The 138226-nt window shown below is 35.3% G+C and overlaps 8 protein-coding genes and 2 long non-coding RNA genes across 41 annotated transcripts in view; 4 read left to right on the forward strand and 6 right to left on the reverse strand.

Moving 5' to 3' along the window:
* LOC126703644 (ankyrin repeat protein SKIP35-like) overlaps positions 1–5523 on the forward strand; it is a 6924-nt gene extending 1401 nt beyond the window's left edge. For all 3 annotated transcript variants that reach the window (XM_050402673.1, XM_050402671.1, XM_050402672.1), the window contains 3 exons: positions 1–336; positions 2715–3147; positions 4537–5523. The exon at positions 1–336 is cut by the window's left edge. In XM_050402673.1, coding sequence (XP_050258630.1) covers positions 1–336; positions 2715–3147; positions 4537–5343 — 1576 coding nt within the window. In that variant the 3' untranslated portion in view covers positions 5344–5523. The remainder of the gene's footprint in view (positions 337–2714; positions 3148–4536) is intronic.
* A 2810-nt stretch (positions 5524–8333) lies between these two features.
* LOC126702118 (uncharacterized) lies at positions 8334–10497 on the reverse strand. 2 transcript variants are annotated; one of them, XR_007647655.1, is made up of 3 exons: positions 10231–10497; positions 9886–10087; positions 8334–9375 (listed from the first exon to the last, which is right to left on the reverse strand). It is a non-coding gene; the product is annotated as an uncharacterized LOC126702118 (long non-coding RNA). The 2 variants fall into 2 exon arrangements; XR_007647654.1 differs by lacking the exon at positions 10231–10497 and having other exon boundaries at positions 9886–10224.
* A 9283-nt stretch (positions 10498–19780) lies between these two features.
* Positions 19781–81730, reverse strand: LOC126701562 (uncharacterized). 3 transcript variants are annotated; one of them, XR_007647398.1, is made up of 4 exons: positions 81561–81730; positions 79492–80555; positions 78260–78458; positions 19781–19929 (listed from the first exon to the last, which is right to left on the reverse strand). XR_007647398.1 is itself a non-coding variant. In XM_050399758.1 (3 exons), exons 2-3 carry the CDS (start codon positions 80551–80553, stop codon positions 20123–20125), a joined length of 1068 nt encoding a protein of 355 aa, XP_050255715.1. In that variant the 5' UTR covers positions 80554–80555; positions 81561–81730; the 3' UTR covers positions 19902–20122. The 3 variants fall into 3 exon arrangements, 2 of the variants coding, with proteins under 2 accessions (XP_050255715.1, XP_050255714.1); XM_050399758.1 differs by lacking the exon at positions 78260–78458 and having other exon boundaries at positions 19902–20128; XM_050399757.1 differs by lacking the exon at positions 19781–19929 and having other exon boundaries at positions 78140–78458.
* Positions 49725–75988, forward strand: LOC126701560 (putative disease resistance protein RGA3). 26 transcript variants are annotated; one of them, XM_050399753.1, is made up of 18 exons: positions 52749–53032; positions 57537–57826; positions 57931–61040; positions 61934–62655; positions 63562–63609; positions 64228–64283; positions 64431–64524; positions 65669–66009; positions 66463–67461; positions 68215–68279; positions 68644–68790; positions 69707–69985; positions 72814–72878; positions 72975–73281; positions 73372–73579; positions 74425–74560; positions 74760–74992; positions 75136–75988. In XM_050399753.1, the coding sequence occupies exons 2-4, from the start codon at positions 57548–57550 to the stop codon at positions 62004–62006; spliced, it is 3462 nt and encodes a 1153-aa protein (XP_050255710.1). In that variant the 5' UTR covers positions 52749–53032; positions 57537–57547; the 3' UTR covers positions 62007–62655; positions 63562–63609; positions 64228–64283; positions 64431–64524; positions 65669–66009; positions 66463–67461; positions 68215–68279; positions 68644–68790; positions 69707–69985; positions 72814–72878; positions 72975–73281; positions 73372–73579; positions 74425–74560; positions 74760–74992; positions 75136–75988. The 26 variants fall into 26 exon arrangements, 25 of the variants coding, with proteins under 25 accessions (XP_050255694.1, XP_050255695.1, XP_050255710.1 ...); XM_050399754.1 differs by lacking the exons at positions 74425–74560; positions 74760–74992; positions 75136–75988 and adding exons at positions 70636–71023; positions 71429–71487; positions 72224–72327 and having other exon boundaries at positions 73372–73580; XM_050399755.1 differs by lacking the exons at positions 74425–74560; positions 74760–74992; positions 75136–75988 and adding exons at positions 70636–71023; positions 71429–71487; positions 72224–72327 and having other exon boundaries at positions 72975–73263; positions 73372–73580.
* On the reverse strand, positions 49747–53213 carry LOC126701563 (uncharacterized). Its single transcript, XR_007647399.1, has 2 exons — positions 52986–53213; positions 49747–49808 (listed from the first exon to the last, which is right to left on the reverse strand). It is a non-coding gene; the product is annotated as an uncharacterized LOC126701563 (long non-coding RNA).
* A 17134-nt stretch (positions 81731–98864) lies between the features above and the next one.
* Positions 98865–105443, reverse strand: LOC126701726 (RAP domain-containing protein, chloroplastic). The gene is given in 4 exon segments (XM_050400063.1): positions 98865–99350; positions 99353–99425; positions 103103–103185; positions 103295–105443. Coding segments are annotated over 4 exon segments (1989 nt in total). The 5' UTR covers positions 105096–105443; the 3' UTR covers positions 98865–99318.
* Positions 105444–107447: 2004 nt separating this feature from the next.
* On the reverse strand, positions 107448–111111 carry LOC126703390 (inactive glucose-1-phosphate adenylyltransferase small subunit 2, chloroplastic). The gene is given in 9 exon segments (XM_050402348.1): positions 107448–107919; positions 108357–108479; positions 108660–108758; positions 108946–109057; positions 109177–109280; positions 109442–109705; positions 109707–109982; positions 110089–110379; positions 110594–111111. Coding segments are annotated over 9 exon segments (1572 nt in total). The 5' UTR covers positions 110780–111111; the 3' UTR covers positions 107448–107802.
* Positions 111112–112614: 1503 nt separating this feature from the next.
* LOC126703218 (6,7-dimethyl-8-ribityllumazine synthase, chloroplastic) lies at positions 112615–117151 on the reverse strand. The gene is made up of 8 exons (XM_050402173.1): positions 116883–117151; positions 116659–116789; positions 116453–116548; positions 115045–115140; positions 114774–114852; positions 113406–113452; positions 113245–113304; positions 112615–112997 (listed from the first exon to the last, which is right to left on the reverse strand). Exons 1-8 carry the CDS (start codon positions 117055–117057, stop codon positions 112959–112961), a joined length of 723 nt encoding a protein of 240 aa, XP_050258130.1. The 5' UTR covers positions 117058–117151; the 3' UTR covers positions 112615–112958.
* A 5836-nt stretch (positions 117152–122987) lies between these two features.
* On the forward strand, positions 122988–132727 carry LOC126701368 (methionine--tRNA ligase, cytoplasmic). 2 transcript variants are annotated; one of them, XM_050399420.1, is made up of 18 exons: positions 122988–123194; positions 123766–123880; positions 123994–124138; positions 125186–125339; positions 125591–125746; positions 126314–126544; positions 126649–126792; positions 127881–127971; positions 128136–128242; positions 128342–128456; positions 128927–129057; positions 129168–129233; positions 129381–129509; positions 129630–129767; positions 129867–129987; positions 131442–131677; positions 131787–131888; positions 132358–132727. In XM_050399420.1, the coding sequence occupies exons 2-18, from the start codon at positions 123781–123783 to the stop codon at positions 132586–132588; spliced, it is 2397 nt and encodes a 798-aa protein (XP_050255377.1). In that variant the 5' UTR covers positions 122988–123194; positions 123766–123780; the 3' UTR covers positions 132589–132727. The 2 variants fall into 2 exon arrangements, with proteins under 2 accessions (XP_050255377.1, XP_050255378.1); XM_050399421.1 differs by having other exon boundaries at positions 122989–123194; positions 123769–123880.
* A 2330-nt stretch (positions 132728–135057) lies between these two features.
* LOC126702755 (uncharacterized) lies at positions 135058–137137 on the forward strand. The gene is made up of 3 exons (XM_050401576.1): positions 135058–136033; positions 136253–136317; positions 136394–137137. The coding sequence occupies exons 1-3, from the start codon at positions 135058–135060 to the stop codon at positions 137135–137137; spliced, it is 1785 nt and encodes a 594-aa protein (XP_050257533.1).
* The last annotated feature ends 1089 nt before the right edge of the window (positions 137138–138226 follow it).

Genomic DNA, 138226 nt, shown 5'->3' on the forward strand with positions numbered 1-138226 from the left:
TGAGAAGAAGCTCAGTAGACAAGATAGGATCGAGCTGGGTCGGTTGTTTCAGACTGCAGTAAGTTCTCATGATTGGGAGCTTGCAGATAAGTTGATCGAGTTGGCAGATCCTCAAACTCTTAATGATGCCTTGTGCATGACATTGGACTCGATCTGGTTCCTCAGCACACATCAAGAGCTTCAAGGGATAACAGGATTGATTAAAAATATCATTACAAATGGTGCTTATGACTTCACAAGAGCTGCACTTAGGACTTCATTTCTTGCTTCGTGCGTCTCTGCATGCCAAAGTCGAACAATGAGTCTTGCAGATACAGTCACTGTTATGGCCCAAAGGTAAGTGTCTAAGCGTAATATTCTTATACTGTTGATGAGACAAAAGTTGTGTAATTTACCAACCATTTGAAATGATTTAGAAGTGTTTTACCAAAAAAATCACCCTGTTGTTACTTCTACATTGAATGACTACTAGTCTGTTAGTGTTGAAGACCATTGTGCTTTAATTTGGTTTCATATTCTATTTTATCTGATGTAATCTGATTTTAACTTATTATAAAAAAAGGATGTTCTGAGTATTACCTTTTAACTCATTTTGTATTTGATACTTGTTGTCCCTTCTCAGTAGTCTTATTTGTACAAATGGAAGGATTCTTTAGTTTTTTGTAAAACCAGAGCAAGCAATACCTCAGTCATTTGATATATTTCAATCTCTTGAATATTTTGAGGAAATTTTTTTAGTGAATTTTTTGTCTCGTTTGTTTTGAATGCATTTAAAAGTTAGGAAATTAGAGTATATTAGTAGATTCAACAGTTTTTTCTTTTCAAGTCAATAACTAGATTTCATTAAACTTAAGAAGGGAGTACATCCATCTGTAAATAATGGCCTACAAAGGGTGGGGTCTTCTCTACCCAACCTAACTCAGAATCCACATTGTGAGAAAATTTCGTAAGGGTGTGCGCAACGTGGTTTCCTTCTTGCCTGACATGGTCGACCATGCTTGTGCGAAAATACCCATCTTCTCCACTTTGTAGAGCACGTTACCTGTCTTGGAAATAATGGGCTCTTTTTGTTTCAGTGCCGCTAAGAGTGAGCTGGCATCACCTTCAAGCATAACATCTCTAATACCAATTTCCAGCGCAAACTCCACCGCTCTGTGAACTGCCAAAGCTTCAGCCTCCTCCCCATCCAACACTGGTGGTCCCTTCGGCCTTCGCACTCAAAGGCCCACAACTTACCCTGCTCATCTCTTGTAGCCTTCCCACGCCTGACCGTTTCTGACACGCGAAGACAGCGCCATCAAAGGAAACTTTATAGTGGCCCCACCTCTGGTGGTGATCAACAAGAAGGTTGAGTCACTTGCTCCCCATGCTTCTTCCTACAGCAGTCCTGGTATTCCATAATATAAGCCACTGCCTTATTTGCTAGCTTAGTGGGGTCTTGAATTTGCCCTTCTTGGATAAAGCCACTTCTATTATGCCAAACCAACCATACATGCATGAAGACATTTTCCAATATTGAGTGGTCCAAGCAATCCAACGGGTCCCAAACCAGCTCTTTGAAGGAAGCATACCCCCTAGCCATTTTCTGCATTTTTGCTTTGCTTGCCATCCATATGGCCCTTTCAGCTGGACACCGCCACAGTGTATAGACAGCCATCTCCATCTCCTGTTTGCACAGGTCACAAGTTGTGTCTTGGATCATCTTCCGTTTTGCCAGGTTATCCTTGGATGAGAGAATGTTGCTTCATGCCCTTTACCCAAAAATTTTAACCTTGTTTGGGACATTTAAACTCCACAGATTCTTCCATATAATCAGATCCCCACTACCAGATGAGTTCTTAGCGTCATTCTTCTCTCCTAGCATTTGTCGTACTACATGGTTTGCACTTTTGACTGAGTAACCCTGTCCTTGTGTGCATTCAAAAGAGTTTACCGTCTTAATGGAATTGTGAGGATAGTATCAGCATATTCAGATCTAAATAATTGCTTCACCAATGCTACATTCCACCACCATGTCTCTGGGAGTCGAAGGTTACATACTCTCCTCACTATGCCACTAGTAGGTGGGAATAAAGCCTTAATAGTTGATGACCTAGGCAGCTTCTTATCTCTCACAATATTAATGTTAGGTCCATCACCCACTTGCCATATGCTTCCTTCTTGTAGAACAGGTCTAGCTGCAAGAATACTCTGCCACGCGTAAGACATGTTGCCACTCTCATGTGCTTCCATAAAAGAACAGTGTGTGTAGTATCTTTGGCTTCGAACATCTGCTTAACAGTAGTTTTCCATATAATTTGTGAATTGACCTTTTTTGTTAACCAAAAGGAAAATCAATATTGAGAATCCTTGAATTACAACTTTGAGTAAAATTCCACCTCAGATTGGTGTAAGTTGGCATTTATTATACCAAAGCTATTATCTATTTCCAACTTTTGAGAAGGGGTTAATATACTTTATGCAAACATATGTGCTGACAACCTTGCCATGATCTTTACTGATTAGCAGCACCTCTGTTACTCTTTGTTAAAAGATTTGGTCAGCGAGAGGACCTGGACTTTAGTAAGTTTTTTGCTATGCAACAGAATAGTCCCACTCCTTTCGTTCTATAGTTCAAGAGACAGATAATGGTCACTGGTTGTGCTGATTTTCTTGCAGATATGTATAGCATGCCATTGACATGTCATAATGTTTCATATTTTGTTTTCAATCAGGTTGCATGAGCGTCTTCAGGAGTGTAATGGAGATGAGGTCTTGAAGGCAGAAGCTGGTGCCAAGGTTCAAAAGTTCACTGAATGGGCTCTGAAATGTATAGGCTTCCATTCTCGTTGCCAGGGTAATAAGGATAGAGTGAGCCACAGCTCAGCCGTTGAGATCCAACTCCAGTTATCTGCATTCAAGATTTTCTTAGATCTTGCTGGCAATCATCTTACAGGGAAGGATTTCACTGAGGCTTTTGATGCAGCTTGCTTTCCTCTTACTCTTTTCTCTAGCTCATTTGACCCTGGTTGGGCATCTGGGATATCAGCAACTGCAATCCAAGGATTGCTGGGTATGTTGGTTGAGGGGGGTGCAGACAATGTCAATCAGTGTTTCCTTGAAGCCTCTCGTTTTGGTAGTACAGAACTAGTGCGCATTTTATTGCAGGTATTGCTAATGTCATGTTTATTTTTCATGATGATATGTAGTTTTCTTTCAGTCTTTAGCTGGTTTTTTTTTTTTTTTTTTGGTGTTTTTTGTTTTTGGGGGGGGGGTGGGGGGGGGGGGGGGGAGTATTTTGTTAGGTTCAACTCATCAGTTTCTGTGTGAATATGACTTCACTTTGTTCTTTATATGCATGAGTGTGTAGTTATAAACATCTTTAGATACTTCCTTTCTTGAGAATTAAGTGTTCAAATTCAAGATTTCCTGATTTGGCTTCAGTCTCTACAAGTTGAAAATCCTCTATTAGTGATGATCTTTCTGCATGGAGGGTAAGGTCAAATCTAAAGTCAGAGTTAAAAAAAACTATTAATAAGGTTGGGTTAAGGAAAGCCATGGGAGGAAAATATTGGAAGTCATTCTGCAATAACACAAATTATAAGAAACTATCAGCAAGGATGGGTTAAGGAAAGATATGGGAGGAACATGTTGGAAGTCATTATGCAATAACACCCAACCTGTCAACTGCAATACCTATTTGGTAGCATTTCAACCCTCGTTATACAGTGTCAAGATGGACATGATTACCTCAAATGGAGAGCTGTAGATGGACTTGACTTTTTATAGTGAAACCATAGATAACCATGAGAAAGATAAGATATCTCACATTTTGTGCAGATGAAGCCTTTTGTTGATTACCAGGAATGTAAAAGCAGTGACAAATCAAAAAGTACAGTGGCCTCTTGAGCTTCTTATGGATTTACATTATCCTGCCCTGCTTTTTATAAAAGATATGGCTCTGCTTTCCAGTTGTGAAGGGTTTATTGGATTGTGTAGGCTATCCAAGATGTGTTTTTATAGCTATTGTATTAGATCTTGTCATCCCTATTACTAAACGAAACTATTAAGTGCAGACTGAGTTCATTAACATTACAATATGTAGTGCTGAGTTTAAGACTGTTACTGTGGCAGCACTTGGCTTGTGTTCTCTATTTTCTAATCTTTACTTTGATTATTGAATTAAGAATCATGTTATCTCCTCCATCTAGCTTGTGATTCACAATCTTAAAAATGCCCTTTTAATTAAAAATGTTTTTGTACAAGACCCTTATTATTTATTTCTTGGAAGCAATACCTGTCTCAGGTATTGAATGGTGTCCTTGACCTTTTTTTATTTACTTGAACAGGATATTTTTTATATACCTGTGTCCATGACCACACATACACATACTGAGAAAAGCTTTGATCATGGAATTTACCCTTCAATACTTCAAATCCACTAAATTATGTATCATTTATGTATGTTTTCTCTATATGTTCTGTTTGTGATATAATAGTTCGCTTGTCTGACATAGTTCTCATTTTTGTTTGTCAATCTGGGATATTTATCTGTAGATTGCTCAAAGAAACAGCTTGGATGTTGATGTTGACCTCGCTTTGGGATTTGCTTCCCACTACTGCAAGATTGGCACAATGGAATGCCTGGTGGAAGAGGGTAATGCCATTGCTTTTTTGGGCCCTTTGATGAGAGCTGCCGAGAGAGGTTGTATGCAGGTTGTTGAGTGGTTTGTGAAAAGGGGTTGCCGGGACATGGAGCTATGTCTTGCCCTCACAGCTGCCACATCAAGCAGCCAAGTAGATATTGCTGCCTACCTTCTCCCACATGTTCCTCAACACGTCCTTGCAGCACTCAGCATTGAGATTCTCAAGGCTGCTGGCGAAAGAAGCGGAGGGTCCCTTGATGGTGTAGCATTTCTCCTCCGTTCTGACTTCTTAGGTGATCCAGCAGCTACTTATTCTGTCGCGGACAGTATTGCTAGGTCTGATGATGAGGCTGTAGCCCCCGAGTTAAGATCTTTTCTTCGAGAGCATTGGTCGGAGTCGGCTTTCTTTGATGGACTTAGGCAAGGACAAGAACATTACATGAACATTGTAAGGATTTTGAAGTGGGGTGGATCTCCTATTTGCTTAAGAGATCTTCCAGGGCCTCTGAGATTGGCAATTGCTTACCTGCCATTGTATAGAGAATGTATTAAGGCAGGTGGGTGTTTGTTATCCCAAAGGCTAAGAGGTCAACTTGTTGAAGCAGTGAGTAGGCTTGGAGGTGGGGTCTTAGAAGAGGTGAACCAAGGCAGAGAACTCCTGGCTGTTTTGGAGCATCATCTTCCTCCATTTTTGGTTCATACCTCCAGCATTGCCTAGCAAGCTTTTGCCCTCTTTATCTTTTGGATTTTTGCTTCCTCCTCTTTTTTTTTTTTTTTTTTTTGGGTCACCAACCTATATGTGCCATAGATAATAATAATATAACATTTTAGCTGGGGATCAGGCGATGAAGCTATCGAAGTTTGTCAAATTTTCCTTCCATCATTTGTGGTTGGCTCATATTATAGGTCTCCCTGCACATTTTCTATATAGCACCTACCATCTTTATATCGATAGTGCAAGTTGTTCTATCGTGTAAGACAAAGTGTGCAACTACTATCAAATGGGTTGAAATATGATGGGTGTGTGTGTATATTGGCTAGTATAGACTTCCTGTGCCCTCCCTCACCCCTCTTGTTTTCAATTCCTCCAATCTTTCATTTTGTTTGTCATCTCTACTGTCCGATTTCTGCAACTTAAAAATTTTGAAATCATCCGAGGGAGTGGAAAAAGAAAAATTATCTTATGAGATGGGATAATAATATTGGCATTCAACTACAACATGTACACTCCACATGCCAAATGTGAGAGGGACATTGTATGAGCATGTTTCACAAGATACTCTCTCTCAAGGAGAAACTTTGGGATAATAATATTGGCATTCAACTACAACATGTACACTCCACATGCCAAATGTGAGAGGGACATTATATGAGCATGTTTCACAAGATACCCTCTCTCAAGGAGAAACTTTTGTCTCATGAGATACTTTTTCTCAAGGTGAAACTTATATTTTACAAAATAAAGATTTATCACATGGCCGGAGGGTACCTTTGTTTAGAGGCAGATGTTGAAATTTTTATGAGGTGTCTTACAAATGAATCCAACACCTAAAAACGTAGAGACTATACAAAAGAAAAGAAGAAAATGATTTTTCACATGGGTATTTGACCGTAGCAGATGGGAGATCTATGAAATTGTAGTTAACTGGACCCATTCGTTTGGTAGTTGCTACGAAACTTGCACTATATATTATTAGCTTTTTCAGAAATATATATATTTTTATGATTGGGAAAGACAGATTACCTCCCAGCTATTAAATGAGTTTATCCTAATGAAAAAAAGAAAGGCTTTTGGCGTGCCTTACCTTTCCTGAAAAGGAGACCAGTCCTCCACCATTATGATATGAGGTTAGAATTACCCTTTAACTTTCAGTCAACACAACAATGCATGCAATGCAACTGACCCAAATTACATTTTGGGTATATAGGAATATCTGTGTCATGTGGAATATGATTCTTATGCGTCATACTATGATGTCACTTTTAGCATATTCATGACCGACCCATGTGGCCCTAACCATTTGGTACCTCTCCCCTGTAAAAGCAAAAATAGGTGTTAGGGAGATTAATTAGAGTAGAGGTTACCAATTCCCTAATCAACTAAAGCATTTGTTCTCATGAAAAATGTTATCCCTGTTGAACTTAATTAAAGTTATTCTTATGCTTCTTTGAGATAACTTATAATTGAGGACTAAAATAGTTGTATGATTGTATCTTTAAAAGTTTTATCAAAAAAAGAAAAAAAGAAAAAAAGATTGTATCTTTAAAAATAATAAATTAAAAAAAATAAGTCCTCCAAAACTATTGACATTCCTATGGAAGTGTCTATCATAGAATCTCTTTCTCATCTCAACCTATCATTTTTCAACATATTCCTCAGAATAACCAATCATGCCTTTATTGTGGAATTGTAGATGGATTGTTAGAAATTTTTATTATGTATTGTAAATCTCCACTGTAATAGTAATGGAAGATACAAATTAGACATATTTGGCAATTGTAGGACTGTAAACAAGCTGAACTTTGTCGAGTATTAAATGTTTAAGCTCGACTCAACAATAAATATAAAATTTTCAAGCTTGCCTTAAACTTGAACCAAGCTTACAAACTATTTGTGAGCTTGAGCTTGTCAAATAATTTAAAAGCTTGAGCTTGACTTGGCTCGGTTTGAGCTTTTGAGTTTGTGATACAATACAAGTACATTATCAATCCTATTTAATTTAGACATGTGAACCCAACACCCAATTAATTAAAGGATTAGTAAGATATTAGTTTATTTTTCAAGCTCATATCAATCTTACTGTCAAGCTCAAAAGCCAACCCAAGCTTGGTTTTTTTTTTTTTTTTTTTTTTTTTTTTTTTTTTTTTTTAAAGCCATATTGTTCATGAGCATATTCATAATTTTTTTTTTTTTTTGCTTGGGTTCAACTCTTTTATTAAATGAGACTAAAATTAAAGATTCAAGTTTGGTTCGTTTATAAACAAAATATGAACAAACTTTTTATCAAGCAAATACAAGCTGTTTATGAATAACTCGGTTCATTTCCAGCTCGTGAATCGTGACGAGAAGCCAACTTTTGTGTAAGGCATTCCATCAATAAAAAAATGGTTTACTTGATCTGTACTTTTTAAGTGTGTGTGGAGAATTTCTCTTTTAAGTTTGTTTGTTTGTTTTTTTTTTTTTTTTTTTTTTTGCTGGGTAATTGTTTATTCGGGGGATCGAACCTCCAAGCTTGAGGTTACTTGAGGAACCGGGTACCACTTGGGCGACTAGGCCCGGTGGTAATTTCTCTTTTAAGTTAATAGTATAATTCTCCTCTTTATGCATAAACAGTAAGTTGAGACAAAAGACTTTTAGGTAGGAACGACTCATAGGAGCCAAATAGTCTACCGAACTGCGGATACAACTTGTTTAGCCACATAATAATTAGGCCAAATGGTACTTATCAACCAAAAAAAAAAAAAAACAAAAAATTAGGCCAAGTTGTTCCTCGCAAGTGAATGAACATGAACAAAAATCAATACAACCGTGTGTATCATAAGTCCACAATCTCTTTGGGGTAAATTCTCACAAAAACAACCGTTTCAATAAAGCATCCATGATGGAAAGATACCTTGAAATTGAAGCAATATCAACCAGAAAAAAAAAAAAAAAAAACGTAATGATATTCAGAGAAGGGGATGTTGTGTTGGAAAGAAAACAATGAATAAGAAATGAAAGAACCGTTTATCTTTTTCTTTTGAACATTAAGAGAATTACAAAATTTGTAAGAAGAAAGAGGTGCGATGTGCATGTTTATAACAGCATTTACACATAAGTATAAGTTATATCCCTCACATTAGAAGGCATGAAAGCTAAAACCATCAGCACTGCTAGAATCCCAATAGGAAGCAGCAGCAACATGAAAGGTGGTGGAGGCAATGGTGGAAGTATCAAAGGAAGGATCAGCAAAGACACTGTTAGGCAAACTAGTAAAAGCAATGACTCCAAGCTGAAATAATTTGCCGGCAACAATCTTCTGCTGCTTCCTTTACCGTGTGAAAGAGTGCGTTGGAATTCAATATTCTTTCCTTGATGATGATTTTGATGATATTCTACTTTCTTTCCTTCAACCAGAGGAGTAGCAGAAACCTTTCTTGTTCTCACATCCATAATGCTGCAACTTGTAGAATGATCTTGCAAATAAATCAAACCTTTCGACAATCTTCGATTCACCACAGGAAGTTCAAAATTCATTTAAAAGTCACCAAACCGCCCCAATTCCCAGCACCCCAGATCAGATTGAACCAATGCAGATTGCAATTTGTTGAGATTTGCTACGGTTTCAATTTAGTGACACCTCTCTCGGGCAATGTCCAAACTTCAAGAACCTCAAAACTCAAAAACACGCAAAACTAGTTATTGTGCTGGTGCACACGTGCAATAGGAAATATTTTTAGCTTCAATATATATGCAAATCTAATCTAAGAACTCACAGAATCTGCTGAGATTGTAATCCTTCCACTTCAACAACACAATGTAGTTTGTTTTCCTTTTATAGATACTAATGCTGCTTTGATTCCAAGTTCAAGACTTACAAGCTTCACTAACTAAAAATGCAAATTGGACCTCAACTTCAAACTGTCTTAAGAAAAAGCTGTTGCAATCATCTTCAAATTCTAATTAATACCACAAGTATCTGTCTGTACCACAAGAATTACAACTTCACTTCAATGCACAAACCATGAGACGTCGTCCCCAATTAGCCAGCTGGGTTAAGGAAAAATCATGGAAAAAAGAAAAAAATTCAATCAGTCACAAGAAATTTCAATTAATTCCACCAAAGAAAGAGTCAAATAAAGCTACGAACGCATACAGGTTTAGACTTTAGAGCACAATATTGAAAAACAAAGAAATTATATAGATTCAAAGTTATTGATCTCAAATTATAAACACAATATGCATAGACAATCAAATCAAGAAGCCACAAACGCCATATACATACTACAAAGATTCAAACTTCTGAACTCATATTAGAACCAAAAGAGGAAGCTTTGATTAAAGAAAATTCGATTTTATAGAAACTAAAAGAAGGGTTTCTCCAAGATTTGGATTTGACCGACTCCCATGTAAGCCTTAGGACAATTAAGGCAAAAAGGAATAAGAAGAAAACCCAGAAATGAAATTTAGCTTTTGGTGAGGGGATGACAAACAAACTAGCAAGAGATCAAGCAAGGTCAGAATTCATAGGAAGCCCAAAAGAGAAGCATAGGTTGACACCTGTGATGTTGAAAGAGCTGGTGAAACCTTTGATGTTGTTTTTGTTGCTGGTGGTGGTGGTAGTGGTGGTGATGGTAAGAAAATTTCCAAATTAGACAACAAGATAGAGAAGCCCCCCTGTCCACTTTTTGCATCTCAGCCCCTAAATTTCAACCCCCCTCCCAAACTCTTCCTCTCAGAGATCTCTTATATATTCAAAAGCCTAGAGCAAAAAGACTGTAAATTTATCATTATCTAGCATAACATATAAATAAATTTTAAAAAAGGAGAATTGGGTTTGATGCTATCTTTGAAATGGAGATGCAAGTTATAAGGAACAATGAGGATGGTGAGAGAGAATTGTACCTCCTTTTGAAAAAAGATGAATTTTGATGAGTCTTGGGTTGTTACACTGTATTTGAATAATTATCATTACTATTGTTATTATTAAGCAGAGAGAGAGAGAGAGTAGAGGTTGGGTTGGGTTCAGTGAATTCCAAATTCAAGTGGGGTTGCTGACATGCAAGTTGCTGGTTTTGGAAACTGAGGGCAGTGTGTCTCCCAAGGTTCTTCACCCCTAGACTTCTTTTCTCTCTCTTAAAATTATCTCTCTCTAGAAATTGTGTGTACCTCTAGAAAAGCCTAACACCAGCATCAACTTTATTATGCTTGTCATTCACATTAAAGGGGCCCAAACCAAAGTTTTTATTCAAATATGAAATCATTCCATTCAATGTCACCACATCATTTTTGCAATGGGTCCATATTGTTTCCCACCTTGTTTTCGAATAACTTCATGTCCCCTGTCAACCTTGACTTCATGCATCAATTTTATTACTTTTTTTTAAACCATTTATTTTTGCCCAAAACACTCTCTAGAGTTTGAGGTTCAAAGTCTCTATCTCATCCATTTAAGGTCTCAATGCGTATTTACTACTCCATTTAGGTTTGTTTAGATACTATTTATTTTGCTGAAAACTAAAAATTTATTGTTGAAAGTATTGTAACAAAATAATTTATAAGTTAGCTGATTTTTTGGACTGAAAGTCCTATAATTTCAACTAAATAGTAACGTGAATAGTACAAAATAATTCTTCTGCATTTTCCATTTTTTTGTGGGATTCGTACACAGTAAAATGGGACCTAAGTAATTTTTAGCCAAACACGCAAAACGTGGACACAAAACGCTATCCAAACACTCACTTAGACTTCAAATTTCTTTTGGAGAATTTGGCTTCATCTATTAACATAATAATAATTCTATTTACTATGCATTGAAATGAAATTTCTAGGCATTACTTGGTTGTACTAAATTTTGAATCCTTGAAGAATGTAATTATTATAATTAAAAGGCTTACCATATTTGAAAATGTTCTATATAATGTTTTTAATAATTTTAGAAGGAAATCAGTGGATGTTCAATGTCTTTAATAATTTAACATGGTCCAGCTACTTGAGTTGAACCATAGTAGTGGTCCAAGCAGTTTGTATTGTCCTTTGGTTTGGTATTCAAAACTTGTATCTATTGATTGATGGTTGTGCAACGTTTGTTCTATAGTTGTTAGTTAGGCAAATAGACATTGTCTTCTGGTTTTGGTGTTTGGACTTTGGACCTATAATTTGCTGCTTTTATTGGGTTGCCTTATTTGTCGAAAATGTGTAAAAATTAGCTAGTTCTTGTATTCATTAGGTGATTTATTTTCTAAAACTTGAATGAAAATTAGGTTTGAAAATAGCAAAACTTGGCTTTAAAAAGCAAGTAACTTTTGGATCTACACAAATTAGGTGCAAAAGGTTAAAAACTCACAAAACGTGTGCAACCAAACTAAAGTCAAATATGTTGTTGTAGAACTAATTTACATCACAATGCACTTTATTAATTGCTTATTTATTAAAAAATACTTCGTTACTAATTTATATGTTTAATTTTTTTTGCCAAACAAGCTAGAGGTTATTCATGTACTATTTAATTAACTTTTTTTTATCATTATATAGTAAAATTATTTACTCCCTTCATAAATTTATAAATTTTTTAATTTTTAATTTTTAATTTTTTTTTTATGAATGGATATTTTGTATTATCAATAAATTATAAATAATAATTTAATATCATATAAGCTTATTTACAAACTTACAAAATCAAATCTCAAGTCTATATAAGTATTTTTTTTAAACCAATTATACAAATAAAAATATAATATTATATATATATGGTTTAATCAAGCCTTATTCATAATTTTTTTTAAAAAAAGTTTAATCAAGCCTTATATTCACAAGTTTTTTCACAAAAATAGTATTATGTTTAAACTTAGCTTGATTAATAGTAGAGCTTAAGTTTAAGCTCAAACTTGACTTGTTTGCTAAACAAACAAACATAAACACGATTTTTTCCCAAAGTTAGCTTTTAGTTGTTCACAAACAATTTAGTTCATTTATAGACTCAGCTCTTTTTGAACTTGTGACTTATGAGCACTAATAAATATTTGTTTTGTTTTCTTTTGTGAGTAAAGCTTAATTATTCTATTAAAAAAAAAAAAGTGGAATTTCACGTGAAAACCAGATAAACCCAAAGTTTAACGTTAAAAAGTGTCAGTTTTCTACAATTGCGTTTAAAGAATTCCATGCGATAGACTTCCAAAAAAAAAAAAAAAAAACTCTTGAAGATCTTGATCTTTCAGGTTACAGAGAAAATGCAATAATTAAAAAAAAAAAAAAAAGCAATTAAGGAAAGGGTGGTCAAGGGGCTATTGTCTCCGTTAATTCCAAGGACATCTATTTTTAGAAGCAAAGCATCTTTTTGTTTTAAAAAGTCGGCATAAACTGATAAAAAAAAAAAAAAAGTCGGCATTAAAAGATAAGCATATTGTATTTGCATTTGTCTATTAATTTTTTTTTTCTTTTCAAACAAAATCATAGGCTGACTGAATTATTATTTTTTTTCGCTGGAAAAATGAGAAGTAAAACAACGTTAATGCAAGACATCTTAGATTGATGGGATGAAATATATAATTCAAATTCTACTTTTTTGAGAGGGAAATAAATAAAGAAATAACGCCTAGTGGTAGTGGTGGTTCTTTAAAAAAAAACACCTACCGTGCACAAATAAATTTATATATACAGCACAAAAACAATAAGTTTTAGGGGCTCAACAATTTTACTGAAATTGATGCATAATAGAAATAATATAAATTGTGGATCCAATAAAAATAATATTATTTTAATTATAACAAATCATATCAATAATTATGAAATATATTGTATCCGACGTTACTTTAAAAAGGAAAAAAAAAAAAAAAATAGAATAGATTATGTGACAGGGCACAAGCAGATCCGTACCATAGGCCATAGGCATGTGTGAAGTGGACCTCTGAGTGCAGTACATTGCATCTTCTTGTGGTATGCAAATGCAACTTTGTAATTCCATCCTCCTCCTCGTACATACACAATTCCTATTATAATCCTTGAAATTCAAACTATGTACACTGCACTTTCAATGCTCCATATTCCATCCACACGACTGGTCTTCACCTTAATATGAAATTCATGAGACTGTACCAGACAGTAGTCGGTAGTCAGGGAAATAAAATTCAGCATTTTGACAGGTTCGTGAATCAAAAAATGTGGATAGATCAGGTTCATTCTTCTGCCAACAATTGTTCCAACATGTTGACAAGAAGATTTCAAGACACAACACAAGTTGATGTTGTGGGCTGAGATTTTGAGGATTTCTTAATTATACTAAGTTTTGAAGAAAGAAAGAAATGCCAAAAATAAGAAGGACCCTTCGAAGATACATTTGTCTCATTACTCATTTAAATGGAATGATTATTGGAGCTAAATAATTACTATAACATTAACCTAACCCCCCATCGCCTAGAATAGCTAGTAATACCTTGTATTATAGTATTTCTAAAGACAGCTTGATCTTTGGCTTTTGGCATATAAATAAAATAGAATTACTTTTGTCCTATAATATCACACATGATATCAAATTTGGCATAGGTTTTGGAACCACTCCTCTTCCAGTTCCAATTACACGACACCTCTCCCACTAGCCACTATATTCCACAACCCTCAATATATTTTGTCAGAAAAAAATGGATATCCATTGACTGCTTCCAAAAGGTGCAGTCTCAAATTAAGGAGTGTTTAGAAAAGTGCAGCTTGGCTGCTAGGTATGGGTCAACTATACACCAATTGAAAAAAAACTAGTATTTCCTAATAATGCCAATGTTCACCACCCTTGTTGCGATATAAATCACCCAACACTCGGTGTGTGTTTTAATTAGCTTACTTTTATTAATTTATTCTAATCATTTTATTTATTGTATAAAACTACAGTTATTTTTTTTTTTTAATGAAAAAAAGGGTTGATGGTGCGATTTTGGTCCATTTTTATCATTGTAGAGTACTATGCAGTTTGACCATAACCATAACTAATCGCGCCTCAATTTTGCAATCACATGTGTAGTATATCAATTTTGAGCTAGGAAATTTTTCAAAATTTTGGGCTGAATTGACTCAACCCAATGCTGGCTTTTCCTTTGTTTTGGGCCAAATTTTAAAATGTTGGAATGATTTTATATATTTATTTTGGACTGATTAATAACGCAACAAGTTTTTAGGTATGAAATGACTCATCTTTTATGATAGTATATATATGTGTGTGCGCGCACGTGCATGCTTGTAATGTGGTGCAGTTTTATATCGTTTTCTTAACATAGAATCGCACACCGCATTGCACTATGCAGTGCAATTACTTTATTTTAAGGGCAGTTTTTGTTAGCTTAAGTGTGGTTGTACAATTTGAGCAGTTTGGTAAACAACCCAATATAACTAATCTATGTTTTATGAGTTATCAACTCTTGGCACCAAAAGAAGTAATCAATTCCGCCTGCATTACTAATTTTTGTATTGATTAGAATAACTTGGTGTATTCTAAGTCATGAAAGGCTTCTAACCTTTAACTTCAACGAGTCCCGAGTTACAAGTTAGAACAAGCAACTCATTCACATTGGATACCCAACAAGAAGCATGGAAATTTCAATTTACCACATATTTTGTTCCTGTTTTCTAGATTCGGCTCCTCGGTATTAATAATAATCAATCTTGACCATACGAGAAATATTCAGTGGTTGAAAAATCTTACTATATTAGATTATGTCAAAAAAAAAAAAAATTTTGTTGCAATATTTGATTTAATTTTCTTTTAATGAATCCAAATTACCCTACCCCAAAAACAACCTTCTTTAATAATACAGAATTATATACTAGGTGAGTAAAGACAATCGTATGTGATAGATGCAAAAGATACGTTAAGAAAATTGAAATCCTTATTATTATTTTTATTTTTTGGTAAAAGAAATCCTTATTCAATGTAAGTTGGTTTCGCATTATCTTTTTATTATATATATATGATTTTGCCTGGGCTTGCCTGCAGGTGAAACCATACCAGGACCCAGGCTGATGGGCCATGTTGCTGTATGGGGAAGATGGCTTGTCCCAAGCATGCCCTTTTGAAGCACGTGAGGTGCACATGGTTCCCTTGTACCCTCATGACAGTGACATGAATCCATATTTTTATCAAATTCATGCCAACCAGTTTATTTTCTAATCATATTTTGTGATCAGGAATCAGGGGAGAGATTAGTGATCATAAGATTTGATGCCCCCCCTCTAACCACCTTATTATTCATATCATAATTAAACTTACTGGATCACAATGAGATCATAATGACAAATGTTAGTCTAGGTAAAATTGTAAATTGTTTGCAGAGTTGATGATTTAAATATGGAGAAGGCAAGGTTTCAGGTAATATGATTCATTTGTTTGTAATTTCTTAGTACTTCAGTCGATGGTTCTAGGAAATTGATTCATAAAAAAAATACAGCTTCTGGCTGTCAGTAATGGTCATGTCCCATTTATCTATAGTTGCCTCCAACATAGCACAATATCATAAATAATTTTAGGCTCAATGACACCATTGATCCATTTGACTGTCTTTATTCTAGTCTCTTAGATTTGAGATTTTGCCTTTTAATTTATCAAGTTTGATTCCGTTTTTAAAATTGTGTATTAAATACCAACAAAATGATTTTTTTTTCTTTTTTCTTAGCGATTAGATTAGTTACAGAGATGAATAGAATGACCATTTGAAAACAAAGTCAAACTTATTAGTGGAAAAAAATGAAAATTTTAAACTTAAGAGACTAAAATAAAAATAATCTCAAACTATGAGCATCAATTTATACTCTTAATAAATTTTAATTATATTAAAAATCTATTGTATATATATATATTTATTTATTATATTCATTACAATTTATACTCTTACATTAAAACACGCTTTTAATTAAATATAAAACTTATTAGGTAGGTAGAGTTAATAAAAATTAACTTACGTGTAACTAAAAAAAAAATAGAGTTATTTTATATAACAGTTTGATTGTATATAAAGCCCCACGTTTGATCACTTGCAAACCAAATGAAATAAATAAATAAAGAAATAAAAGGAAAAAAGTTTTCTCTTTTTCTCTCTTTTTTTTAATGGAAAAACAAGTTTTCTCTTTCATTTTATCTTTTTCATTCTTTTTTTTTTTCTTTTTTTCTTTTTCTTTTTGTGAGTGGTGTTTAACGGTGAGTGGAACCACCAATATTTTCATGTTTATACTTTATAATAAAATATTCAAACACTCAAAAGATTTCAAATCAAAGAAAGTTGGTTATCAAAAAAAAAAAAAAATCAATGAAAGTTATTTTCCGAGAGAACTTTGGGCTCAACTACTTTTATAAAGTTAGTCCAAGTCATATAAACAAATGGTTGGACTGTTGTTACATATTAGAGAAGACAAGTCTAAAGAAAAGTTTTGTTGAATCTCTTTGGAGAGAATGAGATTTCCATACTTCAGCCTAATCTCAATCGACCAAATTCTAAATCTGATTGTAATCACAATACTTTATTGCAACTTCATCAATAGTCTGACGATTATAAGTAACGAAAATCAAAATCAAAATCAAGTAAATTCTACATTAGACCTAATTTATATATTCAAATATCATTCATGTGAACACCAAAACATAATATTTGCAAGAAATAACTAGTAAAATCTCAGCACCTTCATTAAAAACATGTTTATCTATTACGGTTAGAACGTAAATAAGTTGATACGTAAGATTTTTTTGTCTGAATACTATGATATATAAAGAGTTTTTTTTTTTTTTTTTTTTTTTTTTTTTTTTTTTTTTTTTGTGCTTAAATAAGATTCTAAACTCTAAAGGCAAGTCCACAAATTCTTCTTATTATTTTTTTGATACATTAATAGTTGAGTTGAGAGAGATTTGAATTCTTGATATCTCTGTTAGGTGCTAATTGAGTTACAAGACTCTTGAGTAGATTTTTATTATTTTTAATTAAAAGGAACTTACTCAAGATGCCAAGTTAAATTTTGGAATTTACTTTACAACTAAGAAAATTATACAAAACTGTAGAATTTATTATATATTAATCCCTAAATTTTATCGAATACAATATAGAAGAGAAAGAAGCTGTTTTTGTTCAACCAATTTAACTAGCCACAACCAATAAGCTACAATTTATCATCTATAAAAAAGGCTTAAATGCAAAAATACTACTTGGGTTTTAGGTAGTTGCAACACCCTTAAGGGTTTTAATTATTCCTCATAACTATAAGGTTTTCATATTTGCCAAATTGATTTATGTGGCTAATTTTCATTAGCTTTTATGGGAGGAAAAATCACATGACTAGTGATGTGAATAAGTTGGTAAGTCTTATAAATGTGATCACGTGATGCTCATGTGATTTTTCTATTCTTAAGAGCTAACGAAAATTAGTCACAAAGGTCAATTTGGCATATGTGAAAACCCCAAGAGGTTTGAAGGAAGAATTGAAACCCAAAGGGATGTTTTTGTAATTGCCCAAACCCCAAGGGTTTTTTTTTTAAAATATATTTTGGCTCAAAAAATAAAAAGTGAGACTAATGATATTACACATTTTACTACATGAATTACACAAATTAACACGTCACCGATCACTAAAAAGGTTAAAAATAATTTAAACATTCATTTACTATGTTATTTAAAATACCATATTTACCCTCACCCCAAAGAGGTGATGAGGCAAGGACATGTTTTGCTCACTTATCCTATCTTACACTGCCTCACCCTAAATGTATATATACATAATTTTTCTAATATTTATTTATTCAATTTATACATATAATACTTTTTTTATACACATCTCAGTTATAATATATAATATATATTTTAAACATATCCTAGTTATAATATATATATATATATATATATATATATATATATATCATTCAATTACTATCTTTCAAACACTTGTCTCTACTTATCTCTTAATACTCTCATAGTAATTCTTTCTCTTTATCTTTTATCTTTATCTCATTAATGTTGGAACTATTTTATTAAGATTAGAAAAACATCTCCTCCAACTCGCTCCAAACTAGATCCATAGCATGAGTTTTTCCTGCCCCAAAGTTGAGGTTGAGACAGAACACCCATGATCTAATCCCAACCCTCCCATTACTCCCATTGCCATCCATAAGTAAAATCTGAAATAGCTCTATCACTCTAAAATAAAATAAAACAAACAAACAAGGTACTTGATGACTCAATACTCTACAATCTACAGTAGCCTGTAGGCTGTAGCCCAGTTTTCAACAAAGAGAAGCACCCTTTTCTCTTTCTGTATTTTTTGTTTTTGTGTGGCTGTGCAAAGAGACTTTTTTAATTAGTATCTCCCACAGGCCACCCTTTCCCGGCTCCTTAGAAATTAGGGGCAATAAAAACATCATTATCTATAGAACATAATTCACAACTTTCAACTTTTAAGTTCCATCATATCTAGAATAAGGGCTTATTCTATGCCTCCATGCCTTAACCAGTACTGAAAGAAGCAGGAACACACAGCAGATTGTTTCAAGTACTGGAATGGAGCACAGCTACAGCAAAAAACGAACAAGGGAGCCAGTGTGTTGCTTGGCAAAACTAGCTTTTATTGTAGACTACATTTTGGTGTTTTAGTTGTTAAAATGGCTTTGGCATTATAGCAATTATATCTCTCTTGTTGTGAATGCTCTTAGTATTGAGTATTGACAATGGCATTGGGTAATCCCACCAGTTCTAAAGAGATATTTTGTAACTGCTTAATTACTCATATATATATATATATATATATATCAATCAATTTCTACCAGTGTTTACCTCGAAAAGAATAAGAAACCAGTAATCCACATGAGAATCAATAATCAAAAGAGAGAAAGTAACGATATTTCACTAGAAAGAATTATACAATGGAGGTCGAGTATAGTGAATCCATTTGAGGAATACCCATGGCCCAAAGTTTCTTTCATTGATGATTCTTAGCTCAAGCCTGAACTAATAACCCGGATAAAGAATACTACTTCTCTAAAACAAATATGAACAAGTTTGCCGAGCCACTTTGACTACTAGCACTAAAACACTCCCATCATGACACACTTTCAAACTAAGAATTATAGGTCTTTCTTCAACCGTCAGTTTTCTCTAATAACAATGGGGTAACAAGCAATAAAGGTACTGGATGATCAGTAACACGAAAATTGATGGTTGAAGAATAATCAATCACTCAGAGAAGTTCTCCTGTCACACACACACACACACACACATATATATATATATATATAGAGGATAGTTCCATAGTTGAGAATGAGGGGATTTAAAACTTAGATGTCTCTATTAGAAATGGAAGTGTTAGTTGAGATATAAGGCTCTTGGCCTATCACATAAATTTAATACACCATGGCCTCATCCCTCTCATACACAGGACTGTGACCCACAATTGCATCAATATTTCTGCATATAAAGATTAAGAAAAAAAAAAGCGAATATGTTTGAAAAGAAATGAAGCACTCTAGTATTATCTTATGGTAAGTCGATTCATTAATATCAACAACATCACAAGTGAAAGACAACAATTTCATCCCCTGCTCAAACATCTCAACAATAGAGTGGGCATGCAAGCTAAAAAGCGCCAGACCTCATATCCATCAGAATAATACATTCATAAACACACATAAGTAAAACTACTGAACTTCACCTTGCAAGAGATGTACATCACTGCTCTATGTAAAAACCACAAGTTCAAGTGCCTATTTATCTATTATTCTAACAGACCACTACTGATAAACAGACCACAGCTACTAATATGACCACTCCTGCCAATGTCGCCTCTATTCCTGCACACAAGAAGTAAAAAACTTACAAGCGTCGCAGCTTTGCAGGCACAAGAAAATGCAACATATAAGTATTTTCATAATATATCTAAGTCACAGGTTGGTCTGTTATGAACATTAAGTAACAATAATCTAAGGGAAAGTATTTTGTTTTCTTTTTCACTTTCCTTTCCTTACCTCTCACTAGGTGCAACCAAATAAGTGTAAACTCTAATCTAATGGGGTGCATGCACCAAATGTTAATCTTGAAGGTTATGAAAATTAGGCAGGGATGTTATGAATCCAATTCATATGGGTGAATTGGAGACAGATGCGCCAGGTGAATGGCATTCTGAGGTAGAGTTGCTATTGTCATCATAACTACATCCTTGATGCGCATCTTTTTGAAGCTATTAAACTATTACATGACAATATAGATTTATGGGTTTGTCGTGTTTTTGTCACTAGGAAATTGTCAATGCACACAATTGTATACATATGCATCCATCTCAGGATTTGAGAATTTATGAAAATATAAGTCTTGAGATTTATTATTTATATGATAATAGTTAATAGAATAAAAAATACCACATCAGTCCAGTTCAATGTATTTTACATACTTAAGACACACTAATATATCAATTAGAAGTCTTCTCCACAATGATCAAAATCATCATAATTGATACATTGACTATAAATCATCATATAGTCTTTACAAATGAAATGCCCAATTTTATCACCAAATATGAACCAAAGTTATTGAGTTTATAAGGTAATTGTAATTTAGATCTTCTGTTTACAAATCTTATCCTCATAACTAAATCATATACAGTACATCTCATATAATGCCCTGTAAGGACTCAATTTGTAACGACCCCACGGTAATGTTGGGTTCGTACGTAAAGGGCCCAAACAATATAATTTGTAGAGCGTGGGTTTGAATTATCCTCCTTTTTCTAGGACTCCATGGTTTGGGAGACGGGTCGTCCCCCCCCCCCCCTCTCCTGTATTGCCTCTCTTTACTTTTTATACTGGCATTTACCTTCTCTCCAGCGTCCACGTGTAAGCTCAATTTTCTAGGGTTTAAGACTTGTCCTGTTAGCCCATACCTAGAGTGGTTGAGGGTGGTTGCAAAAACTGAAAAACATGGTCCTGTCAGGTGCAAAATGCTTTATTGCAGTGCTGGCAGCCTTTTACTTGGGCTACTCCTGCACTGTGCTCGCCCTTCCTTTTAGGGGCATTATGGGATGCCGAGCACAAGGTCGTCCTCGGCCATATCCTTAGGCCATTCTGGACTTCCATGGTGCGTCCTCGGCAATATTTCTTCTCGGCTCAGCCCTTGGGCCTTAATATAAAATGGGCCGGGGTCATAAATTCTCTAACCCCACAATAGCCCCTCAAAATCCTGCTGTCCGACCTCTTGGTCAGAGAGGAGGGTTTTGGTGATGCCAACCTTTATTACAGTCTGCCTAGCTCTGCCCTTCATTAATGTCGGTGTCTCTTCATCTGCCTAGGAAATGCGCCGGGTTACGAGACATTCTTCTAGATTTACTCACGATGCGCTCCTGCCGTTTCAGTGTACGAGACGCGTCTTTAATAAATTCCCTTTACGAGGCCACTCAAATTCGATGGTTATAGACGGCGTTGGGGAGTTGAGTGGATACTATCTCGTTTTGCAGCTCTTCTTGGAAATCTGCATGGATTAAATGCCGCCAAACTTGCCTTTCATATAAGAAGCAAGGCAAGAGGTTACTTCCTTTACATAGAGACCCTTTAATCTTTCTAAAGTCTTAAACCTCCAGCTTCGCTCAAAGTTTTCCTTATCAGCACAATCAAACCTTAGAGTGTGATATGTCTGAGGTAAAAGCGGGGATGAAGAGACTACATCCTTTCCAGAAGCACCGTGTCCCTCCGAAGTTTAAGATGGCTCGGTTAGGGCAGGGTAGGCAGAGACTCAAGATATTTTTCATCTTCCTTCAGCCAAAATCCGAAGCAGGTGTTAATTGTATCAAGTTTTTGGTGCAACTGAGTTGGGGTTGCTCATCATCAGTACCATCCGCTCTCCTTCGAACATAGCTAATATGGCACCAGCGTGTTAAGAGTCAGGGCTGACGGGATTTAGTATCTCTGCTTCTTCCTCTCTTCCTTCACTGGTGCCTCCTTTTGCCTCCCCTTCTTCTTCTTTCCCATCACTGGGTCCATCCTGGTGCTTTTACTTCTTCCTCTTCTTCTCCTCTTCCATCAAAGGGGGTCACCCTCTCATACATGATCGCTACTGGAGCAAAGTTTAGAAAGACTTGTCGTTTCCTTTTTTTTTTTTTTTTTTGCTTTTGTAATTAGCTTCCTATATAGGCTTGTTTAAGCCTCTCATTGTACGCTGTACTACTTCTTTATATTAATAAAAGTTGACATTATTTTATTCTATGTATTCTTTCTTTTCTGCAATGGTTATGCCGTGAATAGATGTGCTATCATATGACTTTTTTCTTTTATTCTGAACGATACTTAGGGCCGAAACCCCTGTTAAGAAAAAGACATTATTCCTTTTACTTGGGCTGCTCCTGCACTGTGCTCGCCCTTCCTTTTAGGGGCACTATGGGATGCCGAGCATAAGGTCATCCTCGGCCATATCCTTAGGCCGTTCTGGACTTCCATGGTGCGTCCTCGGCAATATCTCTCCTCGGCCCAGGCTTTGGGCCTTAATATAAAATGGGCCAGGGTCATAAATTCTTTGACCCCACATGCCCAAATATTATTCATGCTAAAGTAATCTCGTGAAATAAAACAACTTTTATTGTTTAATAGAGAATGTCATACAATTGGGTTTTACATATCTATATGTAGCTCGTAACATGCATTTTTAGTCCACAAACAAATATAGGTGAAAATTTATCAAGACACATTTCTATGTAACAAGAACTTAATCTCCATCCAACTCGACAGTAGGTGCCAATTTCATCACTTGTTGCTCCATCACATTTATAGTTAGCATGTGAGATCCATTGATTCATTAGGAATGAAAGGCCCTTGCCGAACCAACTCAACACCGTGTCGAAACCAGTCACGAAAATTGAGGGATACCTGAGAAGCGTAGTTTGAAACCGATAGAAGAATTTCTTGACAGCATTGGAGAATCTGATGGTACGAGCCATAAAGTAACCACATAAGCATGAATACACATACAATGAGGATGAACCACCCAAACGGAGGGACAAGGATCAACAACAGCAAATCACAGGCAAAACCTCCAGATACGAGACACACAGCCTCGAAGAAATGGCGGTAGCTTTGGTTGGAAGTTGGTAGTGTTGTCACTACCAATGCTAAAATGCAGATACATACGTTTATTATTAAGAGAAACATTGTTGCACCATGTGTGTGGAATATAGAGACACTTTGATACTTCCATCCAAGAAGGGTAAGCAAAAATCCAAAGAGAAGGCTGAAAGCAGCAATAAACTCAGTGAAGAAATGGAGTTCTCGGTCATTCCTTAAAATAAAAAGAAAAAAAGAAAAAAACATAATTTTGCATCAGTTACATGAAATATACAATTTAAGACAGAATTAAAAGAATATCAGTCACATAACATTAAATTGTGTAACATGCCATGTTAGTGTGAAGACAACCTATTAAATAATTCTATAAAAAAATACCTAAATAATTGGGGGTATAAACAATACATTACATGACATTAACTTTATTTTAATTTTATACTCCTAAATAATTGGGGTAATTTTTCCTTGTATCATGAATTGAATATATTTGATGCTTCTCACGGGAAGAAAACACTATAAGAAAAAGAATTTTATCTTTAAAATTACAAGCTCTCACAAAGTTATAGAAATGTGTACAAAATTTTGTGTATTGATGGGTCAGGTAATCAGGTTAGGTCTTCTTTTTCCCCCCCAAAAAAAAGGTTAGGTCCTCTTTGTTTTTTTTTTTTTTTTGCCCTTTAGGAGATTTGGGTTGGGTGTTGGATTTGTGATTTGGGTAGGTTTGCAGATGTGTTGGGCTGGGTTTATGCTAATTTGTGTTGTGGATTTGGGCCGATTTGAGTTGCGGTTGAGTTTGTGTTGATTTGGGGTGTAAAGTTGCTGGGTTCATTCTCAGTTCAATGGGTTTGTACTTGGGCCGAAGTGTTTGCTAGTTTCGTTCTTGGTTTGCTGCGTTTGATGAGTTCGTTCTAGGTTGATGGGTTTGTGTTGAGTTGTGAGTGTGACCGTTTGATAAAAAATAAAGAAACACTGAAAAAATATATATTTTAGGAAAAAATATAAAATTTATCCTCTAATTTTAACTTTTTTTCATTTCAGTGTTCTAATTTTTAGTTTTATCAATTCAGTCCTTTAAGTTTCAATTTTTGTCAATGCAAGGTTCCATTACAATTTAGTCCTAATTCTAATTTTTTATTTCCCATATCTCAATCTCAAGTCTAATTATGTAAATTGCAATCATTTATCAAAAAAATGAATTTAAATAGTTGAATAAAATCCAATTTTTTTAATCTTGACAGGAAAAAAAAAAACCCTCAATGTAATGACCTATCTTGCAAATTGGGTTGAATTGGTAGAGGTGCCATAAGTTGGACTGGGATTTGATCACGACATCACGTAGAAGTATATTTATATATCATGTTGAAACTTCTTTGGGCATTTTGATCTCTCTCTTTAATTTTTTTTTAAAATTAATAAAAAAATACAATCATGTTTCAATTTATGTGTTCACTCTATAATTATTGCACTTTCTCATCAGGACAAAACATAAATTTGTTTTTGGTTGTGTAGTATTCAATTCTCAGTCTCTTACTTAACAATAAAAAATTTTATTATTTGAGTTAAATAGAATCCAACAATTTGATCTCTTTAATCCTTACTACTAAAAGGAAATTCCTGATATTTGATGTTGAAATTTATGGTCTCCTAAATCTCTCATAGTGACAGACCTAAACAAGAACTTTATTTTAAATGATGTAAATTCACTATGTCTATGTTGTGCATTTCAATATAATCTAATAATATGTACGTACCTAAATTAGTTGATCTCAATTCTTCTTCTTCTTCTTCTTTTTTTTTTTTTTTTTTTTTTTTTTTTTTTTTTTGAAGTATGTTGGAACTTATACACCTATAAAGCTTTTCATTTTATATTGTAAATAAATTACTATCAACAAATTCTTTATTGTAAATAAATTAAAACAAAAAACTGTTTAGCAAAAAAAAAAGAAAAGAAAAGGGAAGCTAAACGTAAAAATTAAGTTAGTATTGGAATTACACAAACACGCGTTCCAGTTTAGCATCCACATTTTGCTAGAAACTTACTTATTATTTATTGTTTGGAGGTCCTACATGGGTCCCAAAAACATTTAAAGCTTATTTCATTTTGTGTTTACATCTTGTACATTTAGTAATTATTTATTTTAGGTAGTTTATTTGAATAATATAAAATAAAAAGTTAAAAATTAGCTTCTTTTTTTAAGTTAAAACTCACAAAAAGTAATGTAAAATTTGCAATCAGTGGATAATTTAAGTAAAAAAATTAGTTTATAATTGATTATCAAACGCAATCTCAGTGTGCGTTTAGATCTTAATTATAAGTTAGTTTATTATTTATTTTTTCTATTATTTGAGGTTTCTATTATTTGTTATTAGGTAAATGGAGCAAGAATATCCAAAAAGAAAAAAGAAAAAAAAGAATATATCACTTTTACATAAACATCCCAAAAGCGTGTAGAGAAAATGTGCATATTTACATTGTGTTATGGTCAATGGTCAAATAACCACTCCTTCCTCCTCCCATGAAATAAAAAATTGATGTTTTAAAGAAAAAGAAAAAAAAAAGAAAAAAAAAATAGAGAGTTACGAACAAGCTTGTAAAAGCTAAATTAATATATGTATTTATCTGATGTATAAATATTTTTATTAATTTTAATATTCTTTTAAAAGTTTCAAAACTTTCAAGTAGAAAAAAGAACCCTTAAAAAAAAATCAATCTAAAAAATGGTCTGGGATAAAATCTAACACTTTGTGGATGGACAATATAAAAAATTATGAGAATTGAATACATCTAAACAGAAAAATGGAAAAAAAAAAAAAAAATCAACTACCACTCAAGCCTTCAATTCCTAAGAATCTCCATAATCTAATAATAAGTAGTAGTCAATAAATATTAATAGAAGAGGCCTTGTTTGATAAAAAAAATGGGGGCTTTTTCAGAGGTGCAAATATCAAAAGATGACCCAGATCTAAGGTCAAAATAAATAAATAAATAAAAGAATAAATTTCAAATAAAAAAGTATAAAAGAAAAAAGGTTTACCAAAAATTTAGAATATTAAGAGATTAATCTTCAATCTGACAATCATAAACTAAACACTCAAATTTCAGAAAAATAATAATAATTACAAAAATCTGAATAAAAATGAATGCTTGAGACCGTGAGAGAGAGACAAAGTGAAACAAATAATAAAACTGAAATTGCGATGTGGTAGTTTATGTTTATCTCGTGTTGCCATGTGGCAGCTTATTTTACATATATATATATATATATATATATATTACCCAAAAAAATATTATTTATTTACAATTATGTTATTGTGTCTAGGTCGGGTTGTACGGGCAATCCGAATGTTAAACCGGATAACTGAATAACCCGAGTCGAATTGGTTCCCGGGTTACCTGGATTTGAATCAGTTCCCTACTTACTGGAATTCAAGTGAAAACCCATAAACAAAAATTTCTAAATATATACAGAAAATCAATACTCAATCAACCAGTGTTTTCAATTTCTTGAAGTCCAACACACTCGCGCTCATAAACTGTCACCTATATATAACAAGCAGTTCAATGGGGACAGACGGACAGTAATTGAAGTCACATAATCAGTGCTTTATTTAGTACTACAACACTAAAAAGAGCAGGTTATCATTTATGACTAAGATACTGCCAGTTTAGTTGAGGAGGCAAAACGAACTTTGTCCCCAAAAGGAAAAACTAGTACATAAATGATACATCATGATGAACTTGAACTAGAACTAGCTAGCTAGTAGAAGTGTAAAACTCTTGGCCATAAAGAAAATGTAAAAACAAAAACTACAAATCAAAGAAATTTGTAATAGGTACTGACCCTTCTTGAAGAGTAGAATGATTGTTGTTGTTGTTGTTGTTGTTGCTGCTGCTGCTGCTGCTGTCCATTTCCTCTGCTGCTGCCTTGTTTCTCTGAGACTCTTTCTGAGGAATTGAGGTATAGAAATGGTTTTTAGAGCTTTTTTTCTGGTTTGTAATGGCTGTATGTATCTGATGCTGTAATCTAATGGGGCTTTGTTTATATAGGAGAGTGGGACAGTTGGCCTACACTTTCTAAGAAGTTATGAAAGTACCCAAGTCAAAAGTTCCAAAATAAAGTTTTAAGGTGAAAGAAAACAATAATCTAAAGGAATGTGATTAAAACGGCGAATTATACGGCCGTATTTTAATTCATTCGGAAATGGAAAGAGAGAACGTATTGTATTGATATAGACTGTCAGAGCTAAAAGAAGGGACACATGGGGATATTCATATTAGTCAGCAAGGATTTTCTTTCTCCTTACGGCATTCTATGATGATGCTTAAAAATGTCACTGTCCCATGTTTTGAAATTTGATATTTGCTACTATTAAATCTATTCAAAGAACAGCACTTATTTTTAATGAGTTTGTTACCCCTTCTCTTTTAATAATCTTTTAATTTTTGGGCTAAAGTGACAGATTCACTATATATTAGGTATGTATTTGTGAGTAGCACTCTTAAATGAAAGAACTATAGAACTAAAGTATATTGGAAAATAAATGACACTTATTCCTAACTACTCCTACATTATCTGAAAAGTACAATAAATTCCTTGATCATATTTTCTCAAAAAAAAAAAATCCTTGATCATATTGATTTTTGGTTTTTTTCTTTAGAGAGAAAAAATAAAAAAATAAAAAATAAGAGTCTGTTTGGAAATGGTTTATTTAGGTAGGGTTTGGCATTGACTTAAAAAGTCAGCTTATTTTACTATTTAGCTTATTTTTACTATTATTTATGGGTCTCACTGCACTTTTTAGTATTATTCATGAATCTCATTGTACTATTTCAATTAACTTTTATATTTATTTTCAGTACTTTCAGTAAAAAGTTTTTAGTTTTAACTAAATAAGCTGTTTCCAACGGATACTTAGTTGAAACTAAATTTTTTTACTGAAAATACTATAGATAAAGCTAAAAAGTAATTGAAATAGTATAATAGAAATCATGAATAATACCAAAAAGTGCAATGAGTCCCATAAATAATAACAAAAATAAACTGAATAGTAAAAAAAAACTAGCCCTAATCCCAAATGCAATCAATATACTAATTTCCTAGAACCATGAAAACAGACTAGGCTATGTCAGGAATCCACCATTCACATTTCAAGAATACCATTCATTCACAAAAGCAAATTACTAATAAGTTATCCATTCGAAGCAAGTCAATTTGTTTCCTCTGCTCTGCAGTCTAACCTCAGCCTCAAAGCGACCATCTCTAAAAAAAAACAGGTGCCGTATTATAAGATTCCCGAATATTTTCTTTTTTGGTCGGGAACGACTTTTATTTTATTATCATTCGTGCTCGTAACTCTTTCTTAATCATGTCAAAATAAAAGAAATACCCAGTTGACAGTAGTACCTGTTGAGGTGCAATAGCAGATCCCAACAATTGATTCAGCTAAAACTGAGTCCTGTGTGGGATGCTTTTATAAGCCCCTTTTTTGTTTTTATTTTTCCTATTATTTGCGAGTCTCACATAAGTTACTTATTTTATTTAATTTTTACTTTTTATTTACAGTATTTTCAACCAAAAAACCTTCAATAAAAAAGTAGATAAAACGGACACTAAATATTATAGTGGGAAAACTGTCCACTTCTTCTAAAATTACCTTCATTTTTTAATCTAAAGATAAAATACGTTTTAATTTCAATATATGTCACTCTCACATCTGAGTTTTGACACACAACTCGCTCCTCTATATTGTCAAAGGGAAAAAACTTAGGTGCTCCGGGAGCAATGCTCCCTCCTCTCACATGAGGGGTGGGCCCCCCTCGTGTGAGAGGAGGGAGCATTGCACCCAAAGTATGTAAGAATTACCCCTGTCAAAGGTGATAGAGCACACCGGGTGACACTAAAATATAAAACTAAGACAAAATATAAAATAAAAATAAAAATAATATATATATATATATATATATTTATTAATAAGAAGTTGAAACTAGAAGTATAAATAAATTTCCTTATATATATATATATATATTTTTTTTTCTTTTTTGGTAATTTACGTATCAAACTGGTACTTTATAAGTACTAGCCAAACACTTGCATTTTGATAAATTTTACCAAACACTCTACTTTTTTAAAAAGTTGAATTTCATACAGCACTTTTTAAACCACCATTTTTTCAAAAAACACCGTTTCAAAAAGCTGAACCAAAATTACTACAAATTTTGACCTTTTGAAGAAATAATCTATTAGTGTTGTAAGAAGAGAAAAATTTAGAAAAGAAAGGAAAAATAAAATTAAAAGCCAAAAAAATCCCTTTTGAAAAGAAATTGGTCTACTTAAAATGACCCATCATTTCAATGTGTCGAGTATAGGTTGATCAATTTTTTTCACACGTCCAAAAATCCCGATTCATACTATATTTTCCTTCAGGTTATCGAGTTAGAGTCCAATTTGCCAAGTATGGTCAAGGAACTACTCTATTCTAAACTCAAGAAAATTGTAGATTTCAGTTAAATTAATTGGTAAAGTTCCTTATTGTTGAATAAGAAATATGATATTCTGTCATATGAAAAAATACAAACAAACTCAAGGAAACATTTTTGTTATGTTTTCTTTAGAGCAGGCACACCAATTTTTTCAAAATTATTTTTCCAATTTATTCAAATAATAAGTTTAGATTGGAGTAACGTCACTTCTACGTACTTTACTACAAACACCATTTTTATCATGTATTTATCACAATACCCCATGCTGATGAATTTGAAAAAACTTCTATGGGTTTACTATTAACACATTTTCCATGTAAAGAACTTTTGTCTGCAGTGCGCATTTATTTCAAACTCAATAGGCATAGCCCTAGCTACATGACGAGAGCACCCACACATACTCACACGAATATATATATATATATATATATATATATTATTTTTGAATCACAAATGAAAAATATACTAAAATTCAAAACTAAGTAATACTTACAAATCTAAACCAGCAATAATTAAAAAATAAAAGATATAAATAATAAGAAAATTCATAAAAATAATTGTTTCATACTGTATATTAACTCAATTATCTATCAAAATGGAATTGGACCTTTTCTGAATCTTATTTATAATATATTTTTTACTAGATTGCACATCATTTTCCATATTAATGTATAAAATTAAGGGGTACTATAAAATTGTTTGCCATTTTGTTGCGAAGCATAGTTGGATAGTTTTCATGATTGAAAAAAAATCAAATATGGTAGAATGGTAGTTGGTTTTTCCATAATATACAAATCAATTAAATCTTAAACGTATTATCTCACTGTGTGTCTAATATACTTCTAACCAAAAAACTAATTAACCACACACAAACAACGTATTTTAAAAATATTTTTGTTATATCTGATAGAATAACATATGCTAAATAATATTAAAGATAAAGGTAACATCTCTACTATCCCTGTGTGTCTGTATAATAGGTTTTTTTTTGGATTTATTTTTTTCTTTACATTTGGTCCCCTGAAAAAATGAGGTAAAGTAAAATAAATACTAGGTGCACCGCCACCGCTGCTAATAACTCAGCCCAGGACTACCCACTCTGCATTCTTCCCATTTTACCCAAGTAAACAGGTGACATTGCTTGATGGGTGATTCCAGTTCATATCTTGCAAGAATAATTATTTTTATATGGGTAAAGATATCAAGCACAAATTAACAAAGTGAAGCGACAAGTTGTGAGCACAACAAGGACAATGCTGACCGTGGTGATGGTAGCGGTTCGTGGATGGATATCTTGCATTAGTTTTAACTTTAAACCATAAAAGAAAAAAAATGATAGAAGTGGAAATCTTATTTCACAGGTTAATTCTAGGGGTGTCAAATGGATGAATTTGGGACGGGCATAATTGGGTTGAGTATGTAAAACTCATTTAACTAATTACTTCTAACCCTAACCCAATTATTATGGGTAAACCCCAACCTACCCAATTAACCAACAATCAAAGTTACCAAAATGCCCCTAAAACTTAAAAATGACTAAAGTACTCTTAAAATTCTTAAAATTACCAAAATACCCTCTAAACCTAAAAAATTACTAAAATACCATCAAAACCTAAAAAATGACCGAAAGACCCCGAAACCATAAAATGACCAAAATACCCCCAAAACCTAAAAATTACCAAAATATCACCGAAACCCATAAAATGACCGAAATACTCCCCATAACCTAAAAATTACCAAAATACCATCTAAACCTAAAAAATGACCGAAAGACCTCCTTAACCTAAAAACTGACCAAAATACCCCCCAAAACCTAAAAATAACCAAAATACCCCCGAAAAAAAATGACCAAAATACCTCTTGAGGATGCTTGAAAATTAGTAAACCGAATGCTTCAGGCTTCAATGGCGGTTGGATGACCTAAAAAAAGAAAAAAAAGAAAAAGAAAAAAGAAAGAGACTATTAAAGGTGACTAGGGTGAACCTGCTAAGGATCCTCCGACGGTTAAGTCAATTTTCTCTCTGGGACTCAAGTATATTAAGTGGATGAATAGTAGAACATACCTTGGTTTGGTAAGGCTTGATCCCTTTTATAGAGAGTTTGGAGTGAGTCTACTTGTTAGGTGTCACTAACATTATGGGAGATGTGTGAACTTAGTGGGGAGAGTGGAGCGAATTTTGGGGAATTCAGCCCACATCTCAGAATAGTGGATCGTGGTCTAATCGTTTATAATCAGTGGAGAACACTTAAAATTTTACTAAGTGACTGTTTGGATACCGCTTATTTTGCTGAAAACTAAAAATACTGTAACAAAATAATTGTAAAACGTGGGTCCTTGTACAGACATGACATGACAAGACAAATTGCACTGAAAATAATTTTGAAGTATTTCTTCAACATGACATGCAAAACGCACAGCCACTATGCGTTTGTCTTCATTTACGTGCACAGTGCCGTGGGTCCTACTGTTCAAATGCCAAATGCAAAACGTGCAATCCAAACGCATTCTAAGTGTTTGTTGATTGTCCACACCTTCTTGTGGTGTAGACGACCTATATCTCTATGGACGACTGATGTTTATTTGGACGGCTGGTAGAGATGCGAGATATCTATTTGGACTTGGTTTGTAGAGAACACCTTAGAGTTTACTAAGTGTTCATTGATCGTCTACAGTCTCTCGTTGCGTAAACGATTTATCTTTCTTAGACGACCTTTCTCCTTGGTGTTAGCATTTTTCCCTCTTCCTTCCAGACCATTATCTTGGATGAACCTTCTTCTTGTAGATAACTCACATGGACGATAAACACTTTTTGATTACCCATCAGTTGCCCCTAGGTCTGTGGGTCATCCATGTATGTCAAAGATGCCTTGTGCCATTTCGCATTAGGTTTGTGTTGAAGTGCATTTCTTCTCCCCTTTTTTATTATTATTATTATTATTTATTTATTTATTTTAACACAGGGCACATTGTGATTTGATGTTGGGATGACATGTGGCGTGTCATGATTCATTGATAGACCATACACGTGGCCTTTTGGGATCCGTTGGAGTTGTCTAGCATAGGTGTTGCCACGTGGCTTGGTCAGCATGGTCTAGAGGTCATGTCACTTCGTTGCTTGGACCGGTTGACATGTTACCAAAATACACCTGGAACCCAGAAAATGACCGAAATACTCCCAAAACCTAATAAATAATATATAAGCCACCAAGGTTAAAAAAAAACCAATAAGATAGAGATAGCAGTAAATTACACAAAATATTTGTTGGTTTGGGGTTCTAATGTGTGCTTAGATCAAACAAAAATTCAGTTTATGTTTATTGTTAATTAATGAGTAAAGTATTTTTAATGTAAGAATTCTCATTAAGCTTGACAATAGAAAACACAATAAGCTTTTGCAGACCTAAAATTCACAACTACACAAATAAACCAACCAACAAAATAACAACAACAAAAATATTTAACAATCCTCAAGACTCCAAGACAGAAAAAAGAATCTACTACACACAACAAAGTGACCTATATTACAAATAGAATTACAAACATTCTTACACTAATAATAGTTGGAACCTGACAAACATATTTGCATGAACTATATATATCATTTTCACTTCTCACTTTGTCATTGTCGACCCAAGCATTACAAACACACCAAATATGAAGGGAAAACTATTTACTTCTCTACCTCCCGAGTCCTAAAAGCCTAGCTAAATTCAAAGTGCCAATCTTCAACAATATATTAAAGAATAATATTCTAATAAGAACGTTAATATTTCACACTCTCTGAGAAAGGACAAATAAAATAAAAGTAATTACTAGAAAAGAAATAAATGAAGAAAATTATCATAGGATTTGTGATAAACATCCATGCATTAATTAGTTGCAAGTAATGGTAAAATTTGGCAATCTCATGTCATCATGGTATGCATTGATTAAGAAAACTTGACTTAATAAAATTAAAAGCACTCATTTTAACAGTAAGGAATAGGAAGAATGATATATGTAGCTTATCTCTCAAGTACAGATTGCTCTATATACCAAGTTGATGTGTAGCAAAATTAAGGTATTCTAAGCCCCTATTTAGATATCTTAAAACTATAAATGGAAGGCAAGATTGAAATTGACAAAATCAGCCACAGTAGTCACAATAACACAGCCATATATCTTGCACATCCTTAAGTGATTGATTGCAAAAGAACTCTTAGATAGCTTCCTTTCTTCCTATGGGTGAAGCTACAAGAGGCACAAGACAACTTTATTAGTATAGACTAATCTAAAGCCAAGTACGTATTATTAGCTCAATTACACAGGAATGAACATCATTGAATCCAAAATTTAAATATCTAAAAAGCAAATCCAGAATTGAAACGACTGCATATTTAAAAATTTGTGTATATCAATCATGGACAACATGCTTTTGATGGAGAAACTCAAAAAAAAAAAAAAAAAAAAAAAAGAAAAAAGAATGCTTTTAGGCCATGGTTGAATTTAATTGACAACTTTATTCACCTAATCCTCATCAACATATGATCAAGATTGAGATAGGCACAAGTTGCCAAAATCTTCCACAAGGCTTTCTTCCTCAGAATCATGTATAGCTGAAAAAGGAAAGCAAAACATTTATTAGTACATCAAAAACATATAAGTGAATACTGTGAGCACATAAGTGATAAAAAATATGATATACCTAGTACTCCATATAGCCAACCACGGGCACATAACAAAGCTTCTGCAATTTGTGGCAAAAGAGAACTGCAAAACTTATTAAGAATACGACCACCAATACTGAATGTAGACTCCAAAGCAATAGTAGTAATGAGAATACTCAGAATATCACGTGCCATCAAAGGAAGTTCGGGAAAACGATTACTGTGAGACTTCCAATACCCTAAAACATCCAAATCCTTGTGAATCCTATGGTTAAGTCGAGTCTCTTCCAAGTATAAATCCAACTGTGATTTGCTTGAATTTGAACCAATTAGTTGACTTGCATATGTCTCAAAACTAGAGAAATCATCATGCCTATCATAATGACCATGCTCTCCACTACTACTGGATGCTACTTCAACCATATCCCTGATATCACTAGTAGAATTCATATATTCCTCAAAGATTCCATAAAATTTATCACGAAGATTCACTGCCATTAATATTGCTGCTTGCTTATACAACTTTCCATAACAAAGTTCTACATATTGCAACTTATATTTAGAATCCAAAATGACACTAAATGATAGCATGAGACTGTAATATTCCTAGTGTTTATCAAACTTTTCTTTCATTTCTTCTACTATTGCTCTAATTATCACATTATCATCTTCCAACTATTCCACAATACGCAACTGAATTTTCCCAATAAAATGGGAATACAAGTTGGTTGTGGGGTAGTTTGTCCTAGAGAAGAGCTTGGTGATATCATAAAATAGTTCCAAAACCCTTGCTATCTTCTCCACCTTTTCCCATTCCTCTTTTGAAGGACAATTGAGAAAGTATTTATCAATCCTATTCAGGTCAGAAAATGCATCTTGATACTTAAAGCAAGTCTCAATCATCAAGTATGTTGAGTTCCATCTTATTGGCACATCTTGGTGTACTTTTTTACTTGTCAAAAAAGGAAGCCTTGAAAGACATTCAACAAACCTTAACTTCCTATGATCTAAACCTCTCACATATTTAACACTTTCACGTAAATTATATACAGCCTCATTTATGACTTTTAATCCATCTTGTACATTAAGGTTTAATATGTGTGCACCACAACGCACGTGAAAGAACTCACCACCACAAGGTAAACAAGGTCCAAAAGAAGGGTGTCTCTTTAAATGACTCACCAAAGTATTATTATATGAAGCATTATCTAAAGTAATGGTAAATACTCTCTTCTCAATGCCCCACTCTTTCAGCAAACCTAACAACCTCCCTAACAATTTAACACCACCACGTGGAGGTGGCACATGAGGAAAACTCAAAACTTTCTTCTACAACACCCAATGTTCATCAACATAATATGTTGTAAGAACCATGTACTCATCAGTGTTAGATGAAGACCATAAATCTGATTATAAGCAAAACCCACCAGTAATTGACTTTAAATCATATTTTAGATTTTTCTTTTCTCTCTTGTATATTTTTATTACATCCAATTTTGCAGTGTTCTTAGATATAGTCTTAACATTAAGATTCAGATAACAATGAAGCAACCTATTGTTCTTATGTTTTGCAAATAAGAGTGGATAGTTGTGCCTAATGATTGCCAATGCAACCATTTCCCTATACGTAGCTTGATCTAAAGGCTAATGAGACACAATTTGATTGTTAATCTCATGGAATTTCGCTCTATGATGCAACAAAATAGTATTGCAACTAGCACCGGTAGAAAAGAATTTTGACATTTTTTACACTTGTCTCTCTCTTTCCCATAAGGACCTTTAGGTAATATTTCAAAATCCAAACATATAGAAGAAGTCCTAGATCTCATTCTTTTTGGAGCACTGGAAACAATATCACCATACTCATCATTTTCTTCATTCACTGAATCCACATCTAAAATGTAAAGGAAAACAAAACCCAAAAAAAAAAAAAAAAAACAAAATCTACATGTTGAACCATTCAAATTATTGACTTGAGCTAAGGTGAAATCTAGCATATCAAAGATCATACACACACACACATGCATATATAGGACCATTATCATAGTCTCACAAATTATTTTCAAAAATATCATTGCATATCCCAAATAAAATTAGTACACAAATTACAAAATGTGAACTGTAGGAATGATAGGCCCAGTTGTGTATATATATATATATATTGGGCCGGGGGCCCGGTCTAAGGACTCCTAGTAGTCCAAGGACGGGTAAACCTGCCATGAAAGTCTGCATTAGTGAATGAAGAAAGGGGTCTGGTCATGATGGTTCAGAAAGGTGATTCAAGGAGGAATGCCTCCTCGGCTGAGCAAAGTAGAGGTCAAAAGGTGTGGTCTACCATCCAGAGCAACGTTCCGGGAGATTTTATTGATAAGGATATACATCATGAAAGCACGGGACAAAGGGAAGCTATGAAATATCTAAAAGAAAGCTGCTACCATCGCATTAAATGCTTTGCAGCTAACTCTTTAGCCGTATTAATGTGAAAGTGATACATGAACAATATTTTTCAGCCTTACAGCTACTCCCACTTCAGAAAGGTGCTGATAGGACAAGAATCAACGCCAGCAATTTGGTCTACACATGGAGGGTGGAGATGGAGGAAGGAAGATAGTATAAAAGAGAAAGAATACCCTGAGGAAGAGGGATTGGAGGAGGAATAGAAAAACACTATAGCCACAAAAATTGGACTTGTAATCAAATAAAAAAGAGATATATACAAGAACACATCTCCTTGGATTAGGCCGATGACGATTTTCTTTGGGTAAAACCAGTTTATCTTTACTTTCTGGTCATCTGGACTCACTATAATTGTTATCCAACTCATTAGAGCCTAGTTTTCTAACTCATTAGAGCCTAGTTTTCTAACTCATTCTCTACAAATTCATTGTATTGGGCTCTTTGATTCTAGATCCTACAACCTTTTGGGCTTGAGAACCAAATTGTGCCCTTACATGAACAATTCTACCAAGAGTACTTGTAAAATCAAGTGCACTCTAAATCACAATTCACAACCCACAAAGGTGGGCATAAACATATCATATGGACCTACATACTAAATTTTAAGTCCTTAAAGTGACAACATACTACACAAGAAAACTTAACAACATAAAAGATGAATACAAATATTACTATCACAATTAATCCATTAATAGATTCTCCACATACCCCTTCCCTCCCAAAAAAATAAAATAAATAATAGTGGAAATTTACAATTTTGATTCAGATAACATTTTCAAAATGAATCAAAAGTAAAAGATAAAGCTTTCGGAAAAAAAAAAAAAAAAAACCGTTAAAGAGAGTAGTTGAACTTGGGAGTTCCTATTTTACAATCTTTTCTTCACAACTTTCACACACATCTTTTTCATGCCTAAGCAATTAAATACATACCCACCATTTCAATACACTAGAATAACTTTTACTTCACTTTTCCAAATAAAAACACCCTGAAATTAACCCCCCACGAACTTTACACGATCCAAATATTTCAATTAAATTTAATTATGAACAAAATTTTTCCAAAATAGAAAAATAATTTCTTTCCTTTTTCCTTCATATATCCAATTAATCTTGGGCAGAAATTTATCAGTGAAGTTTGCAACTTTATCATGACCCTTCAACTAGCTATAGCTTAAAAAGAAAAAAGAAAACCTATTTATACCACAAAAAAAATTCCCACCTACCATAATCCCTTTCTCTGATTAATACAAGTGACTAATTGAACACAAAAACCAATCATAAAATTAATACTTTCACTTTTCATGGCTTCGCCAAGCCCATTAATTTATTTTGCAGATAAAATTAGGGTCACTTTAATTAGCTTCAAATTCAAATATGCAGTGCAAGTAAGAAATGAGAGAGAGAGAGAGAGAGAGAGAGAGAGAGAGAGAGAGAGAGAGAGAGAGAGAGAGAGAGAGAGAGAGAGAGAGAGAGAGATTGTGCTCACCTCAGCAAAATACAGCAGCTGAGAGATGGGAGACCAAGAGAGCAAAGGGCTTCAAATGGAGGTTTCCAATGAAGATACTAGGTTTAAGATGAAATTCAAAAAAAAAAAAAAAATTATCAAAACCAAACTAAAAAATGCGAAATCCGATTCAGTACAAACAAGATGAGTAATCAATTTGAAAAACCACAGCAAACTTACCGATTAAGACATAACTGGCAGTTGAGAAAATGAAGGAAAATTGCAAAATTTGAAAACCTTAATCCCCAACTTGAAATGAGTAGTAGTGTCTGAGGGAGAGAGAGTCAAGAGGCTAAGAGAGGGTCTAGGATGGGTTGAATTTGGCTATTAAAAAAAACCATAGCAAATTTACCGATTAAAACATGTTGGGCAACTGAGAAAATGAAGGAAAATTGTAAAATTTGAAAACCCTAATTCTAGTGTGAAATGATTAGCAGTGTTTAAGGAGAGAGAGAGTCGAGAGGCTAAGAGAGGGGAGGATTGGGTTGAATTTGGGTTTATTATTTTTGGGTTAAATGGGTCTAAATGGGTTTTTAGTTAAAACCCAATTATTACTGGGTCTAATTGGGTTAATGCACATTTAACCCAAACAATAATTGGTGGGTTTGGGTTCAATTATAGTGGGTGGGTTTGGGTGGACAAATGGGTTTGAGCTTATTTTGCCACCCCTAGTTTAATTCCAATAAACAAGGGTTATGTTTAAGTTGAAGTTCCCTTGTAGGTGAGTAAAATTTCATAGAGGAGACAAAACGGCAACACATACATACTTTGATAGTTGCTTAACAAATATGAATCACTGCAACTTGATAGGTACCTTGCGAATAAAGAGAAACCTCAAATAGGCCCTGACCAACTCGGGGTTAGGGATTGGCCTAATGTATAGGTCAATAAACCAATGAATGAAGAAGAGAAGAGAATAATGACAAAGTATCAATGCTAGAGGTTAAAAACCTTAATTAGCAAGATGGAGGGGGCTAGTTTTGGTGGGAAAACCCTTCCCCAAGACTTGCCAATTGGTACTTCGCTTAATTTGGCTAAGGGGACGTGTGTTACTATGTTAGGACAATAAATCTCAGTCTGTAGGCGGATGAGATGTTGCTTAGTGAAATGTGATGGTTTGTTGTAGGGCACAATATATGTTGGTGCAATAAGGGTCAAAGGACACTTCTTTTAAGGTTTAATGTATCAACCAATTAACATATGTGGCCAGCCTTAGCAAATGTCAATCAAACTACATCTTCGACAGAAGAAGAAACTAGTTGCACTATGTTGTCTACCCAAGAAGATGTTGGCCAAGCTTCGTGGATGACTTAGTAAACCTTTGGTCCTATCAAGATTGACCCCCCCACACCTATTCTTTGATTTTTGGAGAGACGAGCACTTAGCTCGTCGTTCATCTTTTGCAAATTGTCAATACGAATATCTTTCTCCAGTGCATCAGTCCTAGCTCCTCGATTAGCTTTCTATGCTCAGTGACTTCCTCCTTAGCTTTTGCAGCAACCCTAGCCCATTTTTTGCAATCAGCATTCACTTCTTGAATCCTTGTCTCCAACAGGATCCTCATCTTATCCAGTTTTGTTGCTTGTCTGGACGCTGTCATAAACTTTGACATGGCCTATAAATAGGTAAAAAACAGAGGATGATTAAACGAAGAAAAATTGTTAAATGAACAAGGACGAGAAAGGAATATGAACATACCTTAAAAAGGTCATGGATGCCAGAGTGTTCAAACTCCTTTAAGCCCATGTTATAACACATGTTTATGTCTTCGTCCAAGACAGCCATCTGAAAACACTCCCAAGCTAGATCTTCATTTTCAATGATGTTTGTAGAGGGCTGGGACGAGCCAGGCACAGTTGACTTGGACAAAGGAATCTTCGATGGAGGAGTTTTAGACGGGGTGGACTCAATCGGAGTGGACGAGTTCACATCAACTATCTGGATGGAAGGTTGAGACTGGGGTGGTTTAGACTTAACCACCTTGGACGAGCTGTGCTTCACTCTTTTGTCTCGACGACTGGGGAGCCCTTCTAAATCAATGTTTTTTGGTAAGAACTTTCTCTTTTCCCCAGCCGTAGGATGAACCTGTGTTTGGACATTAGGACAATCCTGAGGCTGAGCCTCAGGACGTTTTCCCTCACCCACAACTTCTTTCCCTTTGTTTTCTTTCATTGTTGACATTCCTAAAATGAGATAATAAACAGATCAGGAATGTATAACATAGAATTTTCAAAAAAAAAAAACCCTTAGCTTAAAACTTACTTTTGCGCACAGTAACCTCGTGTGCAATAGCCTTGTCTGATGGCTCAGGACGTAAACCCCACTTGGCAAGATGTCTAAGAGTGACTAGAGAACGAAAACTCCTGTCTGTATGAAAACGAGCCCTGTGGATGCGGTCATGATGAAATTTGCTTAAAGACGGACGCTTGGCGGCTACAACACAATGAGTAAACAAAGGTTAGAAATTGCAAACAGATCAAATAGAAAGAGAAAGATAAACAAGGGGAAGGGACGTACCTTCAAGACGAAGGTTCCCTAAGTCCCCAGTATAAGGAGGAAAGGGATCCCTACCAACAACCACAGGGTTCCTTGCCCAGAAACCAGAGACAAAGATGTATTCCATCTTCCATTTTCTATCAGACGAAGCTAGGGACTTGATTAACCTACAATCATTCCCCCTAGCAGTGAACTGGTAAAAATCCTCAGACTGACTTATTTCGGAAGGTTTATAACAGTAAAGGAACTCGTCCATAGTGAGAGGATGTTCCCCACCAAAAACTTCCGTCCACAAAATTTGCATGGAGATAACTAATCTCCACGCATTAGGATTAAATTGACAGACACCTAAGCCTAACTTGACTAACAACTCTCTAGCAAATGCATTTAATGGAAACCTAAGGCCACCCAGGAAATAAGCTTCATAGACACCTATTCTAAAACGGGGATTACAACACCACTCTCCATGGATAGGTAGCCTAGGGTTATACTCGTCCGGAATTTGATACCAAGATTTAAGATTATCTAGTCTTTGTTCATCCGTCTTGGAATGAACGCCTACTGCATAACTAAAGACGGTCTCCTCCTCGTCTGTCAGATTAGACGAAGGGACGCTGGATGGGGAGCCAGCTTGAGAGCTAGAAGCTCTCTTAAGTTGCTCTTGGACGACTTCAATAGGAAACCCAGGGGCCCCAGAAGAATAATTCTCATCTGTACTTCCTCCACTAACGTCACTAGTACTGCTAGAACTAGACCTATCACTACTATCCTCATAATACTCGTCTATAGCCTTATCAATGCTATTAGTAAACGAAGAAGTGACTGACATTTTTGACAAAAGAAACTCAAAACCTAAAGACGGAGAGAAGAAGAATACCTGGCTCTAGACGGAAGAGGACTCTAGACGCAGAGAAACTCCTAAACGAGGCTCTAGACGATGGATGTCAAGGAAGAAAATTTCTGAAATGTGAAGGGTTAAGGGAGGTATTCCACTATTTATAGGATGCTGATCTGGGCATTTGAAACGACACCACCAATACGAAAATGACACGCGGCACCTACCTCGGAAAACTAAATTAACGAGATCAGTCGCCAATAAAAAAATAACACGTGGTGCATTGATTTATTGACCAGTTATGTACGTCCAAGGCCGTGTCGGCAGGTCACCCAACTCGTTGGACGACCCACATGGACAAGGGGGCAACTGATGGTGTCACAAAAAACACCAACTCCTGAACTCGTCCATATGGCTCGTCCAATGAAAGACCAGCTAGGGCAAACTAGGAAAACGAGGTGATCGTCCCAAGCATCCTTATTGACCTCGTCCATCTTTGGACGGACGAGATCCCATGGGAAGCTTGTCCATCCTTAGAATCATTTGGACAAGGACGAGCCGTCCTTGATAGTCTCGTCCATCCTTAATGAAAGATGGAAGAGTTCATTGGATTGAACTACTAAGTGTCAGATTCTCCATTAACCACTATGGAACGCAAGTCCAACTGAGGTAACTTCCATGGTGGTTATGGAAGTTACCTCCAAATTCTTCAGACTCCTCGACATTAGGAACGGTTATTAAACAGATAACTGTTCCACACATGCTATATAAGTATTCTTTGATAAGAAGGTAAGGCTATTCAGATATTTTATTTTCAGAAGTCACTTCCTTCTTACAGAGAATTCCAAATTCGCTAACTTCACCATCGAAGGACTTTTGGCCGGTCCCCACCGGTCTCCTTTGATTTAGTGTTTGTTTTCAGGATCCAGCCCTAAAATCATCAGCACCCGAGACATATCAACCTACTGATCTCCAAGGAACTATCAGATAATATGCATGAATGACTTACCTATGTTGCATGGACAATGGTATATTTGAGAAACACTTAAAATCATTCAACCAAACTTTTAATATCTTTCTATGCAAAGATTAGTTTTAGTTAAATTCTTCAACTTTTTTGCTATCTTTTAGCTAAATTTGACACACAATATATTTTTTTTAAATCATGTAAACCACAAAATCAAATAAATGACTATCAGTTTTTTTTTTTTTTTTTTTTTTTAAATGCAACTTGTCTCATATATATCTAACTAAAATTTAGGGTGAATTGTAGGGTTTTAAATAGAAAAGGAACTTGAACCAAACTTTTATTAACTTTGTATGTAAAGATTCTCTCTAATTTATATTCTTCAATTCTTTTTTATTTTAACTAAATTTAAGACATGATATTTTGAAAACTCTAATTAAAACCACACAAAACCAAATGAATGACTACTGAATTTGTTTAAATGCCCCGTGTCTCACATGAGTCACATTGGACTAAAAATTAGATAGAACTATAGGATTTTAAATGGAAAGGGCACTTAAACCACTTATCCCCTTTAATTAAAAAAAAAAAAAAGCCCTTTTTTTAAATGTACATTTGAGACATGATATTTTGAAAACTCTATTTAAAACCACACAAAACCAAATGAATGACTATTGAATTTATTTAAATGCCCCGTGTCTCACATGAGTTACATTGGGCTAAAAATTAGATAGAACTATAGGATTTTAAATGGAAAGGGCACTTAAACCACTCATCCCCTTTAATAAAAAAAAAAAAAGCCCCTTTTTTTATATGTACATTTGTATATAATATTTAAATTGGATATAGGTTTAAAGTCTCCCGGCCTGATATAAGGATTAGGCATCTTATGAACTAAATTCACCATGAAGCTTTGCTTGTTTGGAAGAAAGAATTACAATTTCGATTCTAGAAATGAAACATGCCATGCTTGCTTGAAAAAAAAATGTGGATTGAAAGTTTTGCAGCTATTTATTTATGATCGTATGTGTAAATTAATTGGCGTTAGGGATATAATTTTAGAAGACTGATGCGATTGAATTATATTTGGCCTGTGAAGGAAGGGGATGAAGTGACCATATATACTCATCAATTATGGTTGTCGGTTGAGTTAAACAGCCTGGGTTAACTTGGTTATGTTAATTCAGCATCGTTTAGCAACTTGGGTTTTGATTTGAGATGTTATTTTAGGCTTCTTTTTGTACCAATTTTGCAACTTGAAATCCGTAACACTCGGTTTTGAAGATATTTGGATTGTGATAGGGATACATTTCATTTGAATTATTTGGATCACATCTAAAGAAAAGTTTTGTTGAATCTCTTTGGAGAGTGAAAGCACAATTAGTGTGAAAGCACAATTAGTGTGAAGACACTAATACTTGTTTAGATCCCCAATTTTAAATTATGGCTTAATTACTTTAACTTATCTAAGTGCGGAATAAGAGTAAATGAAGCGCCTTTAACTTATCTAAGTGCGGAATAAGAGTAAATGAAGCGCAATAAACCGGAACACTACTCTAAGCCTTAAGCAAATACAATAAGTGATAAATGTAAAGCTTAAAGAGTAGGGAAGAGAGATGCAAACACAAGATAACACCGAGATGTGTTATTAAAGAGGAAATTGAAGTACTCGGCTAAAAACCTCTATGCGACCCTCCAAGCCGAAATCGATCCATTAGTGAATAAATTGGAGTACACGAATATCAAAAAAACCCTCTAAATCTAATCTACCCAATGTACTTGAGCCCTCCAAACTCTAGCTACCAACAGACTTCTCAGAGTTTTATCTTCACTAGTTATCTGGATCCCGCAATTCTACCCGATTGCATTCACCACTCACTTACTTCTTTCAATACTTCCCATAGGCACCAGAACTTCTCTTAACACTCAGATTGGGTGAGATAAGTGTTTGGGCTAAGAACCTCTCAATGATATGTAGATGGAGAGGTAGGAGTAAATGGTAACTCTAGAGAAATGATGTAGAGAATTGTGGGTAAACAACCTCTAACTCTCAAGTGTTTGGCTAGGGTTTTCTCTCTCAAAAGTTTCTTGTGAATAATTCTTGTTCTTCTTACATTTCATGAGTAATGAGGGTTTATACAGTGTTAGTAAGGAATGAGAAAAGGCACACTAAAAAATAATCAAGCAGAGAGTTTCATGGGTCAATCATGACTTGACTTGAGTCGTGAAGTGACTCATGAAATAAAACTTGTCATAGACTTTTCAAATTCCAACATGTGCTTCTAATGTGGCTTGTTTCATGGGTCAACAGTCGCGAGGTACTCGCGAAATCCTCGTCTTCACAAATTCTTCACCAAACTCTCACACACAACTCTTACATTAAATCCCACAAAAATACAGGGAAATAATTGAACAAAATAACAATCAAATTTGATATGGAATTAAAACCAACATAAAACTTAGTTGTAAATCACAACTTTACAGAGAGAATGAGATTTCCATACTTCAACCTAATCTCAATTGACCAAATTCAAAATCTGATTGTAATCACAATACTTTATTGCAATTTCATCAATAGTCTAACATTTATAAGTAACGATAATCAAAATCAAAATCAAGTAAATTCTACATTAGATCTAATTTATATATTAAAATATCATTCATGTGAACACCGAAACAAAATATTTGCAAGAAACAACTAGTAAAATCTCAGCATCTTCATTAATATATATATTTATCTATTACGGTTAGAACGTAAATAAGTTGTTATGTAAGATTTTTTATCAGGATACTATGATACATAAAGGGTTTTTTTTTTTTGGGTGCTTAAATAAGATTCTAAACTCAAAATGCATGAGCACAGATTATTATTATTATTATTATTATTTTGATACATTAATAGTTGAGAGGAATTTGAATTCTTGATATCTCTATTAGGTGCTAGTTGAATTACAAAACTCTTGACTAGATTTCTATTATTTTTAATTAAAAGGAACTTACACAAACTGCATATTGCAAAGGACTTGTTTTGTCATATTTTTTGAAAATAGTTTCTAAGGGAATGCTGGGTAACTGTTTTTTTTCCTTATTTTCTGTTTCGAAAAATAATTTTCTATTTTTGAGACTAAAAAACTTGTTTGGCAACTAAAAATGGACAGAAAACAAAAACTGTTCTCAAAACTCAATTTGTGAAGGATACTGAAAACATGCAAAAGGCAGTTTTCAGTTTCTAATTTTCAAAAGTCAATGAAAACACATATTTAATTTAATGAATCTGTCTCTTTTAATGAGTTAGCATTAGAGTTCAAATTCTAGTAACAACATATTTTAGTATTTTATATATTTTTTCTTCAAGAAACCATCTTTTTAATTTCAGCTAACCAAACATGTTTTTGATTTCAAAAATACAAGAAAAAAGTTTTTTCTTTATATTCCCAAAAACAAGTTTTTAAAAATAGAAAACAAAAACTGTTACAAAATATAACCTTAAATTCCTGCTTTCTAAGTATTGGTCCTGCTTGTTCAAGCCTGGATAAAGATGCGACACATCTTCTTTCGGCCAGTGGTGGTGGGTAGAATTTTTAGCACAGTTCGCATGCGCTTTAGCGAAAAATATTTGACCTTTCAAAAGACTTGGATAGGAAAGCCCTTGAAACTTCCCTTTTCACACGAAGATTTGACCTCTGCAAAGAAATATGTTAAGAAGAGATGGTTTTTTTTTTATATAAGTAGTTTCATTACACACTCACTAATACACACAAAAAATTGAGTCTATTAATACACTGGACACAAGTTGTGTCTCATTTTTTGTTGTGCAATAGTGTGTATTAGTGCATGTGTAACAAAATTTTCCCCTTTGATATTATAGCCATTTGAGAAAGGATGGGAAATGAGTCAAATGACTATTAGACACAAACTTATACACGTGCATTTTAAACTCAAATTATGACTTCAAATTATGATTTTAGTTTTCCTAAAAAAAGAAAGTTTCGCTTTTAGTTTAAAACCTAAGTGTGTGTTAGTATATATACACACCTTTATGAAAGTATAACCGTTTAAATTAATAATGATAAAATTTTTAAAGAATTTAAAAACTCCTTCTAGCATTCGCATTTGTGTTGCTAAGAATAACCATCGTAGATCCTTAAAAAAAAAAAAAAAAAAAAAAAAAAAAAAAAAACCATTTTAGATAAAAGGATCATATAGAACAAATCCAAACTATAAAGTACCTAGAAAAGCAGTCAATGCAAAATTAATAAAGAATCTAAATTTTGAGGAACCAAATTAATGGTTTTTTTAATAAAAAAAAAATCCAAATATGTGCTAACAAGAAATAAAATTCTAAAAATAAAGAAAAATAATTACAAGTTGGGAAACAAAGAATAAAATCAAGGACCTTTTTTTTTTTTTTTTTTTATGTTTACCAAAAAAGAAATATGTACTCTGTTTGTTTCACTAAAAACCTTCTGTAAAGATAGTTTTTCATATTTTCTAGTGTTTGATAGTACCAAAACAAAATAGTCAATAGAAAACTATCTTTAGTCAACGGATAACACTAATAAAAATAAGGCTTATTTTCTATAGGTTGTTTTCCAAAATATTTTTTTGGAAGACAATCTCTCCCTCATGCGTTGCATTTCCTGTAAATATTTTCTTTATTTGTAGCTGCAAAAAACATAATTTTTTGGCGCCTTCTCTCTCTCACGGTAAGCTATCTCACTTTTTCTCTCTTCCTTTACTTTTTCTCTTCTCAGTCCTCACACCCTCACTGTCACTAACTCTGGTCTCTCTCTCTCTCTCTCTCTCCATGTTTCTCTTCCTCTCTATAACACAGTTCTTTGATTAGATTTTCCCCCCTTCACTGATTGATCAATAGTTTCGACTTGCAAAGGAGAACAGATTTGCAATGGTAATTTTGATTGTATCTATATATTGTCAAAATTTTAGTATGAAAACCAAATTCAATCTAGATTTTTATTTATTTATATTGATTACATTAGTTGGTTTACATAATACGCATGTTTTAAATTATACAAGAAATATAAATAAAAAAATTGCATACCAAACACGAGAAAACATTCTCAAATTCATTTTCAAGATTGTTACCACTACAACGGAAAATGAGATAATTTTATAGAAAATGCTCTTTAAAAAATAAACAATTTTCTAGAAAACGTTAATGTTGAAACAAACAAAGGAATAAAAAGAAAATGAGTTTAGCTTACCTCTAGTACTTTTTTAACTAAAGGTATACTTTTGTTTTAAATACACAATGTTAAGTGGTGGTGAGTTTTAGTATCCACATTTTATTTAGTTAGTAGGTGATGTGGTAGTTTTCCATTAAAATAAAATGAGATTTTAGTTAAAAAAGTATTGAAGGTAAGCCAAACCCAAAGAAAATTAACAAAATGAGATGCTTTAATGATTTTATTTTATTTTTCTTAAACTAGAACCAAAAAAAAAAAAAAAAAAAAAAGTTCTAATTGAGCACCACTCTCTCTAAGGGTGTGTTTGTTTGGAGGTGAAACAGGATGGATAGAAAACCTTGGAGAGAAAATGAGAAGGAAATTTTTTTTTTTGAGTATGTTTAGTTGGGTAAGAAGGAAGGAAAATATATGGAGGAATCCAAGTGTTTTCTCTCCAGGCACACCAAAATGTTTTCTCCCAAAAATGGAGACAAAACTGAGTGGGGATGAATTTTTTCTTGATTAACAAAAATGCTCATGTGCAGGTGCATATGGGCTTCTTCAAGTTGCCTTTATTATTATTTTTTCTTCTCCCTGGCAATAATGTTGCCTTGTTGCCTTTTTTTTTGTTTTGCTCTTTTCTTTTTTCTTTTTCTTCCTCTTATGGGCAATGTCGTTGCCCTTCTTTTGATTTTCTAGGGTCTAGGCGTGATTTTTTTTTTTTTTTTTTTTTTAACTAGATGGGATTTTTCTTGGACATGATTTTTATTTATTTTTTAATAAATTTGGGTGATTGCTCTTTTTTGTGGTTATTTGTCACTTTTTTGTTTTAATTGAACATCATTCTTTAATAAAGGTATATGAGTAAATTTATTAAAACTCATTTTTTTCATCCCTTCACTTTTCCATTCCCAACCAAACAAAAAGGAGAGAAAATAAAATCTTTTCTATCCTCCCAATTTTCTATTCTCCCATCATTTTCTATCCTCCCACTTTTCTACTCTTCCAACCAAACGAACCATAAGTTTGAGATTGATTAAGGCTTTAAGCATTTACGATGTTGTTTAACATTTAATAGTGACAGTGCTAAGAACCATTGATAAAAGGACAAAATTGAACAATTCTTAAACAATAAGATTGAAAATGTTTAAAATAAACTATAAAGATCAAATTGATAACAAATTTAAATTCAAAGGAAACAATTGTGGATCAATAAGAAATAAAAACTACAAGTTAATGAGAATCATAGCACACTAAGGAATTTTTTTTTTTTTTTTTGGAAGTACCGGACACAGACACGGACACAAATACGGATATGATACAGCAACTAAAGCAATTTTGAAAAAATTATAATATAAAATGGTCAGTACAATACTTGTATGACAAAAATATTACAACACAGATGCAGCAATGAAGTGTACAAGCCTCCTTGCCATGTTTCTAGAAAACAGTTTCTAAAATACTTGGGCCCTGTTTGGTACACCCACTCAAACATATGTTTTCAGTTTTTACACAACATTACATGTATTTTCATACACTTTTTCTCCTATATGTATTTCTACACATGTTTTCGGTTTTTAAGTGCATATACCAAACACCTCCTTGTATTTATGAGTGCCGGTCCTGCTTGTTCAAGGTTGGAGGCTAGACCCCATCTTGAAAGTCACAGCCCATCTTCTTTCTGCGTAATGATGGTTCCATTCCTCTTCTTGATCGTCTCGCCTCTTCCTCTTATTGTTCACACGCTATTACATTTTTTTCTCTCTCTCTTGCTCTTCACAATCTATTATTACCTTCTTTATCTATCTTTCTTTCTCTCTCCCTCCCTCTTCCTCTTCCTCTTCCTCTTCCTGACCTCCATTATTAACTGCATCTACCTATTTGTTGGCTACTATTGCTACAGTAAGTGCACTCTAACATGCCTTTTTCTTCTTATTATTATTTTTTTTTTTGCCTTTTCCTTTTCCTTTTATTTCTTATCGGAAGTAATAGTTTAATTAACACAATGAAAGACAATAAGCTCTTCCATCTTGGGATGGCAATGGGGTGCATAGGGCTGAAGGATGGGGTCTTCGTCCCCGCCTTGTATGATTTTGTCTTGCCTCATCCCTGCCCCATTCCACATGATGGGGAAAACTTTCTCACCCCATCCCCGCAAAGCCCCGCTCTACCCCGTAACTTTTTGTTAATTTTCCCTACAACTAGTACAATTTTGTTAATGAAACCTATTTTCATTAATAAAATTATACTTGAAATTACAACTAAATTTATCCCATCAAATCAAATAAATTTTTAGAAAAAATTAAATAATATATCCAAGCATTTAACAAGACAATCACAAAAATATATATATATATATATATATATATATCTCATAGTACAATACATAACAAAATAAAGGTAGATAATCATACTGGGTAGAATAAAATAAGCTAAAATTGAAATGTTTGTTTAAATAGTAGGGTTTTAGGGTATGAAAAATTTATAGTTATAACCCTTAGCAATACGGGGGGGGGGGGGGGGGGGATGGGGAGGGACAGGGTGGCGCGGGTCTGAAAAGTCTATATCCATCCCCGCCCCGCCCCGTGGTGCAGGGCTAAAATCTTGCCCCATCCCTGCCCCACCACCTTTACAAGGCGGGGCAAACCCCCGCGGGGTGAAGCAGGGATGGGCAGGTTAAGCAGGGCAGGGCAAAATTGTCATCCCTACTTCCATCTTTAGTCTCCTCAACTAACAAAGAGTCCAAGACTGAGGGAGGGCTCTACTAAAGAAAATCTTTTTGTTTTCTTTGCTCTCATACATATTAGTTTTCTTCTCACTATGCTCACATTTTCTATTTCTTCACCACTACACTTGCTGCGAGTTCTCTTTCTTTTTCTTTAGGCTATACACTCTTGGCTACTCTCTCATTTTCTTTTTTATGATTTTTTCCTCTCTCTATAGAGGACTCTTAGTCTTATTAGGCCAAAGCCATTAAATTTTTTGCAACACCATCTTTAATACTCAATTTCCTATTCCTTTGTGGATAATGAATACATTACTTCTTTAATAAAGAATAAACTTTCCTTTTACTTCAAAAAATAACATTTTCTTCCACACACACAAAAACAAAAACAATAAGTAATTAAATTAATTTCTTCTTCTTCAACAAGGAAACTCAATTAGCTTTCTTAGTCACAATAGGAAATTTGAGGCAAATTCTCAAACATCCCAAACCACGCAAAAGCAGTGAAGCCAATCTCGTACCATATCGGCTGGTACCCGGTACATACCGTACCGGCCAGTGCACCAGTACAGGTACATCTCCTATTTTGTACTGGCTGTACCGGCGAAATCCGGCTGTTTCGACAGGTAAAGAGATACTGGGCCGAAACACATCTGGCTTTATTTTTTGTAATTTTGACAAGTTTTGAAGGGTAATATGGTAATTGTGCAAATCCTAATTCTAAGCCTAAGAGTATTTGCAGCAGTGGAGCTAAAAAGCTATAATGCTATTTTAGCTCCACCAATATACCAAAAAATGCTTGCAGCAGTGGAGGCAAGCTAAAATTTTTAGCTGATTTGCTACAGTGCACATCTATCTATAGATGTGCACTGTAGCACACATCTAAAAAAAAAAAAAAAAAAATTTTAATCCAACTCCTATTAAAATAATAAAACTCACTCTATTTCTCTTCATTCTTTTATTCTATCTCCGTGTCATCATCTCAGTTCTCTCAAGAGAATGAAACAGACCAATATTCGACCATTGAGCCCAACTCATCTCAGTTCTCTCAAGCTCTCATCTCTCTCACTCATCAAGCTCTCCACGCCATCGCCGTCCCGTCGCCGTCCTAGCCCAGCCCACGCCGTCGCCGTCCCACGCTGTCTGTCAAGCTCTCATCTCTCTCATCTTCACGATGAGGCCTATTCGATATGACGCTCGGTGTTTAGGTACCATTCATTGCCGCCGTCGATGATGGAGTCGCCTGGCTCCATGAAAGAGGAGAGGGCGGCGATGGTTTGATCGACCGGGGAGCCAGCCTTGACGAGGATGATGATGGATCTGGGGCGCTGGATTGAGAGGACGAAGTCGCGAGGAGTGTAGTGTGGGCAGCATCGACGCGTGGGCTTCTCCGATTTGTGCTGGGTTTGTCTCCGGTTGGTGATTTTGTTTGGTCTGGATTGAGGATTTGGGTTTTTTTCTTTTCTTTTTTTTCTTTGTTGTGGACGGCTGGTGGTGGTGGTGGTGGAGGATGATTGTGCTGTGTGGTGGTGGTGGAGGATGTTTGTGCTGTGTGGTGGTGGTGGTGGTGATATATTATTTTATTGTAATAAAAATATTATTATTTTATTGTAGTAGAAATATTATCTTATTGTGATGGATATATTATTTTATTATGTTGAAAGCTAAAATAGATCCACTGCTGTAGCATGTGTGTAGGTAAAATAGATAAAGTAACTTTTGGTAGAGCTAAATTGCTAAAAATTTAGCTCCACTGCTGTGAATGCTCTCTTTCTTTCTTTCTCTCACGCTCTCTCTCAGTTGCTCTATGTCTCTCATCTCTCGGCTTCTCGTGTCTCGGCTGCTGTCTCTCACTTAGGTAAAATTTTTGTTCCTTTTTTTTTTTTTTTTTGGTTATCTGGGTTCGTTTGAAGTGTGGTTTTGCCTAAGTTTTGGTTCGTTTGAAGTTTTCGTTATCTGGGTTCTTTTGAAGTTTTGGTTTTCAGTGTGCAATGTTTTATTTAAATCAGGCAGGGGTGTTGTTGTAGATCATGTGTTATTAAACTTTTTTTTTTTTTGGATAATCACTAGAAGAACAAACATTTCCTTGCCGGTCCTGCTTGTTCAAGGCTGGACCCCATCTTGAAAGTCACAGCCCATCTTCTTTCCGCGTAATGACGGTTCCACTTCTCTTCTCTATTGTCTCGTCTCTTCCTCTTATTGTTCACACGCTATTACAATTTTTTCCTTCTCTTGCTCTTCACAGTCTATTATTACCTTTCTTTATCTATTTCTCTTTCTCTCTCCCTCCCTCTTCCTCTTCCTGACCTCCATTATTGATTGCATCTACCTATTTGCTGGCTACTACTGCTACAGTAAGTGCACTCTAACATGCCTTTTTTTTTTTTTTTTTTTTTTTTGCCTTTTGCTTTTCCTTTTATTTCTTGTCTGAAATAATAGTTTAATTAACACAACGAAAGACAATAAGCTCTTCCATCTTTAGAAAAAAAAATTTTAGTAGGAATATATGCATCAAGTTAGATACTCACATACAACTTCGCCGACCACCCCCCCCCCCCCTTCCAAAATCTAGGCCCCTTCATCAAAATTTCATCAAATCAGCCCAAAGAGATCACAATAGTCAACAACCCGTAACAAGAAAAACCTTCAAATAGAACAAAATTTCGGTCTAAACAAAAAAACATACATAATATAATCATACTACAAATCTAAAATAACAAAACAGATATCACAAATTCCGAATTTTACCCATTTGAATTTCTCTCTCTCAATTTCACTCTTTCAACTCTTATTTTTCCTCCAACAACCGTCGTTTTTTACCTGAATCCTTATGCTTCTTCAGTTCTTCTTGCCTGGACTATCCTATTGTTATGGTTGATGTTGTCTGCTGTTTGAACAACAAAAATCCTCCTCTATGTTTTTCTTCTTCTTTGCTGAAATCCTCCTCTATTATTTTCTTTCTTCTACTTCAATTTCTCCACCAGCCCACTGTCTCTTTGATTTCTCAAGAGGATTTTTACTTTCCCTATGGGTCCGTTTGGATTGAACTTATTGTTGCTGAAACTGAAAACTAAAAACTAAAAACTAAAAACTAAAAACACTGTAGTAAAATAATTTTTAAATGTGTAAATAGTACCGTGGGACCCATTTTTAATATTTTTTAATACATGAACAGTGTATGCACAGTGCGTAAACAGTGCATATACTGTTCATTACAGTAAAATTTGTCTCCCATAGTCAACAAATGTGGGCCAAAAAAAAAAAGAGAAGAAAACACGCTTTGAGAAAACGCAGACGTGAGACGCAGAGCCCAAACGCCCTCTATATCTACTTTTAAGCTTTTGGTCAAAAATGTCAGACACTCATGTGGTTTTTACTATTTTATTTTGTCTAAGAGGCCATCTACTCTACACATGGGATTCACTTCTTCGCATCTTTCTTTTTCCTACTTTTATCTATTTTGTTTTTCATATTAATGAGTTATGATAGAAATCAAAATGTCTTGTGCAATATATTATTAAGTTAGATATATGAATTTATGGCTTAAAAATAGATTATATGAATTTACATTTTTTAAAAGCTCTTAATTAAAAAAAAAGTGGGTTCTAATTTATAAACAAATTAAATATATATATATATATATATATAAAAAGAGTCAATAGGCTCAATAAACAGTATTTTAAACAGTATTTTGATTTATTGAGTTACCTTTATCTTTTCTTTTTCTTTTTTTCAAGTTTTGAACAGTTGCTAATTTGGTTTGTTGAATTAACACTGTATTTACAGTGCTTTGGTTTCCCCAACCTCTGCACTGTTGCTGCTTTCTTTTCCTTTTTCTTTTTCTTTTTCACTACTTTCTTTTCTTTTTCTTTTACCTCTACTTTTTTTGGGGGGGGGGGGGGGGGAATATCGTCCTGTCCACTCTTTTATTTTATTTTTATTTTTATATATAAAGCAGTAAGTTAACACAATAAATTGTCACAATATTTTTACAATGGTTGATATGTTAATTCTTTATAGGTTAAAATAAAATAGAATCATCCACAACTAAAACTAAAGGTATTATAAAAAAAGAAGTGCTACATTCACAACATTTTTCGCAACACTTTCACAACATTGTTCATTAGGCTTTTTTTTTTTCTTTTTTTTCCACAAACAACAGTACGCCGGTTTTGTTTTTGTCTTTTCTTTTAAATATTTATGTGTATGTACAGTTACACTGACTTAACAAATTCTTACAATATTTTCACAATTATTGACAATTTGCACTGTTCACTGGCCTTTTTTTTTTTTTTTTTTTTTCACAATACGCTGGTTTTGCTTGTGCTTTTAAATATTACATGTGCATACACAATTACACTGACGCAACAAATTTTTACAATATTTTTATAATTATTGAGGTGTCGATTTTTTAAAGGTCAAAATAAAATAAGAGAGTGAGACCAATCACAACTAAAAATAAATGTATTAGGAAAATGTTATAACATCTTCTTGTTGTCATAATATTTTCACAATCGCGAGATCTCAGTTTCTTATAAATCAAAATAAAATAAAATAAAAAGAAATGCTATGTCCATAACAATTTTACAATAATTTTGTAGCAAATTTTATGTGGCAAGGTATTTTTGAAGGATAAAAAAGTGATATCAATAGTGGGTTCAATTTAAAACCTATAACAATTTGACATTTATAATTTGTTCTAAAAATATTTTGGATGTAGCATTTCTCTCAAATAAAATAAAAATATATCTATTCGGATCCTAAAAATAAAAGTATTGTGAAAATGTTTTAATATTTTGTTGTATTCTTAAACTTCTTTTTTAGTATATATAGTCAAATTGGGTGAGCCAAAATTCACTGTACATTTCACGCACAATTTTCTTTTATTGTCTTTTTGTTTGCATTTTTTTTTAATGCATAATTTTAAAACCAGTAATAATTTTTTACCTAAGATTTGTTGTGAAAATGCTGTGAACGTAAAAATTAAATAATAAACATCAAACTGGGACCTACCACAGCTAGAATAAAAAATATTACGAAAATGTTGTGACGTTTTGTTATATACCTATACTTCTTTTTTGTGCGACATTTTGTTGTGTTCCTAGGTTTTTTTTTTTTTTTTTAGTCCAATTTAGTAAGCCAAAATTCATTGTTTTAGGCACAATTTTCTTCAGTTGGCTTTTTATTTTATTTTTAAATGCACGGTTAAAAGTGGTTAGGCCAATTAAAACCAATAGCAATTTATCACCTAAGATTTATTATGAAAATATTGTAGACATAACATTACTCTAAAATAAAATAATAAAATATCAAACTAGGACCCACCATAACTAGAAATAAAGGTATTGTAAAAATATCGCGACTTTTTGTTGTGTTTCTAGACTTCTTTTTTGGTTTATTCAATTTGTTGAACTAAAATTCATTGTTTACTGCATAATTTTTTTAGGTTGATTTTTTTTTTTTTAACACATTATTTCAATTTTTTTTTAAATAAAAGATAAAAAAAAAAAAACACACACACACACACATATTGTTTTACACTCACATAACACACACACAAATTGACTCACATAACACACACACAAATTGATGAAGTAACACTTTCCTCCTTTATGTTCGGGGTAGTTGCATTCTCCCCTAAACTAAAGTTGAATAATTTCATCATTTATATTTTGTAAATAAGCATATGCCCTATTGTTTCTCTCTTAGTTAAACCCTAACAAAATCTTATAATTCCTAAAATATTCCATTGTGCAATGTCTAATATACTCCTACAAAATTTTAATGTCCCAAAAATTTCTTTGTATATTTTGAATTTTATGTGGTAAACTGATAGTCATGCTTGGAAAGTTAAAATGATGATATATGATGTTCTATTTGTTACCTAGAGAACAATAATTTATTGAGTTTGAATCTTCTAGACTTATAATTTTATCTAATAGGACATATGACTTTTGTTATTTTGTTCTTTTTTTAATTTATTTTCCTGCTTAAAAGGGTATTCGTTAAAAATAAGTAAGCTAAACATCGTAGTTAAATTCATAAAATAAGATAATAAAGAATGAAATATGAATAACAAAATCTTCATTATAGATGATTGCAAGTATTTAATTTAATGAAGATCTTCAAAAAAAAAATTGTAGCACATATTATCATTCACTGCGAAAATTTAATATTGTAGAAAGATGATGACATTCATTATCATTCTTTGTAGCATTTTTTGGTGAGTAGATATTACATTTAGTAAATAAATTCTAAGAAATTGTCATAGTACATACATATTCAAATAGCTATTTTAAATTTAAGTACATGACTTCATACTTCTTCAAAAAAAAAAAAATCTATATTAATTTTCTCACTAAAGGCCCAGCACGTGCCTTGCACGTGCAACCCACACTAAAATATATATAAAGTGATAACTCTAAAAGGTACGTTAGGATTGATTGATATCTAAATATATCATTTTTTTTTTCTTCTTAACTAAACTTAAATGACCCTAGTATGAAATTGACCCTTTTACTTGGGCCCCCCTTAAGTTCAAACCTGGGTCCGTCCCTGATTAACAGGAAGATAGACCAATTCGGAGAGGTAGCTGAATAGAAGATTATTTGCTCTTCTAGGATTAATATATTAGGTCCAATTTCGTAGCCTGTGATACAACCGAAAGAGCCACCTTCGTTTATCTATTATACATGCTCAGTAGTCGTTACAACATGAAGGGATAGATAATAACAATTGTTGAGAACTGATACTGATACAGACAGTTTGCAAATATGATTATTATATTTTATTATTAATTTTATCTGAACTAAATCATATCTGATTTTGATAGTGTATTATTTATTTATTTATTGCAAGGAAAAAGAAATATGGGTAGAGAGAGAGACCAATTTTGGGCATATGCTGTGAAAGTAAATGGTCGTTTCAAATGTAATTTTTGTGAACAAGATTTTCCTGGAGGTGCATCAAGGATTAAAGCACACTTGGCCGGAGTTCCAGGTAATGACATTAAGGCATGTAATGCTGTGACTCTGGATGTTCAAAACAAAGCTAAAGCAACTCAAAAAAAAAGAGAAGCTCAAGCAACTCAAGAGACCAACAAAAAGCTCAAAAGTGCATCAACCTCGGCTTCAAAATTAAAAAATAAGGTGATTATCTAGTCCCAACTCTATACATAGTTATTTATTTCTAATAAAACCAATGCTCTTTAATTAACCTTTGCAAACCTTTTCATATTATTTTCTCTTTCCAGGGTAAGGAAGAATATATGGCTGAAGTTGTCCTCAACGATGTTGTGGACAGACTAATAGCCAATGCATTTTCACTACATGCCAGTGAGTATATCGGTTTTGAGTCGAGTTTCAAGGCAGAGTTGAAAAATCTTCTTGAAACATTATTCAAGATTAAATTCTTGTTAGATGATGCTCAAAAGAGGCAATCAAGTGATAAGTCTGTGAGGAACTGGCTAATGGACCTTAGAGATGTAGCTTATGATGCTGATAATGTGCTAGACGAGTTTAGCTATTTTTGGCAAGAGGTACAGACTCAAAATCTAATGGTGGATCAGGTGCGTAGCTTTTCATTTTGCAATCCTGATAAAGTTAAGACCATCAAACAGTTATTGGATAAAATTGTGCATGATGTAGCTGGCTTTGGTCTTAGAATGGAATTGTTGAATTCAATCCCCAATATTAGCTTGGACATGAATATAGACCCCCTCCTCGATGATTCAGAAGTTGTAGGAAGAGAATACGATGTCACGAAAATGGTAAACGTAGTTATTAGTTCAAGCAATCAACAAGTTATCTCTGTTCTCCCTATAGTGGGTATGGCAGGTCTTGGAAAGACAACTTTAGCAAAACTTGTGTATAACAATGAACTAATAAAGAAACATTTTGATGTACTAGCATGGGTAAATGTTGGTATACATTTTGATGTTGAGGGGATTTTAAGAGAGATTCTTATATCTCTTGAAGAAGACTTGAGTGATTTAAATTATGATAAAATACTTCAAATATGTGCAGAAAAGTTGAGGGCAATAAAATATCTTCTTATACTTGATGATGTGCAGGATGAAGATCTTGAGAAATGGGATACTTTAAAGGGTTACTTGTCAAAATTTAATTCAAGTACAGGAAATAATATTGTTGTTACAACCCGTAGTAACAATGTGGCTAAAATTATGGAGACACATCCCAAACATCAATTGGAAAAATTATCAAAAGATGATTGTTGGTCCATATTCAAGAAAAGAACATTCACAAATGGAAGAATTCCATTAACTTTAGATTTGGAGGTTATTGGCAGGGAAATTGCTAAAAGATGTGGAGGGGTTCCATGGGCTGCAAGAGTTTTAGGGGGAACAATGGGCTTTAAATGTGATAAAGACAAATGGCTAGAGATTCAAAATAATAAAATTTGGGATTTGTTGGATGAAGATAATAGTGACATCTTTCCTGTGCTTAAGTTATGCTTTGATCATCTTCCAACACCATCTTTAAAACGATGTTTTGCATATTGTGCAATATTCCCTAAATATTATGACATGAAAAAGGATGAGGTAATTCAGTATTGGATGGCTGAAGGGTTTCTTGAGCCTGCTAAAGAAGCTAATATGGTGATGGAAGATATTGGTAACATGTATTTCAATATTTTGTTGGCCACTTCATTTTTCCAAAATGCTAGAAAGGATGCCTATGGTAATATTATTAGCTGCAAAATGCATGATTTGGTGCATGACTTTGCACTCTCAATTTCAATATTTGAAACTCTAATCTGGGAGCGAGATTCAGTGGATAATGGTAGTAGTATACAACCTTTATTTGCCCGACTTGATGGCAAAGCAACACTAAGAAGTTCATTTAGTGAAGTTGATTATACAAAATTGCGCACGTTAATTTCAGAAAATTTCAACTTTGACATCATGTCATCAAATTTTAAATGCTTACGTGTTTTAAAATTATCTAGGGATGGTAGAATGGAGTTGCCAGATTCAATTGAGCAATTAATACATTTGAGGCTTCTTCACATCTCAAACTCCTTTACTATATTATTACCAAAATCCATCACCAAACTCTACAATTTGCAAACTTTAAGAATTGAAGGCGATGTAGAAGAGCTTCCGGAAGACCTAAGCAATTTGATTAACTTAAGACATATTCATATTAATAGGGGTTGTTATTATATAAAAACACCTAAAAATATGAGTATGTTGACTTGCCTTCAAACATTGCGATTTTTTGGTGTGGGTTCAGAGGATGGTTATCGGATTACAGAATTGGGAGCTTTAAAGAATCTCAAAGGAGAAATAGTAATATATAATCTAGAGTACGTGAAAGATGAGGAAGAAGCCAAAAGTGCAAAATTAAAAGAAAAGGAAATATTCAACTTGGGATTATACTGGGATCCTAGACAATGGCACACGTATGATGAAACAGATGAAAAGGTGTTGGAAGGCCTCCAGCCTCACCCAAATTTGAAAAGCTTAACAATCGAATGGTATCTTGGAAAGAAATTCCCATCATGGGTTGTTGGTTTGTCTTCGCTATATCACAATTTGATTGAGATCAATTTGAGAAATTGTTGGGAATGTGAAGAAGTTCCCACTCTGGGGCAATTACCCTGTCTTAGGGTTCTTGAAATAATAGGAATGGGGAAGGTAAGATGTATAGGAAGTGAGTTTTATTTTTACAGTGATGGGAGTTACAGAAATAGTACTACATTATTTCCGGCATTGAGAATACTCAAATTGGTTCATATGGAAACCCTAGAAGAGTGGAAGGATGCAAAGGAGTTGACAACCGCAGATGAGGTGTTGTTTGTGTTTCCTTGCCTTCAGGAGTTGACCTTATCTTACTGTACTCAACTGAGAGATTTGCCAGACTCACTGCACACCTGCGTTTCCCTTCAGAAGTTGGTAGTACTTGATTGTCCTAAGCTGAGGTCATTGCCAGGTGTCCGGTCCATAATTGAAGAGCCACCCAGTGGGTTACAATATTTGGAGAATGGGGATTGTCGTCGTCTGCCTTCTTCTTCTACTTCCTCCATTCACCCCTCCCTCCAAAAGCTCAAATTGTATAAGTCACCCTCTCTCCTGGACCAAATTCAATACTTCATTGCCCTTAAAACTCTGTGGATAGAGGGATTTAAGGAGATGGTAGCTTTGCCAGAGTGGTTGGGCAATCTTTCCTCTCTTCAACGGCTGTATATTGTGCATTGCTCGAACTTGGTGCATCTGCCCACCAAGGAAGCCATGCGACGACTCACCCAATTGAAAACGCTGATCATTTATTGGTGCCTCAAATATGAAGACAATGAGCGGATCAAGATTAGCCACGTTCCATGGGTTGAAATCAATGCTGAGTAAGTCTACTCATACTATCCTACTATTTCCTCTTCTTTTATTCTCTTATATTCGTAATGGGTGAGAGTATACCGGTATAAATACTTAATTGGACCCGATTAAGAAAATATATATAAATACTACAATTTCGGTTAATGGTTCTTCAAATAAATAGTTCAAATTAATCTCACTAACCCTTCTGCTTACACTTAACAAATCCAATTCTGTTTTTTTTTTTTTTTTTTTTTTTCAATTAATGAAATTATTTGCAATCATTTGAGAAAAGCTTTTAAAACAAGTGTTTAATTAGAAATTTTTTGATGGCTACTATTCAAATTTGCTTGCCGCTATTCAAATTTTTGTTGCTACAAATTACCAAAATAATTAGAAGCATAGTCTATTTAACAAATTTTTTATTGTTACCTATTGTCTTGCTACTATCGAATTTCTGTTTGCTAGCCTATTTTCTTTCTACAAATTTTTCAATACTGAATTTTTCTGGACATTGGGAAATTTGGAATATTGAATCAATCACTGTTAGAGCTGTCCACATACTCATTATTTCGATCAGCATTTTGATACTGTAAGAGTTCATGGATCAATTCTTTTACTTACAGCTATCTAAAACTTGACAGTAGATTTTATTGATTTGCACTGGGTCATAATTGCTCTGTTTATGAGGGTGGATTTATTGTGGAAAATGGAGCTTAGTTGCATAAGAATGAGAAATTGGGTTGGTGAAGGGCTTGCTGAATTTTCATTTCTTGTTTGGGTGGGGGGTCAGTTTTACAGGGGACCATGAAATTATGTGATCCCCAGTCCTACTAGTGCAAGTAAATTTAAATTAAAATTTCAGGCAGCACAAGGTGTTGATGGTTCTAATATATCTATATATGGTTTTCACCTTTTGAAGGTACCCGCCACGTTGCAAAGATTTTGAAGACCAACTCAGAAAGATAGCAAGAAGTTTGCATTTGGAAAAATAATTAACTTGATGACAACTGATGCCCAGGCACTTCAGGTTTTCTCTCTTACCATTTGCATTATGTGTACATAATTTACTTCATAATTGGTCATTTACAAAACCTAATTCAGTTCAATGCTGAGTAAGTCTATTCATACTACCCTATATCCTCTTCTATTCTCTTATACTCAAAAACTTGAATGCTTTCTCGATTCTGCGTTATCCTTCCTTTCAATACTCGTACGCGTCCCTCAAAAAGCTATTATTGCATGGTAGTCCTGCACTCAACTCTCTCCCGAATGAAATTCAACCCTTCTCTGCCCTTGAAGAGCTGAAGATACAGAACTTTAACGGAATGGAAGCTTTGCCTAATTGGTTGGGCAATCTTTCTTGTCTTCAAAAGCTGTCTCTTTACTACTGCAAAAAGCTGATGTATCTTCCCATTCTACACCTCACCGATTTAAAACATCTGCACATTGCTCGATGTCCCAATTTAGAGAAAAGATGCCCCATATTCGAAACATCAAAATCAATGAAAAATACATCAAAGGGAAGGATTTTGAGGACTCTGAAGACTTTGACGACTATGACGACTCTGAGTATGAAGAAGTTGAATATGACGACTCTGAGTATGAAGAATCTGATGACTCTGAAGAAGATAGAGACAATTAGTAAGTGTACTTATTCCTGGACTACAAGTATATTCCATTTCCTACTCTTAAATGTCACATCTTAATATTTTAGGTTAATTATAAAAAATATATATTTTAGATTAATGTTTCTTGAATTAATTAATAGAAATTTATCTCACCAACCACTCTGATTACTGGAATGTTGCAAAAAATCTTCAACTTTGCACTTCAAAAGTGCATGTAGTCCTGGCAATTATCAGATCCTGCTTTTTGTCCATTTAAGATAACATACATACTCGTACTTTTTCTCAGCATTTCTTGTAACCTTCACTTCTTGGTGTCAAATTGATTATGTCCATTGATGAAAACATACTCATTCTTTTCAATTTCATGAGCTGGAATTCTAATATAATACATGGACCAGTTCTTGTTTCTAGGGCTTTGTATATGGAAAATAGATTTTGTTAATCTGGGCTGGGTCATAATTCCTATGTTTATCTGAGTGAATTTATTGTGGGAAAGTGGAGTTGGGTTGCATAAGAATGAGATTAGACATTGGGTGGGAGAAGGTCTTGCAGATGTAAGTTTCCATGTTTGGGTTGGAAGGTCAGTTTTACTGGTCCATGAAGTAATGTGAACTTATATCTGGACTAGAAGTATATTCCATTTCCTATGGCCCCCAATTTATTTATGTAATTTTTTTTTAAACGGGCTATTCTAAATTTCACATCTTAACATTTTAAGTTAATTATAAAAATAAATAAATATTTTAGATTAATGCATATTGAATTAATTAATAGAAATTTATCTCACCAACCACTCTGATTACTGGAATTTTGCAAAAAATCTGAAACTTTGCACTTCACAATGCATGTTCTCCTGGCAACTATCAAAGCCTGCTTATTGTCCATTCATGATAACATACATACTCATTCTTTTTCTCAGCGTTTTTGAAGATGAAGTTGACGGCTCTGAAGATGACTCTTACTACAAGTATATTCCATTTCCTACTGGCCCCCGATTTATTTATGTAATTTTTATTTTTAGAAGGGCTATTCTTAAATTTCACATCTTAATATTTTAGATTAATTATAAAAAAATATATATATTTTTTAGATTAATGCTTCTTGAATTAATTAATAGAAATTTAACTCACCAACCACTCTGATTACTGGAATGTTGCAAAAAATATGATCTCAGCCAATGCTCATAAAATTTGTTAGATTAATCCATTCATGATAACATACATATTCTGTTTCTCAGCATTTCTTGTAACCTTCACTTATTGGTGCCAAATTGATTATGTCCATTGATGAAAGCATACTCCTTTTCAATTTCATCTGGAATTCTAATAATACATGTAGCAGTTCTTGTTTTTAGGTCTTTGTAAAAGTTGGAAATAGATTTTGTTAATTCAGGCTGCAGGGTCATATTTCCTATGTTTATTTGGGTGAATTTATTGTGAGAAAGTGGAGTTGGGTTGCATAAGAATGAGATTCTTATGAAGTTCTAGACAGCACTGAAGGTGTTGATGGTTCTAATATATTTATATATCGGTTTAGCTTTTGAAGGTTTCTAACACATTTTAATTTTTTTGGCTAAATCATGAAGCTTGCAGGAAGATTCCGTCTTGGAAAATAACCAACTCGATGACAACTAGTGCCAAGGTACTTCAGGTTTGGAAAATAACCAACTTTATTTGTACAGTGGCTGGGTTCTGTACCCATTTTGCCTATCTGCATAAACAAAATTGTTAAAAAAACTAATTGCTAGGAGCATGGGTTGTTAAAAAACTAACAACATGTGGACACTAGGGACAGCATATCTATTGTGTTCAGTCAGAGGAAAAATTAATTTACTTATGGAGTTTTAATCTAGCAGCAAGCTAATGGAAGCTTATAAGATTTGGTAAGTTTTCTCAAATCATCTCTTATGTTTGAATAATTAGAGTACTAATTCAATCTGATAAGTATATCATTCATGCCAAAAAAGTTTAACAATTTTCAGATCTTAATGGTCAAAAGTTTAAAATAATCTCTACTGTTTTGTGTGGTGGGTGAAGATGACACACCATTAGCACCAGCTGCAGTGGTTGAAGTTGCCTGCTGCCTTTTCTATGATTTTCATGGCCTTTTACTGGTTGATTTACACCCGGGTATCACCTGTGAGGTTTCTCTGTTAATTATTTAGAATCTATAAGCAAATAATTAAAGATAACAACAAATTATAAAAAATAAAATAAAAAATTGAGAGAAGAGAGAATGAGAGAGTGAATACAATATTTGCAACACTTTGAAACCTTGAGTAAAAGACCATGAAGCCTTTTCTTAAGTCCATTAACTCTCATAAAATTAGATTCAATTAAGGTTTTCCATCTATTTTGGTGTTTTCTTCCTGTAAGCTTTACATTAATTTCATACCCAACAGGTGACCATTCTGATTGATCTAGATCATGCAGTTGTTTGGAGGATAGATCCCACTCACTTGCATATATGGTGATGGACCAGTATCTATAAACTGACCACGTTGTTGAAACATTCTGGCAACTTCCATAGCACTTTAGAAAAGGCAAGATGCAATAAATGTTAATATCTCACTGAAGTGCCTGGTTATGCATAACTTTTCTAGTTTCTTAATTATTTTATATTTATTTTATTTTAACAAATGGGTAAGTTGTGATTCTTGTGAATGAGTTGGATGTTATTGGTTATTGAGGATGCTAACCAAAAACAGATCACATAGATTCAGGTTCTACTTGGTTTAATATTTATTTTTTGAAACTATAGACAATTAATGACCACTTAAGTCCTGTGATGAAACCTTTGGTGCCATTCATCACAGATGAAACCTTTTGTCAGTCGTAGTTAGTCCCCACAAGAGATAAAAGGAGCTTTAGATATCGAGGACTCTATTTGGATCTTCCATGATTGTTTTGAGCATACTTTTGAAATAGGCAATCATACTTCTAGTTGACTCCTATTTCTTCATTCCTCTATTCTGTTTTCCCAAGACTCTTTAATTCATGATATAATTGTATTGATGTCATGTGTAGGCAAATGCAATTGAGACAGTATGCCTATTGTTTCCAGCTGGCAGAACAATTGATTATAATTGCTAGCTGATGAACAGAGGAGGAATGTATATACTTAATATTGAGAGAGCAATCTTCAAGGACAAGGAGGAAGCTGGGGTTGGGCTGATAATCAGAGTTGCACAGGGACTACTTATAGCTGTGATGAGTAAGAGAAGTTTGTTTATGAATCCAACGAAATCAAGGTTATTGTTGCTGACTGCTGATAGAGTGCTGAGTTTTGCAAACTATCAAATATATGAAGGTACATATGATCTGTTTGCGTCTGGGAAAATAATCAACTCGATTCAACTGATGCCAAGGTACATATGATCTGTTTTTTCTTTACCATTTGGGATTTGTATATATAATTTACTTCAAACTGTGTTTATATAGTCAGTGTGTTCTGTTGCCAACGTGCATATCTGCATAAACATAACTTTTAGTCCATGTAAAGTTATGCATGTGAACTCCAGATATGTGTTCATATGTCACCAAAACAATGTAAAGATTGAGTACAGTTGGATTGATGAATTGTAGTTTTACAATTTTTGATATGAAAGTCATTCTGTGTGTCTAGTATTGTTATTGCTTAGCTTGAGCAGTGTGAAATGTCCTTTGCTTTGACGCTTTTAGTTGCTGACATGGATATGACAAACTAATTGCTAGGACCCTAGGATGTTAAAAAGCTAACAAAACTAACAACACATGGATTCTCATTGTTGAAAGAATTAAAAGATTATTCAATCAGTTAAATATGTTGCCTTGATATGCAGGCACTGGGTACAGCATATCTATTGTGTTTAGCTGAAGGTAAGAAGCATAGGAAGTGAGTTATAATTTTACAGTGATGGAAGTTACAGAAATACTACATTATTTCCGGCATTGAGAATACTCAAATTGGACTGGATGCCTAGATTAGAAGAGTGGAAGGATGCAAAGGAGTTGACAAGCGCAGGTGAGGTGTTGGTGGTGTTTCCTTGCCTTGAGAAATTGTTCTTATTGTACTGTAGGGAACTGAGGTATTAGCCAGGTGTCCCGTCAGTTATTCAACACTTGGAGATAATAGGGTGTGATATTGATGAACTACCCAGTGGGCTACAATTCTGTACATCTCTTCAATATTTGAAGATTGACTGTCCAAATCTGAAATCAATTCCAGATTTAAGAGAAGTATTTCATTCTCTTATTAATATAAAACTTAGCAACTTTCCTGATCTAAGACTGAAGCTTTCGCAGCGAGAGGGCCGCTTAAAGACTTCGGTAATCGGTGGGTTTATTGAAGAGTTGGATGCTTTCCCGATTCTGCATTATCCTTTCATTCGATACTCGCACGCATTTCTCAAAAAGCTAAGATTGCATGGGAGTCCTACACTTAACTCTCTCCCAAACGAAATTCATCTCTTCACTGCCCTTGAAGAGCTGCGGATACAGAACTTTAACGGAATGGAAGCTTTGCCTGATTGGTTGAGCTATCTTTCTTCTCTTCAAAAGCTGTGTCCTTACTACTGCAAAAAGCTGATGTATCTTCCCATTCTACACCTCACCAATTTAAAACATCTGCATATTGATGATTGCTGCAATTTAGAGAAAAGATGTGCAGAAGGGAGCAGCGCTAAGTGGTTCAAGATTGCTCATATTCCAAACATCAAAATCAATGGAAAATACATCAAAGGGAAGGATTTTGAGGACTCTGGAGACTTTGATGACTATGACGACTCTGAGTATGAAGAATCTGACAACTTTGACGACTCTGAAGATGATAGAGATGATTAGTAAGTGTACTTATACTTGGACTACAAGTATATTCCATTTCCTACTCTTAAATGTCACATCTTAATACTTTAGGTTAAATTTAAAATATATATATAATTTAGATTAATGTTTCTTGAATTAATTAATAGAAATTTATCTCACCAACCACTCTGATTACTAGAATGTTGCAAAAAATCTTCAACTTTGCACTTCAAAAATGCATGTCGTCCTGGCAATTATCAGAGCCTGCTTTTTGTCCATTTAAGATAACATACATGCTCATACTTTTTCTCAGCATTTCTTGTAACCTTCACTTCTTGGTGTCAAATTGATTATGTCCATTGATGAAAACATACTCGTTCTTTTCAATTTCATGAGCTGGAATTCTAATATAATACATGGACCAGTTCTTGTTTCTAGGGCTTTGTAAAAGATGGAAAATAGATTTTGTTAATTTGGGCTTGGCCATAATTCCTATGTTTATTTGAGTGAATTTATTGTGGGAAAGTGGAGTTGGGTTGCCTAAGAATGAGATTAGACATTGGGTGGGAGAAGGTCTTGCAGATTTAAGTTTTCATGTTTGGGTTGGAAGCTCAGTTTTACTGGTCCATGAAGTTATGTGATCCCCAGTTCTACTAGTGGAAGCAAAGCTTAAATTTCTTATAAAGTTTTAGACAGCACTGAAGGTGTTGATGGTTCTAATATATTTATATATCAGTTTTAGCTTTTGAAGGTTTCTAACACATTTAAATTTTTTTGGCTAACTCGTGAAGCTTGCAAGAAGATTCCATCTGGGGAAATGATCAAGTTGATGATAACTGATGCTGCGGTACTTGAGGTCTGCTTTCTCTTTACCATTTCAAATGCATGTATATAACTGACTTCTTAATTGGTGCTTTGCGAGATCCAATTCAGTTTATATATATTTGTACAGTGACTGGGTTCTATACCCATTGTGCACATATATATATATATATATATAAAAAGTACAATGAGTTTACAATAGTGAACTCACTGCAAAAAACCAGATACAAACAAATCAATGGGAAAAGCTAACAGAATTAAGAAAATTAGACAAAGCAGTACAATGCGTAAAACTCCAAATACAAGACCACTCAAACAAAGTCTTAGTTAGCAAAGACTTCAACAGGTCCACAGTTCTTTCAATGTCCTCAAATGTTCGAGCATTGTGTTCCTTTCAGGTTAACCACATAAGACACGCTGGAACCATATTTTAAACATTTGAAGATTGAATCCCCAACCAATTCCACCATGCAGAAAGGAGAGAGACTACTGTCTTCGGCATCACCCACTGAATCCCAAACAAGGAGAAGACTTCACTTGACAAGGTATGGACAAACTTGCAATGGAGCAATAAATGATCCACGGTTTCCTCATCACACTGACATAGGCAACACCAATTAACTTTAGGCAAGTTCTTCTTAACAAGGTTATCTATTGTAAGAATTCCACCCATTGTGCATATCTACGTAAACAAAATTGTTTGTCTATGTAAAGGTGTGTAGGTCAACTCCAAGTGTTCATATGTCACCAAATCAATATATAGAGTTAGATTGAGTAGTCAGATCACTGAGTTATGGTTTGACACTCTTTGACTTGAAAGTCATTCTGTGCATCTGGTATTGTTCTGGCTTAACCTGAACAAATGTCCTTTGCTTTCTCTCTTTTAATTGCTGACATGTATATATATTAAACTAATTGCTAGGAGCATGGGATGTTAAAAAACTAACAAAACTAACATGTGGACACTAGGGACAGCATATCTATTGTGTAAATAGAGTACTAATTAAATCTGATAAGTATATCATTCATGCCAATTACCCCCTCTTCACTCTCACTTTTCCTACAACATTTTATAACTTGTTACTTAGCATCTATTCATCTTGATATTTTGATATATATGTAGTTTTCACGTGTTGATGTCATTGTATCAGTGTTGTAAGCCACATGTAGCACTTAACAATTCTTCCAATGTAAAAGCCACCAAAAAATTTCTCATTTATCAGAGGATATTTTTCCCAATGTCAAGGATACTTCACATAGCACCCACTTCAGAGCCTAATTTTCCTTTTGTTACCTAAGCTGTTCCGCCAGCTTTGACATGTATATGTCCTTAGTTGGAGACATTAAATTTGATGATGTTGGAGCCTAATATTCTTTTTGTAACCTGAGCTGTTCGGCCAGTTTGACACCTATTTCTCCTTAGTTGGAGGCATTAAATTTTGATGATGTTGGCATTTGCAGAGGAGCTGTGGTAACTTTTCATCGTCTCAAGAACTGAAATTCTAGAACAAGAACTGCTACTACTTATCTGCAATGATGGAGGAGCTCCCCTTCTGTGGAAAGCTAGATGGAAGTATCCTAGAATGGTTGTTGAAGCCGGATGTTTTGTTTCTTACTGGTCGCTTTGCAAGGGATATGGAATCAACAAGAGTGGTCATTGGTAGAAGATTGTTCATAGTCCAAGAATCACAATGGAGGGAATTTAAAATTGATTCCAATGAAATTGTTTCATAGAAATTTGTGAGTTCTCTCATTCTCGTCTTTATTTCTTTTAATTTCTCTCTTCCAAGAAAACCTATTATGAATCCTTTTCTTTTGGTTCTAACATTTAAGTTCACATACTCTTTACTAAATTTGTTGTTCTTATACTATTTACATATTTTGGTTATTCTTCAGTTAGCAGTCATGTACTTCAACACAAAATGGTCCAAAATTTTCCCTGTTCCAAATATCCAGATTAACTTTTGATTCCTATTCTATGCTAAAAATAATCTAAAATTGGTATTTTTCTCAAATGTCCTTTTCTCCAACATTTCAATTTGGAATAAAGTAGTTTTTTTTTTTTTTTCCCACTTACCATATTTCTTATTCACTTATTTTATAGCGAGAACCCTTCAATTTTAGTTTCAAATTTGTATTTCCATTTAGAGCAACATGTTTTACTGCAAAGCATATGTAGGCTTTCAAATTTTTGACTTGTCAATTTTCTAATAATTAGGGCTTGTTATTTGTACAATGTTTAAAAAGATAATATCGCCTTCACGGTTAGGTGTATCTGAATCTTAAGAGAAAAAATGTTGAATTTATGACTATGATTTCTATAAGCCATAGTTAGCAGCACTTGACAATTCTTTTGATGTAATTGCCATTAGTCATTTCTTTTTTATCAGCGAATACTTTTCCAATGTCAAGGATGCTTTATGATTATTTGGGGCTAGGGTAACTTTTTATCTCTTCAAGAACAGAAGTTCAGGAGCAGGAGTGCTACTACTTACCAGTAAAGCAGGTGGCACACTAACTTTCCATGGAAAGCTAAATGAAGAACTGAAGCTTGAATCGGTTCCAAATTTCCAATCTAATTGTGTCATTGAAATTTATGAGTTGGCACATTCTCTCACTACAAACAGCTTGATTTTTTTCAACATATTTTTATCCACAGTTACTAAAAATTGTTGATAGAAGCTTTAATTTTCTACAGTTATGCACAACCGTGGAGGTGTGGAGTAAATTTGAAGAAATTAGCATACATATTTCAACAGTTATGCACAACTGTTTGAGGTAAGTGTTAAAAATAAAGGGGCTCCCTTTCCTAGTGTTTTCTTTCCCTCTAAAATTTCACTTTCATCACCGCAAAAAGAGTCTAAAAAAATACTTAAATTGGGAAAAATTTTATCAACGGGTTGATGAATGTAGAAAAAATAATTAAATATTTTATCAACAGTTTTGTAAACGTAGAAAATCAGTAACACCAGGAAGCTACAAGCCAAAGGTTTCTCATCTCTCTCTCTCTATAATTCTTTCTCTAATTCTCACTCACACCCATACAAATGCAAAGGTTTTTCTTTTTTTCTTTTTTCACAGTGGCATTTGTTTCTCTCTCTCTCTCTCTCTCTCTCTCTCTCTAATGCTTTCCTCTCTCTCTTTCTGTCAGAAAAACCTAATTCCATATTTCCCGTTTGGCAGATCGATTTCCTTCAATTTCGGCTGTTCGGATGGAAAATTTCTCGAATTTTGAGGCTTCAGTAAGTGATTATATCTATTTGTGTTTTGTAGTTCTATTTCTTTTTTTCAATGTTTGAGAATCTTTGTATTTGATTGAGAACCTAAAGCACTTGGAGAATTTTGAATTTTTGGATTTTTGTTTGAATTTTTTCTTGAATAGAGCATTGAATTTGAAATGCTATGCCAAACTTGATTGTGAGAGGAATAGATTGGTGAAAATTAGGACTTAAGTTGGATGTTATGGTGATGAGGTAATCAAACTTGTTGAAACTAAGATCAAACTTGGTAAAATCACCATTTTAATAGTTTTTCTTTATTTATTTTTAATACTGAGATTGAGGTGCATGATTCTGAATTTAACAATTTTTATTTATTTATTTTGAATGATTGTTTTAATTTTAGCCTATCATGATGCTCTTACTCAACTCATTCTAATGATTTTTGGAAATGTACTTTGTTACAAATCAACTTGTTCTTTAAGTTTCAAATCTTTGTTGTTGGATTTCTCATTGGTCACATAATATAAGATTTAAGATATTGGCATCATGTCCAAGAAAAAAGACAAGAAGTCTCTTTAAATCCAATATTTAAGAAGAGGTGCAATTTGAACTGTATAAAAATAAAAAAGATGAGGTGCAATTTGTCCAGTATGTCATCCTTAGAAACTACTAGTTGTATATATCTGTCAAAATTCAAATGCTTGAATAAGTATAAATATAAAATGGCTTGAATGAGTATAAAATTGCTGGTATGTAGATCTGGAACTTTGGTGAATGTACAAAATTCAAGTTGAAGGCTTTAGAAGTTGATCTTGAAGCTTAAGGATGATGGGTGCTTGAGTTCATCCTTAGTAAATTGAGGTTCTTATAAGACCCTTTTTCTGTATATCACTGTCTACAATTTGCTTATTTAGTAGTGAAGGCTCTAATTGTTGCATGGTAACATTATAGTCATATCAGAAAAGAAAGCTTTTTTTTTTTTTTTGGATTAGCGAAGAAAGAAAATATTTTGATTTTAATTTTAGCTTGATCACCATTACATGGATGGGTCAAGGCCTTAGTGTTGGAATTGTTCATTTGGCTAATCAATGCCTCTGTAATGTTGATATAAAACCATGGTTGTTCTCTAAAAAAAAAAAATGTCTCATAATTTAGAAGTGGATTCTAGTAAAATTGAGATTTACTGGGACTTAAATAATGCCAAATTTGGTTATGGGCCAGAGCCAGTGGAGGGATTTTATTAACTCGGTCTTACTCTCAGCAATTTAGAGATTCCCAATCACAAGGTCTTGCTTTCTCACTTATTTTGTATACTCAGTTTAAACTCAATTCATTAAAATTTTGTAGAAGCCATGAAGTTTGCAAATGATTGGAAATCAAGATTGAAAAAGAAGAGAGACGATCCTTCAGAGGTCCTGGCATTTTTGCAATTTTTATTTTTTTTAAAAGGTCTTAACTTTCCTGAGATTCTCCTGTGGGATTTTTTTTTTATTGTTTTCCTTTTCCAGTCTGCCCTTACAGGAGAGTCACTCCCAGTAACCAAAAATCTTGGTGATGGAGTATACTCTGTTTCAACATGTAAACAAGGTGCAATTGAAGGAGTTGTTATTGCAACTAGAGTACATACCTTATTTGGAAAGGCAGTTCATCTTGTGGAAACTACTACAATCATTGGACATTTTCAGCAGATAATTTCAGTATATTATTTTGGATGAAATCTTCACTTAGAATCTCAAAGGCTGGAAAAATGTTTAGAGCTGTAATATTTCTAAACAGTTTCATCTTTTCTACTTGGAGGTAATGGGGCAATGATAGGTAACAATGTGAAAGAGTTTTGCACTTGTTTTGTGAGAATCTGTCAATGTTTGGGTATTTAATGAGTTACCATTTGCCTTGATCATTCAGGTCGTAACTAGAATAGGAAACTTCTGTATTTGCTCGATTGCCAATGGGCTGGTAATAGAAATCATTGTCATATATGGGATTCATCACGGGTAATCATGTTGGGATAGATAAGCTTCTTGTTTTACTCATCTGTGGCATCCCCATTTCTATGCCAACAATTCTTTCTGTTACAAGCTAACTGTGGACAAGTCACAAGAATATGATAGAGGTGGTATTTCCAATCCTTTTATTATTATTATTTCCTTGGCTGACATGACCTTAAATTATGTAAGTAGGTTGCTTATGGTAAATTGCTTAGGTCATCAATGTTGATAACTTTCATGTTGCACTCTTAAGGCTATGCTCCATATCCGCAGTTCCCTTGTTTAAAGATTTCATAGAAATGTACAATATCCTATGAGAAAGATGTTTATGAGCTAAACGGTTCCGAGTGGGCCCTTAATGTATAAACAATATCTCATCTAAAATCCTTCTCAATTGTTGGCTATGTTACTAGATAAAACATTTTGTAGTTTGTGTCATAATGGTTATTAAAGCGATTTCCTGTCAATTTTTTGTGTCAAACTTGTATCTCTATGTACTGCAACATATTCTATTCCATAGCATATGTAAACCTTCAAATTTTTGTTTCAAATAGTTCCCTCAAATTTTTTGGATTTATTTTACCTAGGAATTCTGGTCTACTTGTTATTATTGCATTGTCTTCACTATAATGTTTTGACTTGTCAGTTTTCTAATAATAATGGCTCTTATTGAATAATAAGAAATAGCATTTTGTATATGCTTTGGTCATAGTCTGATTTCATTTTTAAAAATGAAAAGCTAGAACCATATGCTTTCTCAGTCTCTCTATAAATCCACCATCTAGCTATCATATCTGTTGCATATGTTTATCTGAGGACTCAATATGCTTGCTAATTGCAGCCAGGAAACAGCTATAAAGTTCATATATATGCTCATGTGCACAAATGCATGTATTCCAGAACCATGCAAGAATCCCATAAACCAATTCTTGAGCATCATTCATCTCTCTTACATGTCTCTCTGTTATAGGAGATAAAAGGAGCAACAAAACCAACATATATTTGAAGGCATAAATACACTATGAAAATGGCTCTACTTGACTGCATTCAAAGAAGTGGTGACAACACTAAAAGTCCTACCAGCCCCTCTTCGAAGCTTCTCCAAGGTAATTCCGCCCATGCCATCAGGGCCGTGTAAGCATCCTACATAAAGTTGTGTCTTGGTCCTGGTGGTAGAGAGGTTTCTGGTACATACTCAGACCATTACTTTTAAACCATATATAGCATTTTCAGCTTGGTATATTTGTTAAAGTCTTCATTTAATCTTGAATGAAAATTCCATGACTTGAACACACTTTTTATAAGGTTCAAAGTGGTTGCCTACCTCCTCGTCTCCTACATTTGCAGAGGATCTTGACCCAGAAGGAACAAGTTTATCATTACAAGAAATCAGTTCCCACCAAATTGAAGAAGGCCAAGAATTTGACATGCTCTCAGCTTGAAGAAACATAATCAGGATTTTAGCACCACACCTTCTTGGGTTGTTAGGTTGGATGATGATGAAGATGAAGAAGATGCTGAATTCTTTGGAGCCCCAGGTTATATTTTTTACACCCTTATTTTGCTCAACACATTTGTTCCCCTTTGTCTTTCTTTATTCATTTACTGCTTTTGTGAGGTAAAATGGAAACACTCCAACATGGTTCCTAATTCTTAATGCCCCTTATCATTTGATTTTCAGCATCTGAATCAAAGCTGGCTCCTGAGGGGTACAAGGAAACCACTAGACATAATCCAAGAGCAATGCATAAGAATTTTGGGAAGCATGTTTGGAAAGCACTGTCAATCTTACTATTAAAAAGAAAAATAGATGCCTACAAATCTTAAAAGGACATTAACTAAAAATTTGGCATCAGCTTTTGCTGCGATATCAGAAATTCAGAGTGCTTTCCACAAACCTATTTTGTCTCTGTTGCTACTGAAAGAGGAAAGCAAGATAATAAGGGTGAGCAAATATGGGTAAGGTTGTTTCAGTGAAGGAGTATTTAATGCATAAGCTTGAGCCCAGGCAAGATGTGCTTTCTCCAGTGATATCCAAGGCAATGAATCCAAAGAGAACTCCTGGTGATATGGATGTGGTATGAGAGACGCTGCGACTTTGCTCCAACATGAGGAATTGTCCAAATACACAGCTATGGGTTCAGTTAGAAATACAACATCGCCCATGCCAATTTCCACCCATGTGCATTCAGCTAAAGACTCACCATCACACACTCGGATCTCAGCCAATGCTCATAAAAAAAAAAAAATTTGTGTCAATTTTGATCCTAAATGTATATGGAGACGTGTTAATGAGCTTCAATTAGTGTTTGACTTCATGTATTGATACTAAAAACCATCACCATCTGACATGCATGATCTGATATTAATTATTCTATTGAAGTTCCTTTGTACAGTCTATGGCAACCATGGGTCAATTTTATGTCGATATTTAGTTATCTGAACAAGGCCCTGCCCATGTTATGGATTCCGTGTGCTATGGTGTAATTTCTCTTTTTGGAATTATAATTCATATCTCATGGATATTTCTTGTCTGCTTTTGCAGCCTATAAGTTGAAAAAAGTCCAAACTAATGCATCGAATGTGAATATCTCCCTTTATAATATAGGTCAAAGACTTGATTTAATGCATTGATAGTACTAAAATACTAAGTTAGTTAACTGCCATTGTGGATTTGTTATTTTGTAAATGTTACTGTTATCAATCTCATTATAGCCAATCTTAGTTGGTTTAGCTTGTAACTCGGGCGATGGCCTAAGAGTGGTAAGATGATGATGGTTGTATTATGTAAACAGGTTTGTGAGGCAAGGCAAGTGATCAAACCCTACCAATAGCTGGGCCTAGCACTATGCCTGTAATGAATTATTTGGATCTCAAACCAATCTTACTGGGTACCATTCATTTCATGATGAAATGATTATGTAGAATTGGCTATGTTTGCCTTCAGCATATTTGTTGCTTATGTCATCTTTATTTAATTTTATTTATTCCTTTTTCCTATGTCCTGTTGTTTTTATCTTTAATTATTATTATTTTTAATTTTTTGGCTAAACATGCTCACCTGGTTCTGGTTTCTCAAAAAAGTATTGAATTTCATTCATGTAGTGACATGTTAAAAACTGATTTCTCTTTTGAATGGTACTTATGATTGTAGGCATTAGAATATGAATGAAGCTGCCTTTGGCATTTGTTGAATTTTAAATAAAATATCTAAGAACAAGATAATATGAGAATGAATGAACTAAATTAAATATTAGTTATTTTGTGTCCTACCATCAAATTTGATACAACACATTTGTTTTTACCCTAATGTGAAAAAAAAAAAAAAATGAAGAAGAAGAAGAAGAAGTAGAAGACAAGAAAATTGATATATAAACACATATTTCATGAATACAAAAATGTATAAACACATATTAGTTATTTTTATTTCCTACCATAATCTAGGTTCAAGAGATGACAGACGTATAAACACATATTTCATGAATACATGCCTTCTTTCCTTTCTTTTTATTTTTTTGTTTTTTGGGCAAAAGGGGTGGGAAGATTCTTTACTTTTATGTTATATTGTTATAGGATCCACTACACATTTCCTTCATTTTTCAAACAATTTAAATTGTGTAAAAGAGATTATTTTGAAAAAAAAAAAAAAAACTAGAGAGAAAAGTGGGGAGGGAGTGGGTTTGATGTGAAATTACCCATCTACCCTTCCTTTATGTATTAATATTGCTTCTTCTTTTTTTTCTTTTTTCTTTTTCTGGAAATGTTACCACTAATACTGCCTCTTTCTTCTTTCTTCTTCAGGTATAGTCACACATTGATTGGCTTTTTTTTTTTTTTTTTTTTTTTTTTTTTTTTTTTTTCATATGAAACTCAACATTTTTTTTATTATTAGCTGTTTTTTTGGCTAGATGTTTTATTAGTTGTGTTATTTTGTAGTAATTAAAAAAATTATTTTTTATGTACTAGGGGCATAAAAGTAAATTTATATAAACTACATTTTCTTTTCTCTCACTTTTCTACTCAACCAAGCAAAAGTGTTTTCAATCTCTATATTTTTCCACTCCCTCAACCAAACAAACAGAGAATGATAAAAGAGGAGTGGAAAATAGAAAAGAAAATAAGTGAGAAGGGTGTTTGGTTGGGAAGGGAAGGAGAGAGAGAAAAATGATGGGTAGCTGAACTAATAGCCTGGATAAAGAATACTACTTTTCTAAAACAAGTATGAACAAGTTTGCCAAGCCACTTTGACTACTAGCACCAAAACACTCCCAACGTGACACTCTCAAACTAAAAATTATAGGCCTTTCTTCAACCATTAGTTTTCTCTAATAACAATGAGGTAACAAGCAGTAAAGGTACTGGATGATCAGTAACCCGAAAATTAATGGTTGAAGAATACTCAATCACTCTAAGAAGTTCACCTGCCACACACACACACGCATATATATATATATTGGTTAATTCGATAGTTGAGAATGAGGGGATTTGAAATTTAGATGTCTTTGTTAACAACAGAGGTGTTAGCCGAGATATAAGGCTTTTGGCCTATCACATAAACTTAATACACCATGGCCTCATCCCTCTCATACGCAGGACTGCGACCCACAATTGCATCAATATTTCTGCATATAAAGATTAAGAAAAGAAAAGCAAATATGTTTGAAAAGAAATGAAGCACTCTAGTATTATCTTATGGTAAGTCGATTCATTAATATCAACAACATCACAACTGAAAGACAACAATTTCATCTCCTGCTCAAACATCTCAACAATAGAGTGGGCATACAAGCTAAAAAGCGCCAGACCTCATATCCATCAGAATAATACATTCATAAACACACATATATAAAACTACTAAACTTCACCTTGCAAGAGATGTACATCACTGCTATATGTAAAAACCACAAGTTCAAGTGCCTATTTATCTATTATTCTAATAGACCACTACTGATAAACAGACCACAGCTACTAATATGACCACTCCTGCCAATGTCGCCTCTATTCCTGCACACAAGAAGTAAAAAACTTATGGGCGTCGCAGCTTTGCAGGCACAAGAAAATGCAACATATAAGTATTTTCATAATATATCTAAGTCACAGGTTGGTCTGTTATGAACATTAAGTAACAATAATCTAAGGGAAAATATTTTGTTTTCTTTTTCACTATCCTTTCCTTACCTCTCCCTAGGTGCAACCAAATAAGTGTAAACTCTAATCTAATGGGGTGAATGCACCAAATGTTAATCTTGAAGGTTATGAAAATTAGGCAGGGATGTTATGAATCCAATTCATATGGGTGAATTTGAGACAGATGCGCCAGGTGAATGGCATTCTGAGGTAGAGTTGCTATTGTCATCATAACTACATCCCTGATGCACATCTTTTTGAAGCTATTAAACTATTACATGACAATATAAATTTATGGGTTTGTCATGTATTTGTCACTAGGAAATTGTCAATGCACACAATTGTATACATATGCATCCAAATATTCCTTCATTTGTTCCATTAAAATGATGGTAACAAGGCAACGCTTATTTTTCTTCTGACATGCACAAAAGACACAATGTTTATAGGACAGCATTGTGAATACCTTCACATCTAATGCTTAATTTTCTTCTGGTGTCTCACCACCTCATCTCAAAATTAATGGCAGTCCCACAAGGCCACAGCTTAATTCTTGTGCAAGCATAAGAACATTAAAATGACTTATCAATCTAGTTGGCATAAGAACATTAAAATGGCTTATCAATCTAGTTGGCATGCTACTGTTGGATGGTATTAACTTAGGTCATTGCACACTTGTAACCATGGACACCAAGTAAATCAACCATTTTCTTAACTACTACATGGAAAGAAGAGGCCTATATTGTCAGAAGAAGGCATCGAAAGAGAAGAGGGAACTGTCTAGATGATGCATGTAAAAACATGTATACCCTTTCATAATAATAAAAATGAAAATAAAAATAAAAATTGCATAAGACATCAGTAGATGTATCTATATGCCTCTTAGTGGAGAGCTACAGGCCTAACTTACCTCATCGTCGTCATCATCATCACCACCATCTTCTTTGTTCTTCTTGATACGGGTAGTACCACCCTCCTTGGTGATGGGCAGCTTCATTGCTCCAAAGGGTGTATCCACATTAATATTTCCTTTCATGCTGTAACCAGTGCCTTTTCCTCTAATCATGTCCCAAAGTGCAGAGCCAAAGTCCTTAGGCCTGAAGGTGATGGGAATATCAATATAAGTGATTCCATTTTTCACAAGATTTGCAGATTTTTGGAGGTCTACAGATCCAATGCTTTCATCACACAGCCAAACCTCATAGTCTAGGTCATTAAGCCCCAAGTCAAAATCATTCTTATTTTCCAGTTTCAAGTGAAGTACTGCAACAGTTTCTTCAAAGGAGAATCTGTCAAACTTTATTTTCTCAATATCAATATCAGGCTTGTAAGGTATAGGGATCTCTCCAGTTTTCTCAAGTGGTAGAGTTATTCTTCCAAAAACAGGCACATCCACAATGAGATCAACCTTGATCCTATATGGAATGATGCTTCCGGGCTTAATTTCAGAATATGTGTTTTTTATGTCATCATAAATCAGAGTAACTGGTATTTTGACAGTCTCCTCACCATGTGCTTTGATCGTTCCAGCATCTGGGATCAACCCTGAAATAAGTTTCCTTCCATCACTCTCAATCAAGTAGTTTATGTCAATCAGAGGGATAGGAACCGGATTTGGGTTCTTTATGAGAATTTCAATGACAAACTCCGCTTTTTCAAGAGTCATAGAATTGACGTGAAGCCCTGTCACATCTGCAGTTGGCTTCCCAAATCCAATAGCTCCTTCAATCTTCTCGCCAATGTCATGAATGAAATCCTTCACCTTTTCAAGAAAACCACCTTTCCCTTCCTCTTTATCATCCTCCTTGTGCTCCTTGTCCTTAACATCCCTTTCAGCAACTTCGGGTTTGTCATCCTCCTTGTGCTCCTTGTCCTTAACATCCCTTTCAACAACTATGGGTTTGTCATCCTCCTCATGCTCCTTGTCCTTAATATCCCTTTCAACAACTTCAGGCTTATCGTAGGATGCCATGCCTTCATAGTAATACAATTCCAAGGTTAAAAGAATTAGTTATTAAGATTAACCAGGATACAAGAAGTAACAAGTAAAGTAGAGAAAACGGGCAAGAACTAACAAATGAAATAAAGGCCACTGCACTTGAACTAGCAACCATAGAATTAAATTCTGTAATCAACTTGCTAATCACATGCAATGCATATCGAAAGTTTTTAGATGATTAGAGTATGTATAAGAACACAGATGATTTTATCTATGGTTAATGCATGATATATGGGCTCAACGTTCATTGTCACTTAGAGGAAGGACCATCTGAACTGATACCATGATAAATTAGTGATAGTCCCAAAAGTTTAATTGGTTAGAAAATCGTGACAATTTAACCATAATTCTAACAGAATCATTACTCAGTTTATAATTTTTTTTAAAACCATATTAACTGCTAAAAATATAATCAATCTGGACCATCCAAGTTGTTATACAAATAATTGTCAAACCCATTTAATACCAGATCTTGACTTATTGTTATAAAAGCAAATGCAGATCAAAACAATGAAACAGATAACAAAGGTTTGATCTAATTTGTCAAATAGTTCACATGTTGGTAGCAATCAATTCAACTTTCAGAGCAACACTCAAAATTAAAAGGTATTTATTAAGCAGAACGAAGTATTATAATATCTATCATATAAATATTGGAAATTTAATCATACATTCATATTAGATAGAATAAGTAGATCTAAAAGTAGGATCTAGATTAGATCTGCATCAAATTCCATATGATCAGAGATTGAAATGAAGCAATAAATTGAAAAAAGTTACAGATCACATAATTTATTAGAGAAAAAATGAAAAAAAAATCGACAATAAACGAAAATGAAAGAGTGATCAAAGTGGTAGGAATGTAAAAAAATTAAAAAGAAAAAAGAAAAAAAAAAAGATCTATGATAAAACGAAACCGATCACAGCAATATAGAATTGATTGTAAATAAAGTAAAATAGAGAGAGAGGAAAATATATACCTGGGAATTGAAATCCAAAGGAATATTTTGGAAATGGAAGAAATTAAAAGGCAAAAACAAAAGGGTTTTTTGAGGTTTGGAAGAAAAGCAGAGGAATCAGAAAACAGAGAGACAAGTTACATATGCATGTGGATGTAAGTGTCTGTCTGAGAGTCACTGACACCCTATTTATGGGACTGACTGACTGGCTAAGCCTTAAGCCTTAAGCCTTAAGCCTATTCAAATTTTGGGACACGTGGCAATCCAACTTAGCTTTGCCGGAGACCTGTCTGGTCTGGTATTCATTTTATGGGCCCCATCTTTTATTTTAAAACATTATGATTATGATTACGCGGCCTGTCCGTGTTTTTTTTTTTTTTTTTGGTGGCCTGTCCGTGTTTACAACTGTGATCGATGCTAACTCAATGATATATTTTGTTTTTCTATCAATATATATTTTGTGTTATGTTTAAATGTAAACGCATTATTTTGTAAAGCTTAGCTTATATAATAATATTCACTCTATAATATTACTAGAATCACTCTTTATATTTTTATCAATTCAATGATAATTTGGACTTTCAATACGTGCTTGTTATCTTATAGGAGTATCTTTTTTTTATCATTTTAAATTTTTATTTTTGTAATTAGTTTTTTTTTTTTTCTAAGAAGGATTTTTGTTATTAGTTTGGGTAAATAGATAATGTTGGATAAAATGTTAGATTAGTCTTTAAATAAATCTTATTTACTTGTAGTAGAAAGATTAAGTTTCTTTCAAATTTAAATGTTAGGTTTTAACTTCTAAAATCATCTATTTATATTGCTTGTTGTTAAATAAATATTATAGTTGGTTGAGAAATCTTATTATTGGGAGAATAGTGAACCACATGTTCAAGAGAATTTCTTATAACATTTTTCTACTTGGGGGCTTGGGATGATTTGAGAAACTTTGGAACAAGTTTAAATTCTATAGTTTTATCTAGGTTTAACCGATTTATCTAATTAGCTAATTTGAGCATTCGAAAGTTACTTGTGCCTAAATATTATTCTGGATGCTCAATAAATCTACACAAGGAAGGTCGGAAACATGATTTTAACCACCAAGCTAATAAGCACCTTATTTCCAAATGATTGATTTACTACATAACCACCTTGAGCTGTGACTCTTGGTATGATATAGGTCATAAATTTGAATCTTCAAGAGTGACAATGTGATGCATATTGTTTCGACTTATGGACTATTGTCTTCATCACCTAAAAATCACTGGTATTTTGGATTGAACTAAAGTCAAGATTTGGCTCAATTAACTTGAGCGAGCACTTATATATTGTCCCCATTCTCATCTAGGCTCCTAACACGTTGATTTCTCAATAAATAGAGGAGTTACTATAATCATGCTCAAATAAGAAGGCAGCAATTCTTTTCTTTTTTTTCTTTTTTTCACTATTTTTCATCCAACCAAAAAAAAAAACAAAAAAGAAAAAAGATTTAGAACATTAGCCTCATTACACAAACATGATAGCGATAGGTAGACTTTGTCATAGATTGGCACGTTGGTCGTTTGCTGTCATATGAAAATGAAAAACAATATATCATAAACGACATGTTTGTAGACGTTTTTAATTGAAAGATGGGAAAGTCAAACTCTCCTGGAATCATATCTGGCCTAGGGGATGTATACAATTTGGCAAAACTCAAAAGTCAAAACTCTTGCCTCTTGCTGACTACCTCAAAAAAAAAAAAGGCTAGATAAAATTTTCTACTTTTCTATCATTTTCCTTCGGTTTCGCAGGCCCCAAACAGATGGAAAATATTTGGTGTAAATAGCTGCTTATTTTAGTGAGAATCCAAATAGCAACCTTAATTCCTGGGAGTTTTTTAATGGCTGCATGTTGTGGAGCTACTAATCCATATATATATATATATATATATAAATATTAAATACTACTAACCAAATGCTTTGTTTTCAATCAACCTCTTTGATGTTTTATTTATTTTGGCTGAAAATGAATCGTTCTTTTATGAAAAACAGAATCAAAGTGATTGTTCTTCTCTATAGTTTCTTTGAACCCTAGGGGGAGGCTCTCCAAAACCCTAGCCACTTAGTAGAAAGTTGTGCTTCCTCACTCCCCTAGTGAGTGTCAAGTTTACTTCTCTTTCAATTATGAAAATGCTCTGTTTTCAATCAAGTGTACATAAATAATTACCCATTAATACGTTTTTAATTTGTTAATGAGGTAGTATTTTTTTGCTAACAAGTCTCACACATTTTGATATCATTGACATGATATCATTTGATACCAAATACCTCTCTTTGCCTTCATTAATGCAATTACACTTCGTTTGTTTCAACATAAAATATTTGTAGAAGCAAATGCATCTTTTTATAAAGCATATATAATAATATTTACTCTATAATATTACTAGAATAGTAGGATTGCTCTTCATATTTTTATCAATTCAATGATAATTCTGACTTTTATTTGCTTGTTAACCTATTTTTTTTTTTATCATTTTGAATTTTTATTTTTGTTAGTAATTTGGGTAAATAGATAAGGGTGGATAAATTGTTAGGAAAAAAAAAAAAAACTTATTTACTTTTAGTAGATCAAGAGTAAGTTTGTATTGAATTTATATGTTATGTTTATCTTCTAAACTATTCATCTATTCATATGACTTCTTGTTAAATAAATATAATAGTAGGTCTCAAATCTTATTATTGAGAATGTTCAAGAGAATTTCTTATATTTAGTGACTTATGTTTCAACTTGGGGGCTTGGGATGCTTTAAAAAACTGAGCACAAGTTTAAAATTCTACAATTTATGGTCTATTTGGGATCCACTAATTTTACTGAAACTGAAAACTTTTTGTTGAAAATATTGTAGATAAAGGTAAAAGTTAGCTGAAATAATACAGTGAATAGTAGCAAAAATAAGCTAAATAGTAAAATAAGTTAACAAAAATAATTTTTGCCAAACATACACTTAATCTAAGCAACTTCAGCACAAGTTTAAATTCTACAATTTTATCTAAGCTTAATTAGTCATGTTACTTGTTCCTAAAACTTATTCTGGATGCGCAATAAATCTACACAAGGAAGGCCGAAAACATGATTGTGGTAAAGGATGAAGTTAATTTAACCATCAAACTAATAAGCACATTATTTTCCAAATGATTGATTTACTACATAACCAACTAGAGATCTTCAATAGTGACAATGCGATGCATATTGGTTTTGGTTTGACTTATGTACTATTGTCTCCACTGCCTAAAAATCACTGGTATTTTGGATTGAACTAAATTCAAGCTTTGGCTCAACTTACTTAAACAAGCATGCACTTATTGTCCTCATTCTCGTCTAGGCTCTTAACACATTGATTCCTCAATGGATAGAGGAGTTACTATGATCATGCTCAAATAAGAAGGTGGTAAAATTTATTTTTTCACTATTTTTCATCCCACCCAAAAAAAGAAAAAGAAAAAAGATTTAGAACATTAGCCTCATTACACAAACATGATAGGTAGACTTCTTCATGTCATAGATTGGCACGTTGGTTGTTGCTGCCAAATGAAAATGAAGAACAATGGCTGGGTTTGGATAGCCCGTCTGCGTTTTCTTCATGCGTTTCCTTCATTGAAAATGGGTCCCACAGCACTATTCACACATTTAAAAATTATTTTGCTACAGTGTTTTCAGTTTCAGTTTTCAGTTTCAGCAAAAATAAGCTCAATCCAAACGGACCCAATATATCAAACGACATGTTTGTAGACGTTTTAAATTAAAAGATGGGAAAGTCTCCTAAAATCATCTTTGACCCAGGGGATGTATACTCTGTGGACGAGATGGAGCGCATGCATTTGCCCCACTGGCCTACGGAGATGGAGTGGCCCCAAAACTCAAACTCTTGCCTCTTGCTGAAGACCTCAAGGTCAAGGTCCTTCAAAAAAAAGCTAGATGAAGTAGAACCCCACACCTGGTCACCCAGCACCAATGGTGGTGTAAACCTTAGTACCATGTCTCTGTCTTTATGTAAACACAGTAAACAAGATGCCTGAGGTGGCATTGGTAGCTCCATTGGCAAGAATGTATTCCAGCATTATGCATTCTGAAGAAGCCAATATTAATAATAATAGTAGTAGAAGCAACAATTATAATATCTTGGAAAAAAATTAGAAAAATTTTTGCTGACAGGAAGAGAATGACCATTGTTGGATTCGCATCTCACAAAAGAAATTATGTATTCTGTACAGGTGGACTATTGCCACAAATATGGGTTGTAGGAAACTCCTGCTACCCTCAACGCATCAATGTTCTCCTCTATCATAAAGCATCAAAAAGAGTTCTAAACTCGTAAGTAAGGGAATTGAAGAGCAACAAAATGTATATAACAATTCAAAGTATTGTCCAAATGATTGTTTCAATAAATAAGGGTAGGGAAGATGGTGAAGAAGAAACTCTAACTAGTAGTCATCAGGGAGAGAATTTACACTGCAATACAGATGTGGAAAATACCAGAATGGATGATTACCAAGGGAAGCATCTGGCATATGTTTTCTTCGCATAAACGAGAAAGAATTGGGATATATTCCATCCAAATAATGTAAGGTGTAGTTGCCATTTGCACAGCCAACATCGTATATGCAATTAGAAGGTTGTTGGCTACCTTTCCATCTAGTTATGTTGCGAAAATCAGAGCCCTTTTCATCATCCAAAAACAATGCTTGATCTCTAAAGCTCCGTCTCTTCACCCATTTCATCAATTAAACATTTAGCTCATAAGAGCAATTGCATGCCAAATTTTTCTATCTATTTTACACTAAGAACTTATTTTTTTTATTTTACACAACCACTTTTCTAAAACACAAACATTAGTTCATGACGGGAATGACGATTCTACGTTCTACTGACGAAGATAACAATAGTGACGAAGGAATCATCCATGACGAGGTCATTGGAAATAACGAAGAAAACCATCATCACTGACGAAGACAGGAGGTCATTCAATACAGCCAATCAATGACCTGAGCAGTTACTAAACCAACCAAGCAGACCGTTGGGAGCCTCTTAAAAGTCTCATTACTGGACCATGGGCGTTACTTCTGAAAGCATTAACAGCCTCAACGGCTAGCCCCTAAGGTCCCAAGTATAAAACTCCCATACAATCAACGGAAGGAGGTATGTGCAAAATTACTCTGAAATTATCTTTTACTTCTTTATTGTGTTTAATTGTGATCCTAACTTTGGCATCGGAGACTTTGTGGCAGGCGCCACACCGGTGTCCCTCGTCGAGCCAACCTTCACATTCCACAAGTGATTCCATCTGCTCACTGACTGACGAACTTGCGTTCCATCAGTTTGGCGCCGTCTGTGGGGACGAGTTTTCAAATTCATATTTAAAGACGTAGTTTCCACCAATTCACCATATCCAGATGGAATCCAACCTAGATTCAACGACCTTGGCCCAGCAAGTTCAAGCCTTGGCAGCCACCATTGAGGAACTCACCAGGCAGAACCAGGAAATGAAGCTGCGGCTCCAGCAGGTTCAACAAGCTCAACAGGAAGAAAACCGGTCCAAGGGTAACACGGAGGGAGAAGGGGATAGCCAACAGAGGGAAACCCCCCGGAGACCAACTACTCCGGACGAACAGAACTCAGATCTTCTTCGGGAAATGAGGAAAGAGATGGACGAACTAAGGAGCGCTATCAAGGAAAAGACAGACCGGAGTGTAGACAAGATGGTAAGGGCTACAGATTCGCCCTTCACTGCAGCGGTACTTGATTGCCCCGTGCCGTCAAAGTTTCGCCTGCCTCAATTAGAACCATTCGACGGACTCAAAGACCCTCAGGATCATCTTAATACCTTTAAGACGACTCTGGGCCTTCAGCAACCACCTGACGAGATATTGTGTCATTCCTTCCCTACGACTCTCAAAGGAGTTGCAAGAGAGTGGTTTACTAAGTTGCCAAATTCGTCCATAGACAACTTCGATCAGCTAAGTAGTGCTTTCCTGCGTCATTTCATAGGGGGACAACGCCCAAGGAGACCAGTAGATTACTTACTCACCATAAGACAGGGAGAGAAGGAGACTCTGAGGTCATATGTCAAGCGATTCACCCGGGAAACTCTGGAGGTGGACGAAGCTGATGACAAGGTGCAACTGACGACCTTCAAGGCAGGGTTGAAATCCAGAGACCTTGTAGCCTCTCTTGCCAAAAACCCCCCGAAGACAATGGCTGAGATGCTCCTGAAGGCCCAAAAATACATGAACGCGGAAGACGCTCTAGCTGCCATAAAAGATACCGAGAGGCTAGGAGACAAGTCCAAAAGGGAAGACGACCGCAGAGGACAAAAGAGAGACAGACCAGAACGTCGGAACAGTGACGGGAATAGAAGGAGAGATGACAAAAATCCTCGTCAGGTAAAATTAACTCCTTTGGTTATGCCTGTTGACAAGATTTTTACGCAGATCAAGGACGAGCATTATCTCAAATGGCCCAGGCCATTACACTCGTCCCCCAACGTACGTGACAAGAACAAGTATTGCCGGTTCCACAGAGACCACGGCCACAACACAGAAGATTGCAGAGACCTGAAGGAACAAATAGAGGAGCTAATACGGAAAGGAAAGTTGCAGAAATACGTAAAGAAAGGAGAATATAGCAAGTTCAGAGACGACAACAGGACCCAAAATGAATCCTTCACTCGGGATGACGACCATACGTCCCAACCTCCACGCAAAGTGATCGGGGAGATAAACACGATCACGGGAGGACCATTTTCAGGAGGGTCATTCAGATCACTTAGAAAAGCACACTACAAACAGGTAAACAGCGTTCACGCCATTCCTCCGTCCAAGTACCGACGAACATATCAAGATATGTCCTTTAATGAAGGAGACGCCAGGGGAGTGAAGCAGCCTCACAACGATCCCCTGGTCATAGTGCTGAATATAGAAGGGTTCACTACCAGAAGGATCCTTGTTGATAACGGGAGCTCAGCGGATATCATCTACCTTCCAGCCTTCCAGCAGTTGAAGTTAGATCCAAAAAGGCTCCGTCCATTCGACTCTCCGCTTGTCAGTTTCAGTGGAGACCGGGTCTACCCCAGGGGTATAGTAACTCTGACGGTGACAGCAGGGACCTATCCGTTGCAGCTGACCAAACAAGTAGATTTCCTGGTTGTAGATTGCCCCTCGTCCTACAATGTCATCATTGGGAGGCCTACCCTAAACAAGTGGAAGGCGGCAACGTCAACTTACTGTTTGAAGGTGAAATTCCCAACAAACGATGGTGTGGGTGAAGTGAAGGGTGATCAGGTCCTGGCAAGGGAGTGCTACCAGGCCGTACTGGCAAGAAAGGAGAACCACACGTGGACGATAGAAGAAAAAGAGGAAGACGGAGTGGAGATCCTGGAGGCAGTGGAGTTGGTAGAAGGAAATGCGGACAGGACAACCAGGATAGGGACGACGCTAAGCCCTGAGATGAGAGCAAGACTCATAAAGTTCCTCAAAGGGAATCTTGATGTCTTTGCATGGAGTCACGAGGACATGCCAGGCATATCTCCAGAGATCATCCAGCATAGACTGAATGTGGACCCCAACAGGAAGCCCGTTCAGCAATGACGAAGAACTTTTGCTCCAGAGCGAGATCAGGCAGTAGCAGAGGAAGTAACCAAACTCTTGACGGCTGGGTTCATCCGGGAGGTATACTACCCAGAATGGCTCACCAACGTCGTCCTGGTCAAGAAACCAAATGGAAATTGGAGAATGTGTGTAGACTTCACCGACCTGAATAAAGCATGCCCAAAGGACAGCTTCCCTCTACCAAGGATAGACCAGCTCGTGGACTCTACCGCTGGACACAAGTTGTTGACGTTCATGGACGCCTTCTCAGGGTACAACCAGATAAAGATGGCTGAAGAAGACCAGGAGAAGACCGCCTTCATCACCAGCCAAGGACTCTATTGTTACAAGGTGATGCCTTTTGGGTTGAAAAATGCTGGAGCTACGTATCAGAGGTTGGTAAACAAAATGTTCAACCAACAAATTGGCAGAAACATGGAGGTATATGTAGACGATATGCTCGTCAAGAGTAAGGAAGAGCTCACTCATCTGGACGACCTGGAGGAGACTTTTGCAACCCTGAGAAAACACCAGATGAAGCTGAATCCTGGCAAATGTGTTTTTGGGGTAGCCTCGGGAAAATTCCTGGGATTCATGGTGTCCCAGAGAGGAATAGAAGCCAATCCAGAAAAAGTACAAGCTATCATTGACATGGCTCCACCCAAGACCGTCAAGGATGTACAAAAACTTACGGGAAGGATAGCAGCTCTAAACAGGTTCGTCTCTAGGGCCACAGACAAATGCTTGCCCTTTTTCAAAACCCTCAAGCAGGCCTTTGCTTGGACTGACGAATGCGAAGCAGCGTTCCAAGAGTTGAAGCGATATCTGAGCAGTCCACCTCTCCTGAGCCCGTCCAAAGGTGGGGAGAACCTATATTTGTACCTGGCAGTATCAGCCTCGGCAGTCAGCGCAGCCTTGATTAGAGAAGAAGGCAAGAAGCAACTCCCGGTGTACTACGTCAGCCAGGCCTTTCAAGGAGCTGAGTTCAGGTACCCAAGAATTGAAAAGATTGCGTTCGCGCTTATAGTAGCCTTGCGCAAGCTCAGACCGTATTTCCAGTCAAATCCTATCCTTGTAATGACGGACCAGCCAATCAAGAAATCAATGAACAAACCGGAAGCAGCAGGGAGAATGGTCCAATGGGCAATCGAACTTAGTCAGTTTGACATCGAGTACCATCCAAGAACAGCCATCAAGGCACAAGCTCTGGCTGACTTCATCGCTGAATTCACTCTTCCAGACGAAGAAGGAACTACCGACGAAGTTGATAAATGGGTAATACAGACAGATGGTTCGTCAGCCCAAAAGAGGGGGGGAGTAGGGGTCGTCATAACCACCCCCGACGGAGAAGTGATGAAATATGGAGTTCAACTGGAGTTCCCAGCCACCAATAACGAAGCCGAATATGAAGGAATATTGACAGGCTTGAGGCTTGGAAAAGCTCTTGGTGCCAAAAACTTGCTTATCCAGAGTGATTCAAAGCTGGTAATCGGATAGATCAGTGGAGAGTACGAGGCAAAGGAAGAAAGGATGCAGAAATACCTTAAACTGACAAGGCAGCTAACTCAGGAGTTCGACACAGTGGATTTCGTCCAGATACCAAGAAACCAGAATATGGGAGCTGACGAAGTGTCGAAACTAGCGTCGTCAGAAGCAGGAAGGACGAGCACAGACGTGGCAATAGAAATTCAGAAATACCCAAGTATTGAAGAGGTGGCAGTGCTCACCACCCAGAGCGCAAACACCTGGATGACGCCCTTAATATCCTTCCTCCGAGATGGGCACCTACCCCAGAATACTGACGAAGCCAGAAAGGTCAAGAAGAGAGCGGCCAGGTTCACGATCCTAAATGATGTCTTGTACAAAAGAGGCTTCTCTATGCCTTACCTAAAGTGCGTCAACGAGGATGAGGCCAAATACATCCTAGAAGAAGTACACGGAGGAATCTGTGGCGACCATGCCGGCCCCAGATCCCTAGTAAACAAGGTAATAAGAGCAGGGTACTTTTGGCCAACCATGCAGGGGGATGCTGCTGACCTCGTCAGAAGATGCGACAAATGCCAGCGGTACGGGAATGTACAACGGCTTCCAGTAGAGAAGATGACGACCATATCCTCCCCATGGCCATTCGCGCAATGGGGAATCGATATCGTCGGTCCTCTGCCCCAAGGTAAAGGTCAGGTAAAATTCCTTCTAGTTGCTATTGATTATTTCACAAAATGGGTTGAAGCAGAGGCCCTAGCAACCATCACTGAGGCTCGGATCCGGAGCTTCGTGTGGAAGAACATAGTCTGCAGGTTCGGGATCCCTTTGACGATCATATCTGATAATGGGAAGCAGTTCGATAGCCAAGGCTTCAGAGAGTTCTGCTCGGACCTCGGGATCAAGAATCAGTTCTCATCCCCGGGACACCCTCAGGCCAATGGACAGACGGAAGTAACAAACAGGACGTTGCTCAAGCTAATCAAAACCAAGCTGGACGAAGCAAAAGGTGCATGGCCAGAAGAACTGCCTAGTGTCTTGTGGGCATACAGGACTACAGCCAGAACCCCGACAGGAGAGACACCCTTCAGGCTTACCTACGGCTCAGAGGCAGTGATTCCAGTAGAGGTTGGAGTAACAAGCATCAGGCGAGAAGCTTTCAGGGAGGGACTCAATGACGAGGGACTGCGGTTCAACCTGGATTGCTTGGATGAAGTAAGAGACAATGCGTCCATTAAAATGACACAGTATCAAAAGAAAATGGCCGAGTATTACAATAAGAGGGTCAAACTTAGGCGTCTGGCCATAGGGGACCTCGTCCTTCGCAAAGTCACTATAGCCACTAAAGACCCTACTCAAGGGAAGCTGGGCCCTACATGGGAAGGGCCATATCGCGTCGTTCACTACTCTAGGCAAGGGAGTTACCATCTGAAAACTCTGGACGGACGAAAGCTCCCTCGTCCTTGGAACATTGAGCATTTAAAGAAATACCATGAGTAAATGTAATACACGAATGCACTCGTTACTGAAGTTAATAAAAGTATTATTCCTTCAATGTTTTTGCGCAGGCAGTACAGGTCGACCATGAGGCCTATAAATCACTAAGTAACAAGATTCCGCCTTAACGGATGTAAGTTACCGACGACCATAATACTATGGTTAAAAGACTAAGTAACAAGATTCCGCCTTGACGGATGTAAGTTACCGACGACCATAATACTATGGTTAAAAGACTAAGTAACAAGATTCCGCCTTGACGGATGTAAGTTACCGACGACCATAATACTATGGTTAAAAAGACAGTAACAAGATTCCGCCTTGACGGATGTAAGTTACCGACGACCATAATACTATGGTTAAAAGACCAAGTGACAAGAGTCCGCCTGGACGGTCATAAGTCAAATAGCAGAAGTCTGCTGACGGAAGAGCACAGTGCATTAAATCGTCAACTAATTAACAAAGCACAAAAAATACGGACGGATGTAAATCAGCCAGAACATCAAAAAGAAAAGTAAGTACGCTTCATTCCAGCCCATAAACACTGGGCCAATATCATCGTTTTCAAAATAAAGTAAATTGTTTTGAAATTAGATTTACAAAAAAAAAGAAAGGCCTAAAACAAGACGGGCACCCACAAAAAAAAAAAAAAAAAAAAAAAAAAAAAAAAAAAAAATTTCTAAGTATGCAGAGTCAAGCATCAGCTGTGCCTTCACTGGCCGGCACGTCAGCAATAGGTTCGGGAGCATCATCACCGGGGGCAGAAGACGAAGCCGCCTCCTCCAGGGCCATTTCCTTGTCCACCTCCTCCAAATCCAGGCTCTCCAGGTTGACTCCAGAAGGATGCTTGATCATGTACCTCCGGAGAAGCTCAAATCCTTTAAAATACCAGCTGAAGAGCATGGTATTGTACTCGTCAGTGGTCTGGAAAGCCTCCACGGATCGAGCGGCGATGGTCACTAGTTTCTCCTTGGCTGCCAGAAGTTGCTCGTCCTTCTCCTGAGTCAACCCGCGCTCAACTCTGAGGTCGTCCTCCAGCACCTTGACCTTCTCCTTCAATGTCGTGGCCTCGTCCATAGAAGTGATCAGGTTCGTCCTCAGGTCAGAGTTCTCCTTCTCCAGAGCCTCCATCCGAGTTGCCAGAGATGCCACCTTGGCCCCTTGAGTGAGGTACTCAGCGGTGATATGGATACTCTCTCCCAACACCTGGAGGAAATTATGAAGTCGTCTGTTAAAAAAAAAAAAAAAAATGATGAAGAGGGAAGAACCCCACACCTGGACAAGTTTGTGGACGTGACGAGAGGCCACATCGTTTAAAGACAAGTCAGATAGAGCCTTCAAGTCCGCTGAAGTAATGACCTCGTGAGCTCTTTCCACGGCCAATGACTCGTCATCCCATATTGTGGATAAACGAGTATCAGTCTTCTCCTTTCCTTTGCCAACCACGCGCGGCCTCTTAGAGCCAGGAGTAGGAATCTCTTCTATAGAAACGGTCGGGGAGGCAGTCCTCGTCGTTTCGGAGGCGATGGAAGGAACAACGCTGAGCGGGATAGAGGCAGACCCCTTCCCGGTGACTCGCACGGTCTTCTTCCCCAGATTGGACAGGGGTTCGTCCTTCTTTGACCTCATCTTCGCGTACATATCCTTGTTGAATTTTGTCGTCATCTCTGCAAGAAGAAAGTGTGTCAAAGAAAAAATTTTAGTGTACATGAGAAGAATCAGCACTGACGAAGTTAAAACTTACTCTTTTTTCCTTCAATGCCAAGCTGACGAAGAACGAAAGGGGATGGGTCAGGACCAAGATTATAAAATGCAAGAGACCGAGGGTCAACCAGCTCGTCCCAGTTCTCAATTGTCTCGGCGTACCCGATGGCAGTCTCTATTCGTTCCTTATATCGTCTCTTCAATCCAGGCCGTCTCTTAACTGTACCAAACAGAGAAACAAAGAAGTCATCAAGACCAGAACTTCAAAATTTACAAGATTGAAACAACGGGGAGAAATACTGACGCACCTAAGGTCGGGGTTCCCCACCGACGGAGCAACCTCAGGATATCACCCCAATCACTGCTAGATTGAGTCTCGAAGTCGTCCCCAGACACAAAGAAAAAGCGCGACTTCCAATACCTGAATGACGAAGGCAATCCCTTGACGAGCCTAATCTTTCTCTCCCAAGGGACTAATTCATAATACCCCCACTCCTTAGACTCCTTCAAACGATACAGGTAGGTGAGCTCGCCTATCTTGATCGTATCCCCGTTGGAGGCCAACCATATTTGCATACAGTTGATGACGATTCTCCACGAGTTAGGCATGAGCTGCCCAGGAGCTATACCAAAGTGATCTAAAAGTTCCATCAGGAACGGGTGGACGGGGAACCTAAGCCCACAGGTAAAGGCTGACTCGTAAAAGCATATTTCGCCTGGAAAGAAGTGACAAGCCCTATCTTCTTCCCTGGGTCGACGAACACGAACCCTAGACGGAAATTGAAACCTATCCTTAAATCTATTCACGGTCTCGTCATCCAGACCACAAATCTCCCTAAGGGCATAAAAAGCCCTAACTTCTCGAGGGCCAGAGACGGCTGTATCTCCTTCAGCCGGGCCACCACTGGATGATAGCCCAGTCTCGAGGTCACTAGACCTAACCTCAGACATTAATCCTCTCCCTACTAAACCCTCAAACCAATTTATCGATTGACGGAGCAAAGGCAACAATTCGCTCAATACGACACTCAGACTATTGCCTTCGTACACAAAATTTTCTAAAAAAGGGTAAGTACCCAAAGACCCCCCTAGACGCGCAAAAAGGAAGGAGATCGACGGGCAAGCTATCCTAACTTCCAAGCTATCAACCATGGAAGGTACAGAAATCGAAAGGCAGAAAAAGGAAAGAAATACGAAACTGAAACCCCAAAAGAAAAACAAAAACCAACACCAGAATAGAAGCGAAAGGGAATCAGAAATTATGCTACAGTAAAAGAAGAAAAAGAAGAAAGAAAAAGGAAAGAAAAACGTACCTCCAATGGCAGAACGGCAGAAACGCAGCACAAAGCAAAGCGGAGAAGAAGGGAAGTCTCAAAATGCTCAGAGTATCACTGAGAAATGGTTTGTTATTGCTCTCTGAGAAGTAGACAAAAAAATTAAAAAAGAGAAGTTTTAAATGTGGGCCAAAAAACGATTGAAAAACCAGCGGGAAACCCAAGGGTCATGCCATTAATTCCACAGATCATCACACGCCACGTGGCCATGACTGCGTGTAGCGCCGCCACTAAGCATTAAAAGCGGAACAGAACCCCAAGAGTCACAAGAAAAACTTTTCATCTTCTGTGATCGTCATGACGTGTCATCGACGACCCCAGAACCTGGGGGGCAACTGACGGGAATGACGATTCTACCTTCTACTGACGAAGATAACAATAGTGACGAAGGAATCATCCATGACGAGGTCATTGGAAATAACGAAGAAAACCATCATCACTGACGAAGACAGGAGGTCATTCAATACAGCCAATCAATGACCTGAGCAGTTACTAAACCAACCAAGCAGACCGTTGGGAGCCTCTTAAAAGTCTCATTACTGGACCATGGGCGTTACTTCTGAAAGCATTAACAGCCTCAACGGCTAGCCCCTAAGGTCCCAAGTATAAAACTCCCATACAATCAACGGAAGGAGGTATGTGCAAAATTACTCTGAAATTATCTTTTACTTCTTTATTGTGTTTAATTGTGATCCTAACTTTGGCATCGGAGACTTTGTGGCAGGCGCCACACCGGTGTCCCTCGTCGAGCCAACCTTCACATTCCACAAGTGATTCCATCTGCTCACTGACTGACGAACTTGCGTTCCATCAGTTCATCTATTTTACAATCTATTCTATTTAAATAATAATATTTTTTAATTTTTTATTAATATTCTTTTTTTCCTATCTCTTTATCTTTTCTTTGTACTTATCTTTTTATCTTTATCTTTATCTTTGTCCTTACCTGTCTCAGACCAATCTTTTGTCCCTCCTTTGTTTCTTCTTCTTCTTCTTCTTCCTTTCATGGCCACTTATTCTTCTTCCTTTCACATGTCAGATCACCTCCCCTCCACAAGCAGCTTCTTCTTCTTCTTCTTTCTCTCATACTTAGATCAGCTCTCCACCACAAGCACCAATCTCCACCACAAGCAACACAAGAATCAAAACCCACAAACACCGATCTCTGTCAACCCACAAGCATTGACTCCGTCGACCCACAAGCATCGATCTCCACTGCCAGCATCGATCCACAAGTATCAAAACTCATTTCCATCAACCCACAAGCACTGATCTCCACCACCAGCATCAATCCACAGGCATCCAAACCCATTTCCATCAACCCACAAACTTTGATTGGGGATGGCAATTTTGCCCCACCTAGCTTGACCCGCCCTTCCTTACTTCGCCCTGCGCGGGTTTTCCGTGCCCCAAAAAGGTGGTGGGGCGAGGATGGGGCAGAATTTTAGCCCCATACCATCGGACGAGGTGGGGATGGGTTTAGACTTTTTAGACCCAACCCACCCCGCCCCGCCTCGCCTAACCCATCCCCGTCCCGTATTGATAAGGTTAAATTGTAAATTTTCCATACCCTAAAACCCTATTATTTAAACAAACATATCATTAACTTATTTTATTCTACCTAACAAGGTTTTCTGCCTCTTTCTTTTTCTTTTCTTTTTTTCTCTAGCAAGGTTGGAAATAAGGTACCAATTTTAACATTTTCTTTTGTCTTTATTATAAAAATTTTATATACAATTGAATTATTGATTTTGTATTATGAGATTTTTGTTTTTGTTGGGATATTGTCTTGTTAAATACTTTAATAATATTATTCAATTTTTGCTAAAAATTAGTTTGATTTGATGGAATAAATTTATTTGTAATTTCAAGTATATTTTTATTAACGAAACAGGTTATATTAAAAACCAATTGTAATAGTTATGGGCAAATTAACAAGAAGTAGAGTTTTACGAGATGGGGCAGGTTTTCGCGGGGCCCCAAGGGGTGGGGATGGGGCAAGAAAATTTTCTTGTCATGCGGGGCGAGGCGGGAATGAAGTAAGACAAAACCATGCAGGGCAAGAGCGAAAACCCCATCCTTTGGACCCGACCCGACCTGCCCCACCCCATTGCCATCCCTAACTCTGAACTCCGCCACCAGCATCGATCCACAAGCATCCAGACCCATTTCCATCGACCCACAAACTTTGATCTTCATCACTAGCACCGATCCACAAGCAACCAACACCAACACCAATCTCTCTCTCTTTCTATTGGTTTGTTCGTGTGGGTGCGTTTGTGTATCTCTATGTTGATTTGTTTGTGTAAATGTGTTTGTGCGTATTAGAGGAAAAAGAAGATGAGGGGAGGAGAAGAGAAGTCTGAGATTGAATTCATTTTGCACATGGAGAAGAGAGAAAAAAAAGTACGAAATTATGAAATTAATAAAATAATAGTATGCAAAGCTATAGTAACAGTGTATATATACATTATTGCTGTAGCAAATGTGTAAATGTGTAAATATACACAGTTTTAGAAGGACTTATGTGGGAAGTTTTGTGGCTTAAATGTGTAAAATTCATCTCTTTTTCTATTATTTAAGAGTATACAAGAGCTGATGCAAATGCTCTAAGGAATTATTATTCCTCGGAATAAATAACTATTACATTACATTATTACAGTGCCTATTACCTTAGTTTTAAAAATCAAAATGGTTAAGGAACCGAAAATAGGTTCGATTTCCGGTTGAACCGATTGAACCGACCTTTTTATCCCGTTCAACTGTCAGTTTTACCGAACTGGTTCCAAGTTCAATTTTCGGTTGAACCAATTGATCTGGTCCAATTTTAAAATAGTGTCTATTACAGTTTACCAAAAATGCCATTAATTCATTCTTCTATGAAAAGTCAAATTAGGCGAGTAGAATAAAACTAATTACACGTTCATTTCTTATGTATAACTAATTCGCATATTAAAAATGGAGGGACTAGAGTCAAGATCGATGGTTAGGAACCAAATCCGAATGGAAATTAATTTGAAGTCACGAGATTTGGTGTCTAGGAAATATAACAAGATAATCAAGTTGACCACCAAAATGATCCATGCACAACCATAAAAAGGAGAGCCAATTGGAGTGTTAGACATTGCCTAAAATATGATTTGCATTAATGGCTTTCCCAACACTTCTCTAAACAATTGATGAGGTCAAAATATTATATCTTACTGTGAGGGAGATGGCATATACGCTGTGAGACCCACTTGCTATGGGGGAGATGGCACATACACTGTGGGACCCAACTGCTGTGAGGGAGATGACATATACACCGGATACACAATATAACATATCGATAGGGTCGACTAAATTTGATTCAACAAGGTTCAAATAGTGAGAATAATACTTTCCTAGTGAGATAATCCCTGACTTATCTCTTAGCTTAGCACGGATCTCCTATCAACGCAGCTAACGGTTGCACAAATTTCATATCATCGTGACTGAATTCCTAGAGCAATTCTAGATTGATGTAGATAATTGGTGCAAAGTTCTTCAATGCAACACACTTCAATGGATGAACCGGAAGTACAGGTTTTTAATCGATAAAGACATTATATCAAATTTTGTCAATCAACATTGAAGGTGTTTTTAAACTGGATCCTTTCGAATATTTAAAGTCTTTTTTTTTTTTTTGATTCCCTACTTAAAAGTAAAAGAGGAAACAAATTGCTAATATAGAAGGAAAATTGAATGTTAAAAAGTCTCCTAGAATCCATCTCTGAGCAGTGGACGTATACCATGTGAAAGAGATGGGTCGCAATGGAAGGCCCATATGCCCCCACTGGGCCATGAAGATGGAGTGGACCCAAAACCCAAACTCTTGGGTCTTACTGAAGACCTATCAAGGTTCTGTCAAATAACCATACTGCTTTTGCTTCTTGCCCATAGTGCAGACTATTATGAACACTGGGTTGTTGATGTGTAACTCATGCCATCCACAAGCATGGAAATTGTCTACAAATATGTATTTCACTAATACATTTTAATTTATACGAGGAACTTTGATTCTACTCCACTCAAAGATACATATCTGCCTTTTCCTTTCTTTCTTTGGGTCATGAATACAATTCCACCAAAATTTCAATAACTCTCAATTGACAATCTTCAACTCTCTCTGATCAAGCAATGTTGCTGTTGCTTCCTCCTAGGTGGTCTTTGAGGATTTCTCTTAGGTAGTCTAGTTGCTCAGAGCTGCCTTGAAGTTCATCCCACTAGAAAAAATAGACCAAGAAAGCCATTTTATCAGTTGATTTAAATTGGGAAGAAACAAACAAATAACAAAAACAAAAGAGGGAGGGGAAACAAAAACAAACAGATGGACCATAATACTTCATCAGGACTTCAATTACCTTGTCCAGAACATGTAAGAAATGGTATGCCATTGATAATAATCCACAATTCAATATAAAGACATTACAAAGTCATGTTTTGTTCTCATGAGATAGTCATAACTCAGAATCAACATGCTTATGAGGCAATTTAAAAATTGTATGGGCTAAATTTGTGCCCAGCTCAACAAATATTTGAAGATACGTAACACATAGTAGTTGCTCATGTCCAAGTCAAGCAGCCCTCTCTCTTATGCGGGACCAAAGATATCTCAATCAAGGCATACAGCCTCTAATGTGGGCAATTTTTGTGCACAAATCACTTTAGTGAATACTGTATTGTTTGACAAATTTGGGAACAAAAGCAATAACAAAAATGCAGTGATGACAAAACCAAGCTAATATTTGGTGTACTAAGATTGAAGAATTTTTCCATTGAGTAGACTTCCTGTTCTAGAATAGCTGGCCACAAATATGCATGGCAGGTCACCCAATAATAAGCAACTACCAAATAGAGATCTAAATGAGTCCCTAATAATATGCCCATTTTCACTTGGTTATGCAATATGTACATAGGTTATAGGTGTCTTTACCAATAATGACTATGAACAAGATGTCTAAAGTGATACTGGGAAATGCTTTCATATTTTAATATGAGAATTATATATGTGAGTGGAAATCAAAATATAGAATTTTGAAAAAAAAAAAAGAAAAAAAAAATTGTCTTGTTCCAACTCAACTTTAGAGTCTGGAAGAATATTCACTCAATCCTATATTTCTAATGCAGTCTGGTGGTTGAGCGTAAGGCACTGTATGTATGTATTTTAGGGGGTTGGACTTCGCTATAGAAGTAAGATCTTCAACAAGGGACATTGGTTCCAGATATACAACTTCTTTACTCTAGGGAAACTGTGTTCATATTTTCATCCACAAAAATATGCTACTCTAATGTTTTCCTATTAATACAATACCGTTTTATCAAAGTGCCTATTCAACTAGAAAAATAAATAAACAAGAAGTCTAGATAAGAAGTCTGTGGTGTTCAGATTGTTTGGAGTTTATTGGCTGATGCCAAAGACAGTTGTTGATTTACTAGCTTGTTGGCAAGGGAGGTTTGGTCATCATTGAAATGGTGTTATTTTGATGGTTGCTCCTCATTGTTTGATGTGGTGTCTTTGGAGAAAGAGAAATGACTGAAGCTTTGAGGATTTTGAGAGCACCTTGCCAGATCTTAAATTACTTTTCTTTTAAACTATATTGGATTGGATGACAGTTGTGGGAAGTTATAAACTATGTTCAGTTTGTTATTTGATAGATCATTTTAATTTGCGTGCTTGATCGTATTGTCCACAGTTCTATGCATCCTGTATACTTGGAGTTGGTGACTTTCTTTTTTGGTCTCAATAAAAATTCTTTATTTATCCACAAAAAAAAATAAAAAATAAAAAATTCTAGATAAGATGGCTCAATTGATAAAAGGGCTATTATACTGAACTCAACTAAGCCTTACCTTCAACTAAGGATCTATATTCATTAATTGGTGACTACGTTGTTTTACTAACTATAAGGTTGAATTTAATCAACTATTTTGTTGGCTTTATTCCATGCCAAATTTGCTTGTAATTCAGCATTTAGAAATCCTGTATTTAGGTGGGAATCATGTAAGGGTAGTGTGTAAGAGAGTGTGAAGAATAGCTCAAGATTGTGCACTCAATAAGGGACTCACAACTGGATCTTGCGACTTGCAAGTCACTAAAGGATGCACACGAGTGAAACATGCAGAGGAGCTGAGGAGTCATGCCAACAGTTGCACTATAGGACAAAAGTCTCAGGTTGGTCAAGCAGTTAGCTCGTGACTTGAACTCACGACTCAGTCCAGTCGCGAGGCCAAGTCGCCAGTCTACTCTGTTTGGGAAAAACTAACTCTTCGCATTCTAAACACACACTAATATAAATATCCTTTATACCCACGAAATGTCAAGAGCTTCCAGAGAGAATTTTGAGAGATAAACCCTAAAGAAAAACAAGATTGACTCATCCACAATCTTCATCCTTTGATTCTCCAAATTCCTCTACTCTGAACTTCTCCATTGATACATCCTTGAGAGGTACATTAGCCAAAACTTTTTCTCATCATACCTATATCTGTAAGGAGGCTATTTGGTGCTTGGAAAACAGTTAGGAAGGGACCAATTGATATTGGTTGATGCTATGTGCTATAGCGGGATCCGATAAGCTAGAGAAGACAAAGGTTTGGTGTAACCTCATTGGAGCAAGAAGCTTGGAGGGCTTAGGTATACTGGGTAGATTAGGTTTGGAAAGTCTTCTACTGTTCATGTATTCCAACTTTATTCTCTAGTGGATTATTGACCGCTTGGAAGGCGGCAGAGAGGTTTTACGCCGAGGACTTCGGTTTCCTCTTTGATAACACATCGCTGTGTTTTCTTTATGTTTGCATCTCTGTTCCTTTAATCTTTGCTATTTAATTTCTACTGTGGTTGTGATTTTATCTAGTTTAGATTGTTTTATCAATTCTGTTTTAGCTTATTTTCATATTCCACACATATATTGTTTGATAATAAGCTTGAATTGGTAATTTGTAATTTGGGGGTCTAAACGTTCAAGGTGTTTTACACACTATTTAAACATTCACTTACTATCAATCTACTCAACTCTCCCTTCTCTAGGCTTGAAATTAATTGTGTAAAAGATTAGTTAACAAAGCATGACATAAGTGGAGTTTATAAAAGGGACACCAAATATAGGTATAAAACTTTTCTATGAAAAATGGACTTAGCTATGGGTGTTTGGTGATCACATATATGTCCAATTGTCATGTTTGTTTGTTTCTGAATAACACCCGCCATTTTGAATTGTTTGACGGCCGTATCTATCTACTCATGTCATGTTGTGTTGACGTGGTGCTCAAAGGTGAAAAGAAAAGGGTCTAGCGTAACCCAAATAATATCACACTACATGCATAAATGATGATTAAATTATATTTACCATTTATTTGAAGATAATCTTCTTCTTTGTATATCCATACAAACAGACACACACATGTGCATCTGTACATATATAAAGTGAGTGCCTAATTAGACATGGTGTAAGATTTGTTAGAAACACAGTCCATAACTTTTGTGGGACTATGTATATTGCCAGACACTGTTGATTACTTCTTCCCACTGCTTTCATGCATACAAAAGATCATCTTGATTGGAGATGAGGGGCTGTTCTATCTATAGAGTGCTCAAGGTTTATGATCTATAAGTAAAAACACCCATGCTTTCATTGCATGTGCATGTGCATGTGGCATGCATATGTTGATATGGTAAAATTTTATATAACTGCAAACAGATTATTAAGCAAGGGCATAAATATAACTGAGCCAAAAAAGTCTCTTAAAGATGTTAACTTCTATCACCATTCTTTTTCTTTTTGGTCAAGGACTTCTTATGATTTTCAAAATGGTTTTATCATGCCATGTAAACCAAGTTGAGTGATGTCTGCTAAAGCAAAGAATTACAAATTTCAGGAAAATGTAAAACATGAAAATTCACCTCTTGATTTGACAATGAATAGACCTTCCAACCAGCAGCAGTAATGTAGCGGTGTTTCAGCATGGTATGTCCTAAAGGTGCCCCTGCAGAGATATGATTAATGGCAATCTAAATCATTAGTTGTTCAAATAACTCACTCAAATATCAGCAGACAGGACATGCTGTACTGTTATAAAAGTAGGCAATACTCACCAGTATTCCTTGAGAAATGAGTTGGCCCATCAATCTCCAAAGCAACCTTCTTATCAACCAAAACTGCATCTAAAGTATACCCATCCACAACATATTCTAGGACCCAATCGAGGCCAGTGCTAACGAGAAGACAAGCTACCTCCTTCTGAAATGATGAAGTTGTTTTCGTATTAAACCTCTTAGTTTTTCTTGCATGAGAAATTTTGTCCTCGAGAGCACTCCTTAGAGATAACTGAAGATGTGAGTACTCTAGCTTCAAGCATTGGTTCACAAGATGAACTTGAGAAGCAAACATGATATCCTCCCTATACTGCTCCGAAATCCTTTGCTCCTCGAAGTGGCTCAGGGTTCTCCATAAATGAGAAAAGAAATTCCGTTCCATTTGTCCAAAAACAGCATAAGACCAAGCTATATTTCCAAGTTGATCCCTATTGAAATTGAGGACAGGAGATCTTAAAGCTTGATCAGAATCAAGATCTTTATTGCTGTCCAAACTGCTATCTTCACAGAATTTAAATTGGCTAGCATTCTTGAAGACGTCATCTAAAGATTCAAGCAAAGGGTCAACAGGCTCATGTAAAGAAGCAAAAGCCCACAAGACCTGAGCAAGTTCCTGCTCCTGGAAAGTGTGAATTATATCCGATGCCCTTTTTGACAATTCTGAAAAGAGTTCAGAAGCAGAGTGCTGCATTGAAGCAAAAGCACCCGCAACATTAGCAACATTCTGAGAATTGAATTCTGAAACTTTGGTTAAGGCCACCTCTGCAACTCTATCCATTTCTGATAGATAAAGAAGCTCACCTCCAATCTTGGACAATGCCCATGATATATTCGAGATACCTTGAGCTGAACATTCTGGTAAGGCCGTCATTGCAATACCCACAAGCATAGACATCTCTCTTTGACGGGCAAAAGCCAGCCTACGTGTTTCTGTCATTGAAACCTTCTCCATGTTCTTAGCAATACGATGAAGAGCAGTAGCAATGTTAAAAGGAGAGAGAGGTGAGGGGCTTAAGCCTTTCCCAACAGCCATGATTGTGTCAGCAGTAACCTCCAACACTTCCTCTGCAGTCTGTGCTTCTATAATAGCTTTGTTCAAGTTAATTTCTTTCCTACGATCAGTGGGCCCCGAAAATTGGGACAACCTCTGAACAAGTTCTTCCATTGCCTTCTCCTTCTTCTCTTCAAACATCCCGCCCGCCATCATACTGACCTTCCTTTTTAGATCATCAATATCATCCAAATTTTCCATATCTTGCAATTCAAAGTCATCCTCCAAATCAGAATCCAAATCTTCTTCAACTTCCTTGAGTTTCCTATCAATTTTCTCATTGTTTACCAATTTCTTCTTCTTCTTTTTCTTTTTCTTCTTGACGGCAACCAAATCCTCCATTTTATGACTCAACCCCCTTGCTTCAATTGATCTGAGGGCAACCTTTCTTGCTCTCACACACCAATCCATTCCATCAGTATCTTCCAACAGCCTAGACTTAATTTGTTTTTTCTTTTTCTTAGGAGGTTTAACATCCAAAGGATCAAGCTCCCCGAGGAACTCCAATTCCCAATCCATACTACTTTCTTTTTCTTTTTCTTCATCACCACCATCAACACTCACTGAGCTAATAGCATGACTATCTCTACCTAAATTTATACAATTTCTTCTCACAAAATCCAGCTCAGGTTTTCGAGTAAAAAACCCAGTTCTTACTTTTAGCATTGGAAGCTTATGAACTATCTTAGGATAAAAAAGGAAGGGTTTAAAGCAAGTTTGGTTAGGGAATGTGTTTAACAACCCTTCCATTGTTTCTCTTCCTAATTCCTATATCTTTCTTCTTCTTTTTCCTAAGCAAAATGATAAACACTAAAGAAACTAATTATCAAACAATGAGCAAGCAATTCAAATTACTTGCCCATGAAGAGAAATCACAAGGTGTTGAGAAAGTGAAACATACCCATTACTCAGAGTGTTGAGAAAACGGAAGCAGTAAAGCAAAAGCCCCACAAAGCTCTTCCCTTTAATTCGATGTTATTTTATAGCAAATTGTTGGAGCGTAGAACAGAGCAGAAGAAATGATATCACAGTCAGATATTTGAAGCTCTCTCAAGGCTCAACACAACGGATAAGAGAAGAAAGAGAGATTGGCTATGCTGTAGTTTGCAAAGTAAACGGTGTCGTTTTTGCCTATTACGATTTATTTTAGAGATATGTGTTAGGGTCATGTGGTTTGATATTGTCAATCATGCCAAATTATGTGTCTTTTATTGAGTTTTGATGTGTCTTAAAATTGTAATTGAAAACCAAATTGAAGACACAAGGTTTGCTCAAGAAAAGTTCAAGAAAAACACATTTTCAACACTTTTTTAGCATATACCTTAATAGAAGTCTCGATACCTCTCGATAGCAACTCGATAGAAGTTGAAACTTACTGTCTCCTCGATAGCAACTTGATAGATCGAGATTTTGTTCTCGATAATAGCATCTCCATAGATCAAGCTTCACGGATCAGCAAAAATCAACAACGCGAAAAAGCTCATAACTTATTCATTTGAAACCCGAATTAAGATTCGTTTGAACCGGAATTTAAAGGACATCATAAACCATCTATTAGAGGGTTTTTTAGAGAGAGAAATACTCTGTTTATGCGGCTAGAGTTTTGTAACCAAGTTTTCTCTATTTCACCAAACCAAAGAGTCCTTACTGCGTTTCTTGTACGCCTTTGGGTTTTGTAACCAAGCAAATTCTCTAACATCAACATTGAAGATCTTAATGGCTTTTCTCTCTGAAGTTGATACAAGTGAACTACAACAATCAAAGGATTGTTGTGGAGTTAGTCACGTACTTGGGATTCATGCAAAGGGTTAGTCACAAATTGGAAGTTTGTGTATCAAAGGAAAGAAGACTACTACAAGATCAAGTCCAATTGGGTATTGGAGTAAAGGTTTTGATGGAAAAATAGTATGGAGTGAATAAAAAATTGACTCCTAATGTATTCACTTGAGCATGATATTGAAGTGGCGAGAATCATTGAGTCCCACATAGGAAATGATAGAGAGTATGAGTTTATATGCTCATGGGTTGGACATTGGGTTGAGCTTTAGGCATGTGTGGATTGGGCCCTCTTGTCCAAATAATAGTAATATTTTATTATTTTATTTCTTAAGTCAGTAAGTCTGTATACAACAGTTTTTTCTAAAATAGTGTGTTTGTTCAGTAACATATATTTTCATAGTCCCTCATTCATAAAATTTTTTTTAGAAAAACTCTCACAAAGATAAAATATTTTATGCATTAATTTGAGTCAAAGAGAGAGAAAGAGACATAGAGTAGTTCATAGAGCACGGATCTTGTATGCTTCTCCTTTGTGCTGTAGATCATTTTATCCTAGGAGGCAGACGTCCATAAGTCTCAAAGCACCACAAATTGTGTGAGGGGCAAAATCTGCTTTAAGGAGATTGTGTCAAATATAAGACTTGATCTGAATCATTCATTCTTCATGTATTTGGTCTGTAAGTTTTTAATTATTTGCAGATTTCTTCTTAGTATTTATTTTTTGCTTTTGCCTATCACATCTATTTGTGTTATTACTTATATTTAAATATGTATGTTGTTATTTTTTGTTTAATCACAAAAGTAAAATTTTGAAATATATCCAACAGGTTCAACTATAGGTTGGTATTCAGATAAGTCAGGGTAGTTAGTAAGATTCTTTATACTTGTAATCGCTTGATTGTTGATTAGTGGATTCTTGGGAGTGGTAACCTTAAAATCACTCAATTGAATTTTTGCCTTGTGAGGTTTTTCCCATTTATCAACAAATCACCATATCTTATTTATTTTCCACTGCACTTAGTATTTTTGGTGATTTGTTGATGCCTTCACATTTTGCATGTAAATTGAATTTAATTAATCAACTTGGGTATTTGAATAATTAACTATGGTCAAGCTATCTTAACCCAACAATATTTTTTTTTCTTTTTTTCCTCAATTTGTTTCTCTATTTTTAAATGAAGGCATCAACATTGACAAAAATGTGATTAATGGGTCCAAAGGACTTTTATTTTACCCAAAAAAAAAAAAAAATTATTTTAACAGATTTATGCAATAGAGAAACAATGAAGGAATACACACAATAAAATCTGTGAATGACAATGAATTTCTTTTCTCTTTTTATTGTTTACAATATATGGGGAGGAGGATTTGAATCAGATTCTCCTCATGTGAAATTTACAGAAGCAATGAAGGAATGTGAAATTTACAAATTACATAAAATAAAATATGTGAATGACTATGACTTTCTTTTCTTTTTTCAATAAATGGGGAGGGGTGATTCAGACCTAGGTTCTCTTTCATGAGACAACTGAGCAATGCCATTAAGCTCTTCCTTTGTTGTTGGCAATGCCTCTGGTAAACAATGCAATATACATTTGCTACTAAGCTACCAGGTCATTGTTCTCTTTTTTTTTGAGTGAAGAATCAAATTGGAAAAAATAAGTTTGACTCATAACTCTCATACAATGCTGCCATCTGGGATCACTGCACTACAAAGAACGACCACAATTCCACCACTGATGATGAAGCCATTAGCTTCATTGTTGCCTTCTTGTACATTGTCTTTGTTAATAATCTGCATCAAACCAATAGTAGGTCAAGAAATGCCTCTAATTTAGAACACATGATGCACAATGAATTGTGAAAAAGAGGAACCACATAAATTCAATTGCAGGTTGGAGGGACAAAGGCACAATTAGTATGGTGGTTTCTAGACAGAGCCATGAACACAAAAGATGTTTAACAGATAACTCTTTCACTCTTCTGTTCTTAAAAAATTTAATTATTCAATGCACGCATGCTGGGGATAACAATGCAAGTGCAAATATTAAAGAAAAATCTGTAAATGGATGACAAATAATATATTAATGAAGTTGTTTATCGCATTCATTCTAAGAATATGAATAAATTTCTTGACTGTTTAATTAGCTTTAGAATGAAAGATAGTAATGCTCATGAGCTTGATTCAATCTGCTCTTTAGAAGTATTGACTATCTCTTGTATTTTACGTACCAAAACATTTTTGCCAATTCTTGCATTCTTATCTACAATGGCTTTCCGTATTTGAGTATCTTCCCCAATTCCTATAGGAATGTCAATGCCCTTCTTGTTCATGCCACACTGAATATCTTCCATCTGTTGAGAACATACACTTGCACAATAAATTAGATTATTATTTATTAATGAGGATTTGGAAAGAAATTACTTGAAGTCTGTATGGGAAAAAGAGCTAAAACATTTCATTTTTGAGTTCTTTTCAACCCTCCAAAATATGTACAAAGTGATCTATCTATAAATGATTTAGATCTCTCTTACTTGATAGACATCAGAACCCATGATCACTGAATCCTCAATTACTGCCCCTTCTTGAATTTTTGCCCTCATACCAACTACCGTACCTTTGATCTTGCACCTCTACTCTTAGAAAGGTCAAAAATATATTAGAAACAGCAGAGTAAAACAACCTTTACAACTAAGAAAACATTTGCATGATGTGAATGTTTCCTTGTTTTATGTATATGTAATTGTTTCATACTTTGTAACTGATTACCATCAAAATTTACTATCAAAACTTAAAGAGGCAAATAAAGCAGTTCCTTACATTGAGAATGCAACCACCTCCGATGATACTATCTGTTATGACAGCATCAGTTATAAGAGTTGAAGGCAGACACCTTGGCAAAGTGTACATAGGAGACTCTTTATCAAAGAAACTGCTATGAAAGGATGAAGTTTGTGTTAGTAGGTGAGGTGTCCAAGTTAGGCAAAGCATTCACTAAAGTGATGAACTGCCATTATACTTTCAGCCTTTCCCGGTATTAAAGTTACTGACTTAAATCCTATGTTTGCTTTCTTTGTGCTTTCCATATTTGCTTGGTAGAATGCTTCAATGCTCCTCATGTCCTCCCAATATTCATTAAAGATAAAACCGTGTACCTAAACCTCACAAAGGAGGAGAATCTTATCACTGATTGCAACTGTAAAGAGAAACAATTGCTACAACATATTTGAATGGGAAAAGAAAAAAATGAGAGAGAGCACTTTCATATTTGGAAAGAAAAGCAACAAAGAGGAAGGGCATGCACAGTAAGTCTGACCTTCATTCCTTTGGATATTGCACCTGGTATTACTTCACTTGCAAAGTCATTTGCCTTGGGAAAATGTTCTCTTAGGAGCTTTACTACTGTATCTTTGTTAATGAGATATATTCCCATACTTGAATAACAATAAGCAATATCATTGCATTTTCTTGAGGTTTCCTCCTGAATTTCAGATTTGAATCTCCTCATAAAATTCCCAGAATAATTATAAAACCAAAATTTAAAATTTAAACATAGGAGAGCTTGAGTAGAGAGTGAGAGAACTTACAGAAACAAAACTGATTGGCTTACTCTCCGACTTCAATCTAAACTCTAGAACTTGATTTTCAGAATTCACGGTCAGAAAGCCAAAACCTGGGTCTTGATCTCTCGAAGCCCCCAATGCTGCAATAGTTATGTCAGCCTTGCTGTTTCGATGAGCCTCAATGATTTTCTGGTAGTCCATTTTGTAGAGGTGGTGACCAGGAAGGATCAGAAACTCAGACACTGGATACTCTTCCATTACCCACAAGCATCTTCTAACAGCATCTGCAGCTCCCTAACATTGAGTTCATAGAATCATGAATAGCCAAAAAAACATAAATTTATGCATACATGTATTATGAAGTTAAATCTTTGTAATTGAGAAATGTATGCATTTAAACCTGAAACCAGCCTTCATATTCAGGGCTCTGATAAGCAGCAATTACTTCGACAAGGCCTTCTCTCCCAAGGCCTAATCCAGAATAAGCCCTGGAAAGGTGGGAATTGAGAGAAGTTGAGTTGCATTGTGTAAGAGCATATATCTTGTTTATGTTACTATTAATGCAGTTGCTAACAACCACATCAACAAGTCTGTAATTTGCTGCTATAGGAATAGCCCCTTCCGATCTTCTTTTAGTCAACGGGTAAAGCCTTGACTCCGATCCATCTCCAAACACAATTGCTGCTACACCCTGACAACAATTAAATCACAAATATAAATCACAAATACTTGGTGCCACTCTTCAAGAACCGTGCCAAGGAATACGGGTTAAACAGATTACAACTAATGCCTAGAAAAACAAATAAAATAACAATTGTCATGATGAATTTATATGATTATGCATGAAAAAAGGAAAAAAAAAAAAAAGAACAATAGGAAAATCATTCGAAGATTTTTAGTGACACCTCATTAGCTGGCTGGAACAGTGAAAAGGGGTATTGAGATTCATGTGAATTGGTTATGAACAATCTTGGAGGAAGAGTAGGATGAAACTTTGATGAGCGTTTTTGACATGTTCTTGTTAATCCAGTAATGGCACCATTTGTTTGAGGATTTACAGGGGTGGGAAGAGAGAGCTGCAATATCACCATCACAACTCACAAGATAGAGCAATAGAAAGCTATGATATCTATGATATTATATGCAACTTTTGTTGTAACAAAAGTTATGTGCCTCTTCTCTCCTCTCTACTTCAATTGAGATTTAATAGAGAGAATAAGAAGGGAATATTTTGCTTTCTTCTTCCTCATGGCTATTGCAGAGAAATCTTTCAATGCATGTCTAGTGTCTAGGATCTAATTTCCGACCGAATACTGTGGTACTTAATTAACATTTCTTTTTAAAGATAAGCATGCATAAATAAATCCATAAACATGAAGCTTTGGCCCCTTGGCCAGCATAAATCTTGTTGAAGATCTTTGTTTTGAGTTGTGTTATGTTTAACTTTGATTCTAAGCTTCTTATTGCTTTTTTTTTTCTTTATACTTTTGCAATTCCTTCACTTTGTTCGTGAATATGTAAAGAGAATCATGGTTAGTATATGTCCTAGAACTAGAAGACAAAATACCAGGTTCCATATAGAAGGCCACTTGGAATGGACCACTTTACCCTCACACACGTCTAATACTACAAACTAGGGTATTAGAAACCAGGTGAAAGAGATTGCTTTAATCACATCAGACAATGTCAATAATATTAACATTATTACTCATGAAACACGTGAATGTGTCATACTAAAATGGCTTTTGGTCATTTTGGGGTGGTTGAGGAGTAGAAGAGAAGGGGATTTTGGTCAAAATAAATAGTGAAGTAGTCACTACACTAGTCAGGTCAGGGTCTGTCACCAAATATTGGAATAGAGTACTGTCGAAGGAAGGTAGGCATTATTGTCTTAGCTTTTGGGTCTCAAAGCTTGTTTACCTCCACTCTCCTCTCTCATATTATTCAATTACAAATAAATAAAATTGGTTTCAATAAACAGTATACACACATGTATATATATAATTTTACGAAATTATCTTTACAGTTACAGTTACAGTTACAGTTACAGTTACAGGTATGTGGTGTGGGATCCACATCTTATGCTTCGTAGAACAGGTACACAAACAAAATACTTTTGTGGAGGAGAGACAGAAAAGAAAGCCGCAACTGCAAGATTTCCTTTGTCCTGTAAGTAACTTTTGATTTTGATGTTGGTTATTTGGGAAGTAAGTTAAGTAGTATCTTAAGGTAGGCATTAATGTCCCCCAGCTTTTGAGCTTTATTGTGTCTAGTGTCTACGTACTTGAATAGTATATAACCATATATATCTTATGATCTATTTTATCATGCCATAGCCTCATATTCTTAACATCAAATTAGATCCAAGGTAATAGATTATGCATTATTATTGATCTATATTATCTATTTTTAGGATACCTAAGTTACATGATCACAAAGAAAATACTAGTTACAAGCATTACCATTTTACCAAGCCCTATGAACTACAAGAAAAAGTCCTAAGGAACTAAATTACAATAATCTCAAATGATCTGTATGTAAAACTGATCTAATCATCTCGATTCTTGGTTTACGCGATTAAACAATCGAATTGCGGTTCTCATCAATATTGGTACAACTTTTGGTATTCTTTTATAACCAAACCAATTCAAGTTTGACCCACCAAAGACACATGAAACATTGTCCAAGCTTATGAGCAGAAACTCATAAAATGGCTTTGGACAAAAAAATGCAAAAGGCAAATGCCATGGTTTAACTATGACATCAAGCAAAATAATCGATGAAAACCACAAATACATCTGCAATATTTGTAGTTAAATTGGATTAAAGAGCATTAGCCACCACACCATCCAGGTGGAACGGTAATATGCATTTGCTTTTTACTGAGAATTGTTGCTTAATGGTTTGCACTTTGCACTTGAAAAAAAAAAAAAAAAATCACTAGCATATGTTATTCAAAATGTCCAATCATATAGAACAACAAGGGAGCATAGTACAAAGATACTTCTCAATTCTCATTCTTCACATAAATATTCAAGAACCTTGCTCCTATTGTGTCTACGTAGCTTCAGCACTAAACTTTTTCAAGGGGAAGCAAAGCAATCAACAAATAACCCATTATTCTTTGGAATGATATGACGACCATTTGGAATTTCCTGAGAATTCTCAAGATAAAGATATTCTGATAGTTGTCAGATGAAACTGCAAGCCACAGAAAAAGAGAAAATCTGGCACAACATGGATGATGTCCAACGGCAGCTTAAATATCTCTTACTTCAGATGGTGCTCAAACAAAGATGCCATCTCAATCTGTAGGAGGAACAAGATTAATTAATCAACATGAAAACTTTGATAATTTTCATGTTAGCTAATATCACACAATTTCATTTATAGACCTAGAGTAATAAAGAAACAAAGCAAGGGAAAAGCAAGAGAGAAAGATGAGTGATAAAAAAAATATAATACCACAAAAAAAATTATTAGCAATAAATTAGACATAACACAACAACACAACTTCCTTTCATTTTCTTGTAAGATAGCTTTAACATCAACTTACAGCGGTCAAAGCAGTCTCAGAACCCTTATTGCCAGATTTACCGCCAGCACGATTTAATGCCTACAATAATTGTAAAAGGCAACATTTAAATATCCCATCTCATCTAGTGAACACAAAAAAAAGGGGGGGGGAGACCACGATAGAAAGTTTTAACAAATTACCTGGTCCATGTTATCGCAAGTCAGTACACCAAATATGCATGGAACTCCTATAAAGTCAAATAGGTAATGCTTCAGTCTATTGTTAGGAGGCAAATATAATCAGGTAGTTACAACAATAGGGGAGGGGGGATTTGAACCCTGATTCTCCTTATAAACAGGCTACACCACTAAACTACAAGACTTTTGGTCAAGGCAAGTATAAGCTCATTAAATAGATAGCAGGAATAGAATGACAGTAGGGACAAGTTCATTGATTTAATAGCAAATCTGCATATTTTCTCAACAAATTGTTAATATGCATTCCCATAAATTGATGTGTAGGTTGCTCAACAACATACTAAATAGAAAACAGACAGAAAATTGATGTATAATTACACCTTGCCTTCAGCAATAATAAGTGAATAATCAACTGCAATCACACTCAGTTGACTGACTAACTTTAGAGTTTAGACTACAGATATTTTTATCTAAATAACATAACAAAAGTATGTGCACATACATACGTTTGAAATTTTAAAAAGTCATACAAAGTTGGGAACTTCTGACACATTCCAAAGTTATTTAACTCTTAATAGAAAAATATAAAGAGTAAACTTTATAAAGGTAAAATAAACTTCCACAATTGAATAACTTAAAAGAGAATAGTCTAATGAAGTGAAAATTTGTTTCTCAGCCAACCCAATCGATTAGGATTTTGCAGTCTTTAGATGATAAGTAAATTTGATTAGGGGCACACCAGGGAGATTTTCTATCTTTTCTCTACAATAACATTTAGAACAATCGCATATTTGAGGCTAAAGATGGATCAAAAAACGAGCTAGAAGCTAGGCTAATTTGCACCTTGTTTGATTAGTCCTTTGTGTGGGGTCTCACAGATAGTAACACTCATAGATTTCATAGATTCATTTCATTTTTGTTCATAAGTTTTGTAATTCTTTTTGGTTATGGAGTGCTCATCATGGTAAGCATGCATAACCTATTTCATAAATAAATCTTATACTTATAAAAATATATATATAACATTTAGAACAAATTCTTTCTTTCCTATGTTAACAGTAAACAAAGACAAATTTTCAAGCCCAGTATTGTATATTCAAGTAGACAAAAGAGACAAAAGGCTCTATATGTAAAGTCTATTTCCAACATGAAAAATAATATGCACCCTGTGGGTCTCAAACAGCCCTCCATCCTATTCATATGGTTGGGGGAAGTAACATTTGAGCAAGAGCTTATTAGAACAAGCACATTATTTCCAAAATATGGCTATAATTTATAAGCAAGATGAATGCAATAATTGAATCATAGTTATTTTATTTTCATGTATGGCTATTAAATGAAATCAATTCATCAACTAATGGAAAGACCAACCTGAATTTAAACCTGCTGAAAGTACTCCAGATGCTGCTGAGTTAACAACAACATCATAGTGGGATGTGTCACCTCTAATCTAATCACAACAGAAATGGTTCATAGATTTAGGCACCAGTTACGAGCATGTCCTCAACAAAGCAAGTTAAAGAATACTCTCATGAAGAAATTTTTTTTTTTTTTTTTGGATAAGTAAAACTTTAGAAATCTCATGAAGAAATATTATATCTCATCAAAATATATTAACCGGTATAATGAAAAGAAATCATACCACAGCTCCAATACATAAAATTGCATGATATTTTTGGGACTTCCCTAGCCTTTCTGCAGCAACGCCAATTTCGAAACTACCAGGAACCCATACAACCTGATGGATACAGTGAAGAAAATAATCATGCCTTGTCAAAGTTTGTTCATGCAAAGTCAAAACTGTAGACCAAGCTAACAATCACAGGGCATAAAATCCCTGTAAGCTTTGAAGCATTTATATACAAAGCCAACAAAAAATGATCATAAGTAATCAATTAGGTGAGAAATGTCCCCAAATAATAATATCATCAAATGAGTCTAAATTGTGCAAAGCTAAGATATGGTACAAGAGATTTTCACTTTTTTTTCTTTAGAAGTTATCTAACTTTAGTGTTTTAGGAAGAGCAAAGATGATCCATGTGTTTAGGATTGAAACCAACAAAAAGGAAATGCTTTTGCATCTGTTGCTAAGCTCTCAAGTAGAGATTCAGCTTACAAAGTAAAATGAATTAAAGTATCATGATCAGCAATGCTTCAGAACCTTGAATTTGAAATAGACTATGACTGAAAGGTTTGCAGACAAGCACAAGTACTTACCCATATGCATGAAATTGTGTGGGTCACTGATATAACAAAACGGTTTAAAACAAAATATTCCTTGACAAAGATTAACAGTTATAACTAGAATGTGACTGTTATGTTGATCTTTGTTTTTCATCTATGAAAAAGGAGGGGGAAGGGGGGGGGGGGGGGGGTGGGGGATTTTGCCAACATCAATAACTATTATATCATGGAAATTAACCCCTTGATAACTTTAATTTTTTCTCAGATAAACCAGTGATAAAAATTAAAGAAATAAAACTTGTCCAAAAATAAAACTTCAAGAAAGTAACAATTACAAACATGACCCCAGGCTGCACAGACAGAGTAGCACCATACAAGTTACAATCAAAACTGCTGACTTCAGAACATAAACTAGCTAAACCACAACACGAACTCATCAACTAAATAACCAATAATCAAAACTAGTAATTAGAGTACATTTAAAAAAAAAAATTGGTAAGTTATACATGTACCCAAAGGGTCTTAATTGTTGGATAGACAACCTCACCTTCCACCTAACACTTACAAGGGGAGAAGGTGTCAATTGAGCTACAGCTCATTGGCTACTAAAAAGAGTAAATATTGACACCCCATTTACAACATAACAGCTAAGTCAGAATCGAATTACAAATATGACCGTATTAATATAAAAAGATCCCACATTTGGCCACAGAAATACAAGACATTACATAGAAAGGCAATTTTCCACAGATAATGCAGTAACTAACGAGTAATAACCACATCATTGGATCGACACAAAGAGATTATCAATTAAAAAAGTTGGTTACACAGGTAGAAGAGAAGAAATGAAATGAGAAATGACATACATCAATGTTGTCTTCCAGAACGGAGTAATGATTGAAAGTAGACAAAGCTCCCTCTAACAGCCGCTTAGTGATAATCTCATTAAACCGCGCCACAACCTTCAAATAATCAAAATACTCTCTATTATATATATATGTTATGTTTCATTCAAACAAGCAAAAATTTGTAACATTAATTTGACATGAGTGAGTGGAGAGTGGAAAGTGACCACAGCAAAGCGAAGAGCTTGAGTATTGGTGACAGAACCCATCAAATTCCTCACGACAGCAGTTTGTGCAAACGACGACAACCGATCCTTCTTCTTCTCACTCTCAACAACGGCATTAAAACCATTCCTTCCTAACCAAAAAGATAAAAAATATAGAACTGTGAAATAGTGGGTATCAGGGAATGAATGAATGAATTGAAATGAAACGAAGAAGGTAGCCTCACCTGCATGCGAAGAAGAAAAGGAGAGAGGCTTTGAGTTTGAGTTGCGATTAAGGTGTAGTGGGATGGTAGTACTCGAACTCGTAGTATTATTTTGAAGATGGTGCGTTGGTGCGAGACGCGATTGGTAGAGAGGAAGAAAGCAGTGGGTGGAAGCAAACGACGCTGCCATTTTCATCAAACACTTTGTTCTGAGCTAGAATACAAAAATCAGTAGTCAACTCAGAAGAACAGCAGAGCAGATCTATAACACCATAACTAGAGAGCTCTTCTATTTTTTGGGTAAGGATTAATTTAGAGCATTTATTATAATTTGGGATTATTACATTTTTCAATCACAAAAAAATCTAGGGGTGTGATGAGTATCATGTGTGGAGAAATAATTTTTCATCACACCCCTAGATGTTTTTGTGTTAAAAAAATGTAGTAATTTCAATTTATAATAAATTAAAATTATTTACATTTACCAAAAAATAGAAGAGTCACTCACGCACGTGCTCAGAGGCTAGTTAATATTTATGCATTTTAAACTACTAATATGACCAAAAGTGTCATGAGAGTCACTCCAAAAAATGAACACTGATATAGCATTGAAAACATATGTTCCTATGTAGATTTATGGAACAAATTCTTACTAAGAAAAACTAAAATTTATGGAATAAATGTTTCATCTTACTACCAAAAAAAAAAAAAGTATTACGTCCACAATATTTTCACAACAAATCATAGGTAGGTCTTAGGATTTGTTATAGAAATATTGTAAACACAGCATTTTTGGAAGAAAAATATGTACAGCATGACTCATAACTCCAGCCATAACTTCTTTGTGCTTGAGATTTCCGTTCCAATAGACATAGACATAGAACAATTGAAAGACTTAACAGCTGCCAATATAAACAATCGATTAGCAGAAACAAACATATGACATAATCATTATCATTAATATGTAGTTTACTATAATTCCAATGACACTCTTTTATTAAAAAAAGAAAAAAAAAATCATTTGAAGATAACTTTTTATTCACCTTTACATGAGACTGACTTTATGTGCCATTTTTTATTGGCATGTACCCAAGGCTAGAAACTAAATTTGTAAGAGGAATATCTAAACACGAATGAATTTCTCTTTTGTTGAAATAGTATCATAATTTCTGGCATTTTTCATTAAGAGCGGATCATTTCTATTCAATTTGAAAACGCTACATGGAAAAGAACCAATAACACATCAACATAAAAACAAATACGTAATAGTTAAATCAAGTTCTGCATTTCTAACCTTTGTATGCATTTCTCCGTCGATTCCTGTTGCATATTTTCAAAGATTTAGTTTTCATTTATAAATGAAGTTGAATTGATGAAAGTAACTTAGGAAAAATCCAAACAATGGGAAATGTGCAATTCAGGGGATCTTAGGAATTGCTCACCATCATCGTGGGCTCTGGTTGAAAAGGCAATAGTTGAAGAAAATTCTTTAAAATTGTTTGATGGAAGGATAGATTGGTGAGTCACCAGCCCTATAATTCATTCTAATTTTTCTCTAGAGTAATGGAGTAACATGTGCAAGGTGAAAACTAAATCTAAAATAGGAGTGGAATGGGATTATTTGGAATTGAAAAATGAGTAAAAGTGGGGGAGATATAGATATAAAAGTAGTAACTGATCCCAGGAGATTTTGATTTAGTGGGAAGTTAGTGGGATGGACGGATGGTTGTGTATGGTGTTTGAAGAGTGGGAGTCAGTTATTCAAGGAGCAAATAGTTTGTAAATTTATATATATATATATATATATATTGCTAAAATTTAGGAGTTTTTAAATTATTAATTTTACATGTCTAACCCTATTATTTAAGCTTTACAAACTGGTCAATTTGAGGGTATGGTGGGTATCAAAATTGAGGAATCCAAACAGTGGAAACCCCTTAAATAATAGTATAGATATAAACAAACAAATGGAATGCTGATATGGTTATTTTGCCTTTTGGGTTTGCATACATTGTCATGTCTAGTACAACGTTGTTGTTTTGGGACAATTATGGTTGGGAATAGTATGTACTACTCATTTGGTAGAAATTAGTGGAATTATAAATATGCACATTCGTATATATGTTGATGACATAATTCATATATTTTGATTTGAAATTTGTGGAACAGATTTGGTATTAAGTTTAGAGCATTATGCCATTTAAGATGTGTATTGCATGTTCCGATTAAGACAAATTAAAAGAAAATTTCAAGGATTTTTGGGTTAAACTTAATGGTCACTTTAATAATAAAAAAATGTTAACCAAAAAATTCCATCACATATTAAAAATGGGGGCTAAAATACTATTCAAATGTTTTAATGTATTTTGCACCTAATTAAGAATGCTTCATTGAATGTAAAATCATTTTAATGGATGGGATGTCAACAAAATATAAATTATCACTACGCATCTTGACGCAATGATTACTCCACGAGTATAAGTGTATAACTGCTTGTGAGAGGTGAGGGGGCAAAGATCGGGGTTTAAGTTTTTAGAAAAGAGTTTTACACAAATATACACTTAGATTAAGTTAGAGAATAATTTCTATCTTATATAAAAAAAAAATATAAATTAAATTTGATAAGAACTTGGTGTAAACTCTTTAGTTTACATCCTCTAATAAAGACATATCCTATTCGACCCTCTAAATGTAGAAGCTAAGGCTTTTGAGGAAGGTGTTAGTTTTGCATGGATGTGGGGATCTACGACAGTAGTTTTGAATAAGATTATAGCTAAAGCTGTCCAAGGGGCCGGTGACCCACCAGTGACTATTGCACCCATTATTAAGGGGATCCAACAAAAACTGCAAGAGTTCAGAACGGTACAAGTCTGCCACGTAAAACAATAGGGAAACAAAGCAGCACATATCTTGGCTCAACATGCCAAGGGTATTGATAACTATGTAATTTAAATAAAGGAAAATCTTGGTATGCTTGAGGCTACTTTAGTTCAAGATGCCATGTATTTATTTTCTTCTTAATGAAAGTTACAATATATATATATTGTAACTGTTTCTCAAAAAAAAAAAAAAAAAAAAATCTTATCACATAGGATAACATTTCAAATAAACATTACATTTCAGGTTTTAAGTAAAAGACCGATATGGCAATTTCTTATTGGATGATGTAAAACATACACATCATCCTTACCAAATTCAAACTCTTATTAATATTGCCTCTATTTTTGATTTTGACACATTTGGAAATCTCGAAACAGCATAGATGTCCTAATTTTTTTTTAGATTTTGACACATTTGGAAATCTCTAAACAACATAGATCTCTAAAAAACTTATTACTCAGAAAAAGTATCTCAACTTAGGTACAAAATACCATAATAAGGTGAACAAATAGATGGAATATATCCTTCTCAAAAAAAAAAAAAATAGATGGAATATATTATATAATTTTGGTAGGTGTTTTTTTCCCAATTACTTTTTTAATGAGCCTTTAAGGTCTTACTTATATTTCTTAATTTAGACACAAAATAACGTAAATAAGGTATATAAAATTAGAGGAATTGATGGTGCGCATTTAATGACATATCCTCAGTTATTTTCACTGTCATTTATTATTGATGCGTAATATTTGACATGTCCAAAACATCTTAAATCTGATCACATGTTGTAGAAGAAGCTAACAAAATACCAAAACTAGGTTAAGCTTAACTAATGTGGGTTTCAGTTACCTCAACTGGTAAAATCTCTGATGGCTGTATAAGAGATCTGGGATTCAATCCCCATCTACACCAAAAACTAATTGATGTCTTGGTCTAATGATAAAGAACTATTATTAGGAGCGAACGCCATAAATTAAAACTCTAGAAAAAAGGGTTAGGCTTAACTATAAATAATATTAGATTAAATTAGAATAGATTGTTTATTATAAATTATATGTTTATATACACATACTTGTATAGACTTGGGACAAAAAATAATTAATTTCATCTCCACATAGCATCCTAATACCATTGAGGCATTGAGAAACCTACTTAAATCACGATCTATTAGTAAGAAGAATGCATAAATAGTTGATGACCACTCTGCCAACCAAAATTAGATATTAAATGAGCACTCATCACACTTTAAAAGCAACCATTACTTTGGTTCATTTGGTCTAGTTGGTCCACTTCAGTCCGTCTCGGTCCATTCAAAGTTCTTTCCTTAATTGTTTTTACTTCTTCTTCTTCTTCTTCTTCTTCTTCTTCTTTTTTTAAATTTATTTTTTTCTTTTTTTAATCTTTTCAATGTTGTCATAAGTTCTAAACCATTGTAACAGAAACTTGCTTCCTTTCCTGCTGGCTGTGAAATATAGTTCCTTCACATAATCTTGCATTCATCGTATCTGGTCTAAGAATATTAAAATGCTCATAACCTAATAGACCTCTCCAGTGGTGCCATGTCCAAGCTGATTTGAGCTGTTGGAGCTGAATGTATAAACATCAAACATGTTAAAAATTAAAGAATTCCATTCTCAAATGTAAATAATCTCTACTTGCCTCAAGTTTTGGAAGATCTTGAGGATTCAAATTACACGCTGTAATTAAGGACATGAAGGACAAATGGACAATGGAGGGATTAGAATGCTGATACAGCCATACAGGTGTGGCAACAATAGCAATAATTGGCTGGTTAGGAATGTCACAGTTATTGAATAGTTGGGGTTTTACTCCTTGTAGCATCCACGGGCACTGCCACAGTTTGAAGTGCCCAAATTTGGTTGATGAGTAGAAGTTAAAAAGTCTAATAACATTGATAATAATGAAGGAATCTAGAAGTTGGACGTTTGACATGGTCTTACATGAAAATTATGCTACACGGTGGAAAATGCATAATGGAAAATTATGCCACGGCGGGGGAGGTAAATTGTTAATCAAAAGAAGTCAAAAAGTCTGAAAACATTGATACATTAAGAAATCTAAGTGGCTATGTGAAAAACAATCATTAGATATCAAGTGGAATGAAAGTCTAATGTTCAGCTATGAGTATTGAATTTTATGTTCCACTAGATATGAGTGTTCAATTTTCTTTGTTATCATAAACTTGATTACTTTATTATGAAAAAAAATTACGTATTTACGTGTAGCAAATTGCAATTCCTAACAGATAAAATGTAACAGGGGATTTTTATTTTGTCCAATGAACCTAGCACATCTCATCACTTGTGTGTGGTGACGGTGAGCACTAGAGGCAACTAATTATTAACACAACTTTATACTTATATAGGCAATAGATACGCCAAAATGAAAGTGACAGCATTAGAGGCATTCCCATTATTGATAGGTTCATTATTTAAAAAAAAAAAAAAAAAAAAAAAAAAAAAAAAAAAAAAACTATTGGGTGAAAATTCAACTAATACATCTCCAAATAATTTTCTTTATTAGTAATTTACACATGCACTTGGTTGGTCTTATAACCCACAGTTTCACCCTCCATTTTACACTTTTTTTAAAAAAAAAAAAAAAATAGTGATTACACATGTACCCATGATCTTAAATCCACAATCACACCCTTTACCTTTCTTTTATAAAAGTAGTGTTTCACTCACCATACAAACAATCGTGGCAAAGTAGAGCACATTACAGGTATAATAAAATTATTATTAAAAAAAAAATCCAAAATAGGTCACCCATATTTATCTCTAAAAAGAAATGCAGCACTCCTTAATTGATTTCAATTGCTTTTACTCCCTTTAATCATAATTAGGCTTAAGTAAAAATAATATTAGATTAAATTAGATTAGATTGTAGATTATAAATTATATGTTTATATACACATACTTATATAGACTTGGGACAAAAAAATGGATTAATTTAATCTCCACATAGCATCCTAATACCATTGGGGCATTGAGAAACCTACTTAAATCACGATCTATTAGTAAGAAGAATGCATAAATAGTTGATTACCACTCTCCCAACCAAAATTAGATATTAAATGAGCACTCATCACACTTCAAAAAAAAAAAAAAAAAATTTCTTAAGACTTTAATTGGATTGGCCCCCTTTCCAAAGCCTTAACCCCCTTCCCAAACCCCCCAGCCGCCCAAACCAAAAATATTGAAAGCCCAATCCAACATTTCAACTTAACCTAATTCAGGAAAAAGGAAAAAGAGGAAACTTTAAAACAAGATATAGAGAAAGTCGAGAGAGAGAGAGAGAGAGAGAGAGTAGAGAAGATAGTGACTCCGTCAACCACGTCGCCGCCGCCGCCATCGGCCACCCATACGAGTCTCACACCAGCTGATCAACCCATTGCGGCAGTGACTGACCCATCCCGCATCTCATCTGCTTCAAGTATTTTTTTTTCTCTCCTTCAACTTCAAAGCCTAACATTGATTTTCATATTTAATTTGAATATGTGAATCTGTGTTTTTTCTCTCTCCACTCCTTAATGTTTGTGAATCTTTGATTGTGGGTTCTTTTTTTTTTTTTTGGCTGAGGGTGATTGTGAATTAAGTTTGAATATGTGAATCTGTGTTATGTAATTGTGTTTGGAGTCTCTGTGTTATTTGTTTTTGCAGCTGCTGAGTGTTTGAGATTGTGAGTGTGTTAGATAGATTCATAGTAGTGGGTTAATAGTGTGTTAGATATAATCAATATTGTTATTTTGGTATATGCATCTTCCTATTTCATTCACTAGGTCTAGGTCTTCTATGATTCTGCAACCACAAAGTTTGCACTGCGTTATGATTTTGTTTTGCGTTTTCTTTTGGGTATTTAATGGGTGTTATTGCAAGTGTGATGATGAATGTGTGTATTTTGGTGATTTGGGGTTCGGCTAAGAATGAAAATACCAATACAAATATAGCTCTCCTTGAAAAATAAATAAATAAGCTGACTCTGTGAAGATTGAATTAAAAAAAAGCAGGCAATTGTAAAAATGGCGGCGAAGGTTCCTATTAAGGGTAAACGGAACATCCTCATTACCAGCGCCTTGCCTTATGTCAACAACGTCCCTCATCTTGGAAACATCATCGGTTGTACGTATCTCTCAATAATTATAATATTCCTTTCCATTACTATTAGCAAGCATGTAGGGAACAAAACAAAGCAAACCCAATTTTCCTTTTATCTGTATTTGGTGTGTTGGCAGGTGTGCTTAGTGCTGATGTGTTTGCTCGCTATTGCCGACTCCGAGGCTACAATGCCTTATACATATGTGGAACTGATGAGTACGGGACAGCCACGGAGACTAAAGCTCTGGAAGAGAACTCCACCCCTAAGCAGATTTGCGACAAGTAACTTTTCTTAATCTTCCCTTCTTTTTCTAGTTTAACTTCTCAGTCAATATTGTTTCTCTCACTTACTACTATTCTTTTAATATACTAAATCCAAATGTACCCATTTTAAAGCATTCAATTCTCTTGGGACATATTAAAGGCTTGTTTGGTTGTGTTGTTTAAACAACAGTTTTCATTGTTTAAACAACACAACACGTATCTGTGCGAGATTGTGAGATAGATAGAGAAAATGAAAAGACACCACGGTCTGTTTGGTTCATGTTTTTAAAACCAGTATTTTGTTTTTAAATAAATAATAATTAAAAAAAAAAAGAGAGAACAGTTAAAAACACGTTACTGAACTTCTACTTGTCGTCTAGAAACTGTTTTAAAAACTACTTTATGAAAACACACAACCAAACAGCCCAAAAATGTACTTTTCTTGGTTGCTAAGTGAACTTTGCAATGAATATGGTGATCAAATTATTATGGGATCATTTGTAACTCCATTTATGCTTTAGGCTCAGGCGATGTGAAACTTGTCCTCAGTTTTAGTCCCTGAAGATCAGAAGAAAAATAAAAATATAAAGGAGAGATCGGTAGAAAATGAGGTTCAATATGTTTTCTGGAACTTTCTCAAACACAGCGACTGCATATGTTAGCATGATTGAGATTTCATGGCCCCACACTCATCTTCATAACCTTGTCCAAGACTCCAATTGAGTTTTAAGAGAAAAAATGACCATGATTATTATAAGTTGATTCTGTTTGACTTGATCATGCTATACTGGGCTTAGTAGCTTGAGTAATATTTGGGCTTACTTTTCTGGAGTTTTTCTACTTTCTTTATTCAATGTATGATGTTGAATTTCAATTTGTTTGCTGATACTTTTCAATATACTAAGTTACTTATTATTGGATAAAGTGGTATGTTTCCCTTAGCTATTCCTTGTCTTTAATGTTTTTCATTTTTTTTCTTCTTCTTTCAATGCTTTTATGGATGTTTTAAAATAATATACTCCTCAAGCTATTCATCAGTCCATCTTATGTGTTCTGCATTTACAGATACCATGCTATTCATAAGGAAGTCTATGACTGGTTCAATATAAGTTTTGATAAATTTGGGCGTACCTCAACCCCAGAACAGACGGAAATTTGCCAAGCGATTTTTAAGAAAATTTTGGAGAACAATTGGCTTTCTGAGAATTCAATGCAGCAAGTATGAGTTATTTTCTTGTTAATACTTGGTGTGATTCTATACATGATAACATTCGTGACCACTCTATTCTTTTATGCAAGAAAAAGAAAAAGAAGACTTCTCTATTCTTGTTTAGTTGTCCAATTATTGGATATTGTTTCTGGTGTCTCCTTTTTGTTCTACAGCTTTTTTATTGTGGTCAATTATAGGCTTTAATGGTGATAAATGTATTTAACCTCTTGTTACTAACACTTTATTCATGCCATATTCAGCTTTACTGCAATACATGCAAAAGGTTCTTAGCTGACCGGCTTGTGGAGGGTACTTGCCCAAAAGAAGGGTGCAATTACCAGTCTGCCCGAGGAGATCAATGTGAAAATTGTGGCAGTCTTTTGAATCCGACAGAATTAAAAGATCCTAGGTGCAAGGTAAAAAACTTACTTCTAATATTGAGGTCTCTATTTTGTATTATCAAATTCTAAATGAGGAACCTGATTGTATGAAATATTATCCATGTTGCGCATTCAGCTTTTAAAATATGTAGTTTGTCCAAAAAAGACAATTTATCTCAGACATTTGATTGTTTCTCTTTCAAATGAATAAATTTTTCATCCTCTGATCCTTCTGGTTATTACCGTTTTGAAGCTATAAACAAAATTTAAATCATTGTGAAACAAGGACGTTTTTCTGCAAGCCAATTATATTGCAAGAAAACTAGTGCTTAGTAATCATTTTCCTGACTAACTTATGAATTTCTAGTCAGAAAACTTACTTTAGGGTTTAATTGAGTCCTGATTGGTTTCTTGGGCCTAGCTCTTTTTGGGGCCTGTTTCAGAGCCCTCAGCATCATATTTTTGTTCCATGATTTTCTGAGAAGAAGAAAAACTAAAAAAAAAAAATAAAGAAAGCTACTCTCAGTAGATGTATGATATTATGCCATTTTGTTTTATTTATACATTTTGTATAGTTGATCCATGAGCTTTGTGTGCTAACAGGTCTGTCAGACGACACCACACATTCGTGACACAAACCACTTGTTTCTTGAACTCCCCTTGCTGAAGGACAAATTGGAAGAATACATCAACAAAATGTCGGTGGCTGGATCTTGGAGCCAGAATGCTATTCAAACAACAAATGCCTGGCTTAAAGAAGGGTTGAAATCACGATGTATTACCAGGGATCTGAAGTGGGGGGTTCCAGTTCCACTTGAGAGATTTAGTGATAAGGTTATTAGTTGTTGATATACGAACATGCTGAATTCATGCTGGCCTGTTAAAATTTTATCTCAAATTTTGGCAAATTGACCCTTTTTTTTACTTGTGGTGGATAGGTTTTCTATGTCTGGTTTGATGCGCCTATCGGATATGTTTCTATTACTGCTTGCCACACACCTGAGTGGGAGAAGTGGTGGAAGAATCCTGAAGATGTAGAGTTGTATCAGTTTATGGGCAAGGACAATGTGCCCTTCCACACTGTAAGTGATTTTTTGTTAAAATTTTCTGATAACTCTAAGAAGAGGGCAAGATACTAACTCAAAGTACTAAGATTAGTTAGAATGTTAGATTTTGTTTTTTTGTCAGATATATGCTTATCAATGTTTTTCCCCCCAGCTGAGAAACTGAAGTTCAATTATTTTTTAAAGAAATCTTCTTACGGCCACACATCTATGTTATTCTTTTCCATGTTTTCAGTTTTAGCCAGCTACTTCTAATTTTTCTTTGTCTTTTTGGTTAGATATTTCCAGAAATGTACGTAGTCTTTGCATCTTGTAAATAACATACAATTTGTTATTGCATCTTAATGTTTTTAAAAGTTTACAGTAACCATTGTATCTTTTAGATAACAATAACATACAAGAGTTATTGCATATAATTTTAGAACCTTGTGGCAGTCACTAAGTTGGTATGTTTTCTTGTAAATCTTGTCTCACCCTTATGAGGATTTATATCTTGTATCATTGTGCTAGTAACTTGTTGACTCGTAATTTTAGTGTAACCACACGACCAATTTTCTTTGTTAAAATCCTCTACGCTTTCCAAATATTGATTGCTATCGACTTAAGTTAGATGACATGACACTCGAATCTAAATTGCTATTAAATCAAATCTAAAGAGATGAGACTTTGTGAAGTTATTGTACTAATGGTTAAAATAAAAACTGTTGTTTTGTCATTGGCAATGTTAATGCAAGTTCAATAGCATGGAGCAGCGGAGTTTTATTAGTTCACCTAATTGGTCTCATAGATACTGCATGCAAGACTTGTGAAATTTTTGGCTTCAGAATTTAGGTTATTTATTAATTATTTCTTATGAACTGTACATAAGGTGGCAACTTGTGGCTCCCCTCATGAAGTGGGGGTCACTAGTTCGAATCTTCCCTTTGGGGTATAAAAAAAACCTTAAGTTGTAGTGGTAGATGTTTTGAGCTTAGTAAATGTTTGGTTGTCCTTTTTTTCCATCATTGTCATGGAGACTTATGGTTTGGCTTGGACCTCATGGTTGTGGGGATTGCTTTTTTTCTTCCCCCACACCCTTTTTTACTGTTACTATATTCTTGTTTTAGGTGATGTTTCCATCTACACTTCTTGGAACTGGTGAAAATTGGACTTTAATGAAGACTATCAGTGTCACTGAATACTTGAATTATGAAGCAGGTTAGCCAACTATTTCATAGCAGTTTAGCTGATGTGCAATGGTGGTAAATTTATCGGTCATTTAGATGGATGATTGATCAATTACCTTCTCTTTTACATAACAATGGTGTTTCTCATTCAAACATCTTGAACTAGATGAATTTTCATTTGGATGGTTTCTGTAGGAAAGTTTTCTAAGAGTAAAGGTATTGGAGTCTTTGGCAATGATGCAAAAGATACAAACATTCCAGTAGAAGTATGGAGATATTACTTACTAACTAATAGGCCTGAGGTAAGCAGCATATATTTATTACTTTTTTTTTTTAATAAGAATTAATGCTGGGTTCTACTAATTGCTTTCTGGATTGATGAATGGGTTTGTGTAAACTAGGTGTCAGACACATTATTTACATGGGCCGACTTGCAAGCAAAATTAAACAACGAGTTGCTAAATAACTTGGGCAACTTTATAAATCGAGTTTTGAGTTTCATTGTTAAACCTCCAGGTTGGTTGGCTGTGTACCTTAAGTTCCTTAAAGTTTTGTGGTTCAGCTAGTTTTTTATTTGATTCTCCTGATTGTGGTACGTACTTATAATATTTCTGGATTGTCGTTATAGTACAGAACACAAATTATAGAAGTGGCACATTTTAATTAGTGCCTCCCTGAATTAGAACCATTCTCAATGCCTATTGCATATACGTGTACTAATGGCCTTCTGGCTTAGTGGCATGTCTACCTTTTTGGCAGTATAATGTTTGGGGTTCAGTCTTTAGTAACTTTACCTATTAAAAAAACCCTATTTTTGCAAGGCATTTATATTTTAGAGAGTTCAAAATGGTGCCAATAGTCCATCTTACATTATGCCAAGACCTTTAATATTTATGAAATTCCAAATGGTTTTGCCATTTTTATTATAATGGGCTTGTCTGGTATGAAGAGAAATTGCAAGTGCATAACCGAGTTTCTTTTTACAGGTCAAGGATATGGTTCCATTATTCCTCAGCCTTCAGATGCTGACCCAGATCCATTGCAACATGAGCCAACTAGGAAATTGGTTGGTAGCATTGTTGACTATGTGGGGCAATATGTAGAAGCCATGGAAAAGGTGATTGAAATACTGGCTAGTATACTGTCATGCAACCAGAAGCTGCCCCATGCCCACTTTCTCTAATTGCTTTTGCATAATAATGACATTCTTATTTGCATTTTGTATAGGTTAAACTAAAGCAAGGGCTTAAAATTGCAATGAGCATTTCTAGTGAAGGGAATGGATATCTACAAGTAAGTCTAGAACATTTTTGTTTGTACTGATTTGGATGTTTGTTTAATATGTTCTTTTATGAGGATGTTGGCTGGAAATTGCCCTTTGGCTGCCCATGAAACAAAATCTCTCTCCTAAGGTGTACTTTGCTCATGATTGCTATGTAGGAAAGCCGATTCTGGAAGCTTTACAATGATGATCGACCTTCTTGCTCTCTTGTCATAAGAACTTCGGCTGGGCTAGTATATCTTCTCGCATGTTTGTTAGAACCTTTTATGCCATCTTTTTCACTTGAGGTAATTTAACCTACCAGTAGATCTCTCTGAGGCACTTAGGGTAATGCCAGTATTCTTTATCGCGAGTTAGCTAATATGGTTGCGCTGCTAACAATATTTGTATTGTTGGTTGTGTTGAAGGTACTTAAGCAGCTTAATTTGCCTCCTGATACTCCAATTTTGCTTGAAAAAGGAGATATTGATAGGGTAAGCCGACCTTGGGAGATCCTACCTGCTGGTCACAAAATTGGGACACCAGAGCCATTGTTTAAGGAACTGGTATAACTCTCCTACTTCTATGTTTTGTTTTGTGAATTGTGATGGAGATTTTGTGGGCTTTGTCTCGTAGTTACTAATTTAGCAAAAACAAATGTTCAGAAAGATGAAGAAGTAGAATTCTTCAGAGAGAAGTTTGCAGGAAGCCAAGCTGATAGGATTGTGAGGGCAGAAGCTGAAGCAGAGAAGATAGCGGAGAAACTGAAGAAAACAAAAGTTTCAGGTTGAATTTTATTGATATTATATTTATTTACTCACTTCTAGTGTTTGCCAACTCAATTGCTACACGTTGCATGGTTGGGTGTCATTGATGTGCTATATTTCTAGGGGTGTCAAATGGGTGGGTATGGGATGGGCATAATTGGGTTGGGCATATAAAACCCATTTACCCATTAAAACTCATTTAACTAATTGCTTCTAACCCAAATTCGACCCAACCCAATTATTATGGGTAAACCCCAATTTGCCCAATTACCCAATTATCAAAATTACCAAAATGCCATTAAATTGAGAACTTCAACACCTTCTTGGATTCTCTTTTCCACTCTCTCTAGACTCCATTCTTGGTATTAAAAAATTCCACATAAGCACATCCACATCATCAATTATATTAAAAATCCAAATAAAAAAATATTTTCTTTTCTTTTCTATTTTCTCTCACTTTCTTGGCAACCAAACAGTGCAACAAATACAAAGAAATGTTATTTCAACCTCAAAACTTTCACTGTGAATCCAAAAATCAAAAGAAATAGTATACCTTGTTTTTTCTCGAGAAATGAAATTACATTGGAAAATAGAATTAACCTGAATCGCTTCCCAAATGGCATAACCGTAGGGGCGAATAACCATGGTGCCATGCACAGGGACCATAGTCAGCGAGCTCAGCGTTGGCAATGACATCCAGGTACCAAGCGTTGAAGTCCTGTGACCAAGGCGTGTTGACTCGGTCTCTGTCTGGGTTGACTCGGCTCTTCGCGTTGCTATCAACTCGTTGCTCCTCACTCACCGTCTCTGCAGCCGCAGTTCCCTGAGCCGACGAGAATCGAGCAGCGAACAGCGGCGGCGGCAGCTGCTGAGACTAAAACCGGTGGCTTCGACTCCATCGTAGAAACACCGGAGATTGCTGCCGGAGAGAATTTGACGAAGAAGAGTGAGGGAAAATGAAAACCCAAACACTGAAACGTGAGGGTTTTTTTTTTTAATGGGAAGGGTTGGGTTGAATTTGGGTATATTGTTTTTGGGTTAAATGGGGCTTAATGGGTTTTTAGTGAAAACCCAATAATCACTGGGTCTAATTGGGTTGATGCCCATTTAACCCAACTAATAATTGGGTGGGTTTGGGTTCAATTAGAGTGGGTGGGTTTGGGTAGACAAATGGGTTTGGGCTTATTTTGCCACCCCTATATATTTCCAACCAATAAGTTCATAAAAGCACTAATTAATTTATCTTTTATTCTTCTATAATTAGGTTCTTCACAGGTCTTCTCTGTTCAAATGCTAACTATTTTGTTTTGATGATAAGTGTGGCTTGCACATTTTGCTTGACAAGTTGATATTACAGGAGTACTATGATTAGTGTGTCTTTTCATACCTCTCATTATACTTCTTGATTAATCATAGGCACTACTAATTTGTTAGTAGTAGTTGCTTAATATGGTGAGGCATTGTATGGAACAGATAGCAGTGGAAAAAAGCAACGGCCTGTAAAACCTGCAACTGAATCCAAAGCTAAGGCGAATGCTGAGACAGAAATTTCAATTACAAGACTTGACATCCGTGTTGGCCTTATTACGAGTGTTCAGAAGCATCCTGATGCTGATTCCCTCTATGTGGAAGAGATTGATGTGGGAGAAGGACAGACCCGCACTGTTGTTAGTGGACTTGTGAAGTATATACCTCTTGAAGAAATGCAGGTTTTTGTTCACTTCCCTTACAGATCATAATTTTGGAATGTATTTATTTTATTTTTTCTTGATAATTCATCTGCAAGTCTAGTAGTTCACACATATGATTCTTTGGCAGAATCGAAAGGTGTGTGTTCTTTGCAACCTGAAGCCAGCAACCATGCGGGGTATAAAATCACAAGCAATGGTTCTTGCTGCTTCGGACAGTGACCACACCAAGGTTAGCAAACCCATGAAACCTTTCCATTAGGGTCTGCATCTTATCTGATTTTATGTGTAAACCATTTTTGGAAGTGATGATACCCTTCATCATCCCTTGAAGATATAGTTTGGTGTTACTGATTTAGAAAAAAAAAAGAAAGCAATACAGATTGCTAACACGAAGATAGCAACCACATATATTGTTCATCTAATAGCTTTAAAAAATGGCTTAATGGTCATGAGTATATAATTTTGGTAGAGATTGTTGTGATGGTGGGTAATGACACATTTTTGTCGCAAAAATGGCTGCATCATTTGTTGCGTGGTGTTAAGATGTTTCAGAAAATGGTTTTATGATACCCATTAAAGCCCATGGTTGATTTTGAATAAGTTTCACTTTGAAAAAAATTTCTGGCTTTGTCATTGCTTGTTTAAGTCTGGATCATCAAACATGAAAGCTAATGAGATTTTTAATAAAAAAAATTCAGGTTGAATTGGTTGATCCACCTAAATCTGCTACTGTTGGAGAAAGAGTTACATTTCCTGGATTCAGTGGTGAGCCTGATGATATCCTGAACCCAAAGAAGAAAGTCTGGGAAACATTGCAAGTGGATCTGAACACTAACACGGAACTAGTGGCCTCATACAAAGATATTCCATTCACCACATCTGCTGGTGTTTGCACAGTTTCATCTATTGCCAGTGGGTCAATCAGATAGTTAGGTCTCTTGTTCAAAATTTTTTTTTTTTTGAGTTGTTCAATTATTGAAAACAAAAAAGCATCCCCCTAGATTTTGATACGTAATTTTATGTTATTCTTCATGATGGTATAAAAAACCTAATTGTAGGAGTACCTTATCTTCATGTTGTTACTAGTTATTTTGGAAAATAGTAGTGATCATAAGTTGGTGTTTTTTTTTTTTTTTTTTTGGAAATAAAAATTTAATTAAAAAAATTAACAAAATACACAAAGAAAAAAGGGTAGGGCAAATACTTGGAAGACGGATATGAGAATAGCTCGGACACCTTACACTCTTAAGCCCATCGGCCTTCTTGGATCATTTTTATCAGAACTGGCAGTTGAATCCTTAAATCGGTAAATCGTACAATTTTTTTGGTTCGTATGAAAGAATATTGGATTTGCAAAAAAGGAAAAAAAAAACCAATTAAATCATAGAAAATCAGCAATTTTTTAGAAAATTATCAAACCGAACAATTTCATTCGAGTCATCTAGTTTTATTATTATATTTTCCTTCAATTTTTGACATTTATTTGCGGAGTTTTTAATTTAATTTTTTTTTTTAACTTGAAATAAAGTAACAAAGAACTCAATTGCCCTAACTCTTGGTCATTTTTATATATAAACACACATTAAATTCTATAAATAAATAAATTTTCTGAAAATAATATTCTATTAGTTTTAATCTTTGTTATATACATATTTATGTTTAAATTGAATTCCAAGTTTATGTATACTTAAAAATAATTTAATTATTAAATCCATTCTCCTCTGGTAGGAGCTCTCTCCCTCGTAAAGTACGAGAACCTCCCTCCCTTAGTCTAACTAAGGGTATTGCTTTCTTTCTTTCTGATTATTTCTCGGCCGGTTCACTTACAGCAGACTATGTTTACTATCATGGCTGAGGATGTTATTGAGGGTTTGGAGAATATGTGATTAACAGTGGATGAAGAAGATGTAATTGCAATCCCTGATGAAGAACGAGTGGCAGAGATAGAGAGTTGCACTCTGAGTCTAGTTGGGAAGTTCCTCACATGCAAGCCGTTCAATAAGAGAGCGGCAAAAAACACTATTCGGAGAGCGTGGGGGATAGACAAGGGACTGCAGATAGTGGATGTGGGATCAAACCTTTTCCAATTCAAATTCCAAACTGAATTTGATATGGAACGAATCCTTAAGGGAGGGCCATGGACGTTTGATAACCAGTTAACTCATGTTGAAAAGGTGGCAGGAGGGGATGAGTGCTAGTAATGTAAAAATTGAGCATGCATCCCTATGGGTTCAGATTTGGGGGGCGCCGTTTGATATGTCGTCCCCACAAGTTGCAGCAGTAGTGGGTGGTAAATTGGGAATTCTGGAAGAAGTTGAGAAAAGGCGAAAACATGACGATCAAAACTATTTCATGAGGGTTAGGGTAGCATTGCCAATATCGAAACCATTGAGGAGAGGGAGTTATCTAGCTGGGTCAGAGGGTGAAAGAGTGTGGGTTACTTTCAAGTATGAACGACTCCCGTTGTTTTGCCATTTTGCAGCAGGGAAGAAAGAAGGTCCGGTGCAATTCCAATATGGGGAATGAATGTAAGCAGCCGGTGGCCGCCATAGGTCACCACAACGAAAAACTACTCCAAGTGATTCGGATGAAGGCAGTGCTGGACTGGAGCAACATGAGAAAGCTAACGGAGATCCGTCGTATAAGGTGGACGAAACGGTGGCGGAGGAAGATCACAACCAAAACCCTAACGGAGACCATGTAAGTGAAAAAGGAAGTAGCGTGAATCAAGGGTTTGTTCCGGATATTCAGCAAAGTAATTCCGAAACGGTTGGTAATGAGGTTATTAGAATGGAAAGTGGAGTTATGGCATATACAGGAATAGTGGGACAGGTTTCAAACTTGAAGGGATGTGCTGACTCAGACAAATTGAAAATTGATGAGATAATTGATAGTGGAGTTGATGGGCTTAGTAGTAGGCCCAAATCAAAATGGACCCGGTTAGTGCGTATGGAAGTTGGGCCAGTTGCAAGTGAAGGAAATAATTATAAAGAGAAGTTGGGGAAACATAAGACCATGCATTGCACAGAGGAAGATAAACACGATATCTGGGATGCGCCTGGTTTGAAGCAGCAAAAGGTGGATGGGAAGCAAACTTTGTCTTCTGAAAAATCGGCGAGGGTGGAGACACACCCTTGCCGGGAGCAATGAGACTTTTAAGTTGGAACTGCCAAGGGCTTGGGAACCCTTGGACAGTTCGAAGCCTCCGGAATATCGTGAGGAATCAAGATCTCAATGTCTGCTTCTTAATGGAGACCAGACTTGACAAGGATGGATTTGAGGAGTGGTGTGGAGACTTAGTTTTTCCTAATAAGATTATTGCTAAACAACCAAACACAGGAGGTGGACTGGCCTTACTTTAGAAGAATGGGGTGCAACTGGAATTAATAAACTACACCATGCATCATGTGTTGGTTAAGGTGGTTGAAGAGGATGGTTTTGCATGGTTCTTAACGTGCTTTTATGGCTGGCCAGAAACTAATCAAAGATTTAAATCATGGGCTTTACTTAATCATCTCAGGTCCTTTGTGAACGGGCCGTGGATGTGTATAGGTGACTTTAATGCTATTCTGAGCTCTTCTGAAAAATTAAGCAGACGACCGACACAAGCAAGACTTATAGATGATTTTCAAGAAGCACTGGAGTTAAATGAACTAGAAGATTTGGGATACCATGGTTATCAATTCACTTGGAATAACAAAAGGCCTAGAGAAGCTAATACTAGGGAGCGGCTTGACCGAGCTGTGGCCACAGGAAGTTGGAGAAGAAAATTCCCATTGACTACAGTGACCCATCTATCATCCCATGCCTCTGACCATGCGCCAATAATATTACAAACAAGGTCCCACAAGCAACAAGTTCGGAATAGAGGCTGGCGTGGTTTCAAATTTGAAGAATCATGGCTTCTTTGGGAAGAGTGCGAAGAGGTAATTAAGGAAGCATGGGAACAAAGTTTGGAGAGCAGCTCAGCTTTAGAAGCAATAAGGCAGAAGATTAAAACATGCGGAGATGAATTACAAGCTTGGGGGTCATCTAGAACACACCCCGATGCAAAGGAAATTAAACAACTCCAAACTCGGGTTGAAGTGTTACAAGCAGAGGAATGTACAGTGGAGAACAGGGCTGAATTTTTGGAGGTGAGCAAAAAATTAGACAACTTACTAAGGCAGCAAGAAATTTATTGGGCTCAACGATCCCGGGTACTTTGGTTGAAACATGGGGACAAAAACACAAAGTTTTTCCACTCAAAGGCCTCACAAAGGCAACGGAGAAACTCTATACATGGGATTAGAGATGAGGAGAACAATTGGGTTGAAGCACAAGAGGATATAGCAAGGGTGGCAATTAATTATTTTGGGAATTTGTTTAGTGCTGGTGAGTGTAGCCAAATAGAAGAATGTCTGCAAGCAGTCCCACAGAAGGTCACATAGGAGATGAGACTTTTATTGTCTAGGGAGGTCAGTGCTAAGGAGATAAAGACAGCTTTGTTCCAAATGGGACCAACTAAGGTGCCCGGATCCGATGGTATGAATGCTCTTTTCTACCAAAAATTATGGCATATTGTTGGTGATAATGTGATCTCTGCTCTTTTAGATTTTTTAAATTCTGGTAATACGGTGTCTGAAATAAATTACACAAATATTGTGCTTATTCCCAAAGTACAGTCACCTGAAAAAATGTCAGATTTCCGGCCCATTAGCTTATGCAATGTCATATATAAAATTATTTCAAAAGGTGCTAGCCAACAGATTGAAGCAGGTCCTTCCTCAGATTATTTCTCCTACACAGAGTGCATTTGTTCCGGGTCGCTTTATCATTGATAATGTGATGGTGGCATATGAGACCTTGCACACAATGCATGGAAGAAAGAAAGGAAAGAAGGGATCTCTTGCTCTCAAGCTTGATATTAGCAAAGTTTATGATCGGGTAGAGTGGGACTTTCTACGAGGTATTATGACTAAACTGGGTTTTCCTCTGTTATGGATAAATTGGGTGATGACATGCATTACAACTCCAACTTTCTCTGTTCTCATTAATGGTAAACCTTTTGGCCATATATCCCCATCTAGAGGGCTCCGTCAAGGAGATCCCCTCTCGCCTTATTTGTTTCTCTTGTGTGCAGAGGGCTTTACTGCTTTGTTAGCAAAGGCAGAGTTAGAGGAGCGTATTCATGGTGTGTCTATTTGTAGGAGAGCACCAAGGATTTCCCACTTGCTCTTTGCAGATGATTCTCTTCTTTTCTGCCAAGCTACTCAAAGGGAGGTTAATGAAGTAATTGGTATCATTCAGACGTATGGAAGAGCTTCTAGCCAATGCATAAATATGGAAAAATCTTCGGTATTGTTCAGTAGCAATACTCCAAATACACAAAAAGCTTGGGTTAAGAATACTCTAGGGGTGAAGGAGGTGGAGCGTTTTGAGACATACTTGGGATTGCCCACATTGATAGGCCGAGCAAAGTACCATGCCTTTGCTTAACTAAAGGATAAAGTTTGGAAGAAACTGCAAGGTTGGAAGGGTAAGCTCCTCTCTAGACCTGGGAAGGAAATATTAATCAAGGCAGTGGCCCAATCGATCCCCATTTACACTATGGGTGTGTTTTTATTACCAGTAAAACTTTGTGATGAGCTAAACTCGATGTGTGCAAGGTTTTGGTGGGGACAAGCTGAAAATGAGAGGAAGATACATTGGAAGAGTTGGGGGAGGCTCTCTCAATCAAAAAGGAAGGGAGGTATGGGTTTCCGTGATCTAAGGGCCTTCAATCTCGCTATGCTTGTAAAACAACTCTGGCGTATGGTGCAAAATCCGGAGTCTCTCATTTATCAATGTTTTAAATATAGATATTTCCCTAGGTGCAATATGTTGGAGGCAGGTGATTCCACAAATAGCTCATATGTGTGGAAGAGCTTAATGGTTGCTATGCCTATTCTGAAGCAAAAAATGTTGGCGTGTCGGAAATGGAGCTTCAATTAGTGTCATGAACGACAAATGGATTATGAACCATCCTACATGCAAGGTTCTTCACCCCCCAGAAGTGCAGGAATGGGAGTGGAGAGTCTCAGATTTGATTGACCCGTATCTAAGGTGTTGGGATAGAGAGCTGATCTGGAATAAATTTCATGAAGAGGATGCCGAGGCAATTTGTAGAATGCCCTTGAGTCATCGGTGTGCAGCAGACCAACTCATATGGATTTACAATAGATATGGGAAATATTCTGTAAAATCCGGATACCACGTGGCAACACAAATTCTTAAGGTGGATGAATGGACTGAATGCTCATCGGGTTCAGTTGGAGTGGATGTGTGGATGAAGTTGTGGAAACTGAATGTCCCATGCAAGATTAAAATTTTTGGGTGGAGGGCTTGCCAAAACATTCTGCCAACACGCGTCAATTTAGCCCAAAGGAAGATTATTGAGAATATGTACTGTGAGTTGTGCAAAAGAGCTCCTGAGAATGGAATTCATGTGCTTTGGGAGTGTGGTGTAGCGCAAGGTGTATGGGCTGGAAGTTTAGTCAAACTACAAAAATGTACTCATGGCCAAGGAGATGTTTTGCAACTCTTTGT

This window comes from Quercus robur, chromosome 10 (genome assembly GCF_932294415.1).
Source record: "Quercus robur chromosome 10, dhQueRobu3.1, whole genome shotgun sequence".
Taxonomy (NCBI): Eukaryota; Viridiplantae; Streptophyta; class Magnoliopsida; order Fagales; family Fagaceae; genus Quercus; species Quercus robur.

Bases quoted from the DNA above. Each gene is read 5' to 3' on its own strand.
- LOC126701560 (XM_050399737.1), top strand. From the start codon at position 57,548: ATGGGTAGAGAGAGAGACCAATTTTGGGCATATGCTGTGAAAGTAAAT. The intron at 57,827-57,930 runs GTGATTATCTAG...TTCTCTTTCCAG, and splicing joins CTTCAAAATTAAAAAATAAG to GGTAAGGAAGAATATATGGC. The intron at 61,041-61,933 runs GTAAGTCTACTC...CACCTTTTGAAG, and splicing joins TGGGTTGAAATCAATGCTGA to GTACCCGCCACGTTGCAAAG.
- LOC126701562 (XM_050399758.1), bottom strand. From the start codon at position 80,553: ATGGCATCCTACGATAAGCCTGAAGTTGTTGAAAGGGATATTAAGGAC.
- LOC126703218 (XM_050402173.1), bottom strand. From the start codon at position 117,057: ATGAAAATGGCAGCGTCGTTTGCTTCCACCCACTGCTTTCTTCCTCTC. The intron at 115,141-116,452 runs GTATGTCATTTC...TGTATCCATCAG, and splicing joins TTCTGGAAGACAACATTGAT to GTTGTATGGGTTCCTGGTAG. The intron at 113,305-113,405 runs GTAATTTGTTAA...CAATTATTGTAG, and splicing joins CTTGCGATAACATGGACCAG to GCATTAAATCGTGCTGGCGG.
- LOC126701368 (XM_050399420.1), top strand. From the start codon at position 123,781: ATGGCGGCGAAGGTTCCTATTAAGGGTAAACGGAACATCCTCATTACC. The intron at 126,545-126,648 runs GTTATTAGTTGT...TGTGGTGGATAG, and splicing joins TTGAGAGATTTAGTGATAAG to GTTTTCTATGTCTGGTTTGA. The intron at 129,058-129,167 runs GTGATTGAAATA...CATTTTGTATAG, and splicing joins ATGTAGAAGCCATGGAAAAG to GTTAAACTAAAGCAAGGGCT.
- LOC126702755 (XM_050401576.1), top strand. From the start codon at position 135,058: ATGCATCATGTGTTGGTTAAGGTGGTTGAAGAGGATGGTTTTGCATGG. The intron at 136,034-136,252 runs GTGAGTGTAGCC...CTGCTCTTTTAG, and splicing joins TGGGAATTTGTTTAGTGCTG to ATTTTTTAAATTCTGGTAAT. The intron at 136,318-136,393 runs GTACAGTCACCT...TTATTTCAAAAG, and splicing joins ATATTGTGCTTATTCCCAAA to GTGCTAGCCAACAGATTGAA.